The sequence below is a fragment of the Haematobia irritans genome, chromosome 2, assembly GCF_050003625.1.
Source record: "Haematobia irritans isolate KBUSLIRL chromosome 2, ASM5000362v1, whole genome shotgun sequence".
In the NCBI taxonomy this organism is placed as follows: Eukaryota; Metazoa; Arthropoda; class Insecta; order Diptera; family Muscidae; genus Haematobia; species Haematobia irritans.
This window is the reverse complement of record NC_134398.1, coordinates 121,990,638-122,129,713: the sequence shown is the minus strand read 5'-3', so window position 1 is coordinate 122,129,713 and position 139,076 is coordinate 121,990,638. Positions and strand designations below refer to the sequence as shown.

Sequence of the window (139,076 nt, the reverse complement as noted above, 5' to 3'; positions counted from 1 at the left end):
TTTAAATCTGAAGCAAACGTTTATTTATTATGATTTATCGTTCGATATATATGTGTATTAGAAGTTTAGGAAAATTAGAGTCATTTTGACAACTTTTCGACTAAGCAGTGGCGATTTTACAAGGAAACTGTTGGTATTTTGACCATTTTTGTTGAAATCAGAAAAACATATATATGGGAGCTATATCTAAATCTGAGCCGATTTCAACCAAATTTGGCACGCATAGCTACAATGCTAATTCTACTCCCTGTGCAAAATTTCAACTAAATCGGAGGAAAAAATTGGCCTCTGTGGTCATAAGAGTGTAAATCGGGCGAACGATATATATGGGAGCTATATCTAAATCTGACTCGATTTCAATAAAATTTGGCACACTTGACTACACTACTAATTGTACTCCAGTGCTAAATTTCAACCAAATTGGGGTAAAACTCTGGCTTCTGGGACCGTTTTAGTCCATATCGGGCGAAAGATATATATGGGAGCTATATCTAAATCTGAACCGACTTCAATAAAATTTGGCACACTTCACTATAGTACTAATTGTTCTTCCAAAATTTTAAGCACAAAAATGTAAAACTCTGGCTTCTGGGGCTATATAAGTGCATATCGGGCGAAATATATATATGGGAGCTATATCTAAATCTGAATAGGGTTCTATTCTGAGCCAAAACACATACTTGTGCCAATTTTGAAGTCGATTGGACTAAAACTGCGACCTAGACTTTGATTACAAAAATGTGTTCACGGACAGACGGACATGGCTATATCGACTCAGGAGTCCACCCTGAGCATTTTTGCCAAAGACACCATGTGTCTATCTCGTCTCCTTCTGGGTGTTGCAAACATATGCACTAACTTATAATACCCTGTTCCACATTGTGGCGCAGGGTATAACAAGAAATTCAAAGTGGTACAGTGCCATAAATAATCGCAACAGTAAATATTTATTACTAATTGGAGCATTTCATAAATTAACAAGTAAGTAAAGTAGAAAGTCGGGCGGGGCCGACTATATCATACCCTAAACCACCTCTACTGAATTAGTAAACATAAGCATTTGTGGGGTATCATTGGTATAGGTTTTGGAGAACATAGAGGGGGTACATGTTTATGGGTGTCTTGTCACAATCTGAACAGAAATATCTAATATTAGGAGCTATAGTTTATTTTGCACCAAAAGAGTTAGTATGCCACTAATATTGAGTCCATTATTAAAAAAGAGGAAATCGGTCAATTAGTTGTGGGTAATAAATCCAAATTTCTGAAAATAGGGCAATAGAATTATGTAAGAACTACATGTAAGTAGAAATACGATCAGCTAGTACATCAATATTTGAAATTTGAATAACATAGGTTAATAAATAAGAGTATTATGGCCAAATATGACAAAATAGAGCGATGCATATATATGGGACCTATATCTAAATCTGAACCAATTTGTATAATATTTTGCAGGCATGATTGATACCACAGAAGGTCACTTTGTGTAAAATTTGTGTACGATCAGTTAATAAATGAGGCCCGGTTGATAAATAAGGGTTTTACGGCCAAATTTGGCTAAATCGGGCGATACATATATATGGGAGCTATATCTAAATCTGAACCGATTTCGATGAAAGTTTGCAGACTTAAAGGGTGATGAAAAAGTTTACTATGTGCAAAATTTGATGACGATCGGTTTGTAAAAAAGCGCAACGTGACTCCATTTGTCGAAATCGGGCGATACATATATATGGAAGCTATATCTAAATTTGATCCGATTTCTTCCAAATTCAATAGCGTTCGTCCTTGTGCCAAAAAAACACCCTGTACCAAATTTCATCCAAATCGGTAAATAATTGCAACCGGAATCCTGTGAACAACAAATACATGGACAGACGGACGGACGGACACCAAGCGCTAGATCGACTCAGGAGGTAATTCTGAGTCGATCGGTATATATTTTATGGGGTCTAAAATCAATATTTCTGGTAGGCACATTTTTTGGCCGATCAAACTTATTATACCCTGACCACTATGCGATTTAGGGTATAAAAATGCAATATTTCACAACCACAGAAGGTTGTTTTTAAACAGCTGATGACAGTGTTGCATATTTTTGGAGATGTCCTGGATAAACGAGTACTCTGTTTTCTTTTAGTCCTTCACGGCTTAGGATATCCAGTGCTAAAAGAAAACAGCCCTATTGCCAAGTTAACAGTGAATTGTTGTAATTAAACTAATTAGCGGTTTTATTAATTTCTTGTTATGTTTATTTTGATTAAAAAATTTATTGCTTCAATTAATATTTTGATTCAATAACATTTTTAAAATGTTTACTTAAAATTTTAATTGTAAACATTCTGGTCTGATATCACAATAAACTGCAAATGTAATATTCTTTTATAAATAAAGTATTCAAGAAATTTCAAACTAAAATCTTTAGCATTTCGACTAACAAACATATGTACATATAGGCTTCCTGTTTATGGGATATAAGTTACACACTTCCTTGGCATTCTTCTTATGTGGCATATACGTTTGCCTCAGCATTGGTGGGTGGGAGTGTTCTTTACACATTGTATATTGGCAATATTGTGGGAAAATTTTTATTGAACTCGATTGTGGTGATGTCATAGTTTTCATGTTGCTTCACTACTTTCCTACAAGTGTCCTTAAAAACTGTTGTTGGTGTTATTCAGAGTGGAGACTATCATCAGCAGGACATAAATAATATGGTTAATATATGATGTGCTGCCCACCCACTCCAAGGCTAAATGGAATAACTTGGAATATTATTTGTGGGAGGACCTCCTTTATAATACATAGATCAATTGCTTCGTAGTTTTTTAAACTTTTACTATAAAGAGAGCTCGTTTCACACAAACTTATTACAATTTCTTTGTTCTGGAATAATTTCAGTTATATACCACCTTTACATTACATGCTTCTATTGCATCGTAGTTTTTTTTTTAACTATTAATATAATTACTTCCCCAATACGATTTTCATAAATTTTAAAATACTAAGTTCCTAAATTTGTTTCAATTTCTCTATGCAACCCAGTAAAACGTAAAGTTGTTCCATAAACATTCCTTCTTAAGCGTATCCCTGGATACATTTGTTTTTCACTTTGGATTAAATTCCTTTGGACTAATCATGGAAAATGAGTTATTTTGTCGTCTTAAGTGAAAATTACATTTTGGAAATTAAATGTGGCGAAAAGATGAGAAAATCAATCAAATCGATGCGGTGTCTAGAAGCCCAAGATGTCAAATTGAAGCCTTGGACCTAATGTGGTGTGTATTCCGAATACCTATTTCTGGCTAATCGGATAAAAATTGGGGTATCTAGACGCTCAAGAAATCAGGAAAATTGGTCCATATACACTGAAAAAAATCCGTAATTGAACTAACGCTAATTTTAACTCACTTTTATTGCAAAAAAAAAAACTAATTGTTTGTAGTTATATTTTATTTTTTATGAAATTTTCCACAGCCCAATGAAATTTGCCTTTTGTTAATTCCGCCTCAAATATTTTATGAACTAAACGTGGGTATAAAATTCAACGACCGTACACATAAGAAATATGAACTAACGCAAAAGAACATTTTCGTGCGATTCCAAAATTTAGTAAGAATAGATTAGATTTATTTAAATTAGAAGAGATTTTACATGAGTTACATGAGAAAATTACTTAACATAACAATTTTGTTGTGTGTCAGATCGCCATTATCAGATTAAATATGTGAAACAGTCTGATTAAAAGGTATAATAAAAAAAAGACAGTTTGCTTCTGTGTATTCCTATACACCAAATTCATTCATGATAAGTTTCCTACATTTAAGGCAATATGTTAAATAAATTATGAGAGGCTTGAAGTGGTTGCCGTTAAGTATATCGTAAAAATCGTTTAGTGTTAGTGGACTCTTTCCAAAACATGTTCTCTTTCCGTATGCATATACTGGACATACCCCAATAAAATGGAAAGTATTTTCAGGGAACTGTAGATTACAAATTGTACATGTGCCATCAGCGTCATTCCCGAAAACTCTCGCACTCAGGTTGAAGAGAGCACACCTCGCGCGAAATATCAAATTCATAACTGTCTGCGAATTAGTATCCACAAAATAAGGGGGAAATCGTAACTCAGATTCGGATAGTGCTCATGGAATTTAGAAGCCAGTGTGTGTTCTTCTATAGATCTGTCTCCTGCCCTATTACGCATTCGAGTAATCTGTCATGCAACATTCCTAGTTTTGAAGTCGAAATCAATGTTAAAATCAGCGCTTATATCAACCCAACTTTCAGCCCAGAACACACCCACTCAGCCAATAAACGAGGTAATCTTGTGCTAGGCATTGACAAAGCTTTCCTTATATAGGTAAAATGCAACTTTAGGGTTTCCGTAAATAAACTAGGCAGACCTGTTTCGATGTGTAACACATAATTTGGTCTGTTATCGGGTAAGAAAAGTATCTTCTTGATAAAGAATCTGAAAAGCTTTTCCACTTCCTCGTGTCGACAGAACCCCCAGAATTGTGCTCCATATAACAAGATGGATTTGGCAGCAGTGTTAAAATTTTCATATTCTTCGATAACTAAATACGACCATTCAATAAATATAGTTGTCAAGTTTAATTTATTGCCATTTTTGCTGTTTGAAGCATACTTGTGATATGCTTCTTGAATGAGAGGTTATAAGTGAGGTTTAATCCTAGATAGTTGTATTCATTGACTATCATCCGCGTAAATCAGCAATTTAATTTCAACACCCCCAATGCGTATACTCCCTGGTAGAATGTCATGTAGATCGCTTAGATACAAACAGAATAGCACTGGACTCAGTAAACAGTCCTGACGCACTCCCTTCGTAACCGCAAACGGCTCTGATAACGAAATACCGTCCCATACTTAGCTGATTGTGTCGCCATAAATCTATTGTAGTGTATTTATCACCTTAGTGGAAATTCCCATTCCCAGAAATTGTCTACCTTTGAATAACCTTGTCTAAAACCGGCCTGGAATTCGTTCAATATATCATTCCGTATATTCCACAGGTTAATCCTGTCTAAAAGCAAGCCAGTAAATATTTTATAGAAAGTGTCCAAAAGTGACAGCCCACGATAATTCGGCACTTCGTTAACATCACCCTTTTTGTGTAGCGGTATAGTGATTGAACTACTGAAAGAAGAAGGGATATTTCCACGCAAATAGATTAAATTTAGTATGCGTAGGACTTCCCGCAAGAATGATAAAGGAGCATGTTTATAAAATTCAAAAGGAATTCTGTCCAGTCCAGGAGCTTTATTATTCTTAGTATTTCTAAGTACAAACTTTAGCTCACGCATTTCAAAAGGGCTATCTAGGAACGGGTCCACTTGGTAAGGCATACTCCAATCTATGTTACACGTATCTAAAATGTCAGCCAGTAATTCACTAAAATATTCACGGAAGGACGTTGCTCTCAATTTATTCGCCAATTTCCACCAATCGGCGAAGTTTCTAATGCTGTTCAGACGGCCAATATCGGCTTTTTGCCACTACACAATCCTGAATACTGGAACCTACTCCTTATATATTGTTTTCTAGAAATTTGGATGTTGTATCTGCGGTAATTATTAAGATGCCTGAGCATACGTTTCCTAGCGTTCTCACATTTTGCATCAAACCATCTGTTTTTCCTCTCGAAGAAACGTTTACCTTCTGTCTTGTTCGCTGCGGTGTATATTTTTGTTAGAAGAGCATGAACTTTGACATTAATATCGGAGTTAGAGAATAAGTAATTACATTTCCATCTTAATGTGAGTATTAAGTTCGAGTTTAGCCGCTAAAGTAAAAACTAAATCAGTAAAAATACATATTTGTAGCAAATTTTATTATAACTTGATGGGGTATAGCCCAAAGCAAATTTTTACAAAGTTTGTTTTCCTTAAAATAGATTATTAAAGAAAAGTAATCGTGAAAAATTGACGATTTTAGCCGCTAAACTTGAACTTAATACCCACCTTTATGTGGAAACCACGTCAATTTCGGTAATCTTCAATGGACGTTGGATCGTCATAACAACGTCCATTGAAGATTACCCCGCCCAAACCATCAACTAAATTTAAAATCTTTCGACCCCTGGAATCAGTGCACTTATCTTTTGATATACGTTTCACCTTGCAATTCTGGCATAAGTCGGGTAATACTTCCATGGACTGCCCCTCACCTACGCCCGCATTTAAATCGCCTACAATAATAAAGGTTGATGGCCTAAGCTCTAAAACAAATTGTTTTGATAAATTCATTTGCCCAGTCATTACAATTCAGATAAAGAGGTATGAAAAAGTTGCAAATTATCAAAAGTATAAGAAAGGAAAACGTTTGTGGAAATGCTATTAATGTCCATGTTCCCAAATCCACTTCCAGGTGAATGTGAATCAATTCCACGATTTTCGTGTCCTACAAGCCACTTTCACCGGAATTTTCGTGAAATCAATTCACTTGCAAAAATCTTGGTGAAAGTTGAATTATGTCCAAGATGGGTGTATTTCCGGTTAAAAAAGTACTCGCGTAAAAAATTTGAAATGTTTTATATTTAATACAAGAGTTTTATTAAAACTGCGTCATTATACCCTTCACCACTACTGTGATACAGGGTATAATAAGTTTGTGCATTTGTATGTAACGCCAAGAAGGAGTAATCATAGACCAACCTTTTAGTATACGGATCGGCTTAGAATTAAATTCTGAGTCGATTTAGCGATGTCCGTCTGTCTGTCTGTCTGTATTTTTGCGTGCAAAGTACAGCTCGCAGTTTTAGTCCGATTGTCCTAAAATTTGGTATACGGTACTGTTTCGGCTCAAAGACGATCCCTATTGATTTTGGAAAAAATCGGTTCAGATTTAAATATAGCTGCCATATATATTTTTCACCGATCTGGTCATAATTGGCGTGTATATCAACCGATCTTCCTCAAATTCCGTACATCCGAATATTTTATGAGTCTCGAAAAACTTGCAAAATATCAGCCAAATCGGTGCAGATTTAGATATAGCTCCCATATATAGCTTTCGCCCGATTTACACTCATTTGCCCACAGAGGCCAATTTTTTGCTCCGATTTAGTTGAAATTTTGCATAGGGAGTAGAATTCGCATTGTAACTATGCGTGCCAAATTTGGTTGAAATCGGTTCAGATTTGGATATATCTCCCATATATAGTTTTCGCCCGATTTACACTCATATGACCACAGAGGCCAATTTTTAACTCCGATTTAGTTGAAATTTTGCACAGGGAGTAGAATTGGCATTGTAGCTATGCGTGCCAAATTTGGTTGACATCGGTTCAGATTTAGATACAGGCCCCATATATATGTTTTTCTGATTTCGACAAAAATGGTCAAAATACCAACATTTTCCTTGTTAAATCGGCACTGCTTAGTCGAAAAGTTGTAAAAATGACTCTAATTTTCCTAAACTTCTAATGCATATACATCGAGCGATAAATCATAAATAACCTTTTGCGAAGTTTCCTTAAAATTGCTTCAGATTTAAATGTTTCCCATATTTTTATACCCTTCACCACTACTGTGGTACAGGGTATAATAAGTTTGTGCATTTGTATGTAACGCCAAGAAATAATTGTCATAGACCCATCTTTTAGTATACCGATCGGCTTAGAATTAAATTCTGAGTCGATTTAGCGATGTCCGTCTGTCTGTCTGTCTGTCTGTCTGTTGATGTATTTTTGTGTGCAAAGTACAGCTCGCAGTTTTAGTCCGATTATCCTAAAATTTGGTATAGGGTCCTGTTTCGGTTCAAAGACGATCCCTATTGATTTTGGAAAAAATCGGCTCAGATTTAGATATAGCTGCCATATATATTTTTCACCGATCTGGTCATAATTGGCGTGTATATCAACCGATCTTCCTCAAATTCCGTACATCCGAATATTTTATGAGTCTCGAAAAACCTGCAAAATATCAGCAAAATCGGTTCAGATTTAGATATAGCTCCCATATATAGCTTTCGCCCGATTTACACTCATTTGCCCACAGAGGCCAATTTTTTGCTCCGATTTAGTTGAAATTTTGCATAGGGAGTAGAATTGTTGTAACTATGCGTGCAAAATTTGCTTGAAATCGGTTCAGATTTGGATATATCTCCCATATAAAGCTTTCGCCCGATTTACACTCATATGACCACAGAGGCCAATTTTTAACTCCGATTTAGTTGAAATTTTGCACAGGGAGTAGAATTAGCATTGTAGCTATGCGTGCCAAATTTGGTTGAAATCGGTTCAGATTTAGATATAGCTCCCATATATATGTTCTTCTGATTTCTACAAAAATGGTCAAAATACCAACATTTTCCTTGTAAAATCGCCACTGCTTAGTCGAGAAGTTGTAAAAATGACTATAATTTTCCTAAACTTCTAATACATATATATCGAGCGATAAATCAAAAATAAACTTTTTCGAAGTTTCATTAAAATTGCTTCAGATTTAAACGTTTCCCATATTTTTTTACTAACATTGTGTTCCACCCTAGTGCATTAGCCGACTTAAATTTTGAGTCTATAGATTTTGTAGAAGTCTATCAAATTCTTCCAGATCGAGTGTTATGTAAATGTATGTATTTGGGACAAACCTTTACATATAGCCCCCAACACATTTGACGGATGTGATATGGTATCGAAAATTTAGATCTACAAAGTGGTGCAGGGTATAATATAGTCGGCCCCGCCCGACTTTAGACTTTCCTTACTGGTTTTTTACTAACATTGTGTTCCACCCTAGTGCATTAGCCGACTTAAATTTTGAGTCTATAGATTTTGTAGAAGTCTATCAAATTCTTCCAGATCGAGTGTTATGTAAATGTATGTATTTGGGACAAACCTTTACATATAGCCCCCAACACATTTGACGGATGTGATATGGTATCGAAAATTTAGATCTACAAAGTGGTGCAGGGTATAATATAGTCGGCCCCGCCCGACTTTAGACTTTCCTTACTGGTTTTTTTCTAAAATTGTGTTCCACCCTAGTGCATTAGCCGACTTAAATTTTGAGTCTATAGATTTTGTAGAAGTCTATCAAATCCTGTCCAAATCGAGTGATATTTAAATGTATGTATTTGGGACAAACCTTTATATATAGCACCCAACACATTTGACGGAAGTGATATGGTATCGAAAATTTAGATCTACAAAGTGGTGCAGGGTATAATATAGTCGGCCCTGCCCGACTTTAGACTTTCCTTACTTGTTATACCCTTCACCACTACTGCGGTACAGGGTATAATAAGTTTGTGCATTTGTATGTAAGTCTGCGACCCATCGTTTAGTATACCGATCGTCTTAGAATTAAATTCTGAGTCGATTTAGCGATGTCCGTCTGTCTGTCTGTCCGTCTGTCTGTTGATGTATTTTTGTGTGCAAAGTACAGCTCGCAGTTTTAGTCCGATTGTCCTAAAATTTGGTATAGGGTCCTGTTTCGGTTCAAAGACGATCCCTATTGATTTTGGAAAAAATCGGTTCAGATTTAGATATAGCTCCCATATATATTTTTCACCGATCTGGTCATAATTGGCGTGTATATCATCCGTTCTTCCTCAAATTCCGTACATCCGAATATTTTATGAGTCTCGAAAAACTTGCAAAGTATCATCCAAATCGGTTCAGATTTAGATATAGCTCCCATATATAGCTTTCGCCCGATTTACACTCATTTGCCCACAGAGGCCAATTTTTTGCTCCGATTTAGATGAAATTTTGCACAGGGAGTAGAATTAGCATTATAGCTAGGCGTGTCAAATTTGGTGGAAATCGGTTCAGATTTAGATATAGCTCCCATATATAGCTTTCGCCCGATTTACACTCAAATGACCACAGAGGCCAATTTTTTGCTCCGATTTAGTTGAAATTTTGCACAGGGAGTAGAATTAGCATTGTAGCTATGTGTGCCAAATTTGTTTGAAATCGGTTCAGATTTAGATATAGCTCCCATATATAGCTTTCGCCCGATTTACACTCATATGACCACAGAGGCCAATCTTTTACTCCGATTTAATTGAAATTTTGCACAGGGAGTAGAATTAGCATTGTAGCTATGCGTGCCAAATTTGGTTGAAATCGGTTCAGATTTAGATATATCTCCCATATATAGCTTTCCCCGATTTACACTCATATGACCACAGAGGCCAATTTTTTGCTCCGATTTAGTTGAAATTTTGCACATGGAGTAGAAGTAGCATTGTTGCTATGCGTGCCAAATTAGGTTGAAATCGGTTCAGATTTAGATATAGCTCCCATATATATGTTTTTCTGATTTGGACAAAAATTGTCAAAATACCAACATTTTCCTTATAAAATCGCCACTGCTTAGTCGAAAAGTTGTAAAAATGACTCTAATTTTCCTAAACTTCTAATACATATATATCGAGCAATAAATCATAAATAAACTTTTGCGAAGTTTCCTTAAAATTGCTTCAGATTTCAATGTTTCCCATATTTTTATACCCTCCACCATAGGATGGGGGGTATATTAACTTTGTCATTCCGTTTGTAACACATCGAAATATTGCTCTAAGACCCCATAAAGTATATATATTCTGGGTCCTGGTGAAATTCTGAGTCGATCTGAGCATGTCCGTCCGTCCGTCCGTCCGTCTGTTGAAATCACGCTAACTTCCGAACGAAACAAGCTATCGACTTGAAACGTGGCACAAGTAGTTGTTATTGATGTAGGTCAGATGGTATTGAAAATGGGCCATATCGGTCCACTTTTACGTATAGCCCCCATATAAAGAGACCCCCAAATTTGGCTTAGGTTAGGTTAGGTTAAAGTGGCAGCCCGATTAAGATTCAGGCTCACTTAGACTATTCAGTCCATTGTGATACCACATTAACTAAAAGTACCTATTACATATGGGCACTTCTAGTTTTAACCGCTGAACCTTCTTGATTATTTTTCTTTGTTGAACCAACCACATTGTTCCAAAAATATTAGCAGACTGCTTAAGTTAACGTTTTCCAGATCCGCCAGTAATCTGAAGCTATATGCTCCTAAAAGTTGCTTGCGCTTTACACAAAATGCAGGACACTCACACAAGAGGTGTTTAATTGATTCTTTTTCCTCCGCATCATGACAGCTCATACAATAGTCATTATACTTCGCGCCAATAGTTTTTGCAAAATCTCCTATCAGGCAGCGACCCGTTATAGCAGATATCAGGAGTGATATCTGACGTCTCGAGAACATTAGCATATCTAGTGTGCGGTTTAAGTTGAAATGGGGCCATATTTGCTTGGTGTCGTTACAACCCTTGCAATTCTCCCATCGAACATTTGCCATCATAACAGCCTTCTCACGCAGCATGAGCTTGCAGGTAGCTAGGGGCATACCAACAAATTCTAGTTCCCCTGGAATATGTAAGGTAGTCCCTAGCCTTGCCAACTCATCCGCTTCGCAGTTCCCCGGTATGTTCCTATGGCCAGGCACCCATATTAGGTGAATATTGTACTGCTCAGCCATCTCATTGAGAGATTTGCGGCAATCGATGGCCGTTTTCGAGTTGAGGAACACAGAGTCCAAGGATTTTATTGCAGGTTGACTGTCTGAGTATATATTAATGCCCACATTTTTTGGAACATTACTTCTCAGCCAATTCGCCACCTCTCTTATTGCTAATATTTCAGCCTGAAAAACACTACAGTGATCAGGTAATCTTTTCGCTATTCGAAGTTCCAGATCTTTAGAATATACTCCGAAACCCACTTGGCCATCCAATTTGGAGCCATCAGTGTAGAAATCTATATATCTTTTATTCCCCGGGGTCCGTGTACACCACGCCTCACTGTTGGGAATTAGAGTCTCAAACTTTTTGTCGAAAAGTGGACTCGCCAAAGTGTAATCCACTACGTTAGGCACAGCTGGTATTATTTTGAGTACCGAACTGTGACCGTAACTTTTTTCCGACCACAGCGATAGCTCGCGCAACCGCACAGCCGTTGTTGCAGCTGACTGTTTGGCCAAAATGTCTAAAGGCAATAGATGCAGTATGACATTAAGGGAGTTTGTTCCTGTCTTGCTGAATGCACCTGAGATACACAAGCACGCCATACGCTGAACTTTGTCTAAACTTGTCGGCTGGTGAAGTGCCGGCCACCAGACTACAACACCATATAGCATTATAGGTCTAACCACTGCCGTGTATAGCCAATGTACAATTTTTGGTTTTAGTCCCCACTTTTTCCCTATTGCCTTTTTGCACGAGTATAAAGCTACCGTTGCTTTCCTCGCCCTTTCTTCAATATTAAGCTTAAAGTTCAGCTTCCTGTCCAAAATAACGCCAAGGTATTTTGCACACTCCCTAAAGGGAATTTCAATACCCCCTAAGGAAATGGGCCTAACCGTGGGAGTTTTGCGATCTTTGCAGTACATGACTAATTCTGTCTTTGCAGGATTTACCCCAAGACCATTGTCTTTCGCCCATTTCTCAGTCATCCGGAGGGCCCTCTGAATAATATCTCTGATTGTGGATGGGAATTTTCCCCTGACTGCCAGAGCCACATCATCTGCGTATGCCACCACTTTTGTCCTTTCTTTTTCTAGAGTAACCAGAAGGCTATTTATAGCAACATTCCAAAGAAGAGGTGATAGGACTCCTCCTTGGGGAGTGCCTCTGTTCACATACCTTTGTATGTTTGCTTGTCCTAGTGTGGCTGAAATACGTCTCTTCATTAGCAGTTCGTCTAACAGCCTGAGTATACATGGATCAACATTCAGAGTTGTCAGTCCCTTTAATATCGAGCTCGGATGGACATTATTGAACGCCCCTTCGATGTCTAGAAACGCCACGATTGTGTATTCTTTGACAGATAGTGAGCTTTCAATAAAGCTGACGAGTTCATGTAGTGCGGTCTCAGTAGACCTGCCCTTCGAGTATGCATGCTGTCGTTTCGAGAACAAACTTGAATCGATGCTAGTTCTAAGATAAATATCTATCATCCTCTCCAGAGTCTTAAGTAGGAATGAGGATAAGCTGATTGGTCGGAAATCCTTCGCCCTCGAGTGAGAGGCTTTTCCCGCTTTAGGTATGAAAACGACTTTTGTTTCCCTCCACTTTCCTGGGATATATGATAAGTTGATACATCCTTTATATATCACCGACAACCAGGGGATAATTTTGTCAGTTACAGCTTGTAACTCCGCCGGAGTAATTCCATCAGGTCCAGGGGATTTGAATGGTCCAAAGCTATTTAGCGCCCATCTTATTCTAGTTTCCGATACAATTTCCTCGACAGTAAACGACCGCTGAGCAACTGTGGCACCGCCAGTACATGGTTCAACCGTCTGATTTCCAGGAAAATGTGTGTCCAATAGTACCTCCAGCGTCTCCTTACTGGACGTTGTCCAATTGCCCTCCGATGTTTTAATGAAACCTGGAGCGGAGTTGGTGGATGCTAGAACCTTCCGTAGTCTGGAAGCCTCGGACGTATTCTCAATACTGCTACAGTAAGCATTCCAAGAGTTATGCTGAGCCTTTCTCAGTTCTCGCTTGTATCCTCTCAGATTCTTCTTGTAAGCGTCCCAGTCCTCAGGGGCTCTGGTGGACTTTGCCTTGTTAAAGAGCTTCCTGCAGGATTTCCTCATATTACTTAATTCCGTAGACCACCATGGTGGTCGATGTTTCCCCCTTGGCTTTCCTCTAGGGCATGCAGCTTTCAGTGAGATGTTGAAGGCCTTAGTAATCCGCTCCACTGCGTGTTCGATATCTTGCACATTTCTCATATTTGTCTCTGTTATTTCCGGTATCATCATATTGAACGATTCCCTATACCTATTCCAGTCAGCTTTCCTAACATTTGGCGGAAATATGATCTTGGTGATATGAACATCAAATTTGAAACTGATGTAGCGATGATCTGAGAAGCTGTGTTCACTTAAAACCTGCCACTCAGATATCATTTCATTTAGTTCTTGCGAGGCCAAGGTGATGTCCAAAACCTCTTGCCTGTTTTTAGTGACAAAGGTTGGGACATCTCCCTTGTTGCAAACTACCAGATTAGTACGCAAAATAAACTCTATTAGCGACTCTCCCCTTGCATTAGTATCACTACTTCCCCATATACTATGATGTGCATTCGCATCGCATCCCATAATGAGTTTCGTCTTTGTTTTCAGTGACTCCTCCACTAAGGTCTTAACGGCATATGGAGGCATCTCCCTGTCATGTCCCATGTAGACCGAAGATACCCAATATTTGCATTTGGCAATTTCTAAACTTGCAACGACAGAGTCTGTATTGCACATTGAGGGAAGCAGAAACAAATTGAGCTCGTTTTTAGCAATTATACAGGCTCGATTTACATCATTACCAGTATACTGCAATAGTTTGAACCCCGGAGTACTTAATTCACATATTTTGTTTTTGTAAACATATGGTTCTTGAATAAGAACTATATCTATGTCCCCTTTCATCAGGAGAACTTTTAAGGCAGCACATGCAGCCTTACAATGATGAAGATTTATCTGGAGGATCCGTAGAACCATCGAGATTTTCAACAACCATCACATCAGCCGCTTCAATCGAGTCATCAAGAATGTCCTCTTCAGAGATATCGGTGACTCTCGCAATAACCATAGGTTCAACTTTGGTGAGTTCTGAGGCAGTAGAAGCCTCCTCACGCATACGGTATCTATCCATGTCTTCAAATGTCTTGGTATCCCCCTCGACTTCGCAAGAGGATCCGCTTACTTCTGATTCAGACAGAGGCTTGTCCATTTCTGAATCCTTTAGCTGATCGGTTTTATACACCTTCATTTGGATATAATGAAAGCCATAACATACACGGCCCTGGGACTTTGCTAGATGTGGCAAAGACTGAGTGTTCAATATAAACACTGCATGCCGTCTTGGCCCATCCACTTCATCCAAACGGCCAACCTTCCAATCAGATGTTGGAAGATCTGGATTGCATTGTTTCAGTCTATTTAAAATAGATTCAGGGTCAGGAGGGTTTGCAGGTATCCACGCATGTGCTCTTGGTCTAGCCGGTATGTCTTTCTTCTCGACTAACTCTAGAGCAGCTCCTTCCCAAACTTCACCAATTAGTATCAGAGCAGCTTTAAAACATTCTATAGACCTCTGGTCCTCAAATGCGACTAGCTTAAATCGTCCTTGATACCAACCAGCCTCTTGGTGTCGAGGATCTGGGCCGGGAAACTTTTCCAGCACCTGTGAGTAGACGCCAGACAAAGCATTCTCAATTTCCCCCCATTTTTGCTTTGGAACCATACCGTCCAATGCTCCTTTATTTATGATAGCCATCACAAGGCTGTCTTTAGCAACTGAGGCAAACGATCGTTGATTCCTTTTGGAGGATGGCAGCTCATCCGGTGATCGTTCCCTTTTTCCAGCCTCAAGAATTCCTTGAGCCCATTTTAAGGAATCGCTTTGTTTAGCCGACAACGTGCTTGGGTCGACTGATCCTAATTTCTTTAGGATAAACAAAGCATTTCTGCGTTCTTTGAATCTCTTTCGTGAGGGATTACCTCCTTTTGATGCCGTTACCTTGGAAAAGGTCCGACTTGTCAAATTGTCGCCACCTGTCGACCCGTCTACAGGTCGACTAATTGGGCCTAACTCTTGGTCATTGCCCAAATTTATAACTTCAGTCGATACCCGTCCACTGGGCCCTGAAGTTAGCAACCCAGTGGATGTCTTTGAATTTCTCTGCATGGTGGCCTAATATCCCACCACACTTGAAATTCGTAGTAGGTACTTATTACGATGACCGAACTTACGATGATTTTATCCGCTATTAAAAAACACGTCCGTTCCGTTCGACGGTTGAATAAATTTGGCTTGCGAGGCCTCTAAGAGAAGCAAATTTCATCCGATCCGGCTGAAATTTGGTACATAGTGTTAGTATATGGTCTCTAACAACCATGCAGAAATTGGTCCACATCGGTCCATAATTATATATAGCCCCCATATAAACCGATCACCAGATTTGACCTCCGGACCCTCTTGGAAGACCAAAATTCATCTGATTCAGTTGAAATTTGGCACGTGGTGTTAATATATGGCCTCAAACTCCCATGCAAAAATTGGTCGAAATCGGTCCGTAATTAAATATAGGCCCCATATAAACCGATCCCCAGATTTGACCTCCAGAGCCTCTTGGAAAAGCAAAATTCTTCCCATTCGATTGAAATTTGGTACGTGATGTTAGTATATGGTATCCAACAACCATGCAGGAATTGGTTCCCAGCAGCCCATAATTATATATAGCTCCCATATAAACCGATCCCCAGCTTTGACCTCCGGTGCCTTTTGGAGAAGCAAAATTCATCCGATCTGCTTGAAATTTGATACGTGGTGATCGTATATGATATTTAACAACCATGCCAAAAGTGGTCCACAACCCAAGTATTTCGATTGTGGATGACAGTCTTTCGTAGAAGTTTCTACGCAATTCATGGTGGAGGGTACATAAGATTCGGCCTGGCCGAACTTACAGCCGTATATACTTGTTTTTTACTAACATTGTGTTCCACCTTAGTCCATTAGCCGACTTAAATTTTGAGTCTATAGATTTTGTAGAAGTCTATCAAATTCTGTCCAGATCGAGTGATATTTAAATGTATGTATTTGTGACAAACCTTTATATATAGCCCCCAACACATTTGACGGATGTGATATGGTATCGAAAATTTAGATCTACAAAGTGGTGCAGGGTATAATATAGTCGGCCCCGCCCGACTTTAGACTTTCCTTACTTGTTTTTAATTAAAAAAATTATAAATTATAATAAGTCTATTGATTCCACTTATTTTGATTTCCGCCTTAGTGAATTTTTGGATGATTTGTGCAACCCAGCTGGTTACAGAAAAGTTCAAAAAAGAGCGTGGAATTAAGAACACCAAATTTTCACGTTCGTGGATTTGACGTGAGTAGTGGAAGTGGAATTGAAGTGGATATCGGAAACTGGGTGTAAATTTCAAGTTTTAAATTTTCTGAATTGATTTCTTGTACCCAAAAAGACAACCACCTTTAGCTCTGCCGGCACTATGTACCTTTACTGCATCTACCCAACGTAAAATGCAATCTTTGAAATAAGGAGTAAAGTTGTTTCTTTTATTATCTTTAGTAATGTGAGTTTCATATAAAAAGAAAGTATCGATCGATATTGATGTAGGTAAAAAAGTTTCCAAAATTTGTTTTACTATTTAAGTTTGCTACGTTATATGACAGTACCTGACACACAACTGGTTGCTAATTTAAGACGTTTGCATTAGGTGCATTTGGATGGAGGATAGCATGAGATGTGTTATTCGCCTGTTTCCTGTCTTTTGTTGTTATATTAAAGGTCAATCCAGACTTATTAATGATGGTGCTGAGGAAGTTGACACCATTTACATTTAAGGCAACAATATTACCCTCCTCCCAGTCAAAAGGACGATTCCCAATAAAGATGGGAGCACGACCTTGGCGTATCTTCAGATTTGGGTTATCCTTCTTCAAGTTTTTTTCCAGTTGACAAAGATTATCAATTTTGTTGCGTTCGTTTGCCGTAGTGTCTCTTTGTACATATAACAGGTTGGCTGATAAGTCCCCGGTCTAACAAAGAAAAACACATTTTTTTGTCAAAATTCGTTTTTATTATTCAACATAGTTCCCTTCAAGAGCGATACAACGATTAGAACGACCTTCCAATTTTTTGATACCATTTTGGTAGTACTCCTTCGGTTTTGCCTCAAAATATGCCTCAGTTTCGGCGATCACCTCTTCATTGCAGCCAAATTTTTCCCTGCGAGCATCCTTTTGAGGTCTGACAACAAGAAAAAGTCGCTGGGGCCAGATCTGGAGAATACGGTGGGTGGAGAAGCAATTCGAAGCCCAATTCATGAATTTTTGCCATCGTTCTCAATGACTTGTGGCTCGGTGGGTTGTCTTGGTGGAACAACACTTTTTTCTTCTTCATATGGGGCCGTTTTGCCGCGATTTCGACCTTTAAACGCTCGATTGGACTCAGGAGTGTACACGCTCACAAAAAATCGCTTCTGTAACATATACTCCCAAACATATTTTGCTTCAAGCATATATATTTTTGGGTATTGCCCAAACATTTATATGTTTGATCTCTTCCAATATATAATATGTTTGAAAGCATATTGGTCTAAACAATATATGTTTGGGTAGTCTAAGTTCCAAACATTTTGTATTTTTGCATCCAAATTCAATAATGTTGTCTTCCAAAAAACAATATGTTATTATGTGAACCTGAATGCTCAAAATTTTGTATCTGCCTAATTGTATATTCCCCCACATCTTTCTCACTTCCACGAGATTTTTTAGTTCTTAGCACCTTTTTCTGTAATACAAACATTGTAGAAGAAATTATTCAATTGTATGATTTTTTTATTTTAATTTTACATTTTGCCGGAACAGAGGACCACACAGTTTGTAAGGATCAAAGAAGTAGCTGATCAATTGCCCAAGGAAAAATAAAATGTTAATTTTGTAATAACAAGCAACAACCACCAACTTAATTCAATATCGCTCCCTGTTAAATAGCGCTCCAAGCTACTAAACACATATATGTTTATAGGCTATTTCTAAATTAATATATGTTTGCATCCAAGCATATTATATTTACAAACATTTTATGTCCCAAACATAATATGTTCTAACATATTAACATATATGTCCCAAACATGTTATGCTAGTTTATGAACATTATATGCTTGCACTCAAAAATATTGTGTTTAAAAATTTGTGTTCCAAACATATAATGTTTATAGCCAAACATATGAAAAACAGTCTTTTTCATCCGTGTAGTGATGGAGCCATGTTTCATCCATTGTCACATATCGACGGGAAAACTCGGGTGTATTACGAGTTAACAGCTGCAAACACCGCTCAGAATCATCAACACGTTGTTGTTTTTGGTCAAATGTGAGCTCGCGCGGCACCCATTTTGCACAGAGCTTCCGCATATCCAAATATTGATGAATGATATGACCAACAAGTTCTTTTGATATCTTTAAGGCCTCTGCTATCTCGGTCTACTTCATTTTACGGTCATTCAAAATCATTTTGTGGATTTTTTGATGTTTTCGTCGGTAACCACCTCTTTCGGGCGTCCACTACCTTCACCGTCCTCCGTGCTCATTTTACCACGCTTGAATTTTGCATACCAATCAATTATTGTTGATTTCCCTGGGCTAGAGTCCGGAAACTCATTATCAAGCCAAGTTTTTGCTTCCACCGTATTTTTTCCCTTCAGAAAACAGTATTTTATCAAAACACGAAATTCCTTTTTTTTCACAATAACAAAAGTTGCTTCACAAAAGACGCTCTATCTCACAAACTAATTGACTTACAGACGTCAAATTATGACACCAATCATTTGAAGGTTGGTACTATATAAAATAATATGCATTTAATACTAGCGACGCCATCTAGCGACGTCAGACCGGGGACTTATCAGCCAACCTGTTATATTGGAGCCCTTCAATTTGTAACGAGCTGCTAAAACAGAGTTTGCTTCCAGGTTTGAATTTAACGTAAACAAAAAACCCTGGTTAGATGGCAGTTTCCGTGTGGTTATAATATTTACTTGAACCCCCAACATTGTTGTGTGTATGTGTGTTCATAAAGCTTATTGAGTTGCTTATAACACCAGAGACAACAACATTTGACCGTTTTCTAAATTGCTCAAAAGATTCCATTTGTTGTTTTGTCTCTTTGAGTTCAGCTATTAAAATTCTTCACGGAGTTGCTGTATTTAGTAAAAATATAATGGTCATGAATTGGCGCCAATGATTTTGTTTTTTTACTTTTAGTTCATTTCTTCTTTTATGAGAAGGTGTAATTTCGTGTGTTGTAGTTAAAAAATACACCGGGGCATTAAATTTTCCTGCTTTTAACTAACAACAATTATAAAAAAATGTAATTCAAACCTTACAAAATTAGCATAAAACGCAATACACGCACGGATGAAAAAGACTGTTTTTCATATGTTTGGCTATAAACATTATATGTTTGGAACACAAATTTTTAAACACAATATTTTTGAGTGCAAGCAAATAATGTTCATAAACTAGCATAACATGTTTGGGACATATATTACCTGTTTTTTTTTCATAATTCATTATGATTGTAAATATATAAATAAATAAATAAAATTTTGAGCACAATATTGTTTGGGAGAATTTTTTTTGAGCATATAATATTTTTGGGTGCAAAATGCTTCCAAACATATTATATGTTCACATAATAACATATTGTTTTTTGGAAGACAACATTATTGAATTTGGATGCAAAAATACAAAATGTTTGGAACTTAGACTACCCAAACATATATTGTTTAGACCAATATGCTTTCAAACATATTATATATTGGAAGAGATCAAACATATAAATGTTTGGGCAATACCCAAAAATATATATGCTTGAAGCAAAATATGTTTGGGAGTATATGTTACAGAAGCGATTTTTTGTGAGCGTGCGATAAAAACTCGTTCATCAAAAACCCCTTCGTTCTTAAGGTGGGTACTATGTTCGGTTTTCGAGTTGGAAATCACTTTATTTTCGCGATAACTTTTCCTGAAATAATCAAAATTATAAATGAAAACAAACAAATTCCTGCAATGTCTTGCCGAAATCTAGTGGAACAAGAAACTGAGCATCAATTGAGTTAATTTATCTGCTTTATATTGAACTGTTTTGATAATGTAGCTGCGAAAATTTCAACGCGAACATAGTACTGACCTTTATAAATGAGGGGTTTTTTCCGAAAATATAATCTAAAAGTAAACATATTTTAAAAATATTTTTTTTTTTAATTTAATAATGTGCTAAACCCAAAAAATAGTGTGAGAACAAATTTGAGAGATATAATTGGCGTCCTTTTTGGGTAGAAAAATCCCAAACAATTTAAAAATTGTCAACATTTTAATTTGCTAAAATTATTTTTTTTCTTTTACTTCAAAAATCACCACCAATACATACACAAAATATTTAACTTGGCTAAAATCATCATTCGTTCTTTTACACCATCCACGTATTTTAATCCCATTTTCAACAAAAAAAGCTTAAAATTCAAATATTGTTTAAAAATAGTTCTCATTAGGAAAAATGTCTTTTATTAGAGATGATAAAATGTTTGCTGATAAACACAATATTCTTAATGAGCAAAATGGTGACGGTACAAATATGATATTCTTAGATGACTATTCTGGTCAGAAAATAATATTTATAAACATTTTGAATTAAAACTGTAATGTTTCAATTGAATTTTTAATCAAAATAAAAATCAATAACATACATTAAACGAATCAAATAACAAGTTAATTGGACCAATTATTGTTTTTTTTTTATTTTTTAATAATTAAATTCGTGACTGAAGTTATCTGTACAGTGTTTCTATTTGGGGCCATAAGCAAATATTCAATAATTTACATATCATTATTCTAATATGAGTACAACAGTAATGTTTCTTGTTTACGTATAATGTATTAACTCATCGTTTCATTTATAGCCAATATTTTATTGGCATTAACTGATACTATAAAAGAATAAAAATATTATAAATGCCTTCGATCTAAAATGCAGCTATTTACGAGTAAATAGACTGCACTAATGATACACAATTCACACATCGTTGCACTAATAGAAAATAATAAATTCATTTAGTAAAAAAATTTTATACGGGTCATATTTTCACAAACAACGTACTAACTCATTTTTTTATTATTATGAACATATTTAAATAACGAATATTTTCATTGATCTTTAGTTTGAATTTTGTGTTAGAACATTATTCTACCACAGGTGTTATTAATGGTACTTACAATTTGGTAATAAAAATTCTATAAAACAGAGCGTGTTTGAAAATTTCTAGCTGTTGAATATAAACATTACAATGTTTTGGATGCACACAAATAATACATTGTTCCCAAATGGCATTTCAGACAAACGCTGGGCTTTTAAATGAATTTAAAAACAACTTATTAGAGTAAAATAAAATTTAGTGTACTAAAGGTAATTTTTTCAAATTTCATAGGCTTTTCAGCGCCAAGGGTACTTCCATGTAAAATGGGTAGTCTTACCATCCAAACTAATATTACTAAATGGTTTATATCAAAGTTGATCCTTAGACCTTAGGTCTATAAAACCCATATACTACGGAACGAAATTGCATTCAATTTTTTGAGATTTTCATAATGCGTTATTAAAATTATAAAATTTACTGAGATTTTTGAATTTTTGAATTTTTAACTACCATGTACGAAATTATTTCTTCTCATAAAATCAAAACTGAACTACAAGTAAAGACAAAATCATTGGTGCCAAATCATTAGCATATTAACTACGACATAGTTCATTCCTTCTATTTTAAGTAAATGTACGAACATTTTATTCTGCTTTAGTAAGCATTGAACTTTTTTGCGCGGTTATTTAAATGTATACCCCCGTTTAGTTCATAAAATTTAAAATGAGTACGTCTGAGTACTAAAGCAAAGAAAACTTCATTAGACTGAAAAAAATTTCTTTAAAGTTCAAAAAATAGGCATTTTGTCATAAACCTAAGTTAATTTTAGCATTAATTTAACAACTGACATTTTTTCTATGTACAATGGGCAAATTTTAATATTTTTAATTTATTCTGGAAAATCTATTTCACTCCTCTCTATTTAATGTTCCCCTGCCGCAATACACTTATGCCAACAATTTTTCCAGTATTCGTAACTCAAAAAACAGTGACCCCACCAGGAAGGAAAATTTTCGTTAATTTTAGAAATTTTAACTAAACTGTAAATGTCACGCCTATTTCACAAAAATATGTAAATATTTTTCGACAAATTCAAGAAAATTTAGTGTGAAGTAAAAAATTGAAGTTCAAAATTGCAAAAATGTCTTTTGTGCTAAATTCTAAACTATTTTGTTGGGACACGATTTATGCTCCACTTGTGTATAATTTTTTCCCGTTTTTTAGTTAATTTAGAGCCACCGTGGTGCAATGGTTAGCATGCCCGCCTTGCACAAACTAGGTCGTGGGTTCGATTCCTGCTTCGACCGAACACCAAAAAGTTTTTCAGCGGTGGATTATCCCACCTCAATAATGCTGGTGACATTTCTGATGGTTTCAAAGCTTCTCTAAGTGGTTTCACTGCAATGTGGAACGCCTGAATGGACTGAATAGTCTAAGTGAGCCTGATACATCGGCTGCCACCTAACCTAACCTAGTTAATTTAACTAACGTACGCAAAAAATTCTTAAAGTCAAGAAAACATAATAATTCCATAAACTAAAATAAATTGGCTTTAGTAAAATATAGGGTTTACTTTTTTTTTTTTTTTTGAGTGATGTCAATGTCTTCAATTATGTCAAAAAGGGTTCTCCGGAGTGGTCGCTTAGGTTTTCTCAACCAGCCAAAAGTTACACGGAGCTAAATCACAAGGAATTAATTCTTTCCTACAAAACGAAAGTTTAGACCTACGAAGTTTTCTTTTACTGGTAAAGTAGACAAATAAATCCCTAACGAAATTTGTTTAGCCTGAAAAAAAATCTTTAACAAAAAAGAATTTTTTTTCAAAGAAAAACTTGTATCGAAATCGTTCTTTTGTTAAAGTTTTTTAAACTTCATTGAAAATCTCAAACTTTTATCACAAAAAAAAAAATTGTCACAAAATTTTTATTTTTGCAATAAAAAAATAATTTTTGTTCCAAAATCACAGTCCACTTCGTTTATATCAAGCACTGTTCTTTTCTTATTTTAAGTCTTTAATAAGACACATTTCCAAAAAAATCATAAAATTGAATAATTTCTTCTACAATGTTTGTATTACAGAAAAAGGTGCTAAGAACTAAAAAATCTCGTGGAAGTGAGAAAGATGTGGGGGAATATACAATTAGGCAGAAACAAAATTTTGAGCATTCGGGTCGAAAACCTATGTTGTTAGCACCTATATTACCTGTTTATTTTCATAATTCATTATGATTGTAAATATATAAATAAATAAATAAAATTTTGAGCACAATATTGTTTGGGAGAATTTTTTTAAGCATATAATATTTTTGGGTGCAAAATGCTTCCAAACATATTATATGTTCACATAATAACATATTGTTTTTTAGAAGACAACATTATTGAATTTAGATGCAAAAATACAAAATGTTTGGAACTTAGACTACCCAAACATATATTGTTTAGACCAATATGCTTTCAAACATATTATATATTGGAAGAGATCAAACATATAAATGTTTGGGCAATACCCAAAAATGTATATGCTTGAAGCAAAATATGTTTGGGAGTATATGTTACAGAAGCGATTTTTTGTGAGCGTGTAGTTTCCATGGTAACTGTCAAACTAAAACATCTCAACCCGGTGTGGACGGAGAAATGTTTTGGAAAAATCAACAACCACCAACTTAATTCAATATCTCTCCCTGTTAAATAGCGCTCCAAGCTACTAAACACATATATGTTTATAGGCTATTTCTAAATTAATATATGTTTGCATCCAAGCATATTATATTTACAAACATTTTATGCCCCAAACATAATATGTTCTAACATATTAACATATATGTCCCAAACATGTTATGCTAGTTTATGAACATTATATGCTTGCACTCAAAAATATTGTGTTTAAAAATTTGTGTTCCAAACATATAATGTTTATAGCCAAACATATGAAAAACAGTCTTTTTCATCCGTGTAGAAATTCACATTTACTTGAAATATGCACATATATGCAACGTATGTCCAAATAAATACTGCGAGCGCAAAGGGAAAACAAATTTTATGTTATTTTCACATGCCCATGTTCTTAAAAGCCTTTGTTTATTCCTTTTTTCTATGAAACTTATTTTAATATTTTGACATATTTTTTGAATAGGGTATGTTATTTGGGGTATATTCCAAATTAGGTGGGTTCACATTCTAAAATTGACGTGTTTTGGAGGAAAACTTGTGTTTTGAACTTGTTTTTTAGTATGGCGAAAACGACTCGTTTTGAAGTGCTTATAAAGGCAAAACATTTCAAACCCCAAAACATGCTTGGTAGGAACGCCGTATAATAAAAAAGAAAAAGTGAAATTGGTTGAAAAAAAATTTTTTTTGCTTTTTAAATTTCTTCATTCAAATTAACTTCCAGGGCACAACTTCTAAAGCAATGCAAAGGATCCAAAAAGGGAGTACTTCCGTCCTATGACAAGCCCATGTAAAATTCATTGGAGATGATCCAAGTTTGCACTACTTCCGGATCACAGATTGGGGATCTAAACTACTTTTTTGGAAGCTCTTTTTTTGCTGGGTAGAGCGATAATGCGAACTTAATACCCATCTATATGTAAAATTACATTATTTGCTTTTCTAAAAGTTGTATTTTTAAGAAGATGGCCATCTAAAGGTATGTTTCTGTTAAAAAAATATTCTTTACATCGTCTCGTTGGCGCCAAAAACTATGCTCTATAAATAACGGTTGTTTTTATAAGGATTTTTTTATTTTGAATCACTCTGTTATCTGACAGCCGTTGTAAATTAAAGTTACGGCTCGATTCAGTATTGTTTGGCAAATCATCATATGCGCAGTGAATTCAGTAATTAGTCCCTTAATCAATTGGAGGAAGATCCGCCTTTTAACCGCAAAATTCTCTTAAGTGATGAGGCGCATTTTTGGTTGAATGGATGAGTCAACAAGCAAAATTTTGGAGCAAAGATAATCCACATGCCGTTTACCAATACCGATAAATGTACTGTTTGGTGTGGTCTATGGGCTGGTGGAATGATCGGTTCTTATTTCTTTAAAAAATGAGGAAGGACGACGCGTTACCTTGAATGGAAATCGATACTGGATCATGATCAATGAATTTTTGTTGCGAAAACTCCAAGATATGGATGTGAACGAACTGTGGTTTCATCAGGACGGTGCCACATACCGAGAAATAGACCGTTGAATTGGCCTCCGCGTTCGTGTGATTTGACGCCACTCGATTATTTTTTGTGGGGACACCTGAAGTCATTGGTTTACGTAAACCAGCAACGATTGAATGCTTGAAAAGGTGTTCCAAAATTGACCTTTGTGCATAGTCGTAGTGGCCATATGCCTGAAATTATATTTAAATGTTAAAGACAATACCCAATTACCCAATTAAACATTTTTTGGTCATTTCATAATTTGGCATGTGTGTGAGGAAAGTAGATGAAATTATTTTTACATCCTGTAAAAGAATCAACGTTTATCATAAAATGCACAGAAAAAATTTCCGCTAAATTTTTAAACATTTTTTGGTCATTTCATAATTTGGCATGTGTGTGAGAAAAGTAGATGAAATTATTTTTACATCCTGTAAAAGAATCAACGTTTATCATAAAATGCACAGAAAAAAATTCCGCTAAATTTTTATTGCAAAAAAAATTATGTGTTTGTAGTCAAATTTTATTATTTTTTCCGAAATTTCCCCCAGTCCAATGAAATTTTGCATTTTTTCAGTATGTCTCAAACATATTAATGAACTACACGTGGGTATAAGTTCAATATGAACATAAAACGGGCGTGTGAGAAAAATGCATAAGAGAATTTATTACATTTACCAAAAATATAACGCAAAAATTCCAGTTTAGTCGATATTCAACTGTGATCTAGATAATAGGAAAGCTCTGTGATATTTAGTTTTAAATCTGATTATTTTCAGCAATTATATAAAGTTTTGTGTTTGTCTCATATCATATGTTAGCGAATAAGAAAACTTTATAAGTGCAATAGAAAATAACCTGACGAAAGATTAAATATTCAATAAAAATACCATCCCTGAAGAAGCTGGAATCGCCCAGCGAAACGTTGGATGACAAAAATGGAATAAATTAATCTTTTATTCGCATTAAAATACCTGACCTTAAAAGCCCAAAAATAACAATAGATGTTTGATATTTGAATTTCATTTGGTAACACTAATAGCGGAAAAAATTTCCATCGGCGGGTTGACGTGAGTAACCATTATTAACCATTTGTGTATGTGGTCCACTATTTATCAACTTTACACTGTGGGGGGATACCTTTTCCTTTAAACCGCCTTTGTTTGGACAAAATAAAAGATTTGAAGAAGTTATAAATATCAGGTTTATAGCAATAATGGTGTTTTCCAGTCATACCTATCTTAAGAGGATGTCCATTCTTCTCCGGCTTTGGTAATTTTATATCCATGGTATTCCTAAGAACTCTGAAAGTTTGAGGCATTTGACAACATGTCTCCTTTTGTAAGACATAATCTACCAATTCCGGAAAATACTCCCTGGAATGTATATAACGAGATTGCAACTGGAAATCTAGGGAATCTTTTGGTATTTGTGAAGTGGCCATAAATCGTTTGCTGGCACGTACGGATGCCAATGTTTGATGGTAGAATAACCTTTCGTAGGGCTTCAAGTTGATATACCACTCACGATTTGGGTCAATATTTGGTGGAGATGGTAGAGCACATAACAAACGACCTTCCCGTTCTAAATGCGGTGCATAGGAATAATTGCGAACCCTTAACATCTCTCGAAATATCTCGATTTTAGTAGTTTTAATACTGGAAAATGTTTTTTTGTCTTTTTTTGATGAAGGAATTTAAAGTTTGCTTTTTTGTAATGTTCCACCGAAAGTTATTCCTTTTGTTTATTCGAAATAAATAACGGTTGCTTAGCAAAAATGTTATAACTTTTTGTCCAATAGTATAGAAGACAAGGTAAGTCATGAGGTAATAACAATGTTGCATCTCTAAAACTGGCGATTACAAGTTTTTCATGAAATTTTTCTCCAAACGGCGTGTCGACCTATTACTATACCCAAAGAAATTTGTTTGTAGGGACAGCAGAAAAGTCTGCTGAAACAGCAAAAAGTCTGCTGAAAAAGGGACAGCAGTCACTGTTTGCTGAAATAGCAAGCATTTTTTGCTATTTTTTAAGTTCGATTACACTAAAACATGTTTTATTTTGGCTAAAACAAATAAAAATGTCAACTTAGGAGCTATCCTAACATAATTAAAACAATATTTTATGAATATCTACAGTATTTCACCAAAAATCTGAATATTTATCGAATTGAGGCATAACAGCAAACAAAATGTTTGCTGATCGTATTTAGGAGCTTGTAAGTATATTACAGGGTAAAAATATACCAAAAACTACTTTTGGTTCTTAACTATGCTTTGGGGAAAAATGTATAACCTAAATATTTTATAAATTGTTGTTCATTAGGCCCTGAAGTACAAAAATATAACAGCAGACATCGACTGCTGTTTTTAGCAGACTTTTTTCTATGAGTGTATTGAAAATTACGATACAGTTTGCCATCAAAATTGTATTAGCATAAGGACAATACTTAAACAATACGAATGCGAATTTTATTCCCAATTTGAACTTAATTTTGCGAAATTATATTCAAGTTCCGGTTACACCAGATCTTAAAATTACGTTTAAAATTTACGTTTAAGGGCAGTGTTAAATTGGCATTATCGCGCTAAATTGGCCATTTTTTCACGGTTACTTTTCCCTAATAATTCATTTCAAGTCAATCAGTCAAGTTATAATAAAATTTGCAATAAGAATGTTTCATTTTGTTGTGCTTTTGCAGATTTAGTTTTGATTTTAGCGGCTAAACTCGAACTTAGTACCAACCTTTAAGCTGAGTACTATGTTCAGTTTTCAAGCTGAAAACCAGCTTGTTTTCATGGTTACTTTTTTCAATTAAGTAAATTATAAATATGAAATAGTTCACAATCAATTCCTTAGATTTTTTCCATTTATTATTTCACAAGACTTTATAAAAATATAATCGTCTTCATACAGATTTTTTTACATTTAATTTAGTGTTTTAGTGAAAAATACGAACATAGTACATACCTTTAAAGTGGGTATTAAGTTCGAGTTTAGCGGCTAAAATAGTAATTTTTCACGATTATTTTTCTTTAATAATCCGTTTTAAGGAATACAAACTTTGTGAAAATTTGCGTTGGGCTATTCCCCATCAAGCTATAAAGAAATGTGCAACAAATGTGTATAATTGTATGCCTTTTTTTACTGATTTAGTTTTCACTTTAAGCTGAGTACTATGTTTAGTTTTCAAGCTGAAAACCAGCTTGTTTTCACGGTTTCTTTTTTAAATTAATTAAATTATAAATATAAAATGGTTCACAATCAATTCCTTAGATCTTTTCCATTCATTATTTCATAAGACTTTATAAAAATATAATCGTCTTCACACAGATTTTTGTACTTTTAATTTAGTGTTTTGGTGAAAAATACGAAAATAGTACTCACCTTTATGGTGGGTATTAAGTTCGAGTTTAGCCGCTAAAAACGTCATTTTTCACGATTACTTTTCTTTAATAATACATTTTAAGGAATACAAACTTTGTGAAAATTTGCTTTGGGCTTTTCCCCATCAAGTTATAATAAAATTTGCAACAAATACGTATAATTTCATGCATTTTTCTTACTGATTTAGTTTTCACTTTAGCGATTTTAGCGGCTAAACTCGAACTTAATACTCACCTTAAAGGTGAAAAAATGACGATTTTAGCGAATAAACTCGAACTTAATATCCACCTTGAGGTGAGTACTATGTTCGGTTTTTTCACCAAAATACTAAATTAAAAGTACAAATATAATTATGAAGACGATTATATTTTGATCGAGTCTTGCCAAATAATGGATGGAAAAGATGCAAGGAATTGATTGCAAATAATTTTATATTTCTAAATTAGTTAATTAAAAAAACTAACCGTGAAAACAAGCTGGATTGCAGCTTGAAAACTGAACATAATACTCAGGTTTAGCCGCTAAAATCGTAATTTGTTCACGATTACTTTTCTTTTATAATCCACTTTAAGGAATGCAAAATTTGTGAAAATTTGCTTTGGGCTATTCCCCATAATTTTATGCCTTTTTTACTGATTTAGTTTTCACTTTAGCGGCTAAACTCGAACTTAATACTCACCTGAAATGTTTAACTTTCCACCCAAATTCTATCAGTATCAAGTTGCTATAATAATTTTGCAAAAATCTAGCTCAAAAAATTTGAATGCTATGTAAATTTGATTATAAGATTGGTTGTGCAACTAATCTTATTACAATTCGGAAAACTTCATATTGATTTTATAATGGATACTTGCACGCCGCCGAATGGACAATTTTATATCGGCTTAGCCGTCAAGCGGGCGCCACCGGACACAAAAATTTAGTGTCATCGCCACTAGGCTGTGTCTGTGTCTGAAATACGCATCTCATGTTGTGTACCACCCTTAAGATTTGTCTTCGATAAAAGTCGATAAATGCGACATCGATAACTTAATTAGCTGCTATATCGATTATGTCGTCTCGAAAAGCTGAATAGCGACATTATTGGACGAGTAGAATTATAGTATAGTAGCATAAGGCACGTTAGGCTGCATTTTTGCAAAAACCATTTTTTTTGCACGTAAGAATATTAATGAAAGTCCTATTGTGAAAGAAAAGCGAGATAGAAACTTATTCCCCAAGAAATGGAAGCTTTAATTCCCGTTATCAACAAATTGCAAGATGTATTCAACACAGTGGGCTCTGATTCGATTCAACTCCCACAAATTGTGGTCTTAGGCAGTCAGGTAAGTGTCATCGAGAGACATATACGAGAAAAATGTCCAGTACATAGGTCTGTCATTTCATTTTGGGTTTTTACTACATTATATAACTCCTTTTTGGATGGACCGGCACATGTTTTTTATTTTCATGATATGCACTATTTACTTCTGCAATCGATTGAATTGGTCATGTTTTTTGTCTTAAAAGTTTATGTAATAACGACAATTTTGTTTTGGTCTCAGAGGCGAAGAAAAATATTATAGTATGTACTATGTAGAACATACAAGAAAAAAATCAATAAATCCACTGCCAGAAGAAACATGAAAACAAATGTACACACTCTACTTTTATTGTTGTTTGGGAGGGGGTCAAGGGGTAGATAACCATTCGTACTGTGCGTTGTTTTATTTTTATTTATATTTCTTCACATAGATGTTATGTGTTGCAATTTGGGATAAATGGAGCACAGGTCATTGCCGGCATATTGGTTCTATTCTATTCTTGATTTTTAAAAAAGAATGCTCTTGCCCACTTTAAAGTTTTTGCTACTGTCATCAGTTCTGAAAGCATATATGTGTTGCCTCATTGTTGAAGTCAATGTTTTGGTTGCTTTCGCACGGTATACAATTGTATTTTTTAAATGTATCCTTTATGCTGTAGAATTTGAAGGTGCCAACAATAATAGGAAAATAGGAACGAAAGCTGAGATATTACAGTTGAACTTCGCTATTGTGAACATCTACAAAATGAAGCATTCTCTATAATGAACTGAAACAAATCCTTTCACTTCAATTTTTATGTATATCGGACTCCTTTTAATGAAAATATATACGGTTCAATGAAAAAAAAATAATTTTGCAGGTGTAAATTGGATTCATTTGTGCTTTTGCCTCCTCAATTTTTTGCATCAGTCACCAGGATTCAATGAATTGATAATGACGCTGCGTAGTATGTAATGTAAGGTGTAACTGCAGCCCGATAATTTTATGCTCATTTAGACTATTCAGTCAATTGTGATACCGCAGTTTGTGAACTTCTATCTGAAGTGAAGCTTAATAATAATTGAGCTCCATATAGGTGAATCCGAAGGCGACTCGATCCCGAATTTTCGATGGGATTGTGCCGACTAGGGGATATTGCTGTAATAGCCATTCTTTAAAAATTTTAATCGGAAAGAAAAACCAGCGGAAAAACACGATCATAGTCCCTGCGATTTCATCAATTTTCAATTTCGTCCACTTAAAATAATTTTGTTTATTGCTTACAATCTTTTTTTGGGTATCCACAAACTTTCAGTATACTTAGAGAAAATGAAATGTAAACATTTACTCATTTAATAAAATTGTGCTATCAGTCTTATCGGCATAAGTATAATCTAAAATAAACAAAGTAAATGTAAAATATACAAATATACATATGTCAAATAGCCATTTAATTTATTCTAAATACAAAGAGTCCCAATAGAGCCATAGAAAAACTTCCATGTGAAATGTAATCTTGTTTTAAACATATTACAGACCTTTAATTTTGAATAAAATATTTTTAATATGATACGTATCCATCATAATAATGTACACTCATAAAAATGTCCCTCAGAAACAGCCGTCGATGTCTGTAGGTTAAAATATGTATATACTCCAAAGTATCTTCATGAAGTAAAAGTTTTTTGTATACTGTATATCCTTGAAAGTTGCTAATTGCAATCGTTTGCTGTGATGCCTTATATTGCGATTTTTTTAGCAAGTACAAGACATATTCTTATTATATTTATTGTATTACAATACCCCCTAGTTGGATTCAGCCATACAAAAACATTTTTTTGTCTAATCGAGTTAAAGCAGACAATATTCGCTAATTCATCCAATAGGGACTACTTTCCCTTTCAGCAGACTTTTTGTAGTTTTAGTATATTTTTCTGCTGCGTCTGCTATGGCCATGAAACATTTATATGAATTAGTGCGAGCACTGCTTTCACTTCGTGTTTATGATACTTTTACTCCTATATTACTGAATTCCAATTTCAATCAAAATACAGTGAAACCTCTGAAAGGTTGACACCTACGGTCGCCTAAATTTTGTCCACCTTTGAGAGGTGTCCGGTTATGAGAGATTAATTTTAATGTGTTAATATAGCAAACGTCCCCACTGCATTCGCATTTTTAAACTTTGTTAAAAAATTAATTAAATCGATTTGTGAATTTTGAAACTAAAAATTTCTGTCATTGTTTTAATTGGAACATTATTTTTATTACAATTAAAAAAATTATAGTAATGCTATCGCTCTCATTCTTGTAACGTTTTCAGGGTCTTATAGACTTCGTTACATATATGTTTAAATAGAAATAAAATAAATAAAAAAAATATTTGTAATTGAACGCATCAAATTTGTCTTTAACTTCTCTATTTTCCAACTTAAATTAACTGTTTTATTCAATCAATTCGATTCGTCAACTATTATACATTTTTAATTGAGAAAAATAATGTTTTTTTTTTGTGAATTAGCTCTCGATTTTACTGTAGAAAAGTGCTTTTATCATAGAAAATGGATCTCTTTTTTATATGTCAATGGTAGCCGGCAATTGGAATTTTATGAAAATACACTAATCAAAATAAACAAACTCCCAATAGTATTCTTATATTGTCTAAATTAATTTACCTAAATAAACTAAAAACCCTGTTGCCCACCTGCCTATGTACATATAAAAGAATTTAATCATTCATAAAAAACTTTCGCCTAAATTCTTCAATAGTGCCAATGTACGTGCAGTATCGTTCATTGTAGCCATTATGTCGTCATCAACATTTATTTTTGGCGATAACAACATTTTAGCGTACAACCGGTTGACGTTTCATATTAACCACAGCAACAGGGAATTTAGGAGATAAACGATTTATCTAATAAATTGCAATAGAACCTGGGAAATGCGATTTTATGTGGCTGATTTCCTTATTATGAAGACAGTGTTCTAAGCATTGACTTCATTTTCCCGCAGAAGAGATATAAAATTAAATCGAATTTTTATTGTGCTTAATGAAATCTCGTATTTCATTTTTTCTCATCCAATTATATGAGTCAGTAGTATGACTGCAATAAATCAAAATAACATAGATAAATAGAATACAAAAAAATGACGAATAAATAAGTAATAGAAATAGGAATAGTGTGGTAAACTTTTCAGACCTTGGGTGTCTGAGTAGAAACATATTTATTTATAATTCATAAAGAATATATCTTAAGACATTTATTGAGCTTCACCTATTTCAATTTCCAACAAGCTTATGATATCCAGATCGAATACTAAATGTATTTTTGTTTGAATTATTTTCATTGGCTAGTCTTTTCATTCTCAGTATGCACGATAAATCTCTTCTGCGAGAAAAGTTCATAGCTCTCGATGGACATCAGGTACTGAGGATTAACACGGATTATATATATAACACAGACTATAGTCAAACTCCCATAATCGATTCTTTGTATAAGGGGATGAGGCTTCCATAACGAATTTTTTATATACAAAATGCAAATATTTTTGATCACAAACACGTTTACCACTCAATCAAAAAATAACTACCAAAATTTGAAGAAAATTTTACCAAAAAAACTACCAAATAAAAAATCTTATTTTGCAGTTTTTGGTCAAATTTTATTTCTATAGAAAATTTGGTCAACATGTTTATAGAAAATGTTGTAAAAAGTTTATTCCTATAGAAAATATTGTTAAAATTTTATTTCTATAGAAAATTTTGTCAAAATTTTATTTCTATAGAAAATTTAGTCAAAAATGTATTTCTATAAAAAATTTTGTCAAAATTTTATTTCTATAGAAAATCTTGTTAAATTTTTATTTCTATGGAAAATTTTGTTAAATTTTTATTTCTATGGAAAATTTTGTCAAAATTTTATTTCTATAGATAGTTTTGTCAAAATTTTATTTCTATAGAAAATTTTGTCAAAATTTTATTTCTATAGACAATTTTGCCAAAATTTTATTTCTATAGAAAATTTTGTCAAAATTTTATTTCTATAGAAAATTTTGTCAAAATTTTATTTCTATAGAAAATTTTGTCAAAATTTTATTTCTATAGAATATTTTGTCAAAATTTAATTTCTATAGAAAATTTTGTCAAAATTTAATTTCTATAGAAAATTTTGTCAAAAATTTATTTCTACAGAAAATTTTGTCAAATATTTATTTATATAGAAAATTTTGTTAAATTTTTATTTCTATGGAAAATTTTGTTATATTTTTATTTCTATGGAAAATTTTGTCAAAATTTTATTTCTATAGAATATTTGTAAAGTACCTCTTTTGTGGAGAGGTATATTTTGCAAAATTTACCAAAACATCAAAAAGCTTTTTTAGAATAATTCTGAAAATTTCGTCTTTACTTTTCGAAGAATTATTGGTGACTTCAAACATTGTTGGTATAGTCAAAATTTGTTTTCAATTGGAAAATCTGTTGAGACAAATTATTTTCGAAATTTGCGGTGACATAACTATATGCGTATTCTCTTATATTTCAGAGTTCCGGTAAGAGTTCTGTGTTGGAAAGTTTAGTGGGCCGGTCCTTTTTGCCTCGAGGTACCGGTATTGTTACCAGAAGACCTTTAGTTTTACAATTGCTGCATTGCCCCTTGGACGATCGTGAGCATCGCTCGGCCGAAAATGGTATTATTTTAACATGTTTTCATACTGTCAGTGAAAATAATCTCCTTTCCATTGGGTAGGTACAATCAATGTGGAAGAATGGGGTAAATTTCTACACACCAAAAAAGTATTTACCGACTTCAATCACATTCGCCAAGAAATCGAAGAAGAAACTGATCGCATAGCTGGAAGCAATAAAGGCATTTGCCCTGAACCCATTAATTTGAAAATATTCTCAACTAGAGTTGTAAATCTAACACTAGTTGATTTGCCTGGTATTACAAAAGTCCCTGTTGGAGATCAGCCCGAAGATATTGAACAACAAATCAAAGACTTGCTTCTGAAATACATTGAAAATCCAAATTCAATTATTTTAGCTGTAACAGCAGCAAATACAGATATGGCCACAAGCGAAGCGTTGAAATTGGCCAAAGATGTTGATCCCGATGGACGTCGTACATTAGCCGTGGTCACCAAATTGGATCTAATGGATGCCGGAACAGATGCTATAGATATATTGTGTGGTCGTGTGATACCTGTTAAATTGGGCATAATTGGGGTCATCAATCGTTCGCAACAAGATATCAAAGATAACAAAGACATCGATGAACAACTAAAAGACGAGGCGGCATATTTGCAACGGAAATATCCAACATTAGCAACACGTAATGGTACTCCTTACTTGGCTAAAACTCTCAATAGACTCCTTATGCACCACATAAGAGACTGTTTGCCTGACTTGAAGACTCGCGTTAATGTTATGTCATCACAGTTCCAATCTCTTTTGCATTCTTACGGTGATGATGTTTCCGATAAAAGTCAAACTTTATTGCAAATCATAACCAAATTTGCCAGTGCTTATTGCACGACAATTGATGGTACCGCACGAAATATTGAGACTACCGAATTGTGTGGTGGCGCACGTATTTGTTACATTTTCCATGAGACATTTGGACGTACCCTCGATTCCATTCATCCCTTGGCTGGTCTAAGTAAGATGGATATCCTAACTGCTATACGAAATGCGACAGGTCCAAGGCCTGCATTGTTTGTGCCAGAAGTTTCATTTGAGTTACTGGTGAAAAGACAAATTCGTCGTTTGGAGGAACCCTCATTGCGTTGTGTTGAATTGATTCACGAAGAAATGCAACGAATTGTACAACATTGTGGCAATGAGGTGCAACAGGAAATGTTAAGGTGAGTGAATATGTGGCTTAGATGATAATTTAAATGAAACAATCATCAATCACAAAAATTATTTGTATCCAACGGATGAGAAGAATATACACATTATACCAATTAAAATTGTAATTGAATTTTAAAAATATCGGATTAGTACCCCATTTTCATGAAGCCCCGTTTGTGTTTCGTTAACAAACAAACTTTGAAACAGCACAATGGACATGTCTGTCATCCTGACAATATATTCATATGCCATTTAGGATTTTAACTGCTGAACATTTTTTAGTTAAACTTAACTGGAGAGAAGATAACTGCAATTCACTTTATGTTAACTGGCAGTTAGTTAAAGCCTAACGGAACAATATGAAAATGACCATAAAATTGTTATTTTTTTTATTAAACCAATCGCCGTAACCAATCAATCGTAAACATTAATTATGTTTTTATTGGACACGGCGATTTTTATTATAATATCTGTGATTGAATAAATTTCAATTAAAAATTGATTGAAATTGATCATTTCATGTTTGAACACAAAAAATTGTTTTTCGTTGTATGCAATCTCCAGTTTTGTTCCGTTAACCCACCCATTTATACATTTTCTTCAAACGACCCTATGATCTGATAATCCTTTAGTTCACGTTGAATAGTTCAGGCTTCAACGCAGCAGATTATCGTAGTTGACGAATCTTATATTAACAGATGTTGTTAATAATTGAAGTGGAATGGGAGTTGGTTAAATTTCGCCTCTATTCTTATTAATTATATTTATAGTTTTTTGTTGGTCTTAGTAAAATATGCAACTTCCATCATTTTGGTCTGTTTATGCCAACAATGGAAGTGCGAACGGTATTAAATATATCAACAAACACTCGAACAAGTGATGGATATGTAAAATATTTTTGCCAGTGCCATCCCGGCTAGTAATCGATCCGGACACCTTTGTAAAGGAAGACTAACCCACTTTCATACTACACCTCTTTTATTGCTAATATTTCAGCTTTATATAACTGGAAGCAAACGTTAAACTATTTTTTTTTATTTTTCAGATTCCCAAAACTTCATGAGAAAATAGTTGATGTCGTAACACAATTATTGCGGCGTCGTCTACCAACTACAAATGTTATGGTTGAGAATCTTGTGGCAATTGAATTAGCATACATCAATACGAAGCATCCCGATTTTCATAAGGATGCAGCTCTTGTTCCCAGTCTGCTAAAGACAGATAATATGGAACCGTATTCACAACAACCAACCAGACGTTCAAATACACCAAGGGGAACAACATCCTCACCACAAGTAATGGCTGTGCAGAACCTGCAAAAAGAACACCAACAAAAGCAAAATGATCACCAATACAATGATACAGGAGATCAGGTAAATATCTTATATTTACATTGAACTGATGTATACTAATTTACCGATGTTTTTGTTTTATCAGAACCATATCAATGAGAACTCCAACCATCCCAACAACTGGCTTTCGAATATTTTACCTCCAGCACCAAACTCCAATCGCATTGAGAGCATTGAAAACTCCACCAATAATACTCCGCAACATAATTCACTGATGAGTCCGGTGAAGCCCGTCAATCTTTTGCCTGATCTACCAGCCCATCAGAGTGCGAGACGTTTAACCGACAAAGAACAAAAAGATTGTGATGTTATTGGTATGTGATTTTATGGTATTTTGGAAACCGGAAATATTTATTTTCATGTTTTTTTTTTCACATCTTTCAGAGCGTTTAATCAAGTCATATTTCTACATCGTACGTAAATCTATACAGGATTCTGTACCAAAGGCCATTATGCATTTTCTAGTTAACCATGTTAAGGATAATTTACAAAGCGAATTGGTAACACATTTATATAAATCGGATGCTGTTGATACATTACTCAATGAATCAGATCATATAGCGATACGTAGACGAGAGGCTGCTGATATGTTAAAAGTAAATATGAAATTTTTTATCTAATTATACATACATATATAATTAGATATAATGCATTTGGACGTCAATTGCCTGTTTCGGTATCAGGCTAACATGAAATTTTTATTTTTTTTAAACGATACGCTTTATAGAAGAGGTCCTTCGAAAATATTGTTGGGTTTTTAGCCACAAGGGATTGTATTAGAGACTCATAAATTATAAATTCAAATTCAAAAAGTAACCGTGAAAAATACTCTTTCGTATAGTACCCCCTTTAAAAAATGGAAAACTGCTGTGCATGTCTCCAAACTAAAATGTATTCCCGTGGTAAACGACACGTGCTTGCAATTGATTACAATGTTTTTTTAAATCAATAACTCTTAGTTTCTTGGCCAAATAACACTTCCTATGTCTTCAATAAAAATTAAAAAAAATTAGTTTTTACTTGATTTTTGGTCGACCTTTTGTTAGAATAATAAATTCAGCTTGAAAAAACATGAATTTATTAAAATTAAAAATAATATTACATACGCGAAACAAGAAAAGAAGAAACGTTTGCTCTCAAGATTATTGTATTCTCTCGTCGTGGTAAACTGTTTCGTCTATCCTAATTCCACATGGTTGGATTTACACACTTTATGTGCAGACATATCCAATTTTTCAGTGCCCATCCTCACAAAGTTATATTCACATCGGTCATTGCCATCATTATAACTTTATTACTATTGTATTCTTGGAATATGTTAATTAGTTCCTAGCCTTTTGATTCCTTATTAGGAAGCGTTACTCTGTAAAGAAATATCAAAATTATTTTTTTTTTTAATTATCTAGCACATACTAAAAAAATCGTGCCTAGACATTTTTTAATTTTTGACCACATCCATTTTATATAAATTTATATAACTAATATTGCGTTTTCCTTTATTTCAGGCGTTAACAAATGCTAATCATATAATTAGTGAAATTCGTGAGACCCATATGTGGTAGATGGTGGCAATCCATTGTAAAAGCATAATCACATACATACAGTCAACCAATAACATACAGCATTATTGTTCATCATCTTGTAGGAATGAAACCAAAATATTGTACCAACACTTTATAAATGTTCGAGTTAAATGCATATTGACTTAGGGGAAGGAAGGAGTTGAACGTGTCCTTGTTCTTTACAAAACTGTGTCTACATTAGAAAATAAAAAATACAACTTGTTAACGTTTTTCATCGTTTTTCACCATATTTTTATTCCCACTTTTTTACGTTATATATTATTTTTCTTTTGTATTTATTTATAGGAGGAAAAAGACATTTTCCCTGTATATGAAAAAATTAAATTATACTTTTAATTCATGTAATCCGACTCAAATAGATTTTCTCTTAAACATGATTATCTTTTTTTTTGCTTATAAAAATTGCATAATTTATTGGTTTAACCTATTGCTTCACAAATGCAATCGACATTAAATTGTTAGCTGAAATAAAAACATGCTATAATGATACTGCGAGTTATCTTTTAGGCAACGGATAAACTTTACGAGTTAAGAGTTTTTGTTTTATTTTCCTGTCTTCAATTTTAGAAGCCCAATAACTTAAAGGTCCTGGCGAAACGGCCAGATCGTATTTCGTGAATGAAACAAAAAAAATGATAAAATATATCAAGCCTCTTTATGAGTTGGAAGGTAATGTGCGCATCTCTTGAGCCATACTTCTGGTGGAACAGAAAAAGCCGGCAGGCAAATATAATATATTCCCCGATCAGAAATATGGTGACTCACGAAAACTCTCGTAGCTCACGAAAAATCGCCTCATTCAAGAAAATTTTAGTAATACGCCATTTAGTGGTATGTTATGGTTGAAGTATACTTTTGAAACTTTAATGTGTTTTATATATATTTTGCACGTTTTACTGAATCGGGTGCCTTATAGAAAATATGGGAACATAAATATTTAGGTGTTTATATCTTTATCGTGCCTTTTCTGGTACACATATGAAAAGTTAGAAAATTTTTAACACAAATAGCATATTTCGAAACTTCCAATATGTTTTTTTTATATATATTTTGCACATTTTATTGAGTAAAATCAGTTGAATATGCTACGAAAAAAATTCTTCTGGCTGGTGTATATTTTTAGGGGTTGATTTTTTTTTATATTCTACTGTAATTTTCCTGCAAAATAGGTTTTTTATGGTTGCTGTCTGCAAATAAAATGTACTTCAGAAAAAATCCTTTTTCGATCAGAAATTCCAAAAAGTTTTATCACGAGTGAGTCAGAACAACTAACATTTTGAGAGGTGTGAAAAATGTGTGCTGTACATTGCGATGAGACTCAGAACAGTACTGTCAAATGGCGACCTCTTCTTACTGAGAAATATGTGACCTGTGTTAATTATTTGTTTGTCCCATAGAGGTTTCCCGAAAAAGAAAAAAAAATGATTATATAAACTTAAGTGGATCCCATTAAGTGGGTGGTGCAATTAGTATTCGAAAAATCTTTTTGAAGGAATTACGCCAAGCGAGTCCAATTCCAAGGTTGGAAACTGAAGAAGTCACATGCGGTAAATCAGAATGATTTAGTAGCTACGTGTTATAGACACGAAGTGTGTCTTACTCAAATCAGGCGATTTGGCACAATCGTTTAACCTCTCTCCAGCCGATTGTTTCACACATTGAGAATCCCAGAAAAAGATGATCATCGGGGCATCTGAGCGTAGCTCAAGAAAATCCCAAGTGAAACCACGTTGAAACTAGTTAAACCAAATTTTGACAGCAGCCATTGAAGAGGCACGGTATATAATTTCCAAAAGCTCTTTGATTTATTTGTGCGATTTGACTTGTAATAGAAATGGTTCGAAAAATATTTTTTGTTGCAAATAATTATGAATATTAATGCTAGAACTATCAGTTTCAATTAAAAGGGAATTTATTGGATACACCGGTTATATTCTGTAGAATTTGAATTTTCTTTCATTATTGTTAGAACTTTCCAGACTCTCCCCAGAGAGTTCTTAAACACCATTCAAATTTTAATTAAGCTTGTTTTTTGGTATTCAGCATTTTGTTATCCATTTGAATTTATGCGTAAAATTATAGGAAGATAAAAGCATTCGACCGCTAGAACTCAGTTCAATAGAACCCAATTAGTTCTAACCATGCTCAAGATTCTGAGAACCCGCTTAATGCTTTTAGATCTATTTTTTAATCATGCATAGTTTTGGATAATTAGCAAGATAGTGGACTTTGGCCCCGTTCAAGACAACCTTTGGTTCAGTATTCCGGGAAAAAATAAGAATATTTAACGTCCTTAGAAAACATTGTATTTATTATTTTAAAAGGTTTTCCATTAAAAAACAAGAAGGGTTTTAGCATAAAATTAAGAGTTATAGCAATAATTTATATAGTTATGTGGAGTAAAAATACCACATGAATGTTTTAATAGGTTTCAGTAACCAATAACGTAATTTGTGGTGGCCATCATTAATACAGATCAAAAGGTTTAGCAATGCGCAGTTAAGATCTTATTTGTGAAAAAAATTATTAATTGCAATTACTTCGTAACACTTTCTCCTAATGGTCGTCGACAACATATCCTCCCGGTTTAAGCTCGATTTGTGTCAGCCAACACTCGGCAAATGCAACCTACTCCGCCTTTGGCGAAAACTTTCTCATGCCACTGTAATAAATGACCACTGGAACCTTCAGAGGGGATTTCAAATCCACGATATATGTATTTCATTAGGACATCCAACAGATCGATTTGCTCAAGTGTCTCTACAGCTTGATCCATTTGTGATGCTTTGATCGAAAGTAATACTCGTAGTGTTATGTTTAGGGCGTGGTCCTATGGGCGATACAAATAGGAACCATCAATTAATAAAAATTAATTTATACAGTAACTAAATGTTGCTTCCTCCTGCAAATATTTTCAGCCGCCGAGAAAAGTTTCTAGTGTCAACTGAATCTATTTCCAGGATGCAAAGCGCGGTTCTTTACTTTTACGTGCTGTTGTTTACATCGCAAGGGAGCATTTTGTAAAACAGAAACCAAAGCTTCTATATATTTTCCTTGTGTTAGTAGATTTGTTATTTCATTCTCATCTATGACCAAAGCTACGGAATCCGCCTCGTCTTCTTTAAAGTTATCCTCATTGTATTGATCGACATCGATTTTACGGAATGCTGAGCTAGAGGTATTTTTGGCCATCCTAAAAAGCAGTCTTTTCACTTATCTTATGATGATAAAATTCGAATATTATGGCGAAAAATTGTAAAATGAATCACGCGAAGATACTGGGGTCCAATGTAGTATTTGGAATAGAAAATATATCGATAACATTTGTCTGTCATATATGTCAACCTGACATAACTGTGTTTCGTAAGCATAACCACAGTGATGTCAATCCTCTTTTTATGTTGGTATTTGCAACTCGTATGTTAACAACTCTGTGTTTGGACTGAATAGTCCAAATAGTGAATAGTTCCCTGCCACATCGCCAACTGTGATGGGGAAAGGTATGTAAAAGTACGAAATGTACATGAGAGTATTTTACCATCACTATTGTTATAAGAGCCATTTTATATTTTGTGAAACACCAAGCGCAACTAGTTTCTTATAATTTATTTAAATAAAATCGATAATGAAGTTTTCGATAATGACTGAAAGCATAGTTATTTCGCTTAAAATTGTAAAAGGTATATTGGTGAACAATTTTTGGAACGACGCCAAGCATTCCCAATAAACACAAACGTTTGAAAAATACTAAAATTCAATAATTTTTCAAACATTTTTTCAAAGGATTAGGGTAATATTCAAGTTGAGAAATTGTTGAGAAAATCGCGTTCTCAACAAAAAACAGACATTACCCTCAACAGTAAAATTCAACACAATAGCAATAATTTCTCAATTGTAATCCTCAAATTGAAATGCATCGCTACTCAATAATTTCTCAAACAGTTTTCAATGTGATAAAAATAAAAAATGAGCATTGTTGCGAATACTTTCAAACCACAATTTGTATGAAATTCAATCCTAGTTCTAACTGAAAGTCAATACTAAATTTCTAGAGATTTTGTAAATTTTATTATTTTTTTCGTTAACAAATATAATAATCTTAAAAATAACATTAATAATATATAAAAATAATAATATAATACCAATCAAAATCTAATTATCTTATTAAACGTATTAATAAATAAAACCATGAATACAACTTTAAATATCTTAAACATTTTTACATGTATAATTCTATAATGTTGGTGTCAAATAACTATTAATTAATATGCTGGCAATTTGAAATAATTACTATCGAGGAACTTGCTGGCTTGTGTGTTAGAATAGATTCCAGCAAGAGGAAATCACAAAATATCAAAATGATGACGGGATGTAAATTGATGTAGTGCACATTTTCATCCAGAAGTTCTTGATATAGGAATTGTTGCACTTTGTTTTAATTGGTTGCACTTTGTAAGTTTTCTGAAAACTTTTATTTGTTGTTCCCTTCATCGGTTTTTCATCGGCCAACATCTTCCAAGAATATACCATCCTATGATTTTAGTTTTCTGCAAAACAATCGAGTTTTGTGATTTCCATTATGTTTTCATTTCACTTTTTATTTTGACTTACCAATTTGTATTTCTTCCAACTGACCACATACTTCGTGATTTCCTCAAGAACGTTGGTGTTACAAAATTGTTGTTATTAAAATAATGGTAATTTTCAGGAACTTGATGACCAGATAATTGGAATAAATTTCCAGCAATTTCAATTCACAAAATAACAAATTAAACCGATGATGCGATGTAAATTAAACTATCGATGTGATGCGAATTATCATCCAGTAGTTGTTGATATGGAAAAGCATAAATACCAAGTTTTTTTGGTTGCACTTTGATTTATGGAAACTTTCTCTTCTCGATAAGCCACTATCATTTTTCATCGGCCAGCCTCTTAATGTGTCCAAGAATCAGCATCCAAATATTTTAGTTGTCTGCAAAGAGATTTGATTTTAGTGACTTCCTTAAAGTTTTCATTTCGTGTTTTAGTTTTACTTACCAATTATTATAAGCAATTTCAATTGATTATTAAAAAGTTTCCACATTTTTGTATTTCTTTCACGAACTTTGTTGTCCAAAGTAGTATTGAAAACCATGTGGTTTTTTCGTTGCATTACAGGGTAGTGTTTTGTCAAAGTTTTCTCCAATTATCTTCAACACATTTTCAAAGTTTTCGTCAACATTTTGCCAAATTGGTTGTAATTCGCAAACAATTTGAAGATGTATTGAAGATGAGCTGTTTCAAGTCAAGTTGGATTTATGTTGAAAATGATATTTACCCTCAAACTGAAAAGGTGTTGCATTTGAAAAACGCTCATCCTGTGTTTATTGGGTTGGAACGACGCCAATAAGAGCCCCTTCAAACAATCAGAAAAAGTGAATTTTAAGATAGTTGTAAAAGAATCTTTGTGGTCAACTAAAACACGATTGTTTAGATATTTATTAGTTTAATTAAACATTTATAAATTCTTATAAATATAACATTTATACCACTATCACAACACATTTAACATTACACTGGTAGAAAAAAGGCGGTACGTGACCATTACCGTTTGGTATTAATTGATTGGTTCACGTTACCTTCTAATTTTGATACCACTTTCTATCAAATTATTTACATCCGGTATTATTATGGTATTAGCTATCACATACCCGTAGCATATGATATGTCACCGTTGCTAAAAACTAAGTTGTCGCCTTAGTAGTTTAGTTTGTTCACATAAAGTAAATAGACGCGTTAATTGCAACCCTGCCAACATTTTTTGAATTTGGGGACTCTTTTGAGAATCCCCACTACGTCGAAAACAATCATATACGACATCAAAAACTCGTCGGAAAAGCGCCGTCACTATTGAGAAGTTGTACCACGCCAAGTTACAACAAAAATGTTTCGCATGAGTGCAATTATTAGGTGCCTTTATAGATCAATTTAGAACGACGCCAATAAGGGACCCTCCAAACAATCAGAAAAAGTGCATTTTAAGATAGTTGTAAAAGAATCATTGTGGTCGAGTAAAACACGTTTGTTTAGATATTTATTAATTTGATTAAACATTTACAAATTCTTAAAACTATAACATTTATACCACTATCACATTACATTTAACATAATTTTTGGCATTAATGATGATGTTGAGTTACAAGTAGCGAGTTGCATGTTGCTGCGTCTATCAACCAGTGTTTTTATTCCATGGAGGCAGCGTGTCTGTAAAATATCTGAAAAACAATCACTTTATTCCATTTGGAAAATCACCAAATTGTTCACCAATATACCTTTCACAATTTTAAGCGTATAATCTATGTTTTCAGAACTTTATTTTCGTTTTTATTTAATTAAAATATAACAAGCTGGTTGCGCTTGGCGTTTCACAAAAAATGGCTTTTTTAACAGTAGGGATGGCAAATTACTTGCATGTACTTTTTGATGTACCTTTTCATGATGGTTGAAGTGACATTTACGAGTCTGTGGTAACGATGAGGTTGAAATGGAACTTTGAAATGCTGGCAGGGAATATGTCTTGGAAAACATGATGACTGAAAAAACTAAATTCTTGGATATAGCGAAGTATTCGTAAGTATAAAATGTTTTAGTATTATTAATGTTTACTAACTCGGAACTCTCCTTAGATACGTAAGAGACATACAAAAGCTTTTCAAATCTCACAACAGACAGCTGAAGCGTACAGAGCCTGTGATGGGACATAAAATTCAAAGAATAATTTTGCATGAAAAAAGTGGTGAAGTGTATGTACACCCAAAGAAATTTGTAGGTAGGGACAGCAGAAAAGTCTGCTAAAACAGCAGAAAGTCTGCTGAAAAAGGGACAGCAGTCATTGTTTTCTGAAATAGCAAACATTTCCTGCTATTTTTGAAGCTCGATTACATGTTTTATTTTGGCTAAAACAAATAAAAATGTCAACTTAGGAGCTATCCTAACATAATTAAAACAATATTTTATGAATATCTATAGTATTTCACCAAAAATCTGAATATTTATCGAATTGAGGCATAACAGCAAACAAAATGTTTGCTGATCGTATTTAGGAGCTTGTAAGTATATTACAGTGCAAAAATATACCAAAACCTACTTCTGGTTCTTAAATAGGCTTTGGGGAAAATTGTATAACCTAAAAATTTTATAAATTGTTGTTCATTGCGCCCTGAAGTACAAAAATATAACAGCAGACATCGACTGCTGGTTTTAGCAGACTTTTTTCTATGAGTGTACTATGTATTTTATAAAGGTATTAAAGGAAAAGTCATTGTTACGTGTGTTTTAGTGAATTAATATGTATTATAATAATAAATACCGCGTTTGTATTAAACCCAATACCATTGTGGTATTATTTGGTAATACCACACTGTTTATACATCAATAACTTAATGGTATAAATATTAATACCGCTTAGTTATTTTTTTAATACCATTTTGGTATTTTCATAATACCGTATGGTACTTTCATACTTTGTGTACCGCCTGTACCGTTCGGTATTGATATTGTACCATACGGGGTTGGCTAACTATCAGTAACGTACGGTATTGATTTGAGCCCGTATGGGAATAATTTTTCTATGGGTGTACTAATAGAATGATGCTGATTTCTGGCAAGTTACATTTTTTTATTCTCGATGGAGGCAGCGTGTCTGTAAAATATCTGAAAACAATCACTTTATTCCATTTGGAAAGTCAAAAACTATGTTTTCAGCACCTCATTATCGATTTTATTTAAATAAATTATAAAAAGCTTGTGTCGCTTGGTGTTTCACAAAATATAAAATGGCTCTTATAACAATAGTGACGGCAAAATACTTTCATGCACATTTCATACTTTTTCATGATTCTTTTACAACCATATTAAAATGCACCTTTTCTGATTGTTTGAAGGGGTTATTGGTGTCGTTCTAAATTTGTTACAAAAGGCGCCTAATAATTCTACTTATGCGATACTTTTTTGTAATAACTTGGCGTGGTAAAACTTCTCAATAGTGACGCTTTTCGGACGAGTTTTGGATGTCGTATACGATTGTTTTCGACGTGGTGGGGATTCTCAGAAGCGCCGTCAAATTCAAAAAATGTTGGCAGGGTATTGACCTTTTATTATTAAATTTTTCTTTTCCAAATGTGTAAAAGCCTCGTACAGTGAAAACCGGTTTCATTTACAATTTTGAGACGTACACAATCCCTATACCATTGGAATTGTCTTCCCTCCTCCCAATAAACACAGGATGAGCGTTTTTCAAATGCAACAACTTTTCAGTTTGAGGGTAAATGTAATTTTCAACATAAATTCAACTTGACTTGAAAACAGCTCATCTGCAATACATCTTCAAATTGTTTGCGAATTACTTCCAATTTGACAAAATGTTGACGAAATCTTTGAAAAGGTGTTGAAGATAATATGAGAAAACTTTGACAAAACACTACCTTAAAATGCAACCATGTGGGTTTTAATACTTCTTTGTGCAACGAAGTTCATGGTCAATTGGAAGAAATAAAAAATGGAAAAAAAAGAAATTAAATTTTAAGGAAGTCACTAAATGTATATCTCTTTGCCGAAAATTAAAATTATGGATTCTTCGTTCTTGAAAACATTAAAAAACTGACCGATGAAAAAATGAGGGACAATTAACTGGAACTACTTCAAATAGTTTAATTGGTAAGTCAATATGAAAAATTAAATCAACATTTTAGAGAAGTCACTAAATTTAAATCTCTTTGCAGAAAACTAAAATCTTTGGATTTTTGCAAATATGAAGAAGCTGACCGATGAAAAATGAGTGGCTTATCGACAAGAAAAAAAGAAATATTTCAAAGAGCAACCAATTAAAATTATTAAACATTTGATATTATTCCATATCATTAACTTCCGGATGAAAATGTGGATCCCATTGTCAGTTTAATTTACATCATATTTTCAGCTTAAAATGGATATTAGTGAATTCCTTCTGCTGGAAATCTATTCTAACACGTGGTCCAGCACGTTCCTAATATCAAATTGCCCGCATATTAATCAATTTTAGTGCAGTTTTGTGACACCAATAGGAAGGAAATCGAATTATCAATGCAAAAGTGTCTACAAATAATGTTTAAGATATTTAAAGTTTTGTCCTTATTTGTTGATATGTTAAATGAGATATTTATTTGTCAATTAGTATTGTAGTGTAGTGTATTATAATATATTTAATTTTGACGAAAATAAATAAATTATACAAAATTCATAGAATTTTGGCTTTGACTTTCAATTAGAAGTGGGGATAGCATTAATACAAATTTTGGTTGAATAGTATTTGCAGCAATGTTAATTTTTAATTTGACTAGCATCGAAAATAGTTTGAGAAATTATTGAGTAGTGATGCATTTCAATTTGAGAATAACACTTGAGAAATTATTACTAATGTGTTGAATTTTACTGTTGAGGGTAATGTCTGTTTTTTGTTGAGAACGCGATTTTCTCAACAATTTCTCAACTTGAATATTACCCTAATCCTTTGAAAAAAATGTTTGAAAAATTGTTGAAATTTAGCATTTTTCAAACGTTTGTGTTTATTGGGCTGTTTTCATATTCGGTATTAGTAATTTTATTTGAGTATAAATCATATTTTTCATCAGGTAACACTGTGTCAACCATTTTCCTATTGTGCTTCTTCTTATTGAGAAAATTTGTAAAGTGATAAAAAATTTGAAGGCGTCAATTTTTGTTTGATAGTATTTGTTTGTTTACTTTCATGTATAGTGTGTATGTGTATCATTTTCTATGTAGTAAGTTTCTTTTCATTTCTTTTCATTACGTAAATAAAGAAGGTGATTAAAGAAAGTGATTTTCTTCTGGCGATTTTATTTTGACCAATTTAAGTTACAACAATTTATGTATTTCTTTAGAAAATGTCGAAATATCTGGGGCTGGATCGTTTGGGAAAGTTATTCCAGATCGTACGTCAGAATGGCGGTTTGAAGAATACTTATCTTAAATTATATAGGTGAGATGTTTTCGAATTATATAAGAAGTGGGTTTGGAATATTTATAAAAAATGGTTTGGATTTGTGTTTAATGCAATCTTTAGAAATGACGATTTGAAAATCGGCACTTTGGTTGGCACTGACAAATATGGGAATAAGTATTTCGAAAATCCCTACTACTTCTATGGTAGAAATCGTTGGGTCGAATTTGCCGACCATGTGAATATGGACTATGATGGATCACAAATTCCAGCTGAGTGGTTTGGGTGGATGCACTATAAGGTTAGTTTAAACTAAAATTTCAAAGGAAAAATATGTAATTGGCATTAATATATTTGCAGACCGATTTGCCTCCAATTCGTGATGGCAATCGTCCCAAGCATAAATGGATGGCAGACCACAGCGAAAATCTTTCAGGAACTCCTGGTAAGTAAATTGCTGAAAAACCTACATTTTTTACATTACCAAACTAAATACTATTATACGCGACAGAAAAGCAAAACTAGTTTTATTGAAATATGTTATGATCAATAACACTAGTATACACTGAAAATGTGCATTTGATGAGAGGTAACTTTTAAAATATAAATATTTTTTTACGGAACAATTTTTGAGATATCCCGTTATTTTTAGTTTTTCGGCCTTTTTTACTAAACAAATCATGTCTCGAGCTAGAAATGTCGGATTATGTTCAGATCATATGCTTGATTACAAGGCATTGCTATGATGAACAAACGTGTGTAATTGGATCTGTGATAAGTTAAGAGGTTCAAAATATATCGATGATATATTTTGACAGGACGAATTTTCAGAAAATCGTCTTTTACAATGACTCTTTGCCGCCAGAAAAGTATAAACTATTCATATTCGTAAAGATGATACTCTAACGTAAGAAATAAGACTAACTAGAAGAAAATCGACCGAAAATAAAGTTATAAGCAATCATTGAATAAATCCGATACCACACTAAAATGCCACTCGGCTACAAAAAAATGCATTTTTGTGTGGGTGAGTGGCTCATATTTACATGATTTGGCTTCGGATTTATTCACTCAATTGCTTTTAATTTCTAGTCAATATGAACGTAAGTGACAAAAAGTAAATAAAGCATGCAAATACAACAGTTTATCTAAAAATCCTAAATCCTTGAATCAATCCTTGGATCAACCTAGAAAAAATTCCTTTTTCAATTATTTTTTATAATTTCAATTCAAAAATCAATAAATTTTATGTAATTTTATAGGAATGCGTATGATTCCGCGCTGTCTTTTATGTTTCCGATTTCAATTATAGTTTGGTTTTTCCTTTGGATTTAAGTCAAAGTTTCAATTATATTTTTAATTGGAAGTTTCAGCTTAAAACCAGTTATAAACTAAGTCAAAAAAAAGTAGCTTAACCAGTATTGCCAGGAGATTTTTGAACGTACCCCCATATATTAATGTATACGTTATATATTTATACATGACTTTTTTCACAAACCTCAAATTTTGTGAAAAAAAAATCCTGTAGTGATACACTTTAAAATTTCAAATTAACAAAAAAAAAAAAAAAATATATACCCGTGTAAAAATTGGTGGATCTGACCAGATATTATTAGATCTGCCGCCATATCTGATTAGATACGGTAGTATATCTAGGCAGATATGGTCAGATCCGAAAAATGATAATATCTGATCAGATCTAAATCTAAAGGAGTTAGATCTGACCAGATCTCAAATTTGGCCCACATCTAATTATGTCTAATCTGATATAATTAGATGTTAATATATCTAATTATATATAATTTTATCTACAAATTGTAACACTTCCCCGTTACATATAATATTACCCTATTTAATAAAACGAATTATATAATATACTATATTAATAATGGTAAAACTGTATTATTTAAATTACTATTGAGATCGTACATTTTATGTATGTTAAGTAACTTAAGTTTTAGAATTCATTAAAAACAAAAAACGAAATAGTTAAACAATAGTGGTCTATTTACTACTTTTGTCGTTTGATCTCGCCAAGACGTTGGGACATTGCCCTCTCCACGTCTTTTTTCGATTGTGACTCCCAATTCTGCTCTTTCGCAACCCGGAATGAAAAATCTAAAGACAGTAAAAGATTTATCAGTTAATTTGAAATTTATAGATTTGGTATAAGGGTATACTTACCAACAATAGCTTCTCTGGCCCTGTGATTTTGGGCAAAAACGGGTTCTAACTGTCTCTCCAAACCCTGTGCCATTGGGGGTTGTCCAGTGAGGTACATTTCGTTTGAATACGCCTTCCAGCAACTTGCGAGCCACATGCGACGTCCCCTTGTGGGACGTCCCCAATGCCATGTTGTGAATGATGGGACGACAATATATGTTGTTCCCAATACATATCATCTGTAAAGAAACATTTCATCAATATATAAAAATAGCAACAAAACAAAAAACTTACCTTATCACAGCTTCTCTTACTCTTTTATCTTCCTCGAAAAATAAGAAGACATTAGATTTTTATATAAAATAAAAATATCAAACTCGCATTATCAAATATTTGATATATATTTTTTTTTCAAATTTAATAACAACAGGCGTTGCTAATGGTGATAGTTATGGGGTGACATTTTTGAAAACAAAAAGACAGTTGTGTCTGAAAGTTAAGCATTTTATGAAGACACTTCAAAATGATATTTAAAAGGGTTTCTTGAAACTGTCACAACATATAAAGGTTGTTTGGTTATGTTCACCACTTGTTTTGATGTGCGACCAAACATACGTTCTTGTAACCAAGTATATCACGTTAGTATTCCCGTAACAAACACATTATTTTTACACACAAACATATTCAAATATTTTTTATCCGTGTTACACAGCTGGTACATAATTTAATGCGATATATAAAATTAGATATGGAGCTATATATAGTATATATAATTAGATATGATGAATATGATATGAAGATATGAAGATATATAATTAGATCTTACCAGATATGATATAATATATATAGATATAAATAGATATAACAACATATATAATGAGATCTTGAATCAGATCTAATCATATATAGCACTATACATAACATATCTCCGTAGATCTATTTATATCTACAACCATATCTGAGCAGATATAATTATATATACTTTGATATTATTAGACATGATTAGATCTCTCAATTTTTACACGGGTATATATAATCCCGTGTAAAAATTGGGGGATCTGATTTGATATGGTTAGATCTGAGCCAAGATATGGTCAGATCTGAGCAGATCCGAAAAATGGTTATATCTGGTCAGATCTAAATACTATGAAATTGGATCTGATCAGATCTCAAAAATGAGACACATCTAATCAGATCTAATTTGATATAATTGTATATTATTTGATACAATTGTATCTTTCGAGATCTTTCAACACATAAAAGCCCATAATTTGTATATAAAATGAGATCAATTCTTTTATTTAATAATACAGACAAAAAGTATGTGCATAATAAATGTTTAATTTAAATTGATCCATCAAAGCTATTTAAGAGTATTGACAGTTGAGTTAGAGTGTTGTCCAAGGGTTTTTTTCGTTTGTTTCTTCTTCTTTGGACTTAGACACGCGACTAAAGTATTACAGCGTTAAGGCAATCTGCAATGAAATTAACTAAAAAAAAAACAATTATTAAACAAATATAGGAATAAACAAATATGGGAATATATTGAACTATGTAAGCAAGTATTGGTTTTGTTTTGGATCATTCTTCTTTAAGTTGCAATAAAAATTGCCATATAATTTTATGTTGCTTTTAATACTCACATTTAAAGTTATTCGGGATTAGGTTAGGTATAGCGATAGGCTGTTATTTTAGGCTCATACATACTATTCAGACCATCATGACATCACAGTGATCAACATCTCACTTATCACTGACTGCTGCTCGATTCAATAATTAGCTCAATAACATGGGACCTCCTTGTTATAATCGAGTCCTATCGGCATTTCACGTTGCGCTGAAACAACTTAGAGAATCTTTGAGGCAGAAATGTCACCAACATTACTGCGAGGAGATAATCCACCGCCGAAATAATTTTTGGTGTTGGTCGGAACTGGGATTGAACTCGTGACCTTTTGAATGCAAGGCGGGCATTTTAACCAGTACACCACTGAGGTTTCCTTTTTTCCAAATTTAGAAAATAGTAAAACAATATGAAAATGACTACTAAGGAAATAACAAATACAATCTACTTACCTACATAATCTCCGCAATAAAGGAAACGATATACACTTTATCAAAGGAACACATTTAAAACAATTATATTAAATTTCTTAATTTTCTCAGCTATTGTTAACTTTGTTTAGAAGTGATGCCCCTGGCGGCGTTGACATTTGACATAATGACATTGAGGTTTAGACGTGTATTTCAAAAATCTTTTTAACTTGTTCATGATTTTTTTTATTATATTTTGGACCGTATTTAACCCCATATATAGTCAGATATGATGTTATATCTACCATATCTTATTAGATATAGTGCTATATATGGTCCTATCCAAGCATATATTATTAGATATGCCAGATATAATTAGATATTATACTATATATGATGAGATCTGCAATTATATCTAACCAGATCTAGCACCATATATAGCATATCTGTGCATATCTAATTATGTCTGAACCAATATCTGAACAGATCCAATTTGATATTATTGGATAGGATTGGATCCTCCAATTTTTACACGGGATAACACAATAATTACAACTTGAAAACATGTAAATCAAAATATTTCAGAAATAAAATAAAAAGTGTATGCTACGTCTAAAAATCCCTTAAACACTGAGCTTAACCAACGGTTAGGTTAATAAATATGTTCGATTAGGGCTAAATCCTTTAGATGGCAAAGTTGTTTTGATGGACAATCGTTTCGGAACTCATCAACAACCTCTATTTGCAGTGAAACTATCGACTCGTTGTAAATTGTACTCGATCCTTAAATTGAAAGTAGAGTTTGCCCTACATCAACTTGCACACACATTTTATTTTTCCTTTGACAAAGACAAATTGTCGCTTTGATTCGCTTTACTGATTTTTTTAATTTGATTAAGAAATTAATTGTATCAGATAATTTTTTAATTTATTACATTTTCAACTCTAATCAACTTTTTATTATTCAGAAAGCATTCTACCCGGTTTTAACAACAACAATTATTTCTTTTTTTCTTTCAGAACAATATATGCCATATTCAACAACACGTCCCAAAATCGAAGCTTGGGATCCGAAGAAAGGCTCAGGTTCCAAGTAATTAAATTAATGTGACACTAAGTCACATGTCTTTAGTGTAAATTTTAAAATAACACAAATGTTTGAAAAATTAAAATTAATAAAACGCCTATGAAATTAAATTTCTTATATGACTTATATTTCAAATAAAAACAGGATGAAAACACTTAGTACTATTATAACACGGATATATACATATTTACATATTGTAAAAGTCATTTTAAATTGGCTTACATATTAAAAACTGAATCATTTTGCTTCAGACAACGTCTTTTGTACTTTTTGGATGTATCGGAGCATTTTGTGGTGATTGCTGCACGAATTTCTCTTTCTGTGCAATGGAATCTGGATTTTACACAATGGATGATGTCTGCCAATTTAAGAGGATCTAGCTGCATTTTTGCTGGTCTTTCACGTCCATGAAAAGCTGGTGAGGGTTTTCCAGTTAGAGTATGTGTGGCCAAAACATCACTGCTAAAGATGAATCCCAAGAGTTGACGTGTTGCTGAGGCCGACGATGACCATATAATACTTTCGTAGGGCTGGACTCCAATTGTGGTGCCATTAGGGCCCAAAATGATTGTGGCACCCATTTGTTTGGGATATTGTTCTTCTGTTAGATGTTGTATAGAATCCAACGTAGAAATCTCGAATTTAGTCTCATTGTATTCTTCATCGGAGATTTTTCGCTTAACTCCCATTGTGATAGTGTGATTGAGTCGATCGTCTTCATTTAATGACCCAGGCGATGAAGACGAGGATGAAACACCAGAAGAAGAATTTGTATATGCACAGTCGCTCACTCTCGTGTATGCACATGTTTTTGGAGATGCTCTGATATCTGAGGGATACTGAAAATCTTCTTCGATTTTATCGATTATTACCTGTAGACGGCTAAACATTGAAGCACAATCTATTTGACGCTTAGCAATGCGTTTTAAGCGCATTTCTGCTGTTATTGTCCCCACATATTTATTGCAATAGGATGGTTTTGTAATATGCAATTCACTAAAAATTTGTTCGAAAACCATTTTGTCGAGAAATGTTTAGATATTTATTGTTCGATGTTGTCAGTTGAAATGTGCAGATTTCATTGATTGTTCCGAGTTTATATACCATCCTTTCGCAACATTTTCAATCACACCTGTCTACATATCTTTAAACAGGTACATCTATATGTGAAATAGGTAAGTGTGAACTATTCTTCATAAAAGAAATAAAATATAATCCACCATTTGCGCATACGTTAATCAGTAACAGGTAGTCAAGTGTACACAACACCCATAACTGTCTTTTAACCACCTTTTCTGAAAGTATCACCTGTATCACACAATGAATTTGATTCAATTAAAATTCGAGTACATGTAGCACCATTGGCTTACATTCACAATTTTCGTGCAGTTATTTTAATATTATCACTTGATTTTAAATTAAAAAATATGGGCTTTTAATAATTTTGAATTAGATTTAAGCGAACTCTTGATGACAAGGCAACATACAATTAATTTAATTACATCATTACGTGAAAGCTAACAAAATAAAATGTTTTCGTGCATGTTTCTTATTTTTGATTTCAATTATCACGCATATAAAAGTAGTCTTGTCATTAAACATAAAACAGAATCTAATCGTTTTTTCTTCTAGTTGGTCTTATTTCTTTCATTAAAGTTTCATCTTTACTAAAATGAAGAGAACCCTGACGGTTTTCAATGGTTTATGTTTTTCCGGCGACATAGAGTAATTGTAAAACGCCTTTTTTGTTTTGAAAATTAGTCCTATTTTCATCGATATGTTTTGAACCACTTAACTTATAACAGATGCAATTGTACAAGGTTGTTCGTCATCTCATTCAAGTACCAACAGCTAATCGGACATTTCCAGCTCGAGATATGATTTGCTTAGTGAAAAAAGCCGAAAAAACTAAAAATAACGAGATATCTCAAAAACTATTCATTTTTGAATTCAGCAGATCAAAATACATACGAAAAATCACCTCTCATCATTTGTACATGAAAAAAATTATTTTGTAAACTAGTGTAATTGAAGTATTACAAAATTGTCTTATCACTAAAAAATTGGAACGTTTAATCTAAAAGTAAGTAAATAAACTCAGTAGTAGGTTAGGTTAGGTCAATGTGGCAGCCCGATTAAATTTCAGGCTCACTTTGACTATTCAGTCCATTGTGATACCACATTTAACTAAAAGTACCTATTACATATTGGTACTTCTAGTGCCAATATGTAATGTGCTAAAAACAGCAGTCGATGTCTGCTGTTATATTTTTGTACTTCAGGGCCTAATGAACAACAATTTGTAAAATTTTTAGGTTATAAAATTTTCCCCAAAGCATATTTAAGAACCAAAAGTAGTTCTTGATATATTTTTGCTCTGTAATATACTTACAAGCTCCTACATACGGTCAGCAAACATTTTGTTTGCTGTTATGCCTCAATTCGATAAATATTCAGATTTTTGGTCAAATACTATAGATATTCATAAAATATTGTGTTAATTCTGTTAGGATAGCTCCTATGTTGACATTTTGCCAAAATAAAACATGTTTTAGTGTAATCGAACTTAAAAAATAGCAGGATATGTTTGCTATTTCAGCAAACAGTGACTGCTGTCCCTTTATCAGCAGACTTTTTGCTGTTTTAGCAGACTTTTCTGCTCTCCCTACTAACAAATTTCTTTGGGTTTAGGATGGGGGGTATATTAACTTTGTCATTCCGTTTGTAACACATCCAAATATTGCTCTAAGACCCCATAAAGTATATATATATTCTGGTTAGGTTAGGTTAGGTTAGGTTAAAGTGGCAGCCCGATTAAATTTCAGGCTCACTTAGACTATTCAGTCCATTGTGATACCACATTTAACTAAAAGTACCCATTACATATGGGCACTTCTAGTCTTAACCACTGAACCTTCTCTATTATTTACATTTGTGGAACCAACCAGATTGCTCCAAAAACATTAACAAACTGCTTAAGTTAACGTTTTCCAGGTCAGCCAGTAATCTAAAGCTATATGCTCCTAAAATTCGCTTACGCCTTACACAAAAAGCAGGACACTCACACAAGAGGTGTTTAATTGATTCCTTTTCCTCCACGTCATGACAGCTTATACAATAGTCATTATACTTCGCACCTATAGTTTTTGCAAATTCGCCTATCAGGCAGCGACCCGTTATAGCAGGTATTAGGAGTGCTATCTGACGCCTTGAGAACACTAGCATATCTAGTGTGCGGTTTAAGTTTAAATGGGGCCATATTTGCTTGGTGTCGTTACAACCCTTGCAATTTTCCCATCGAATATTGGCCATCATAACAGCCTTCTCACGCAGTAAGAGCTTGCAGGTGGCCAGAGGCATACCAACAGATTCTAGTTCCCCTGGAATATGTAAGGTAGTTCCTAGCCTTGCTAACACATCTGCTTCACAGTTCCCCGGTATGTTCCTATGACCAGGCACCCATATTAGGTGAATATTGTACTGCTCAGCCATCTCGTTGAGAGATTTGCGGCAGTCTATGGCCGTTTTTGAGTTAAGGAACACAGAGTCCAAGGATTTTATTGCAGGTTGACTGTCTGAGTATATATTAATGCCAATATTTGTTGGAACATTACTTCTCAGCCAATTCACCACCTCTCTTATTGCCAATATTTCAGCCTGAAAAACACTACAGTGATTAGGTAATCTTTTCGCTATTCGAATTTCCAGATCTTTAGAATATACTCCGAACCCCACTTGTCCATTCAATTTGGAGCCATCAGTATAGAAATCTATATATCTTTTATTCCCCGGGGTCTGTGTACACCACGCCTCACTGTTGGGAATTAGAGTTTCAAACTTTTTGTCGAAAAGTGGTTTTGCCAGGGTGTAATCCACTACGTTAGGCACATCTGGCATTACTTTGAGGACCGAACTATGACCGTACATTTTTTCCGACCACAGCGATAGCTCGCGCAACCGCACAGCCGTTGTTGCAGCTGACTGTTTGGCCAAAATGTCTAAAGGCAATAGATGTAGCATGACATTAAGGGAGTCTGTTCCTGTCTTACTAAATGCGCCTGAGATACATAAGCTCGCCATACGCTGAACTTTATCTAAACAAGTCGGTTTCTGAAGTGCCGGCCACCAGACTACAACACCATATAGCATTATAGATCTAACCACTGCCGTGTATAGCCAATGCACAATTTTTGGTCTTAGTCCCCACTTTTTCCCTATTGCCTTTTTGCACGAGTACAAAGCTACCGTGGCTTTTCTCGCCCTCCTTCAATATTAAGCCTAAAATTCAGCTTCCTGTCCAAAATAACGCCAAGGTATTTTGCACACTCACCAAAGGGAATTTCAGTACCCCTAAGGAAATGGGCCTAACCTTGGGAGTTTTGCGATCTTTGCAGTACATGACTATTTCTGTCTTTGCTGGATTTACACCAAGACCATTATCTTTCGCCCATTTCTCAGTCATCCGGAGAGCTCTCTGTATAATATCTCTGATTGTGGATGGGAATTTTCCCCTGACTGCTAGCGCCACATCATCTGCGTATGCCACCACTTTTATCCTTTCTTTTTCTAGAGAAACCAGAAGGTTGTTTATAGCAACATTCCAAAGAAGAGGTGATAGAACTCCTCCTTGGGGAGTGCCTCTGTTCACATACCTTTGTATGTTTGCTTGCCTAGTGTGGTTGAAATACGTCTCTTCATTAGAAGTTCGTCTAACAGCCTAAGTATACCTGGATCAACATTCAGAGTTGTCAGTCCATTTAATATCGAGCTCGGATGGACATTATTGAACGCCCCTTCGATGTCTAGAAACGCCACGATTGTGTATTCTTTGACAGATAGTGAGCTTTCAATAAAGCTGACCAGTTCATGCAATGCGGTCTCAGTAGACCTGCCCTTCGAGTATGCATGCTGTCGTTTCGAGAGCAAACCTGAATCCACGCTAGTTCTAAGATACATGTCTATCATCCTCTCCAGGGTCTTAAGTAGGAATGAGGATAAGCTGATTGGTCGGAAATCCTTCGCACTCGAGTGAGAGGCTTTTCCTGCTTTAGGTATGAAGACGACTTTTGTTTCCCTCCACTTTTCTGGAATATATGCTAAGTTTACACATTGTTTATATATCACCTTCAACGAGGGGATAATTCTTTCAGCCACTGCCTGTAACTCCGCCGGAGTAATTCCATCAGGTCCGGGGGATTTGAATGGCCCAAAGCTATTTAAAGCCCATTTTATTCTAGATTCCGACACAATTTCCTCGATAGGAAATGATCGCTGAGCCTCTGTTACACCGCCGGAACATGGTTCAACCGTCTGATTTCCAGGGAAGTGTGTGTCCAAAAGTACCTCCAACGTCTCCTCACTGGACGTTGTCAAATTTCCCTCCTATGTTTTAATGAAACCTGGAGCGGTGTTAGTGGATGCTAGTACCTTCCGTAGTCTGGAAGCCTCTGACGTATTCTCAATACTGCTACAGTAATCGTCCCAAGAGTTTTGTTGAGACCTTCTTAGTTCTCGTTTATATTCTCTCAGATTCATCTTGTAAGTGTCCCAATCCTCCGGAGCTCTTGTGGACTTTGCTTTGTTAAAGAGCTTCCTGCAGGATTTCCTCATATTACTTAACTCCGTAGTCCACCATGGCGGCCGATTTTTTCCCCTTGGCTTTCCTCTAGGGCATGCAGCTTTCAGTGAAATGTTGAAGGCCTTAGTAATCCGCTCCACTGCGTGTTCGATATCTTGCACAGTGCTCATATTTGTCTCCCGCACTGCCGGTATCATCAAATTGAACGATTCCCTATACCTATTCCAATCAGCTTTCCCAACATTTGGCGGAAATATGGTCTTTGAAGTACGAACAGCCAATCTGAAACTGATGTAGCGATGATCTGAGAAGCTATGTTCCCTCAAAACTTGTCACTCAGATATCTTATCATTCAGTTCCGGAGAGGTCAACGTTACTTCCAAAACCTCTTGTCTGTTCCTGGTGACGAAGGTTGGTGCATCTCCCTTATTGCAAACTACCAGGTTAGTACGCAAAATAAACTCTATTAGCGACTCTCCCCTTGCATTAGTATCACTACTTCCCCAAATACTATGATGTGCATTTGCATCGCATCCCATAATGAGTTTTGTCTTTGTTTTTAGTGACTCCTCAACTAAGGTCTTAACGGCACAGGGTGGCATATCCCTATCATGTCCCATGTAGACCGAAGATACCCAATATTTGCATGTGGATATCTCTAGACTGGCTACGACAGTGTCTGCATTGCTCAATGAAGGAAGCAGAAACAAGTTTAGTTCGATTTTAGCAATTATACATGCTCGATTTATATCGTTACCGGTATTATGCAAAAGTTTGAAACCCGGAGTGCTTAATTCACAGATCTTGTTCTTATATATGTATGGTTCTTGAATAAGAACTATATCTATGTCTCCTTTCATCAGGAGAACTTTTAAGGCAGCACAAGCGGCCTTACAATGGTGAAGATTTATCTGGAGGAACCGTAGAACCATCCAAATTTTCAACCACCGTCACATCAGCCGCTTCAATTGAGTCATCAAGGGCTTCCTCTTCACAGATCTCGGTGACTCTCGCAACAATCCGCGGTTCAGCTTTGGTGAGGCTTGAGCCTGTAGAAACTTCCCGCATATGATTTTCGCCATAGTCTGTAGGTTTTATGTCTCCTTCGGCTTCGCTAGGAGATTTTTTTCACTGCTGACTCTACCGGAGGCTTGTCCGTTTCGGTATCCTTTGGCTGATCGCTTTTGTATACCTTCATATGGATATCATGAAAGTCATAACTTATGCGTCCTTGGTTCTGGGCTAGATGTGGCAGCGAATCTATGTTTAATATAAACACCGCATGTCGTCTTGGTCCATCCACCTCATCCAAACGACCAACCTTCCAATCGGCGGTTGGAAGATCTGGGTTACATTCTTTTAGTCTCTCTAGTATTGACTCAGGATCAGGAGGGTTTGCCGGTATCCATGCATGTGTTCTAGGTTTAGCCGGTATGTCTTTTTTATCGACTAACTCCAAAGCGGCTCCTTCCCAAACTTCACCAATTAGCATCAATGCAGCTTTAAAGCAATCCATAGACCTCTGGTCTGCAAAAGCAATTAACTTATATCGTCCTTGATACCATCCAGCATCTTGCCGTCGAGGACTTGGTCCGGGAAACTTTTTTCGCACCTCTGAGTAGACACCAGACATCGCGTTCTCAATTTCCCCCCATTTTTGCCTTGGAATCATACCGTCCAATGCTCCTTTATTAATAATAGCCATCACAAGGCTGTCTTTTGCAACTGAGGCAAACGATCTTTGATCCCGTTTAGAGGATGGTAGCTCATCCGGTGATCTTCCCTTTTTCCAGCTTCAAGAATTCCTTGAGCCCATTTTAAGGAATCGCTTTGCTTAGCCGACAACGTGCTTGGGTCGACTGATCCTAATTTCTTTAGGATAAACAAAGCATTTCTTCGTTCCTTGAATCTCTTTCGAGAGGGATTGCCTCCTTTTGATGTCGTCACCTTAGAAAAGGTTCGACTTGCCAAAGTGTCACCGCCAGTCGACCCGTCTACAGGTCCACTAATTGGGCCTGACTCTTGGTCGCTGCCCAAATTTGTAACTTCAGTCGTTACCCGTCCACTGGGCCCTGAAGTTAGCAACCCAGTGGATGACTTTGAATTTCGCTGCATGGTGGTTTATTATTTCCACCACACGTGAAATTCGTAATAAGTACTTATTACGATGAAATACTCCGCTATTAGAAAACACGTCCGTTCAGTTCGACGGTTGAATAATAATATCATATCATATATTCTGGGTCGTGGTGAAATTCTGAGTCGATCTGGCCATGTCCGTCCGTCCGTCCGTCTGTTGAAATCACGCTAACTTCCAACGAAACAAGCTATCGACTTGAAACTTTGCACAAGTAGTTGTTATTGATGTAGGTCGGATGGTATTGCAAATGGGCGATATCGGTCCACTTTTACGTATAGCCCCCATATAAACGGACCCCCAAATTTGGCTTGCGAATCCTCTAAGAGAAGCAAATTTCATCCGATCCGGCTGAAATTTGGTACATGGTGTTAGTACATGGTCTCTAACAACCATGCAAAAATTGGTCCATATCGGTCCACTTTTACGTATAGCCCCCATATAAACGGACCCCCAAATTTGGCTTGCGAATCCTCTAAGAGAAGCAAATTTCATCCGATCCGGCTGAAATTTGGTTAGTTAGTATATGGTCTTTAACAACCATGCAAAAATTGGTCCACATCGGTCCATAATTATATATAGCCCCCATATAAACCGATCCCCCGATTTGGCTTGCGGAGCCTTTAAGAGAAGCAAATTTCATCCGATCCGGCTGAAATTTGGTACATGGTGTTAGTACATGGTCTCTAACAACCATGCAAAAATTGGTCCATATCGGTCCACTTTTACGTATAGCCCCCATATAAACGGACCCCCAAATTTGGCTTCCGAATCCTCTAAGAGAAGCAAATTTCATCCGATCCGGCTGAAATTTGGTACATAGTGTTAGTATATGGTCTCTAATGACCATGCAAAAATTGGTCCACATCGGTCCATAATTATATATAGCCCCCATATAAACCGATCACCAGATTTGACATCCGGAGCCTCATGAAAGACCAAAATGTATCTGATTCAGTTGAAATTTGGTACGTGGTGTTAATATATGGCCTAAAACACCCATGCAAAAATTGGTCGAAATCGGTCCATAATTATATATAGGCCCTATATAAACCGATCCCCAGATTTGACCTCCGGAGCCTCTTGGAAGAGCTAAATTCATCCGATTCGGTTGAAATTTGGTACCTGAAGTTAGTATATGGTATCCAACAACAATTCAGGAATTGGTTCATATCAGTCCATAATTATATATAGCCCCCATATAAACCAGATTTGACCTCCGGTGCCTTTTGGAGAAGCAAAATTCATCCGATCTGGTTGAAATTTGGTACGTGGTGGTAGTATATGATATTTAACAACTATGCCAAAAGTGGTCCATATCAGTCCATAATCATATATAGCCACCATATAAACCGATCCCGAGATTTGGTTTTGGAGCTTCTTGGAGGAGCAAATTTCATACGAGTCAGTTGAAATTTGGTACATTGTGCTAGTATAACTAGGTCCATATCGGTCTATAGTTATATATAGCCCTCAGATAAATCGATCCCCAATCACACAAAAATTGGTCCATATCAAGTTCATAATTGTTATAGCCCCCATATAAGCGACCCCCATATTTCAATTCTGGATCTCTATGTATTGTCTAATATATACCACGTATGGAATAACTCGCAATTTAGAAAACGATGTTAAGAAGTTTTAAGATACCACAACCCAAGTAATTCGATTGTCGATGACAGTCTTTCGTAGAAGTTTCTACGCGATCCATGGTAGAGGGTACATAAGATTCGGCCTGGCCGAACTTACGGCCGTATATACTTGTTTTATTTGTCTTTTTGCTGACACTTTCAGGAATTGTAACAAAAAATTATATCTCAGAATTTCTTTTCATTTATTAGAAAAACATAAAAAAGATAGAGATGTAACTTTTTGTTAGAAGTCCTCAAAGTACCATCAAGATGGACTAAAACGAAAAATATGAAATTTTCGACTTCAACTTTTCAATTGAAAATATTATGTTGATATTTTTCTGTGTATATGAACTGACCCACATTGGAAAACTTTGGTAAAAGATATATAGAAAACAGAAATGGATTTGTTTCTTAAAATAAATTTTATTGATCAAAATTGAGAAACTCTAATAATAAAAAAAAAAACACTTAACATTAGAATAACATATTATTACTATTTACAAAAATGTGCAATTTTAACAATTCCATAACAAAGGCCACCAACTCAACTCAATGCACCATGGTATCCATCTGTTTCTGACAACGTCTTTTGTATTTCTTGGATGTGTCTGAGCATTTTGTGGTGATGGCTGCACGGATTTCTCTTTCTGTGCATTGGAATTTGGATTTCACACAATGAATGATGTCGGCTGCCTTAATGGGATCCAATTGCATTTTCGCTGGTCTTTCACGGCCATAGAAAGCTGGGGAGGGTTTACCAGTTAAAGTGTGAGTGGCCAAAATATCAGAGCTAAAAACAAAGGCTAACAGCTGCCTTGTTGCGGAAGCTGATGACGACCATATAATACTGGAATAGGATTTGACATCTATGTCAGTGCCATTTGGTCCTAAAAGAACTCTATCGCCAACTTGTTGGGGATAAGTGTAATTATTTTGTTGTTGTACACAATTAATGGGGGAAGTGATCACATCATAATCGGCTGAAAATTCCTCATATTCGTCATCAATGATTTTACGTTTGGCCGAAAGTGAGTTGTGGGTCCGTTGATAGAAGCGTTGTTCATTTCTTGCTGGTGGAGGCGAGGCAGTAGACGACGATGATGACACTCCCGATGAGGCATTGGAGTATGCGTAATTGTGATCGGCAATAAATGCAGGATCCTTTGCATCCACTTCAGTGCACATGGGTGGTTGGAAATTCTCTTCGATTTGGTCAATGATCACCTGTAAACGATTGAACATGGATGCACTGTCCATTTGACGTTTAGTAATGCGTTTCAAACGCATCTCTGTGGTTAAAACATCCACATATTTGTTACAATATGCTGGTTTTGATGAAATATGTAAATTGTTTAGAATTTGTTCGAAAACCATATTGGGGATAGGAAAACTGAAGACAAAACTATAATAGAGTTGTGTTGTGTGTATGATTTGCTGTTCAGTGAAGAACTGTGCTACTTTCATTGAGAAGTTCTCGCTTATATACCAGCTGACCATTCTTCGCCCACCTAGTATAAGCACCTTGCAACAACCTGTCCTGGAACATAGATAAACAGGTACACACTACGTGGAAATCGGTCCTTTGCCAATTTTCATCATGCAATTGTATATCTCATACTCGTACTTATTTGCATTCACTTACAAATCCTTTTTTACCTGTTCTCATCACCGATCACAGAGATCATAAATTGCACCTTATCCAGATGCAAGATGTAAGCTAGTGATCTACTGCCTAATACAAGCTGAAACATTGTTTTATGGTATGAATGATCTATGCCATAGACAATAAGCGAGCAAATTCAAAAAGGATCCGTTTGATGATTTTTAGCTGTAAACTTCAATGATTTTCGTTGTAGTGATGATGTTTGGCAAGCATCCGTCCGATCAACCAACCGACCACCTATGGTTTTGTTATGTTCTGTGGGCGTGTATGAATGACAAAGCCTGCAACAGGATCTTATTTGTCACCATAGCGGAACACAAAAGCCAGTAAGACGAACCAATAAAATGCAAACTCTGCACAGGGATATGCTTTTGTAGTTAAGTGCATCCTTAGAGTTTACTTAAAAATTGCACATCTGCTTAGGGATTAGCGCATTTATTAGGCATTGAAAAGAATATTCGTTAAAAAAACTAACAAAACAGTTCCTTTTTATGTGGGTGAGATCTTAACGCTGAGTTCTTTACCAATATATCTAGAATTTGTCCAATTCAATGCTTTCCATAACAAGGACAAGTGAATCGATAGGAAAAATACTGAATAAGGTTGGTATTGGATTAAACTGCTGGTATATTTCCATCCATATTCGATTGTAGCTCGAATATGTCATACTTTGAATAAATAATATACGAACAAAAGATTCGTCCACTCTCTGCATTTCAAAGAATTTTTGGTTGGTTTGGTGTGGAATGTAAGGTTAGGGAGAGCTATTGCCAGTTGTTACCGACATCCTTAGATGTACATTTCTCGTGGTGACAAATCACGAAACTCACGACAATTTTTCATATACATGGTTGATAAAAATTTTCCTATTCCTAACTCATGAGGGAGCCATAACTGAGTAAGTTGTAAATATCGTGAAGTTGAGCTTGATCTCGTTCCTGATATCCCGGGAAACTTATTAACGCACATTTATGAATAGGTTTTATTTTCCACACCGAAAGAAATATTTACGTGATATTTAAGATTGCACAACCTAAATGTTAGGATGCAAAATTTACACAAATTTCTTTAAAATAATGACATTTTAATTAAAATAAAGTTTATATAAAAATTTAATTCAGGACACAAATTTTGGCAAATTTTTCTTAAAGTCTTTACTTTAACATATTTTTTTATTTAAAGAAATCGTCCTTAAATTTAAGATAAAAACGCTTCAAATATAGGCTAAGACTTATTTTGAGGATTTAGAATCTTTGGTTTAAAGTTTTTTTTTTTTTTTTTTTTTTTTTTTTTTTTTTTTAATTAATAAAACATTGTTTACTCTGAAGTATCCGTTATAAATTGGATTTTTAAACTTGCATTTGTTTGTACTTGAAGAGCTTTATTGATATACCGGCTCGGAATCAATACCAAAATCCTTGAGGCAAGGTCAAAACCTAACCTAAGATCAAAATCTTTGGATATAAGTAAACTTGTTTTTGAGTTCACTTAAGGGTTTATGATTCACACATGGGTTAAGCTTGCGACACACTGGAAAAAGGAAAATCGAAGACCTTCATCAGCAGACAAAGTCTGCTGAATCAAAAGACGTCATCTTATAATAACCTTCATTATTTACCAACATATCACATCTAGAATAATCTGCATTCCAGAAGAAGTACTAGAATAGAAAAAAACAGGGTAGGAATTTTTTACCGCAGCCTTTTAATGCTTATTATGCTAAAACTATGTATATTGCCTTTTTGAAAAGGGGTTCATGTCAGCGAAAAAAATAGGGTGGCAATTAGCATTTAAATGGTCATTAAATTCGATTAACAGCAAAAACTGGTTGTTTCCTCCAGCATTTTGTTCTTATTATTGAATATTTTGGAATCTTTCAGGAATCACATTTTTAAAATTGATTTTTATACCCTCCACCATAGGATGGGGGTATATTAACTTTGTCATTCCGTTTGTAACACATCGAAATATTGCTCTAAGACCCCCATAAAGTATATATATATTCTGGGTCGTGGTGAAATTCTGAGTCGATCTGAGCATGTCCGTCTGTTGAAATCACGCTACCCTCCGAACGAAATAAGCTATCGACTTGAAACTTGGCACAAGTAGTTGTTATTGATGTAGGTCGGATGGTATTGCAAATGGGCCATATCGGTCCACTTTTACGTATAGCCCCCATATAAACGGATCCCCAAATTTGGCTTGCAGACTCACTAAGAGAAGCAAATTTCATCCGATCCGGCTGGTACATAGTGTTAGAACATGGTCTCTAACAACCATGCAGAAATTGGACCACATCGGTCCATAATTATATATAGCCCCCATATAAACCGGTCCCCCGATTTAGCTTTCGGAGTCTCTAAGAGAAGCAAATTTCATCCGATCCGGCTGAAATTTGGTACATGGTGTAAGTATATGGTCTCTAACAACCATGCAAAAGTTGGTCCACATCGGTCCATAATTATATATAGCCCCCATATAAACCGATCCCAGATTTGGCTTGCGGAGCCTCTAAGAGAAGAAAATTTCATCCGATCCGGCTGAAATTTGGTACATGGTGTTAGTATATGGTCTAATGACCATGCAAAAATTGGTCTACATCGGTGCATAATTATATATAGCCCCCATATAAACCGATCACCAGATTTGACCTCCGGAGCCTCTTGGAAGACCAAAATTCATCTGATTCAGTTGATATTTGGTACGTGGTGTTAATATATGGCCTCAAACACCCATGCAAAAATTGGTCGAAATCGGTCCATAATTATATATAACCCCCATATAAACCGATCCCCAGATTTGACCTCCGGAGCCCCTTGGAAGAGCAAAATTCAGCCGATTCGGTTGAAATTTGGTACGTGAAATTTGCAGGAATTGGTTCATATCAGTCCATAATTATAAAGAGCCCCCATATAAACCGATCCCCAGACCTCCGGTGCCTTTTGGAGAAGCAAAATTCATCCGATCTGGTTGAAATTTGGTACGTGGTGTTGTATATGATATTTAACACCCATGTCAAAAGTGGTCCATATCAGTCCATAATCATATATACCCCCCATATAAACCGATCCCGAGATTTGGTTTTGGAGCCTCGTGGAGGAGCAAATTTCATCCGAGTCATTTGAAAGTTGGTACATTGTGCTAGTATATGGCCGTTAACAACCATGCCTATCGGTCTATAGTTATATATAGCCCTCAGATAAATCGATCCCCAATCACACAAAAATTGGTCCATATAAAGTTCATAATTGTATATAGCCCCCATATAAGCGACACCCATATTTCAATTCTGGCTCCCTACGTACCGTGCAAAAGTCCATATCGATTCGTAATTATTTGTAGACTTACCTACACATTTAAGATACCACAACCCAAGTAATTCGATTGTGGATGACAGTCTTTCGTAGAAGTTTCTACGCAATCCATGGTGGAGGGTACATAAGATTCGGCCTGACCGAACTTACGGCCTTATATACTTGTTTATGTTTCTTTCTTCATTTTCTTTTTTTTGGTAGAATTACTTCCATTAGCGTAGCTAGACAATTTTCCTAGGGGGGGCTATAGCCCCCCTAGCTGAAAATTTATAGACTGAACTTATAGGTTCAATTAATGTTTTATTTCATAAAAATGAATAACAATATAGGCATCAAAATAACTCGACAATTAATTTATAATAAAGCAACTAAAAGTAGTTCCACACTTTTCCCAGCAAAAAAAATTGGGAGTTATTCTAATGTCACAACTTTAAAAGCACTTCCAAAAATGTCCTCACAAAGAAGTTAATTATTTTAACTGCACAGGAAGTTTTTTACTTCATTTTTTCATATTTTAATGCGTATTTTTTTGTTTTCTTTTAAAAAAAAGTAAGAATAAATAAAATGGTACAAATTATTCAAATTTTGCCACAAATATGCTAAATTCATTATAGAAATTTTCATAGAATTTTTGAAAATATTCGAGGGAAAACGTTTCAAACAAGCGTTAGAATGCATTAAAAATCATAAAAAATATAAAAATTAATTATTTGGGAAAACAAAACAAAATTTTTTAATTCACATTCAAAACACAGCATTATTAAGATATTAATTTATGAAAGAATAGTATCAATTACTATTTTTTTTAATTAAATTGACTAAACAAAATAATAAGGGAGCTTTAGTTATTCAACTAAATCAAAAGTTCAACCACAGATTTATTTTATAAATATCAGATTTCAAACATTGCCATCGGCAACTGCTATCACAACCAAAGTAATTCGATTGTGCATGAAAGTCTTTAGCGGAACTTTGTGCGGTTGTATATACTTGTTTAATTTTTAGAAAAATGTAAAATCGTTATAGGTTTTCAAATTCTGGGGGGGGGCTAAAATTTTTCTGGGGGGTCTAAGCCCCCTCCCCAGAGGCCTTCCTACGCTTATGATTACTTCTTGAGCATCTTGGTATCGTTAGCGAAAAGTAGTAATATATCCCATTCAGAAAAATACGACATATTAACCCTTCGTTGCATGGCATTGCATATATGATATGTTAGTTTCTTGCCTGTCTAGCTCCTATTCTTTTAAATATTTTACGATAATTTGTTTCTTATTAACATTTTGAAAGCCGTAGATTATATTTGATAAGGATTTTTTCAGTATCATAACAATTTCATTTAAATAAATCGAAATTAAAATAAGTATTTTGGATATCTCGAAAAATTTAATTTATTTGTTTTAATATTATGAAACTTTCTTAAATTTTTTTAGCCGCTGTGAACTGTCATGGCATATATGTAGTTGCATAAGCTGAGTACTATGCTCAGTTTTCAAGCTGAAAACCAGCTTATTTTCATGGTTACTTTTTTAAATTAATTATTTTAGAAATATAAAATTATTTGCAATTAATTCCTTGGATCTTTTCCACCCATTATTTGGCAAGACTTGATCAAAGTATAATCGTCTTCGTAAATATATTTGTACTTTTAATTTAGTGTTTTGGTGAAAAAACCTTACATAGTACTCACCTATATGTGCAATATCATGCATTCAATCCATTTTTGTTACTACTAGGACACTTAGCGACGAATGTGAGTATAAAGACGAATATTTTGATTATGATGGAGATTTAAACACGGAGATTGATATAATATATCATACACTGGGTTGCTAACTTCAGGGCCCAGTGGACGGGTATCGACTGGAGTTATAAATCTGGGCAATGACCAAGAGTTAGGCCCAATTAGTCGACCTGTAGACGGGTCGACAGGTGGCGACAATCTGACAAGTCGAACTTTTTCTAAGGTAACGACATCAAAAGGAGGTATTCCCTCACGAAAGAGATTCAAGGAACGCAGAAATGCTTTGTTTATCCTAAAGAATTTAGGATCAGTCGACCCAAGCACGCTGTCGGCTAAACGAAGCGATTCCTTAAAATGGGCTCAAGGAATTCTTGAGACTGGAAAAAGGGAACGATCGCCGGATGAGCTGCCTTCCTCCAAAAGGGATCAAAGATCGTTTGCCTCAGTTGCTAAAGACAGCCTTTTGATGGCTATCATTAATAAAGAAGGATTTGACGGTATGGTTCCAAAGCAAAAATAGGGGAAATTGAGAATGCTCTGTCTGTCGTCTACTCACAAGTGCTGGAAAATTTTCCCGGCCCAGATCCTCGACATCAAGAGGCTGGTTGGTTTCAAGGACGATTTAAGCTAGTCGCATTTGAGGACCAGAGGTCTGTAGAATGTTTTAAAGCTGCTCTGATACTAATTGGTGAAGTTTGGGAAGGAGCTGCTCTAGAGTTAGTCGAGAAGAATGACATACCGGCTAGACCTAGAGCACATGCGTGGATACCTGCAAACCTTTCTGATCCTGAATCTTTTTTAAATAGGCTGAAACGATGCAATCCAGATCTTCCAACAGCTGATTGGAAGGTTGGCCGTTTGGATGAAGTGGGTGGACCAATACGGCATGCAGTGTTTATATTGAACACTCAGTCTTTGCCACATCCAGCAAAGTCTCAGGGCCGTGTATGTTATGGCTTTCATTATATCCAACTAAAGGTATATAAAAACGACCAGCTAAAGGATTCAGAAATGGACAAGCCTCTGTCTGAATCAGAAGTAAGCGGATCCTCTTGCGAAGTCGAGGGAGATACCAAAGTTGAAGACATGGATAGATACCGTATGCGTGAGGAGGCTTCTACTGCCTCAGAACTCACCAAAGTTGAACCTATGGTTATTGCGAGAGTCACCGAAATCTCTGAAGAGGACATTTTTGACGACTCGATTGAAGCGGCTGATGTGACGGTTGTTGAAAATCTCGATGGTCCTACGGATCCTCCAGATCCTACGGATCCTCCGGATCCACCGACCTGATTAAAGGGGACATAGACATAGTTCTTATTCAAGACCCATATAGACACAAAATATGTGAATTAAGTACTCCGTGGTTCAAACTATTGCAGTATACTGGTAATGATGTAAATCGAGCCTGTATAAAGGTGAGTACTAAGTTCGAGTTTAGCCGCTAATTTTGACTAAAGTGAAAACTAAATCATTTAAAAAGTCATAAAATTATACATATTCGTCGCAGATTTCATTATAACTTGATGGGGAATATCCCAAAGAAAATTTTCACAAAGTTTTTATTCCTTAAAATGGATTATTAAAGAAAAGTAATCGTGAAAAAATACGATTTTAGCGGCTAAACTCGAACTTAATACCCACCTTTATAGCTAAAAACGAGCTTAACTTGTTTCTGCTTTCTTCAATGTACAATGCAGACACTGTCGTTGCCAATTTAGAAATAGCCAAATGCAAATATTGGGTATCTTCGATCTACATGGGACATGACAGGGAGATGCCTCCATGTGCCGTTAAGACCTTGAAGGGGAGAGTCGCTAATAGAGTTTATTTTGCTACTAATCTGGTAGTTTGCAACAAGGGAGATGCCCCAACCGTTGTCACTAAAACAGGCAAGAGGTTTTGGACATCACCTTGGCCTCGCAAGAACTGAATGAAATGATATCTAAGTGGCAGGTTTTAAGTGAACACAGCTTCTCAGATCATCGCTACATCAGTTTCAAATTTGTTGTTCATACCACCAAGACCATATTTTCGCCAAATGTTAGGAAAGCAGACTGGAATATGTATAGGGAATCGTTCAATATGATGATACCGGAAATAACAGAGACAAATATGAGAAATGTGCAAGATATCGAACACGCAGTGGATCGGATTACTAAGGCCTTCAACATCTCACCGAAAGCTGCATGCCCTAGAGAGAAGCCAAGGGGGGAAAATCGACCGCCATGGTGGTCTACGGAATTAAGTAGTATGAGGAAATCCTGCAGGAAGCTCTTTAACAAGGCAAAGTCCATTAGAGCGCCTGAGGATTGGGACGCTTACTGAAGAATCTGAGAGGATACAAGCGAGAACTGAGAAATGCTCAGCATAACTCTTGGAATGATTACTGCAGCAGTATTGAAAATACGTCCGAGGCTTCCAGACTACGGAAGGTACTAGCATCCACTAACTCCGCTCCAGGTTTCATTAAAACATCGGAGTGCAATTGGACAACGTCCAGTGAAGAGACGCTGGAGGTACTATTGGACACACATTTCCTGGAAATCAGACGGTTGAACCATGTACTGGCGGTGCCACAGTTGCTTAGCGGTCGTTTCCTGTCGAGGAAATTGTATCGGAAACTAGAATAAGATGGGCGCTAAACAGCTTTGGACCATTCAAATCCCCCGGACCTGATGGCATTACTCCGGCGGAGTTACAAGCAGTAACTGACAAAATTATCCCCTGGTTGTCGGCGATATATAAAGGATGTATCATCTTATCATATATCCCAGGGAAATGGAGGGAAACAAAAGTCGTTTTCATACCTAAAGCGGGAAAAGCCTCTCACTCGAGGGCGAAGGATTTCCGACCAATCAGCTTATCCTCATTCCTACTTAAGACTCTGGAGAGGATGATAGATATTTATCTTAGAACTAGCATCGATTCAAGTTTGTTCTCGAAACGACAGCATGCATACTCGAAGGGCAGGTCTACTGAGACCGCATTACATGAACTAGTCAGCTTTATTGAAAGCTCACTATCTGTCAAAGAATACACAATCGTGGCGTTTCTAGACATCGAAGGGGCGTTCAATAATGTCCATCCGAGCTCGATATTAAATGGACTGACAACTCTGAATGTTGATCCATGTATACTTAGGCTGTTAGACGAACTTCTAATGAAGAGACGTATTTCAGCCACACTAGGACAAGCAAACATACAAAGGTATGTGAACAGAGGCACTCCCCAAGGAGGAGTTCTATCACCTCTTCTTTGGAATATTGCTATGAATAACCTTCTGGTTACCCTAGAAAATGAAAGGATAAAAGTGGTGGCATACGCAGATGATGTGGCTCTAGCAGTCAGGGGAAAATTCCCATCCACAATCAGGAATATTATTCAGAGGGCCCTCCGGATGACTGAGAAATGGGCGAAAGACAATGGTCTTGGGGTAAATCCTGCAAAGACAGAACTAGTCATGTACTGCAAAGATCGCAAAACTCCCACGGTTATGCCCATTTCCTTAGGGGGTATTGAAATTCCCTTTGGTGAGCGTGCAAAATACCTTGGCGTTATTTTGGACAGGAAGCTGAACTTTAAGCTTAATATTGAAGAAAGGGCGAGAAAAGCAACGGTAGCTTTGTACTCGTGCAAAAAGGCAATAGGAAACAAGTAAGTAAAGTAGAAAGTTGGGCGGGGCCGAATATATCATACCCTAAACAACCATTACAGAGTTAGTAATCATAAGCATTTGTGGGGTAACATATAGGTCTGGGAGATAAACCGCAGTTGCATATTTAAGAAAATTAAGGGGTACATGTCTATGGGTGCTTTGTGTCAATCTGACTATAGCTCATAGTCAATGTTGCCACGGAAAATGTTCCGTTTACCCTACAAGTACAAAAAGTTCCCTACTTTCCCATACATTCCCAAACAATTTTCCCTACTATATTTTTCTTTAAATTTAACAAATTTTACAAACCAAAAATGGTTCTAAGTACTTTATTATCTTAAAACATGAATATGCAACGTATATAACTTAGAATATAAATTTATATTACCACCACGGTTGCCACAGTTGGTAGAATTCTACCCAAATTAGTAATCTTTTTTGTTAAATCTCTATAAAAATAAAATTTTGGAAAAAGTTTCTATAAACAAATTTTTGTGAGGAATTTTTTTATAGAAATAAAATTTTGACAATAAATTCTATAGAAATACAATTTTGAGAAAAAATTCCACAGAAATAAAATGTTGAGAAAATTTTTTATAGAAATAATATTTTGAAAAAAAAAAAAAATCTATAGAAGTACATTTTTAACAAAATGTTCTATAGAAATAAAATGTTGACAAAATTCTCTACAGGAATAAAGTTTACCACACATTGTTAAAGATCAAGCCTTGCCGGCTTCTAATTTCCTCCTCTAGAGCCACCAAAATGTAAAAATTATTACAAATTGTGTTGAGTGAAAATGTCCTATATTGTGGCCCTACGTGCCTACAAGACGCTAAATATTAGAAAAACCCTACATATAGGGAATTTCCCCTACTTTTAGCAACACTGGTTTTGTTGATATTGCGCATATGGAGTTAGTATGCCACTAATATTGAGCCCACTATTAAAAAAGAGAAAATCGCTAAATTAGTGTGAGTAATAAATACAAATTTGTAAAAATCGAGCAATATTCTTATGTAAGAGCTACAAGTACGTATAAGTACGATCGGCTAGTACATCAAAATTTGAGTAACATTGGTTAATAAATAAGAGTACTATGGCCAAATTTGGGAAAATCGAGCGATGCATATATATGGAAGCTATATCTAAATCTGAACCAATTTGCATAATATTTTGCGGGTTTGATTAATACCACAAAACGTTACCTTGTGCAAGATTTGAGTAAGATCAGTTACGAAATGAGGCCTGTATGGTCAAACATAAGGTTATAAGGGCGAATTTTTCAAAATCGGGCGATACATATATGGGAGCTATATCTAAATTTGAACCGACTTCGATGAAATTTTGCACATATAGTTAGTACTATAGAGGACTGGATCTAGCCAACTTTTAGTAAGATCGGTTAATAAAAAAGAGTTCTATGGCCAAATTTGGGAAAATCGGGCTATACATATATATGGGAGCTATATTTAAATCTGAACCGATTTCGACGATTTTTTGCACATATAGTTAGTGCTATAGAAGACTACATTTAGCCAAATTTGGGCAAGATCGGTTGATAAATAAAGGTTTTGTGGCCAAATTTGGGAAAATCGGGCGATACATATATATATATATATATATATATATATATATATATATATATATATATATATATATATATATATATATATATATATATATATATATATATATATATATATATATATATATATATATATATATATATATATATATATATATATATATATATATATATATGTATCGCCCGATTTTCCCAAATTTGGCCACAAAACCTTTATTTATCAACCGATCTTGCCCAAATTTGGCTAAATGTAGTCTTCTATAGCACTAACTATATGTGCAAAAAATCGTCGAAATCGGTTCAGATTTAAATATAGCTCCCATATATATGTATAGCCCGATTTTCCCAAATTTGGCCATAGAACTCTTTATATATATATATATATATATATATATATATATATATATATATATATATATATATATATATATATATATATATATATATATATATATATATATATATATATATATATATATATATATATATATATATATATATATATATATATATATATATATATATATATATATATATATATATATATATATATATATATATATATGAGAGCTATATCTAAATCTGAACCGATTTGGATAAAATTTTGCAGACTTGAAGGGCGATGGAAAAGATTACCTTTTGCCAAATTTGGTGACGATCCGTTTGAAAAAACGCGCAACATGACCCCATTTGTCGAAATCGGGCAATACATATATATGGGAGCTATATCTAAATTTGATCCGATTTCTTCCAAATTCAATAGCGTTCGTCCTTGTGCCCAAGGTTAGGTTAAAGTGGCAGCCCGATTAAATTTCAGGCTCACTTAGACTATTCAGTCCATTGTGATACCACATTTAACTAAAAGTACCTATTACATATGGGCACTTCTAGTCGTAACCACTGAACCTTCTCTATTATTTACTTTTGTGGAACCAACCAGATTGCTCCAAAAACATTAACAAACTGCTTAAGTTAACGTTTTCCAGGTCAGCCAGTAATCTAAAGCTATATGCTCCTAAAATTCGCTTACGGCTTACACAAAAAGCAGGACACTCACACAAGAGGTGTTTAATTGATTCCTTTTCCTCCACGTCATGACAGCTTATACAATAGTCATTATAATTCGCACCTATAGTTTTTGCAAATTCGCCTATCAGGCAGCGACCCGTTATAGCAGATATTAGGAGTGCTATCTGACGCCTTGAGAACACTAGCATATCTAGTGTGCGGTTTAAGTTTAAATGGGGCCATATTTGCTTGGTGTCGTTACAACCCTTGCAATTTTCCCATCGAATATTTGCCATCATAACAGCCTTCTCACGCAGTAAGAGCTTGCAGGTGGCCAGAGGCATACCAACAGATTCTAGTTCCCCTGGAATATGTAAGGTAGTTCCTAGCCTTGCTAACACATCTGCTTCACAGTTCCCCGGTATGTTCCTATGACCAGGCACCCATATTAGGTGAATATTGTACTGCTCAGCCATCTCGTTGAGAGATTTGCGGCAGTCTATGGCCGTTTTTGAGTTAAGGAACACAGAGTCCAAGGATTTTATTGCAGGTTGACTGTCTGAGTATATATTAATGCCAATATTTGTTGGAACATTACTTCTCAGCCAATTCACCACCTCTCTTATTGCCAATATTTCAGCCTGAAAAACACTACAGTGATTAGGTAATCTTTTCGCTATTCGAATTTCCAGATCTTTAGAATATACTCCGAACCCCACTTGTCCATTCAATTTGGAGCCATCAGTATAGAAATCTATATATCTTTTATTCCCCGGGGTCTGTGTACACCACGCCTCACTGTTGGGAATTAGAGTTTCAAACTTTTTGTCGAAAAGTGGTTTTGCCAGGGTGTAATCCACTACGTTAGGCACATCTGGCATTACTTTGAGGACCGAACTATGACCGTACATTTTTTCCGACCACAGCGATAGCTCGCGCAACCGCACAGCCGTTGTTGCAGCTGACTGTTTGGCCAAAATGTCTAAAGGCAATAGATGTAGCATGACATTAAGGGAGTCTGTTCCTGTCTTACTAAATGCGCCTGAGATACATAAGCTAGCCATACGCTGAACTTTATCTAAACAAGTCGGTTTCTGAAGTGCCGGCCACCAGACTACAACACCATATAGCATTATAGGTCTAACCACTGCCGTGTATAGCCAATGCACAATTTTTGGTCTTTGTCTCTTAGTACAAAGCCACCGTGGCTTTTCTCGCCCTCTCTTCAATATTAAGCCTAAAATTCAGCTTCCTGTCCAAAATAACGCCAAGGTATTTTGCACACTCACCAAAGGGAATTTCAGTACCCCCTAAGGAAATGGGCCTAACCTTGGGAGTTTTGCGATCTTTGCAGTACATGACTATTTCTGTCTTTGCTGGATTTACACCAAGACCATTATCTTTCGCCCATTTCTCAGTCATCCGGAGAGCCCTCTGTACAATATCTCTGATTGTGGATGGGAATTTTCCCCTGACTGCTAGCGCCACATCATCTGCGTATGCCACCACTTTTATCCTTTCTTTTTCTAGAGAAACCAGAAGGTTGTTTATAGCAACATTCCAAAGAAGTGGTGATAGAACTCCTCCTTGGGGAGTGCCTCTGTTCACATACCTTTGTATGTTTGCTTGCCCTAGTGTGGCTGAAATACGTCTCTTCATTAGAAGTTCGTCTAACAGCCTAAGTATACCTGGATCAACATTCAGAGTTGTCAGTCCATTTAATATCGAGCTCGGATGGACATTATTGAACGCCCCTTCGATGTCTAGAAACGCCACGATTGTGTATTCTTTGACAGATAGTGAGCTTTCAATAAAGCTGACCAGTTCATGCAATGCGGTCTCAGTAGACCTGCCCTTCGAGTATGCATGCTGTCGTTTCGAGAGCAAACCTGAATCCACGCTAGTTCTAAGATACATGTCTATCATCCTCTCCAGGGTCTTAAGTAGGAATGAGGATAAGCTGATTGGTCGGAAATCCTTTTGTTTCCCTCCACTTTTCTGGAATATATGCCAAGTTTACACATTGTTTATATATCACCGTCAACCAGGGGATAATTCTTTCAGCCACTGCCTGTAACTCCGCCGGAGTAATTCCATCAGGTCCGGGGGATTTGAATGGTCCAAAGCTATTTAAAGCCCATTTTATTCTAGATTCCGACACAATTTCCTCGATAGGAAATGATCGCTGAGCCTCTGTTACACCGCCGGAACATGGTTCAACCGTCTGATTTCCAGGGAAGTGTGTGTCCAAAAGTACCTCCAACGTCTCCTCACTGGACGTTGTCAAATTTCCCTCCTATGTTTTAATGAAACCTGGAGCGGTGTTAGTGGATGCTAGTACCTTCCGTAGTCTGGAAGCCTCTGACGTATTCTCAATACTGCTACAGTAATCATCCCAAGAGTTTTGTTGAGACCTTCTCAGTTCTCGTTTATATTCTCTCAGATTCATCTTGTAAGTGTCCCAATCCTCCGGAGCTCTTGTGGACTTTGCTTTGTTAAAGAGCTTCCTGCAGGATTTCCTCATATTACTTAACTCCGTAGTCCACCATGGCGGCCTATTTTTTCCCCTTGGCTTTCCTCTAGGGCATGCAGCTTTCAGTGAAATGTTGAAGGCCTTAGTAATCCGCTCCACTGCGTGTTCGATATCTTGCACAGTACTCATATTTGACTCCGGCACTTCCGGTATCATCAAATTGAACGATTCCCTATACCTATTCCAATCAGCTTTCCTAACATTTGGCGGAAATATGGTCTTTGAAGTACGAACAGCCAATCTGAAACTGATGTAGCGATGATCTGAGAAGCTATGTTCCCTCAAAACTTGCCACTCAGATATCTATGTCTCCTTCGGCTTCGCTAGGAGATTTTTTCACTGCTGACTCTACCGGAGGCTTGTCCGTTTCGGTATCCTTTGGCTGATCGCTTTTGTATACCTTCATATGGATATCATGAAAGCCATAACTTACGCGTCCTTGGTTCTGGGCTAGATGTGGCAGCGACTCTATGTTTAATATAAACACCGCATGTCGTCTTGGTCCATCCACCTCATCCAAACGACCAACCTTCCAATCGGCGGTTGGACGATCTGGGTTACATTCTTTTAGTCTCTCTAGTATTGACTCAGGATCAGGAGGGTTTGCCGGTATCCATGCATGTGCTCTAGGTTTAGCCGGTATGTCTTTTTTATCGACTAACTCCAAAGCGGCTCCTTCCCAAACTTCACCAATTAGCATCAATGCAGCTTTAAAGCAATCCATAGACCTCTGGTCTGCAAAAGCTATTAACTTATATCGTCCTTGATACCATCCAGCATCTTGCTGTCGAGGACTTGGTCCGGGAAACTTTTTTCGCACCTCTGAGTAGACACCAGACATCGCGTTCTCAATTTCCCCCCATTTTTGCCTTGGAATCATACCGTCCAATGCTCCTTTATTAATAATAGCCATCACAAGGCTGTCTTTTGCAACTGAGGCAAACGATCTTTGATCCCGTTTAGAGGATGGTAGCTCATCCGGTGATCTTCCCTTTTTCCAGCTTCAAGAATTCCTTGAGCCCATTTTAAGGAATCGCTTTGCTTAGCCGACAACGTGCTTGGGTCGACTGATCCTAATTTCTTTAGGATAAACAAAGCATTTCTTCGTTCCTTGAATCTCTTTCGAGAGGGATTGCCTCCTTTTGATGTCGTCACCTTAGAAAAGGTTCGACTTGCCAAAGTATCACCGCCAGTCGACCCGTCTACAGGTCGAATAATTGGGCCTGACTCTTGGTCGCTGCCCAAATTTATAACTTCAGTCGTTACCCGTCCACTGGGCCCTGAAGTTAGCAACCCAGTGGATGACTTTGAATTTCGCTGCATGGTGGTTTATTATTTCCACCACACGTGAAATTCGTAATAAGTACTTATTACGATGAAATACTCCGCTATTAGAAAACACGTCCGTTCAGTTCGACGGTTGAATGGGCTTGTGCACAAAAAACTCCCTGTACCAAATTTCATCAAAATCGGTTAATAATTGCGACCGGAATCCTGTGAACAACAAATACATGGGCAGACGGACAGACGGACGGACATCAAGCGCTAGATCGACTCAGGAGGTGATTCTGAGTCGATCGGTATATTTTTTATGGGGTCTAAAATCAATATTTCTGGTAGGCACATTTTTTGGCCCATCAAACTTATTATACCCTGACCACTATGTGGTTTAGGGTATAAAAAGAGAAAATCGTTAAATTAGTGTGGGTAATAAATACAAATTTGTAAAAATCGAGCAATATTCTTATGTAAGAGCTACAAGTACATATAAGTACGATCGGCTAGTACATCAAAATTTGAGTAACATTGGTTAATAAATAAGAGTACTATGGCCAAATTTGGGAAAATCGAGCGATGCATATATATGGAAGCTATATCTAAATCTGAACCAATTTGCATAATATTTTGCGGGTTTGATTAATACCACAAAAGGTTACCTTGTGCAAGATTTGAGTAAGATCAGTTAAGAAATGAGGCCTGTATGGTCAAACATAAAGTTATTAGGGGCGAATTTTTCAAAATCGGGTGATACATATATGGGAGCTATATCCACATCTGAACCAATTTCGATGAAATTTTGCACATATAGTTAGTACTATAGAGGACTGGATCTAGCCAACTTTTAGTAAGATCGGTTAATAAATAAGGGTTCTATGACCAAATTTGGGATAATCGGGCTATACATATATATGGGAGCTATATCTAAATCTGAACCGATTTCGATGATTTTTTGCACATATAGTTAGTGCTATAGAAGGCTACATTTAGCCAAATTTGGGTAAGATCGGTTGATAAATACGGGTTTTATGGCCAAATTTAGAAAAATCGGGCGGTACATATATATGGGAATCTGAACCGATTTCGATGATTGTTTGCACATATAGTTAGTGCTATAGAAGATTATATTTAGCCAACTGTGAGTAAGATCGGTTGATAAATAAAGGTTTTGTGGCCAAATTTGGGAAAATCGGGCTATACATATATATGAGAGCTGTATCTAAATCTGAACCGATTTGGATGCAATTTTACAGACTTGAAGGGCGATGGAAAAGATTACCTTTTGCCAAATTTGGTGACGATCCGTTTGAAAAAACGCGCAACGTGAACCCATTTGTCGAAATCGGGCGATACATATATATGGGAACTATATCTAAATTTAATCCGATTTCTTCCAAATTCAATAGCATTCGTCCTTGTGCCCAAAAAACTCCCTGTACCAAATTTCATCAAAATCGGTTAATAATTGCGACCGGAATCCTGTGAACAACAAATACATGGACAGACGGACGGACGGACACCAAGCGCTAGATCGACTCAGGAGGTGATTCTGAGTCGATCGGTATATATTTTATGGGGTCTAAAAATCAATATTTCTGCTACGCACATTTTTTGGCCGATCAAACTTATTATACCCTGACCACTGTGTGGTTTAGGGTATAAAAAGTGGGGACTAAAACCAAAAATTGTGCATTGGCTATACACGGCAGTGGTTAGATCTATAATGCTATATGGTGTTGTAGTCTGGTGGCCGGCACTTCACCAGCCATCAAGTTTAGACAAAGTTCAGCGTATAGCGTGTTTGTGTATCTCAGGCGCATTCAGCAAGACAGAAGCAAATTCCCTTAATGTCATGCTGCTTCTATTGCCTTTAGACATTTTGGCCAAACAGTCAGCTGCAACAACGGCTGTGCGGTTGCGCGAGCTATCGCTGTGGTGGGAAAAAAGTTACGGTCATAGTTCGGTCCTCAAAATAATGCCAGATGTGCCTAACGTAGTGGATTACACTTTGGCGAGTCCACTTTTCGACAAAAAGTTTGAGACTCTAATCCCCAACAGTGAGGCGAGATGCACGCAGACCCCGGGGAATAAAGAATATATAAATTTCTACACTGATGGCTCCAAATTGGATGGACAATTGGGTTTCGGAGTATATTCTAAATATCTGGAACTTCGAATAGCGAAAAGATTACCTAATCACTGTTGTGTTTTTCAGGCTGAAATATTAGCAATAAGAGAGGTGGCGAATTGGCTGAGAAGTAATGTTCCAAAAAATGTGGGCATTAATATATACTCAGACAGTCAACCTGCAATAAAATCCTTGGACTCTGTGTTCCTCAACTCGAAAACGGCCATCGACTGCCGCAAATCTCTCAAGGAGATGGCTGAGCGAAGCGGATGAGTTGGAAAGGCTAGGGACTACCTTACATATTCCAGGGGAACTAGAATCTGTTGGTATGCCCCTGGCTACCTGCAAGCTCATGCTGCGTGAGAAGGCTGTTATGATGGCAAATGTTCGATGGGAGAATTGCAAGGGCTGTAACGACACCAAGCAAATATGGCCCCATTTAAACTTAAACCGCACACTAGATATGCTAGTCTTCTCGATACGTCAGATATCACTCCTGATATCTGCTATAACGAATCGCTGCCTGATAGGCGATTTTGCAAAAACTATAGGCGCGAAGTATAATGACTATTGTATGAGCTGTCATGATGCGGAGGAAAAGGTATATGGTATAATTTATTTTTATTTGCAGTTACATGATGTCTGCGTTGGTACATTTGATAGGCACGAAGTTGAAATAGAGTGTGTAAAAATATGTGATGTTTGCTTGCACGACTTTATAAATACAAATAAACAATTCATTAGTTTATAAATAAATAAAAACAAACAAATAAAGTTAATTTTGTGTTTTCTTTTCTGAAGTGGCGTTCTTTTTTCGACGACGAAGAAAGTTTTTTCATTAAGATCAAAACATGTTAGGTTGTGACCATGTTCTTTTAACTGAAAGAAAAACATTTTTGACGAATACCATAACATTTTAGATAGTGACCATTGTATTTTGATTCAAACAAATTCTTTTTATCAACCCAGCAAAACAATTTGGAAGTTCTTCCAAAGGCACAACTTTAAAAGCACTTCCAGAAGATGCACTCCCAATGATGTTCTTTATTTTAACTACCCAGGAAGTTCTTTTGATTACATTTTTTTTAACTTGGTTTTTTTCATACTTTTAATGGTTAATTTTAACTTTTTTGTTTCAAATAGGTTAAAAACAGAGTAAGAATTCATAAAATGGTAGAAATCATTTAAATTTTGTCGAAAAAAATCCTAATTCCAATCTGAAAAAATTGTGAATTTTTGGAAATATTTGTAGTCAAACGTTTCCGACAAGCGTTAGAATCCATTAAAATTATAAAAATTATTTATTTGACAAAATATCACAGAATTTTTAAATTTACATCCAAAACATTGAATTCGGATCACACCTAAAGAAGTGATGCAAATTCAGTGCAACGACTGTTGAAATGGAGGACTTCCGTCTTATGACAAGCCCATGTTAAATTCATCGCTTCTGCGTCAATTTTGCACCACTTCCGGATCCAAAAAGAACATTTTCATTACTTTTTTGGCGACGCTTTTTTTTGCTGGGAATATAATAACATTTTAGATGAGGACTATTATATTTTTTATAGAACCATGTTCACTGAGCCAATATGGTTGCAGGGGAAAATGTTACATGGTCGCCGCAAAAATAGCTCCTATCATATTATTTTGCATGCAGAGAAGGAATATGATCACCTCAAACATGTTTCAAGAGCAAAAGGGAGCTAGATAGCTCCCTAAAATTATATTTATTTTAGAGAAATAGTATCTTTGGCTCGAAATCAACAACCTACACACCTACAACCTACACACCTACAACAACCTATCTACCTACACTCAAAAAGAAGTTTACTTGGATCCAAAGATTTTAACCTTCCCTTAAGGATTTTGGTATTGATTCCGAGCCAAAGATGCGTCTTCTTTGAAATAAAGAAATTTTTTAGCGACCTGTCTGACTTTATATCGAGGACCAATAAAATTAAAATTAGGCTACAGATATCATTTATCAAATGTTCATTCTCTTTTCGCGGTTTATTAATAAAGATACTCACGTACGAATGCCAGTTTAAAAATTCAAATTATAACGGATACATCTAAGTAAAAAAAGGTTTTCTTAATTCCAAAAAAAGTTTAAACCAAAGACGCTAAATCCTCAAAATAATTTTTAACCTATATTTGAAGCGTTTTTATCTTAGGTCTAAAGTTTCAATATTTCAGTTAATTTAAGGACAATTTCTTTAAATCAAAAATGTGTTGCTTTACTTTAAGGAAAATTAGCCTTAGTTCAGAGACATGGGACTTAACCGAGGGGCGCGAATTTTCAAAATTTGTGTCCTAAATTTAATGAAAAAAATGTTTGAAGCGAAGATTATAAACTTTATTTTAATTTCATTGTTTTAAAGAAATTTGCCCTATTTAAAATATTTTTTTCAGTGTATATATTAATGGGGTCTTTATATGTGTTCTAATTTAATTTATTGAAGTTTTGTATTTCAAATCTTTCCCATTATTATTTTGCGCTCATTACAATTCTTTTAGGCGAATTTCAGTTTTACGGAAAGATGACTTCGTCTTAGAGGTATCTTAATTGTATCTATTAATACTATTAACATACCTTAGCTAAAAATTAAAAAAAAAACTGAAGTTATAGGTTCAATTAATGTTTTATTCTACAAAAATTAACAAAAAATCAGACTACAACTTAACTAGACAATTAATTTATAATAAACTAAAAGTAGTTCCGCAGTCTTTCATACATTCCCAAAAACATTTGGAAGTTGTTCCAACGGTACAGCTTTAAAAGCACTGAGAACGCATTACAAATAATAAAAAATTATAAAAATTATTTATTTTGAAAAATATTACAAAATATTTTAATTCACAACAATGAATTCAGACCACACCTTAAGAAGTGATGCAAATTCAGTGCAACGGCTGTTGAAATGGTAGACATCCTTCCTATGACATGTCCATGTTAAATTGATCGCTTCCCCCTCCCCAGAGGCCTTCGTACGCCTACGGCCCTCATATAGCTCAATCTCCCTATTTAACTTCTCGCCCACGCTCGAGTGTAGAAGTCAATCTGAAAAGACCTAAAATCTGACCCAAAATCGAAACGCGAATTTTTCATCCGGGTTTCTTGATCGCTTATCCGAGGAATTTAAGATTCCTCTACAACTAAGACATGAAAGGTCCATAAAGATGCACAACCTAATGTAGTCTCTATATGAACAAATTTTCAATGTTGCTTACATAACCTAAAATGTATGAATACCGCGAACAATCATAACCAACTACATTGTAAAAGCCTTTTGAAATGTTCGACTTTAAATAGCAACCAAATTGATACACGCACAGAAATAACATGTTTGGACATGGTTGCCGCATCCATTTAATTCTTATCTAGAGCATGTAATTGTCGCGAAAACCATGTATTTTGTCATTGTAAATATAATTTTCGAGCATTGTAAATATAATTTTCCTTTTCCTTTTTTCGACGACGAAAAAAGTTTTTTCATAAAGATCAAAACATTTTAGGTTGTGACCATGTTCTTTTAACTAGAAGAAAAACATTTTTGACGAATACCATAACATTTTAGATCGTGACCATTGTCTTTTCATTCAAACAAAACTCTTTTTATCAATATAATAACATTTTAGATGAGGACAATTTTATTTTTCTTAGAACCATGTTCACTGAGCCAACATGGTTTCAGTTGAAAATGTTACATTGTCGCCGCAAAAATAGCTTCTATCATATTATTTTGCTCTTCGAATATGATCGTGACAATCATGTTTCTTCTCTGCGTGTAGAAATTGACCAAAATGAACAAAATTCCACCTGGATTTGGCGTTGCCATTTTGGACCAAATTTCAAAGTTTCTCTAAGTGGTTTCTCTTGTCATTGAGCTAAACAAAGAAACGGGCAGCACTCATTGATAAGAGTGATGTTCACCACTTGTGGTATAACAATGGACTGAATAGTCTATGTGAGCCTAAAATGACAGGCTGCCACTATATGTTACCTAACTAACCTGGAACATGTTTTAGTTTGCTGAGACTAATGTATTTAGTATATTCGTAAAATTGTCGAAAAGTTAAAATTTCATTGTTGTAATGGAGAATATATAACGAAGATAATTCTTCCGATGTAAGTTTTTGTATACCCTAAACCACATAGTGGTCAGGGTATAATAAGTTTGATCGGCCAAAAAATGTGCCTACCAGAAATATTGATTTTAGACCCCTTCAAATATATACCGATCGACTCAGAATCACCTCCTGAGTCGATCTAGCGTTTGGTGTCCGACCGTCCGTCCGTCCGTCCGTCTGTCCATGTATTTGTTGTTCACAGGGTCCGGTCGCAATTATTAACCGATTTTGATGAAATTTGGTACAGGGAGTTTTTTGGGCACAAGGCCGAACGCTATTGAATTTGGAAGAAATCGGATCAAATTTAGATGTAGCTCCCATATATATGTATCGCCCGATTTCGACAAATGGGGTCACGTTGCGCGTTTTTTCAAACGGATCGTCACCAAATTTGGCAAAAGGTAATCTTTTCCATCGCCCTTCAAGTCTGCAAAATTTCATCCAAATCGGTTCAGATTTAGATATAGCTCTCATATATATGTATCGCCCGATTTTCCCAAATTTGGCCACAAAACCTTTATTTATCAGCCGATCTTACTCAAAGTTGGCTAAATATAATCTTCTATAGCACTAACTATATGTGCAAAAAATCATCGAAATCGGTTCAGATTTAGCTATAGCTCCCATATATATGTACCGCCCGATTTTTCAAAATTTGGCCATAAAACCCGTATTTATCAACCGATCTTACCCAAATTTGGCTAAATGTAGTCTTCTATAGCTCTAACTATATGTGCAAAAAATCATCGAAATCGGTTCAGATTTAGATATAGCTCCCATATATGTATCACCCGATTTTGAAAAATTCGCCCCTAATAACCTTATGTTTGACCATACAGGCCTCATTTCTTAACTGATCTTACTCAAATCTTACACAAGGTAACCTTTTGTGGTATTAATCAAACCCGTAAAATATTATGCAAATTGGTTCAGATTTAGATATAGCTTCCATATATATGCATCGCTCGATTTTCCCAAATTTGGCCATAGCACTCTTATTTATTAACCAATGTTACTCAAATTTTGATGTACTAGCCGATCGTACTTATACGTACTTGTAGCTCCTACATAAGAATATTGCTCGATTTTTACAAATTTGTATTTATTACCCACACTAATTTAGCGATTTTCTCTTTTTTAATAGTGGGCTCAATATTAGTGGCATACTAACTCCGTAGGCGCAATATCAACAAAGCCAGTGTTGCTAAATGTAGGGGAAATTCCCTATATGTAGGGTTTTTCTAATATTTAGCGTCTTGTAGGGACGTAGGGCCACAATATAGGACATTTTCACTCAACACAATTTGTAATAATTTTTACATTTTGGTGGCTCTAGAGGAGGAAATTAGAAGCCGGCAAGGCTTGATCGTTAACAATGTGTGGTAAACTTTATTCCTGCACTGTTAGAAAAATATGTTTTTCATATGTTCCGATATAAACAAAATATGTTTCGGGCACAATTTTAAAACACAATATATTTAAGTGCAAACATGTAATGTTCCTAAACTATCATATGTGTGAATGCAAACATATATAAATTTACAAATTTCGACTAAACATACATATGTTGTGATATTTTATTCAAAGCGACAGAGAGAAAGAAATAGAGATGAAAACCGGGAGAGTTGACAAAAGATTTCAACATAACACAGCGAAAGAATCAAAAGAGAACAATTTCTGTGAAACCGCTTGTATGTTGTTTCGGAAAACTGTTTTATGATAAGGCCAAAAAAATTGATATGCTTAAGTCTAAATATTATTTAATTTGAATAAAGAGAATAGACATTCGGAACCAAGAGAATAGACATTTGAAAAACAAACAGCATATGTTTTCGCCTTGAGAGCAGCATTTTATGTATGTGTGGACATGTGTTTTGTTTATCATTTTGGCATTATGGGCACAATTTTTCTTGTATCGTTAAAACGAATCAGGGGTCTTCATAAAAATAACGAAAGAGCACTATCTCTTTTTATAGTTGGGACAGTAAAATAAAATAAGGAGGAAATAGTGAAAAATTACACAGTAAAATGTATAAAAACAAAGTTTAGTTCCTCTTTATTAATAAGTAGTCCACGAGGAGTTGACGGACACCTTCAAATATAAAAGCGGGCATTAAGTTCGAGTTTTGCAGCTAAAACAATTTAAAAAGTTTATTTTCTTTAAAATGAATTATTAAAGAAAAATAAAAGGCATTTTAGAGCGATGGTGCTAGTAAAAAACTGTTCACGCCTAAATTAATTTATGTTTATATTATAAAATTATTTATGTATGTTTATACTCGACTCCACGTTCTTCTTTTGTTAGAGTTTTTGAATTCCTTCCAAATTTTAAAGTTTTGGACCAAAAACAGTTTTTTGTTACAAAATTGTTATTTTTGCAATAAAAAAATAATATTTTATCCAAAAATCAGTCAATTTCGTTTATATCAAGCACTATTACTGACTATAAATCTTTAATAACCCACATTTCGAAGTTTCATTATAAAAAATTAATATAGTATAAATATAAATGTGTAAATTAAAAAAAAAAAGTGTTCGGTCGTAGCAGGGATTGAACCCACGACCCTTTGCATGCAAGGCAGACATGCTAACCACTGCTCCACGTGGCAAACAAATGAATGTTTCTGTTAAATAATGTTATGTTTGCATGGGCTCGTGGGCGCTGCAAACTATGATATATAAATGTAACTTATAACGATAATTATCTACTGGTGACTATAACAGCTACGTAGTCCAGTGGATAGTGTGTTGGCTTACAAACTGTATGGTCCTCGGTTCGATTCTCCGTGCAGGCGAAAGGTAAAATTTAAAAAAATTATAAAAGTGAATAATTTCTTCAACATTATATGTATTACAGAAAAAGGTGCCAAGAACTAAAATATTTCGTGGAAGTGAAAATTACGAGTATGTTAGGGAATGAGCACAATCTTTGGGAAAAATTCTTCCAAGCATATAATATTTTTGGGCTCAAAATGCTTCCAAACATATAATATGTTTTCATAAAACAAACATATTAATGTTTCGGCAGTATCCAATAATATATGTGCTTCCTGCAAAATATGTTTGGAACATATGTTAAAGAATCGATTTTTTTATTCGTTTTGTTTGTTATTGTTGGCTTCTCTTCAATCGTTATTGTTGTTTTTTTATCTCAGCTTAAAGCCATGCATTGACTAAACTACAAGTGTAGCTTAACCAACAGAGGAATAGTATGCTTGTCAAATTTATTTGGGCAAAGCCCTATAGACTGCAAGATGGTTGGATGTACAGCTGTTTCGGAATTACCACATTCCTCATCAGCATCCTCTACTTGCAGCAAAACTATCAACCAATTATCAGAATAAATTCGGGTAATTCACTCAACCCAACGTGAACTACACTTGAACCTGAGGGTGTGTAGAGAATTTTGTCAACATTTTATTTCTATAGAACATTTTGTCAAAAATGTACTTATATAGAAATTTTTTTCAATAAAATTATTTCAATAAAATTATTATTTCTATAAAAAATTTACTCAAAGTTTTATTTCTGTGGAATTTTTTCTCAAAATTTTATTTGTATAGAATTTATTGTCAAAATTTTATTTCTATAGAAAAAGTCCTCACAAAAATTTGTTTTTAGAAACTTTTTCCAAAATTTTATTTTTATAGAGATTTAACAAAAAAGATTACTAATTTGGGTAGAATTCTACCAACTGTGGCAACCGTGGTGGTAATAAAAAATTATATTCTAAGTTATATACGTTGCATATTCATGTTTTAAGATAATAAAGTACTTAGAACCATTTTTGGTTTGTAAAATTTTTTAAATTTAACGAAAAATATAGTAGGGAAAATTGTTTGGGAATGTATGGGAAAGTAGGGATTTTTTTTTGTCCTTGTAGGGTAAACGGAACATTTTCCGTGGCAACATTGACTATGAGCTATAGTCAGATTGACACAAAGCACCCATAGACATGTACCCCTTAATTTTCTTAAATATGCAACTGCGGTTTATCTCCCAGACCTATATGTTACCCCACAAATGCTTATGATTACTAATTCTGTAATGGTGGTTTATGGTATGATATAGTCGGCCCCGCCCGACTTTCTACTTTACTTACTTGTTTTTAAGTTAATACTGCAGAGAAATCTTTTATATACGTTTTTATTTCGTGTACACGTCGAAAAGGAATGTTTTTCATATGTTTCAATGTAAAAATTATATATTTGGAACTCAAATCTTTATCACTATATTTTTGAGTGCAAGCATATAATGTTCATAAACTAGTATAATATGTTTGCGACATATTATGTTAATATATTAGAATATATTATGTTTGGTACATTACATATAATATCTCTGTATGCAAACATATATTAATTTATAAATTTCGTATAAACAAATATATGTTTAGAAATGCCAGAGAACGAGAGAGAATAGATAAAGACTAAAGATAGATAATGAAACATAATAACAAAGAAAAGTGTAGGTTGTTGTGTAAACGTTTATGATTGATTTTCGACTTGGGGTGTAATATTCAAATAATTTTTATTTGTATTAATATATTTTAAAGACATTTGGCGACATGCAAACAAATGTTTAGAGACTGAAAATAAATATTTGGGACAAAAGATGCACTGTACAAACAATTTTTTGTTTGAACAAATTCTGAAGATATATGTATATGATTGAAGCAGAATATGTTTTGGGGGTAAATGTTACAGAGGGTGCACATATAATAAAACTTTTCTAACAACTTTTTCCCATTTTACACAGCTACTTAAAATAAATAAATCCATAAAAGAATATAACCTAAAAAATTCTGGATGGATGGACTACATGGATGCTATTGATTCTGGTTGATAATGTGTTGCAAATATTCTAGTCGCTTTTCCAATCGCATTTTGCTCTTATCCACTGCTTGGAATGCCTTCAGCAACAACTTACTTTCACTGTGCATTCTGTCATCTAGTATGGCAATTTTCTCATGGAACTCTTGATGCTTCTTTGCCGGATCTAAAAGTGTATTCTAAAATAGAACAATAATATAGATATAAATTTGCAGAAATAATTTGGTAAATACCAAGTAAACTATAAACTACAGTCAGAAAAATCTGCAATTAGCAAACAAATTTTATATCAAACGATTCAACAGAAGAATTTTAAAATTATAATGAATAGTTTTCTATTACAACCAAAGGCTACATTATTGGCTTCTATGTGAATCTTAGGTGCATTAAGTAAAATAAATTCCCATAATGTCATATCACATCTATTGTCTTCATATATATTGGCCAAACAGCTGCAACAACGCCATCATGTCAAATTATCTGAGATGTTGGAGGTGTATTTGACTCTGCATTCCTCAATTCAGCACGCAGAGAAGCGATATGATCACCCCAACCATGTTCCAAGAGCAAAATGTTATTTTTTCACGGAAAACATGTAGCATGTTTGTCGAAACCATGTTCTTTGCTCGGAAATTATGTATCTGATTTCGGAAAGCATGCTATGTTTGACAAGAAAGGAATATGTTTGCGACAAAAATACTACATGGTCGCTGTGAAAAAGTAACATGGTGCTCTTGAAATATTTTTGAGGTGATCATATTCCTTCTTTGGGTGAGTAAAGGTGCGAATGGCGCAAATCTTCCAACGAAATGGTTGATAATTAATTATGTAGATAATATGGATGTCTTGGCTGTAAATATTTATGAACCGATGTGAACCAATTTTTGAATGGTTGTTAGAGGACAAATTTCAACCGAATCGGATGAAATTTGCTCCTCCAAGAGGTTCCGCGAGCCCAATGTAAGGGTTGGTTTATATAGGGGCTTTGTATAATTATGGTATGGGCTGATATGGACCAATGTTTGCATGGTTATACAGGGCATATACTAACATCACATAACCTATTCCAAGTCAAATATGGGTCTGTTTATGTGGGAGCTATACCTAAAAGTGGGCCCGACCTGCATCAGTTTTTATAACACACATAAAGTATGTATATTCTGGGTCGTGGTCGATCTAGAGATCCGGCTGTCCGTCCGTCTGTGGAAATCACGCTAACTTCCGAACAAAACAAGATATCGGCTTAAATAGTTATTGATGTAGGCCGGATGGTATTGCAAATGGGCCATATAACACCACTTTTAGGTATTGTCCCTACAAGCCAATCCCCAGATTTGACTTCAGGAGCCTCTACACTGAAAAAAATATTTACGTGATATTAAAGATTACGCAAGCTAAATTTTAAGATGCGCAATTTACAAAATATTATGGACAAATTTCTTTAAAATAGTGAAATTTTAATTAAAATAAAGTTTAGAATCTTTTTCATTAAATTTAGGACACAAATTTTGTAAATTTTGCGTCCCTCCTCTAAGGTCGCATGTCTTTGAACTAAGGCAAATTTTCCTTAAAGTAAAGAAACACATTTTTAACTTAAATAAATTGTCATTAAATTAGCTGAAATATTGAATCTTTGGATTTAAGATAAAAACGCTTCAAATATAGACAAAAACTTATTTTGTGAATTTAGCATCTTTGGTTTAAAGTTTTTTTTGCAATCAAGAAAACATTTTTTACTTTGAGGTATCCGTTATAATTTGGATTTTCAAAAAGGTATTTGTTTGTACTTGAATAGCTTTATTAATATACAGCGAAAAGAGAAAAAAAATTCAAATGAGATCTGTACCTTAATTTTAATTTTATAGATCCTAGATTTAAGCAATAAGAAATAAAATTTTGACAAACTTTTCAATAGAAATAACTTTTAATTGCTGCTTTGATTTCAGCTTAAAACAATGCGTTGACTGAACTACAAGAGTAGCTTAACCAACAGAGGAAAATAATGTTTGCCAAATTTATTTGGTTTTTATACCCTGCTCCACACTGTGGAACAGGGTATTATAAGTTAGTGCATATGTTTGCAACACCCAGAAGGAGACGAAATAGACACATGGTGTCTTTGGCAAAAATGCTCAGGGTGGGCTCCTGAGTCGATATAGCGATGTCGGTCTGTCCATCTGTCCGTCTGTCCGTGAACACATTTTGTAATCAAAGTCTAGGTCGCAGTTTTGGTCCAATCGACTTCAAATTTGGCACAAGTATGTTTTTTGGCACAGAATAGATCCCTATTGATTTTGGAAGAAATCGGTTCAGATTTAGATATAGCTCCCATATATATATTTCGCCCGATATGGACTTATATGGCCCCAGAAGCCACAGTTTTACCCTAATTTGCTTAAAATTTTGCACAAGAAGAACAAATAGCACTATAGTCAAGTGTGCCAAATTTTATTGAAATCGGTTCAGATTTAGATATAGCTCCCATATATATCTTTCGCCCGACATGGACTAATACGGTCCCAGAAGCCAGAGTTTTACCCCAATTTGGTTGAAATTTTGCACAGAGAGTAGAATTAGCATTGTAGCTATGCGTGCCAAATTTGGTTGAAATCGGTTCAGATTTAGATATAGCTCCCATATATAGCTTTCGCCCGATTTACACTCATATGACCACAGATGCCAATTTTTTGCTCCGATTTAGTTGAAATTTTGCACAGGGAGTAGAATTAGCATTGTTGCTATGCGTGCCAAATTTGGTTGAAATCGGTTCAGATTTAGATATAGCTCCCATATATAGCTTTCGTCCGATTTACACTCATATGACCACAGAGGCCAATTTTTTGTTCCGATTTAGTTGAAATTTTGCACAGGGAGTAGAATTAGCATTGTTGCTATGCGTGCCAAATTTGGTTGAAATCGGTTCAGATTTAGATATAGCTCCCATATATATGTTTTTCTGATTTCGACAAAAATGGTCAAAATACCAACATTTTCCTTGTAAAATCGCCACTGCTTAGTCGAAAAGTTGTACAAATGACTCTAATTTTCCTAAACTTCTAATACATATATATCGAGCGATAAATAATAAATAAACTTTTTCGAAGTTTCCTTAAAATTGCTTCAGATTTAAACGTTTCCCATATTTTTTTACTAACATTGTGTTCCACCCTAGTGCATTAGCCGACTTAAATTTTGAGTCTATAGATTTTGTAGAAGTCTATCAAATTCTTCCAGATTGAGTGGTATTTAAATGTATGTATTTGGGACAAACCTTTATATATAGCCCCCAACACATTTGACGGATGTGATATGGTATCGAAAATTTAGATCTACAAAGTGGTGCAGGGTATAATATAGTCGGCTCCGCCCGACTTTAGACTTTCCTTACTTGTTTTAATTTGGGATTTGTGGTAAAATTTTCTTCAAATTTTGGTAGATTATTTTTGACACACACGAGTGGCAACCGTGCTTCCGGAGCCTCTAGGAAGGATGAATTTCAATATATGGAGAAGCAAATTTTATCCGATCCGGTCGAAATTTGGCACGTGATGCCAGTTTATGCTTTCCTAAAAAAAATTGTCCATATCGGCCCATAGTTGTGTATAGCCCCTATATAAACCGATCCCCAGATTTGACTTCCGAAGCTACCTGAAGGTGAAAATTTCATCTGGTCCGGTCGAAATGTGGTACGTGGTGATAGTATTTGATTGTAGGTGATAGTCTTTAGTATGGTATAACTTTCTGCGCAATTCAGATTCGGCCTTGCCGAACTTATGTATATACTTGTTTTTATTTAAAATTGCATCTACACTGAAGAAAAGTGAACCCTCTATTTCACTAAAGCCAATTTAATTTTATTTTAGTTCATGGAATTATTATGTTTGGAGAAATTTTCTTTTACTCTAATAATGTTTTGAGTACGCTAGTTAAATAACCAAAAAACGGGGAAAAATATACACAAATAAAGCATAAAGTTTACTACGTTCGTACTTCTCATTAAAAATTTCATTATTTATTTAAATTTGTAAATGTTATTACAAGTGCGACCATCTTGAACTTCGTATAGCACTTAAGACGTTATTTCAATTTTGAACTCCATTTTTCCCCCTTCAAACTGCAAAATTTTCTTTAACAAGTGCAAAAAAATTATTATGTCTAATAGATTTTCTTGAATTTGTCGAAAAATATTTACTTATTTTTGTGATTTCAGTGTTTGTAATACTATTTAGTTAAAATTACCTAAAAATAATTTAAATTTTCTAAAATTACACACAATTTTTCTTCCTGGTGGGTAAGTGTATCATTGTTCGCACTTTTAAATACCTACAAGTATTTATATTAGCTTATTATGAGATATTGCTAAAAGTATTGCAACGTATAATTTTGATTGACTTTCGAACCAGTATCGATTTTTATAGTTACATATCGGTTTACGGATAATAGAAAAAGCTTGTTCCGTTCGGAAGTTAGTTTGATTTCAACAGACGGACGGAAGTCGCTAGATCGACTCACTACGACCAAGAATATATATAGTTAAGGGGGTCAGAGACCAAAATTTCAAAGTGTTACAAACGGAATGGCAAATTTAGTATGCGTCCCATCAATATAAAAAAATCCTGTTTTCGGAACCATCTAATCCCACTTTTCATTATTCCCTAAACAGCTATGTGGTCACGGTGTAATAGCTTTGATCTGCTTGTAAAAATACCTAGCTCATGGCGTGGTATTTCCCTCTCTCCAACCTTTCATACAATATATACTGATCGCATTACCAGATCTTTATGAATTTGTTGAGAGTATTTTTTTGTTTGTTTTGCTACACTCAAAAAAGTTTACTTGGATTCAAAGATTTTGTCCTTTCCTTAGAGATTTTGGTATTGTTTCCGAACCAAAAATGCGGCTACTTTAAAACGAAGGCATTGAATGTAGCTTTAAATCTACACGAACGAAAAACTGTTTTTCATATGTTTGGGTGTAAAAATTATATGTTTGGAACTCCAATTTTTAACAGAATATTTTTCAGTTCAAGCATATAATGTTCATAAACTAGCATAACATGTTTGGGACATATATGTTAATATGTTAGAACATATTATGTTTGGGACATAGAATGTTTTTAAACCCTCATAAATGTCACTAGCATTACTGAGGTGGTATAATCCACCGCTGAAAAACTTTTTGGTGTTCGGTCGAAGCAGGAATCGAACCCACGACCTTGTATAGGCAAGGCGGGCATGCTAACCATTGCACCACGGTACCGACTTAAAAATATATATACACAAAGAAAATTTAATTAAAATTTTTTCCTACCAGTGTATGCCTGAAGTGAAACATAATATGTTTTAACAATACAAACAATACTTTGTTTGGACCAATCCTGAAAATATATATGCTTGAAGCAAAATGTGTTTGGGGCATATGTTACAGAATCGATTTTTTTAGGGTGTAGGATCAGTAAAATTAAAATTAGGACACAGATCTCATTTATGGAATTTTCATTGTCTTTTTGCGATATATTTATAAAGCTATTCACGTACAAACAAATGCTAGTTTATTTGAAGCGATTTCATCTTAAATCCAAAGATTCTATATTTCAGTTAATTTAAAGACGACTTCTTTAAATCAAAAATGTTTTTCTTTACTTTAAGAAAAATGTACTTTAGTTCAAGGACATATGACTTTAACGGAGGGACACAAATTTCCAAAATGTGTTTCCTAAATTTAATAGAAAAAAATATTGAAGCAAAGATTATAAACTTTTTTTAAATTGAAATGTCATTATTTTAAAGAAATGTGTACTTAATATTTAGGTTGCGTAATCCTTAGGTTAGGGTTAGGTGTACAAGGTATTCAGAGCACGAGAACAAATGAAAAAATCGGATTGCCCGATCTTCATATTACCGTTTTTCCCTTATAATAATTCGTGGTAAAATGTGGTGAGAAATGTTTCAATTAAATTGAAGGAAGAGAAGGAATATGATCACCCCATACAAGGGCATAATGTTACTTTTTCACGGAAGGGCATAATGTTACTTTTTCACGGGGAAACTGTTACATGTTTATCACAAACATGTTATTTTCTCGAAAATAATGTATCTGATTTCTGGGAACTGGCTCATTAGATTGAACACAATATCAAAGCATTTCAAAGAATGAAAAAATCTTCGAAACTACACTGAAAAAAATATTTACGTGATATTAAAGATTGTGCAACCTAAATTTTAAAATGCGCAATTTACAAAATATTAAGGACAAATTTCTTTAAAATAATGAAATTTTAATTAAAATAAAGTTTATAATCTTTACTTCAAAAATTTTTTTTCATTAAATTTAGGAAACAAATTTGTAAATTTGCGTCCATCGGTTTAAATAAAGAAACATATTTTTGATATAAAGAAATCGTCCTTAAATTAACTGAAATATTGAATCTTTAAAAAAGATTCAAATATAGGCTAAGACTTATTTTGAGGATTTAGCATCTTTGGTTTAAAGTTTTTTTGGAATTAAGAAAACAGTTCTACTTTGAGGTATCCGCTATAATTTGGATTTTTAAGTTGGCATTTGTTTGTACGTGAATAGCTTTATTAATATACCGCGAACATGAAATGAAAATTCGATAAATGAGATCTGAATCCTAATTTTAATTTTATTGATCCTAGATTGAAGGCCAGATAGGTCGCTAAAAATGTCTTTATTTTAAAGAAGCCGCATCTTTGGCTCGGAATCCTTAAGAGAAAGTCAAAATCCAAGTAAACTTTTTTTTTGAGTGTAGGTTAACCATATTTTTAGTTTAAGTAACATATCTAAATCACTATCCGAAATTAGTTTTGAGGATAACCTTCAAAAAACTTACTTCATTAAATGATTTCACCAATTCATTTCTAATGATTTCCATCATGAACATCATATCGCTTAAATCGTTTGTTATCTTCATCACTTGGCCTTTGTATGTAGATTCACCTTCTTGGACAAATGCCATCAGGCTATTTGACTGATCCATTTTAATAATTACGTCATTCTTATTCAACACAGAATATACCACTTGCTCCTCCTTTCTGGTACTGCGAGTGTACATGACCAAAAGCCAAAAATTATGATTAAAATGAAGGCGGTCCATGATGTCGCCAATTTCGTGCGGTGAATGCAGCTGTAAACAAACATTTTAGAAAATTCACGAAATTTTCGAGCATCCACCATCGTACCAATTGCATGCATATTATTTGTAAAAATGTATGATGTTCAATACATTCCTCCTGGGTTTTTGCTCTAAAAATCACACTACACAAATGAAGTTTGTCCAGATCACGTATCAATACTTTAAGGTGAGCCCTAACGTCTGTAGACTCGACCGTTTGTAAATCCTCATTCCATATGAGATCGTCAAATTTAACAACTTTACGCGTAAGTTTCTGTGGCTCTTGGTCATATTGTACCAAAAACCATTCTTTATTGTGGAATTGTAAATTTTGTTGAAACTCTTTTCCATCCATTATTGTAAAATGCAGAACACAAGAAAATATTGAAACATACTGAATATACAGAAGTTATCGATAAATTGTAGTGGCATTTATTTTCAGATGATGGAGGTATGTGGCAAAAGAATTATAACGGTAAAATTTTTATTTTCATAGAATCCTCTTGACATTTTGCCTAAAGAACAAAAAGTAAATAAAGTTCGGCAGGGCCGAATATTGATGTTTTGCTTCAGAAATAACAAGTAAATGGGATTAAAAGTTTTGGCGAGCCGAATCTTATGCATTAAAAACAGTTCACCTACATTAGGTAAGACCACGAAAGGCTTTAAATTTATACATTTACTTGGATTATTTTCTTTAAGGATTTTGGTATTGGTTCCGAGCTAAAGATGTGACTTCTTTAAAATAAAGACAGATTTTAAGGAGTTATCTAGCTTTAACAGTAGGCTACATAAAATAAATATTGGGATTCAGATCCACGATTGCCACTCGAGCCGTAAATAATCTACCAAAATTTGGAGAAAATTTTACCAAAATTTTATTTCTATTTCTATAGAAATTTTTTTCAAAATTTTATTTCTATAGATTTTTTTTTAAATTTCTTCTCTACACACAAAAAAATTTTCTGATTCAATCACGAAAGTAATTGATCCAATTAATTTTTTAATTGAAATGTCTCTATACACGAAAATAATAGTATCAATCACACTTTTAATTGGGCATAGAAAAAATTCTTGATTAAAAAAATAATTGATTTCATTAGCAAATTTCAATTGATTCAATTAAAAAATTAATTTATGTTGATTGCAAAACTCAATTAATTTCTTAATTAAAAAAGGTCAATATTTTCAATTACTTTCTGAACTGGCTTAGAGTTTTTATTTGGAATAACAAATGATTGTTTGAAATACATTTTTAATTATAAAATAAAAAAATGAAATGACTTAGTCTTTCAAATTTGATTAAAAAGTTAATTGTATCAATTAATTTTTTAATTAATAATTTTAAAATTTTCAATCATTTATTTAATTAACTTAATGTTTCTACCTTGATTAAAAAGTTAATTGTATCAATTAATTTATTAATTGAAAACATTTTCAACTTCAATTAACTTTTTAATTGGAAATATTTTGGTGATATTTTTTTCTGCGTTAGAAAATTTTGTCAAAATTTTATTTCTATAGAAAATTTTGTCAAAATTTTATTTCTATAGAAAATTTTGTCAAATTTTATTTCTACAACAAACACACATAAAAAGAATTTTATAGAAATAAAATTTTTACAAAATTTTCAATTGAAATAAAAATTTGACAAAATTTTCTATAAAAATAAGATTTTGCAAAAATTCTATATAGAAATAAAATGTTGACAACTATTTCGACTAAAACTTTCTTGAAGTTCAATAAAATCCTGTTTTTGACTATGTCTTTTACAAAATCGAGATTTTCTTCCCACATGAACATGTCTGTTTTGCCATATTTGTAAAATACTATTAGCAAATAAGGTTGATAAAGACTTTCTCAAAATATTAAAATATTTTGTCAAAGCTATTGTACCATAAATCTGATATCGACTCAAAAATGTCTACACAAAAGGTACTAAATCATTCGCGGGGGTACTACGGTACTGACCGGGGTGAAAAAGGTTTGAAAAAAGTACTATAGTACTGCATTTTCCATCCCTGCAGTTACTAAGTGCTCATCCGAACGTTCATTTTCAACAATGAAGAGATTAAAGACGTATCTTAGAAATTCGACTAGCGAGAGTAGACTCAAAGGATTGGCATTAATGTCGGTTCATCGCCGAATAAATGTGCCGACTGAAGAAGTCATTGATTTATTTGCTGCCCAAAAAGCCCGTCGGCTCAATTTAATATTATAACAAGTATATACAGCACTAAGTTCGGCCGGGCCGAATCTTAAATACCCACCACCATGAACCAAATATTAGGGTTTCCTTTGAAATTTCAGGAGGGCTTGAGGACTTGAGGATATTCCCGAAGATAAATTTAAAGATTTCACCTATGAGGACTATATCAGATTCTGGATTTATAAGAACCATTTTTGTTTGAGTTTTAGAGGAATCATTAACATCTCTTGTAAGTGTGCAAGAAAATTATAAAATAAAGTCTTGATTTGAAATCTTAAATCTGTAGAAGTAAAATCTGGAAATTTTACATTGAGTTTCAAGCAATTTTTATGATCAGTGCGCCTTCTACACCCTCAAGAAGTGAAGTCGGTCTATATGGAGGCATTACCAAATGGATCGATAAAAACTTAATCCGATACACGTTTTTGTGAGCCTAAAATACCAGAATATTTACAATTTCAAGCAAATCAGATAAAAACTACGGTTTCTAGAAACCCAAGGAATTAAATCGGGAGATCGTTTTTATGGGGGCTATACAAAAATATGGACCGATACTCACCGTTTTCGGCACACCTCTTTATGACCCGAAAATACCTCTAGATTTCCAATTTCAGGCAAATAGGATAAAAACTTCGGATTCTAGAAGCCCAAGAAGTAAAATCTTGAAATCGGTCTATATGGGGGCTATACCAAAATATGGACCGATACTCACCATTTTCGGCACACCTCTTTATGGTCCTAAAATACCTCCAGATTTCCAATTTCAGACAAATTGGATAAAAACTACGGTTTCTATAAGCCCAAGACCCCAAATCGGGAGGTCGTTTTATATGGGGACCGTACCAAAACATGGACCGATACTCACAATTTTTGGCACACGTATTTGTGGTCCTACAATACCTCTAGATTTCCAATTTCAGGTAAATTGAATAAAAACTGCGGTTTCTATAATCCCAAGAAGTAAAATCGGGAGATCGGTCTATATGGGGGCTATACCAAAATATGGATCGATACTCACAATTTTTGGCACACCTCTTTATGGTCATTGTTACCGCCACTGGTCACCCTGTGTTGTGAATGTAATTTTTAATTGATGAATCGATTGCGATTATCGAATCGTTATTATCATTACAAACTGCAATCATACTTCAAAGTCACATTTCTTAACCCCATTCTTTCTTTCTACAACAGTTGGTTGAATTAACAAGAAGCTAAATTCTTCTAGAAAACAGCCGTAAAATAAGCTGGTGATTTTGATACCAATAAGTATGCTCATAACCTTGAATTTTGAAAATATTTTAATAAATATATTAATTTTAAGGAATTAAAACATATGGTTGCGCTTAGAATAAGCAATAAGGAAATAAATGAATTTCGCTAAACTTTAACCTATGTTGGGAATTTTTTCAAAATCGCCACGAATCTTATATTGGGAACAGTCATAAAATACCTCTAGATTTAAAATTTCAGGCAAATTGGATAAAAAATACGATTTCTATAAACCCAAGACCCCAAATCGGGAGGTAGGTTTATATGGGGACTATATCAAAACCTGGACCGATATAGCCCATCTTCGAACTTGACCTGCCTGCAGACAAAAGACGAGTTTGTGCAAAATTTCAGTACGATTGCTTCATTATTGAAGACTGTAGCGTGATTACAACAGATAGACGGACAGACGGACATCGTTATATCGTCTTAGAATTTCTCCCTGATCAAGAATATATATACATTATATAGTCGGAAATCGATATTTCGATGTGTTACAAACGGAATGATAAACTTATTATACCCCCGTCACCATTCTATGGTGGTGGGTATAAAAATATTGTATACATACCTATGCATAAATAAAATTTTCTACACATGAGATTATATGAATATTTTTTTTTTAAGTTGAACCCCCCCCGAATTAAAATCCTGGTTACGGCCTTGATAGGAAGTGTACTTTCCGCTATAGTTCTATATAAAACGTTACTTGAAAAGTTGTTAGGTAAGTTGTAAACACTTTTCAAAGCTCTATATTGAAAACTTTGCAGGGATTTCAAATAATTACTACTCTTATTGTGTTTCCATCTCAATTTATATAAAATTCCAACGGCTGGAGCCACTTTCTTTTTTAATTCGCTTACATGCAAATCCCATGCCATATTACCTTGAAGCAAAACACCTAAATACTTAACATAACTGGACTCCTCAATCGGCTTTCCGTTTACCGAAACACTAAACTCCCGATTCAGAGCTACAGAATGGGGACGAAATCTTACCATTTTTGTCTTGTCTGCATTAAGAATTAAACGATTTAATCTGGCATATTCAAACAGTATCGCAGCATCTCTTTCAATACTACACCTTAAAGCCATATCATACCTATATGGATAAAATATACATATATCATCAGCAAACATAAAAAGTTTTCCATCAAATCGAATGTTTGCTAAATCGTTCAAATAAATCGAAAACAGCAATGGGCCTAGTCCACTACCCTGTGCCACACCGAATTTAACTGCACCCAAAAAACTTTTCTTCCCGTTAATCTGAACAAACTGCATTCTATCTTTAAAATAATCACGAAATAGTTCTAACTCAAGTCCACCAATCCCATACCACTTCATCTTCTCAAGCAAAATCTGATGATCCACCATATCGAAAATTGTAAACATTATTGTATTGAAAATGTCTTTATTAAAAATAAGTATATGCGGCCGAATCTTATGTGCCCTCCACCAAGTATTGCGTACAAAGTTCTACGAGGGCAGTTAGGAAACAGAGAAAAGTTAAGTGTTTTGGAAACTTCCATCTCTGTTATGAACACATGTTCAATTTTGTTTCGATCTGGCAACTCCTTCATATAGAAATAGGTGTTCAAAAAAGACGCATCCGCAATTTTTTTTACAATGGAAAAATTAGAAATGCGTGCTGTCATTAAATATTTACATAAAAAAGGTTTATCGGGACAACAAATTCATAATGATATGGTGAATGTGTTAGGTGAAAGTGCTCCTACATATGCAACAGTAAAAAATTGGGTTGCTGAATTTAAACGTGGTCGTACAAGCATTGAAGATGAACCACGTAGTGGACGTCCAAAAACAGCAACAACAACAGAAATTGTAGCCAAAGTGCATGATACGATATTAAATGATCGACGAATAAAAGTGCGAGAAATTGCTAATATCACAGGCATCTCAAATAATCGAGTCCATTTAATTTTGCATGAAGAACTACAGATGAAAAAGCTTTCTGCAAGATGGGTGCCGCATTTGTTAACAGTCGATCAAAAACGCATAAGAATGAAAATTTCTCAAGCTTGTTTGGATCATTTTAAGCGAAATAAAATGGATTTTAAGCGTCGTTTCATAACTGTTGATGAGACATGGATCCATCACTATACTCTAGAGACGAAAGAACAATCCAAACAATGGACTGAAACTGGAGGAAGTGCCCCAAAGAAAGCAAAAACAATTCAATCGGCTGGTAAGGTTATGGCAACGGGTTTTTGGAACTTCAAAGGTATTTTATTGATTGACTACCTTCAAAAGGGTAAAACAATAAATTCAGAGTACTATTGCAACCTTTTGGATCAATGAAATGTACAAATTCGAGAAAAACGTCCTGGCTTACAACATAAAAAAATAATTGTTCATCAAGACAACGCACCAGCGCACAAGAGTGTTTTAACAATGGCTAAAATCAACGAATTAAAGTACGAGTTGCTTGACCACCCACACCCTAAAAAAAAATTGCTTCTCTAACATATGTTCCAAACATATTTTGCAGGAAGCACATATATTATTGGATACTGCCGAAACATTAATATGTTTGTTTTGTGTGAACAAATTATATGTTTGGAAGCATTTTGAGCCCAAAAATATTATATGCTTGGAAGAATTTTGCCCAAAGAAGATTGTGCTCATTCCTCGCATAATTTTCACTTCCACGAAATTTTTTAGTTCTTGCCACCTTTTTCGGTAATACAAATAATGTTGAAAAAATTATTCAATTTTATAATTTTTTTTAATTTTACCTTTCGCCTGCACGGAGAGTCGAACCGAGGACCATACAGTTTGTAAGCCAACACACTATCCACTGGGCTACGTAGCTGCCCAGCAAAAAAGCGTTGCCAAAAAAGTAATGAAAATGGATCCGGAAGTGGTGCAAAATTGACGCAGAAGCGATGAATTTAACGTGGGCTTGTCATAGGACGGAAGTCCTCCATTTCAACAGCCATTTCACTGAATTTGCATCACTTCTTTAGTTGTGATCCGAATTCAATGTTCTGGATGTAAATTAAAAAATTCTGTGATATTTTGTCAAATAAATAATTTTTATAATTTTTAATGGATTCTAACGCTTGTCGGAAACGTTTGACCTCAAATATTTTCAAAAATTCACAATTTTTTCAGATTGGATTTAGCATTTGTTTCGACAAAATTTAAATGATTTGTACCATTTTATGAATTCTTACTCTGTTTTTAACCTATTTGGAACAAAAAAGTTAAAATTACCCATTAAAAGTATGAAAAAAACGAGTTATAAAAAATTGAATTAAAATAACTTCCTGGGTAGTTAAAATAAAGAACATCATTGGGAGTGCATCTTCTGGAAGTGCTTTTAAAGTTTTGCCTTTGGAAGAACTTCCAAATTTTTTTGCTGGGTGTTATAGTCACCAGTAGAAAATTATCGTTATAAGTTACATTTATATAGTATAGTTTGCAGCGCCCACGAACCCATGCAAACAACATTATTTAACAGAAACATACATTTGTTGGCCACGTGGAGCAGTGGTTATCATGTCTACCTTGCATGCAAAGGGTCGTGGGTTCAATCCCTGCTCCGACCGAACACTTTTTTATTTACACATTTATAGAAGACGTTGGTTCGTTAAAAGAAATCGTACGTTCCGATTTCTTTTAACGAACCATGAAAAAAATTTTGCCCATAATACCAAAATGATGAACAAAACACATGTCCACACATACATAAAATGCTGCTCTCAAGGCGAAAATACATGCTGTTTTTTTTTTTTTCAAATGTCTATTCTCTTGGTTCCGAATGTCTATTCTCTTTACTCCGAATACTCATTCTAATATTCAAATTAAATAATATTTAGACTTAAGCATATCAATTTTTTGGCCTTATCATAAAACAGTTTTCCGAAACAACATACAAGCGGTTTCACAGAAATTGCTCTCTTTTGATTCTTTCGCTGTGTTATGTTGATAACTTTCGTCAACTCTCCCAGTTTCCATCTCTATTTCATTCTCTGTCGCTCTCTGAATAAAATATCACAACATATATATGTTTACTCGAAATTTGTAAATTTATATATGTTTACATTCACACATATTATTTTTATGAAACATTCATGCCCCAAACATAATATATTCTAACATATTAACATATGTGTGCCAAACATTTATTGTTAGTTTGAGAACATTACATGTTTGCACTTAAATATATTGTGTTTAAAAATTGTGCCCGAAACACATTTTGTTTATATCGGAACATATGATAGGCTAAGAAGTTTTCGAACCGCCCTCGTAAAGACTGTTATCCGTAATCGAATTACTTGGCATGACATAACGTTCCCTGCATTGTCTTCTAAATTATATGTTCGTACACATCTAGGTTAAATAAAAAGGCAGAATAATTACCTATATATTTAGTTCTCGATTAGAGTCTATAAATAATTATGAACCGATATGAACCCATTTTCGCATGGAAATTAGTTCCTCCACGAGGTAACCTTGAGGCTTCCAAAGTTTTTGCAGGTCGGTTTATATGGGAATTATGTATAATTATAGACCGACATGGACCAATTTTTGAGTGTTTGTTAGAGTGCATATACATCACGTACCAAATGTGGATCGCATGAAATTTGCTTTTTCAAGAGGCTACCGAGGTCAAATCTGGGGATCGGTTTATACGGGGACTATATATAATTATATACCTATATAGACCAATTTTCACGTGGTTGTTACAGGGCATGTACTAACATCACGTACGGAATTTCAGCCCGATGGGATGGTATTTATTCTTCCAAGAGGTAACGGACCGATATTGATCAATTTTTGCATGGTTGTTTTTTGGGGGCATATACTAACATAGCTACCGGATCGGATAAAATTTCCTCTCCGCAAGGAGGGTCGGTTTTTATGGGCGGCATACCTAAAAGTGGTCCAATATGGCCCATTTTCAATACCATCCGACCTACATTTATAACAACTACTTGTACAAAGTTTCAAATCAATAGCTTCTTTCGTTCAGAGATTCGTTTAATATCCACATACGGACGGACATCGCTAGGTTAGGTTAGGTGGCAGCCCGTTGTACCAGGCTCACTTAGACTATTCAGTCCATTGTGATACCACATTGGTGAACTTCTCTCTTATCACTGAGTGCTGCCTGATTCCGAACGGCGTTCCACATTGCAGTGAAACCACTTAGAGAAGCTTCGAAACCCTCAGAAATGTCACCAGCATTACTGAGGTGGGATAATCCACCGCTGAAAAACTTTTTGGTGTTCGGTCGTAGCAGGAATCGAACCCACGACCTTGTGTATGCAAGGCGGGCATGCTAACCATTGCACCACGGTGGCTCCCGGACGGACATCGCTAGATCGACATTGAATTTCACAACCACCCAGAATATATATACTTTATGGGGTCCAAGGAAATATTTCGCTGTGTTACAAACGGACTGACAAAGTTAGTATAACCCCTATGGTGAAGGGCATAATAATGTGTGTTTCAATATTGTGTATACTTAGTCTTCATATTTAATATTCCATATAATAAAAGTGAACTGTTTCATTGGAAGAATGAACTACCTCGTTCGAACTAAATAGTATTCCATTTTGGGAGGTTCCCATGATGCGTTATTAAAAAAACGAGAAGTTACTGAAAATTTCAGTTTTTAACTACAATTTATGAAATTCTCTCTTCTCCTAAAAGCAAAAAATTAACTAACAATAAAGAAAAAATCATTGGCGTCAAATCAATACCACACTCAAAACAAACGTTTACTTGGATTCAAAGATTTTGACCTTCCCTTAAGGATTTTGGTATTGATTCTTTTAAATAAAGAAATTTTTAGCGACCTATCTGGCTTCAAATCTAGGACTAAAAAAATTAAAATTAGGATACAGATCTCATTTATCAAATTTTCATTCTCTTTTCACGGTTTATTAATAAAGGTACTCACCTACAAACAAATGCCAGTTTAACAATCAAATTTATAACGGATACTTCATAGAAAACAAAACTGTTTTCTTAATTCAAAAAAAAAAGAAAATTAAACCAAAGACGACTTATCTAGAATCTAAAGTTTCAATAATAATGACAATTTCTTTCTTTACATTATGGAAAATTAGCCTTAGTTCAAAGACGTTCGACTTTAATGGAGGGACGCAAATTTACAAAATGTATGTCCTAAATTTAATGAAAAAATTTTGAAGCAAAGATTGTAAAATTTATGTTAATTAAAATTTCATTATTTTAGAGAAATTTGTCCTTAATATTTTGTAAATTTCGCATTTAGGTTGCATAATCTTTAATATCACGTAAATATTTTTTTAGTGCATATTAACCACGCCGTAGTTCATTCTTACTATTTTTAAGAAGTGTAGGAGAAGTAATAACAGATTGGGACAAGAAACGACATCAAGAATTTTCGAAATAACGGAGAGCATTTAATAAATCTGTTGAAATGACAAGTGCTGGTGAAGGTGTTAGAATCGCCAAGTGCCAAATATAAATCCATCGAAACCGAAAAATAACACATGTCCATTAAATCGCTTGTATGGTATATGAGTGTCATTGTCAAAGCGCAAGGATTAACGATCGAGATATTAATGCATATATAGTTATAAACTGATACAATTATACTTTACAATACTCACTCACACTCATTGTCATATTTCGTATTTTGCATTAAGGTACCAAGAGATTTCTTCACTCTTAATCCTTACTAGACAATTGCAAACAAGAATCCTTAACATCATCAATCCAACAACTAAACCATAAAATTCCAATGAATTCTATTCATAAAATCCAATACGCACTTTTTATGTTTAAGTGTTGTTCTTCGTCGTCTTCATAGGACTTCCTCAATAACTTTATGCCATTGGTATTGGGATCCTACAATACGCCACGCAGAGCATGCAAACACTATCTTGTCTGATGATACACATAGCTCATAAATTGGGAATTTCCCAGTTGTAAACGAATGTCGAGTACGCGCACACTCTTAACATGAAAGCGGGAACACTTTCTACGAAGTTAATAAAATGTCCTTTTATGGCCATGAGTGTGGTATCTTATGTGTGCCCCTACAACAAAATCAATACACCCTGGCAGAAGTAATGAACGTAGCTACCTGAATGAATTATCCTTAAAAAGATCTACAAAAAAGGTTGCAGGATCATATTGTACCTACAAGAAAAAACAACAACTATCCGAATGTAATCATAGATCCTAGAACCTTGAGTATGAGGATTTTAATCTGGTCTCAACAATGATACGATATCCGTATATACCTCTCTATAACACAGTAATACACGAGAAATGAAAAAATGCTCGTACCTTTACGAGACATTCTTTTGAATATTTTTCATTAATTCTTATCCCTGTGCTTTGAAGCCAAACGCAAATTGAAATGCTATATATTCCAATAAGATTACGACATATGTATATATAAAAGGACATAGGCACACATGCATGCAAATTCAAGTTCGTGTGTTAGTCTGTATATCCCTTTTAGATCCTCAGGCATCTATAGGTAAGAGTCTTATGTTATATTTGCTTGTATGTTTGGTCTTAGTTGGATTAGTTAGTTAGGATTGCAAAGATATCGTCATAAAAGAGATTTCTCTACATCAAAGATCTTAAATGGTTACCTTAGTTTATTGCATATCATTTGACGCGTCATATTACATACCGAGAGGTGTGAAGTGCGGCTCATTTGGTGGATTTACATATTTTAAAATTAATTTAATTGCTTCTCATTCGTTTTTTGCATTGAATATTGTATGCGAAATGATAATATCGAAACTGTTTTTTCTTAATAAATTTCAACCCATGAAAAAGTGTCCAGCAAAAAATTTGGAAGTCATTACTTCTAAATTAAGGTGGGTATTAAGTTCGAGTTTAGCCGCTAAAAACGTAATTTTTTCACGATTACTTTTCTTTAATAATCCATTTTAAGCAATACAAACTTTGTGAAAATTTGCTTTGGGCTTTTCCCCATCAAATTATAATAAAATTTGCAACAAATATGTATAATTTCATGCATTTTTCTTACTGATTTAGTTTTCACTTTAGCGATTTTAGCGGCTAAACTCGAACTTAATACTCACCTTTACATTCAAAAATGCTCTTCTAGATATGGGCTTCATTTTCACTTCACAAGAAGTTCTTTTGAGGTTATATATAAAAATTCTTTGTTTACGCAGTTTTCACAATTAATTTAAATTTTCTAAATTTTACTGTGTATGAAACACAGAATAAATAATAGAAATTTCAAAAAACATTTCTCGACAGACTTGAAATTTGCGATAAAATTACTGACATATATACGGAAATACTGAAATAGCATCACATCTGAGGAACTGATGCGAAATGAATGAAGCGAATGCTTAAAAACATGATTTCCACCCATGTAAACCTCATCGCTTATGAGCAATTTTGCACCACTTCCAGATACAAAAAAAGTCCATTACCGTGTAAAAATTAATCATATCTAGTTATATCTGCTCATATATGATTGCAGAAATAAATAGATCTATAGAGATATGTTACATATAGTGTTATATGATTAGATCTTATTCCAGATCTCATCATATATCTAATTATATCAGTTCCATATAGTTAGATCTAATTGTATATCAACTTATATCTACTATATATTGCACCATATCTAATTATAGATATTGCATTAAATAAAGTACCAGTACTGCTACTTAGATACAAAATATGTTCTTAATATGTTTGGGTGTAAAAGTACTATGTTTACTGCGGTTATTATTACTTTTGGTTATTATTTTACATTGGTGCATAATCCCTTGTAAAAATTGGTGGATCTAATTAGATATGATTAGATCTCAAAATTTACCCTTTTAGATTTAAGCAGATTTACCCAGATATGATGAGACAGAATTAGATATAATTGCATATAATCCCATATATGACGAGATCTAAAATCAGATCCAACTATATATAGGGATAGATATAAATATGCCTAAGACGTTAGATCTACCCGTGTAAAAATTTGGGGATCTGATTTGATATGATCAGATCCCCCCAATATCCCAGATAAAGTTTGATATTATTAGATAGGATTGGATCGTCCAATTTTTAGACGAGTAGGCCAATATTGAGATCTGCTCAGATCTAATTTCATAGTAATTAGATATGAGAAATAGTAATGTGCCTTAATTATCGAAGCTCTTTGAATATGTTGTGAGAGGTACCATTGGTTGTGGTGAATATGGAGTTTTAGTTGGTCTGGATTTATCAAGGGCATTTGACAGGGTGAACCATTCGAAATTAATTCAAAAACTTCGAGCTCAGTTTAATTTCTCTGATACTGCCTGCACTCAAAAAAAAGTTTACTTGGATCCAAAGATTTTGACCTTCCCTTAAGGATTTTGGTATTGATTCCGAGCCAAAGATGTGGCTTCTTTAAAATAAAGAAATTTTTTAGCGACCTATCTGGCCAATAAACCAATAAAATTAAAATTAGGATACAGATCTCATTTATCAAATTTTCATTCTCTTGTCGCGGTTTATTAATAAAGGTACTCATGTACAAACAAATGCCAGTTTAAAATCCAAATTATAACGGATACTTCAAAGTAAAAAATGTTTTCGTAACTCCAAAAAAACTTTAAACCTAAGATGATAAATCATCAAAATAAGTCTTAACCTATATTTGAAGCGTTTTTATGAAATGAGATATCGTGGTGTAGTGGATAGGACACTCGGTTTTAAACATCATGTTGACTCTATTTTTTCTGTCCACTATTCGGAGGCTTTACTCGCTAAATTCGTTTATGCCAGTTCATATTAGGAAGCGATTGGGGTTTTCATTACTAAATAATGTCTTCCGTTAATTATTTTATGAACTAATATCAGGTGCGAATTTAACTTGCTGTAGTAGGCTACAACGAATTGTGAATATGATTGTCCGGTTTGTCTTCACTTTACGGCGCAATTATCACACTTCGAGAAGTGTATTTGAGTTTCTAGGAGTGCCTTTTCCTATGTATATTGAGCATAAGGTTTTGGTGTTGTTTTATAGACTAAATACGGGCTCTCCACCTCTTTATTTTATTTTTTCAAGGTCAATCAGAAATCCGCAGATAATTTTCCCTCGTTTTAATCATTAGCATATCTAGCCCCCCTACCTAGAAATTAATATAGCCCCCCTACCTAGAAATTAATATAGCCCCCCTACCTAGAAATTAATAGACTGAAGTTATAGGTTCAATTAATATTTTATTTTTTAAAAATGAATAAATCAATCAAAATAACTAGACAACTAATTTATAATAATACAACCAAAAGTATTTCCGCACTGAATCATTCTAAAGCTTTTGACTGTGTTCACCACCCTACACTTTGCCAAAAACTAGCGAATATGTTTAACTTTTCTGCTATTTCAATTGAACTGATGGAATCATATTTATGCGGCAGATATCAATACACTGTTCAAGGATATTCATCACGCATTGCGACAGGAAAGGGTGTACCTCAAGGTTCGACACTTGGACCATTACTATATACAATGTATTCGAATGACCTCCCACAACAAGTGCAACATTCTAACATTAGGATGTATGCAGATGATGTCCAACTGTACGCTTCATGCGATATTACTTTTCTAATTATGTGGCAAAATTTCTGATGACCTTAGCAGTATACACCGATGGGCAAAAGGAAATGGATTAAGTCCTAACCCAACGAAGTCGAAGACGATATTAATACGCAAACGTAGTCTTAACGTTGGGGAGTTTAAACTTTTCTTGGCAGGGGAGAGAATTGAATCAGTTTATAAAGCAAAAAATCTTGGAATAACATTTAATGAGTTTTTGGATTGGACTGACCACATAAGTGTAGCGTGTGGCAAAATATATGGAATGCTTCGTAATCTCTGGGTTACCCATTCATTTACACCATTCAATATCAGAATGCTTTTGGCCAAATCTTACTTAATACCGACCCTATTATATGGCTGCGAAATTTTTACTGGTTGCAATGCTCAAGATTTTAAGAAACTGAAAACAACATTTAATAGCATATGTTTTTGGTCTAAAACGATTTGACCGAGTTTCAACATAGAATAGTCAAGTTCTCAAAATGCCATTCCTACATAAGATTATCGTAACAATGGAACCTACACATATTTATAATCATCTAACATTCTGCAGATCTAACAGAGGCAGGGACATATATCAGATTCCCCATAGATCAATGATATCAGAAAGGCAATTAATAATACGAGCAATACGTCTCTGGAACCAATTACCTAATGATATCCAAACCATCCACAACACTGGAAAATTTAAACGTCATTTAGTTAATTTTTATTTAAATAACAATTAAAATAATTAAATATTATTGCAGTAATATTTTGTAGTACTTTGTACAGTTTTAATTTTTATACCCTCCACCATAGGATGGGGGGTATATTAACTTTGTCATTCCGTTTGTAACACATCGAAATATTGATCTAAGACCCCATAAAGTATATATTCTGGGTCGTGGTGAATTTCTGAGTCGATCTGAGCATGTCCGTCCGTCCGTCCGCCCGTCTGTTGAAATCACGCTATCTTCCGAACGAAATAAGCTATCGACTTGGCACAAGTAGTTGTTATTGATGTAGGTCGGATGGTATTGCAAATGGGCCATATCGGTCCACTTTTACGTATAGCCCCCATATAAACGGACCCCCAAATTTGGCTTGCGAGGCCTCTAAGAGAAGCAAATTTCATCCGATCCGGCTGAAATTTGGTACATGGTGTTAGTATATGGTCTCTAACAGCCATGCAAAAATTGGTTCTCATCGGTCCATAATTATATATAGCCCCCATATAAACCGATCCCCCGATTTGGCTTGCAGAGCCTCTAAGAGAAAAAATTTCATCCGATCCGGCTGAAATTTGGTACATGATGTTAGTATATGGTCTCTAATGACCATGCAAAAATTGGTCCATATGGGTCCATAATTATATATAGCCACCATATAAACCGATCACCAGATTTGACCTCCGGAGCTTCTTGGAAGACCAAAATTCATCTGATTCAGTTGAAATTTGGTACGTGATGTTTATATATGGCCTCAAACACCCTTGCAAAAATTGGTCGATATCGGTCCATAATTATATATAGGCCCCATATAAACCGATCCCCAGATTTGACCTACGGAGCACCTTGGAAGAGCAAAATTCTTCCCATTCGGTTGAAATTTGGTACGTGATGTTAGTATATGGTATCCAACAACCATGCAGGAATTGGTTCTTATCAGTCCATAATTATATATAGCTCGCATATAAACCGATCACCAGATTTGACCTCCGGTGCCTTTTGGAGAACAAAATTCATCCGATCTGGTTGAAATTTGGTACGTGGTGGTAGTATATGATATTTAACAACCATGCCAAAAGTGGTCCATATCAGTCCATAATCATTTATAGCCCCCATATAAACCGATCCCGAGATTTGGTTTTGGAGCCTCTTGGAGGAGCAAATTTCATCCGAGTGAGTTGAAATTTGTGGATGACAGTCCTTCGTAGAAGTTTCTACGCAATCCTTGGTGGAGGGTACATAAGATTCGGCCGGGCCGAACTTACGGCCGTATATACTAGTTTTATACACTAGTTCTATATTTGCTTTCCGCACTCTTCCCTATTTATCAAAAATGATTCTATCGCAAAGTTATAAGACATATGTCTTAATGTACTAGGAAGATTCAATGAATAAATAAAAAATAAATAAATTTTCCCAGCAAAAATTTAGGATTTGTTCTAAAGGCACAACATTAAAAGCACTGCAAAACATGTCCTCACAAAGAAGTTAATTATTTTGACAAAAAATCGCTTCTGTAACATATACTCCCAAACATATTTTGCTTCAAGCACATACATTTTTGGCTATTGCCCAAACATTTATATGTTTGATCTCTTCCAATATATAATATGTTTGAAAGCATATTGGTCTAAACAATATATGTTTGGGTAGTCAATTTCCAAACATTTTGTATTTTTGCATCCAAATTCAATAATGTTGTCTTCCAAAAAACAATATGTTATTATGTGAACATATAATATGTTTGGAAGCATTTTGCACCCAAAAATATTATATGCTTAAAAAAATTCTCCCAAACAATATTGTGCTCAAAATTTTATTTATTTATTTATATATTTACAATCATAATGAATTATGAACAACATATGTTTTCGACCTGGATGCTCAAAATTTTGTTTCTGCCCAATTGTATATTCCTCCACATCTTTCTCACTTCCACGAGATTTTTTAGTTCTTAGCACCTTTTTCTGTAATACAAACATTGTAAAAGAAATTATTCAATTGTATGATTTTTTTATTTATTTTAATTTTACCTTTTGCCGGACGGGGATTCGAACAGCGGACCACACAGTTTGTAAGGATCAAAGAAGTAGCTGATCAATTGCCCAAGGAAAAATAAAATGTTAATTTTGTAATAACAAGCAACAACCACCAACTTAATTCAATATCGCTCCCTGTTAAATAGCGCTCCAAGCTACTAAACACATATATGTTTATAGGCTATTTCTAAATTAATATATGTTTGCATCCAAGCATATTATATTTAAAAACATTTTATGTCCCAAACATAATATGTTCTAACATATTAACATATATGTCCCAAACATGTTATGCTAGTTTATGAACATTATATGCTTGCACTCAAAAATATTGTGTTTAAAAATTTGTGTTCCAAACATATAATGTTTATAGCCAAACATATGAAAAACAGTCTTTTTCATCCGTGCGCCACACTGTGGAACAGGGTATTATAAGTTAGTGCATATGTTTGTAACACCCAGAAGGAGACGAGATAGGCACATGGTGTCTTTGGCAATAATGCTTAGGGTGGATCCCTGAGTCGATATAACCATGTCCGTCCGTACGTCCGTCTGTCTGTGAACACATTTTTGTGATCAAATTCTAGGTCGCAATTTAAGTCCAATCGCCTTCAAATTTGGCACATGTTCCTAATTTGGGTCAGAATAGAATCCTATTGATTTTGGAAGAAATCGGTTCAGATTTAGATATAGCTCCCATATATACCTTTCGCCCGATATGCACTAATATGGACCCAGCAGCCAGAGTTTTATACTTGAAATTTTGCTTGAAATTTTGTACAAACATAACACTTAGTCGTATAGTCAAGTGTGCAAAATTTGATTGAAATCGGTTCAGATTTAGATATAGCTCCCATATATATCTTTCGCCCGATATGGACTTATATGGCCCCAGAAGCCAGATTTTTGGCCAAATTTGGTTGAAATTTTGCACTATGAGTACAATTAGTAGTATAGTCAAGTGTGCAAAATTTGATTGAAATCGGTTCAGATTTAGATATAGCTCCCATATATATCTTTCGCCCGATATGGACTAATATGGTCCTAAAAGCCAGAGTTTTGGCCCAATTTGGTTGAAATTTTGCACAGGGAGTAGATTTAGCATTGTAGCTATGGGTGTCAAATTTGGTTGAAATCGATTCAGATTTAGATATAGCTCAAATATATATCTTTCGCCCGATATGCATTTACATGGACCCAGAAGCCAGAGTTTTATCCCGATTAGCTTGAAATTTTGCACAAGGAGTACAATTGGTAGTATAGTCATGTGTGCCAAATTTGAATGAAATCGGTTCAGATTTAGATATAGCTCCCATATATACCTTTCGCCCGATATGCACTAATATGGACCCAGCAGCCAGAGTTTTATACTTGAAATTTTGCTTGAAATTTTGTACAAACATAACACTTAGTCGTATAGTCAAGTGTGCAAAATTTGATTGAAATCGGTTCAGATTTAGATATAGCTCCCATATATATCTTTCGCCCGATATGGACTTATATGGCCCCAGAAGCCAGATTTTTGGCCAAATTTGATTGAAATTTTGCACTAGGAGTACAATTAGTAATATAGTCATGTGTGCCAAATTTGTTTGAAATCGGTACAGATTTAGATATAGCTCCCATATATATGTTTTTCTGATTTCGACAAAAATGCTCAAAATACCAACATTTTCCTTGTTAAATCGCCACTGCTTAGTCGAAAAGTTGTAAAAATGACTCTAATTTTCCTAAACTTCTAATACATATATATCGAGCGATCAATCATAAATAAACTTTTGCGAAGTTTCCTTAAAATTGCTTTAGATTTAAATGTTTCCCATATTTTTTTTTACTAAAATTGTGTTCCACCCAAGTGTATTAGCCAACTTAAATTTTGAGTCTAAAGATTTTGTAAAAGTCTATCAAAGTCTGTCCAAATCGAGTGATATTTAAATGTATGTATTTGGGACAAACCTTTATATATGTGATAGCCCCCAACACATTTGACGGATGTGATATGGTATCGAAAATTTAGATCTACATAGTGGTGCAGGGTATAATATAGTCGGCCCCGCCCGACTTTAGACTTTCCCTACTTGTTTTTAATTCAATTTTCACTCGTGTTTTCAAATTTTGCCCCAAAAAGGCTAAAGCCATTCTAGAAAAATCGATCATTTTTGATAATATTCGAGGTAAAAGGTTTTAGACATGCGTTAGAATGCATTCAAAATCATAAAAAATTATTAAAATTATTTATTTTGGGGAAAATATCACAAAATTTTTTAATTCACATTCAAAACACTGATCACACATTAAGATGTGATGCAAATTCAGTGCGACGGCTGTTGAAATGCTGGGCATTCATCCCATGTTAAATTCAATGCTTCGCCGCAAATTTTGTACCATTTCCGAACCCAAAAGAACATTTGCAGTGTTATTAACGGTACGGTCACACTGGGCAAATATTTGACGGAAATCAAAAAAGATATTGTCGCCACGTCCAAATCAGCAAGCAGTTTTAGCTCATATTGGGTGTACAATATCACGATAGGAGCATTTTTCAAAAATGGTATCCAAATATTACACAAATGGTCATTGAAAAAAGTTTGACACTCAATTTGCCTAGTGTGACCATACCCTAAGATATTAATTTATGAAAGAATAGTTTTAATATCAATTACTATTTTTTATTAAATTGACTAAAAATCAGACTAAACAAGATAATAACGGAGCTTTAGTTATTAAACTAAACATAAATTTCAGAACGTAAATCCTAAGTTCAACCACAGTTTTATTTCATAAATATCAGACTTCAAACATTCACTTATAATAAACTAACTTACAATATTGCTATCGGCAACTGCTAACACAACCCAAGTAATTCGATTGTGTCTTTAGCGGAACTTTGTGCGGTTGCATTTACTTTTTAAATATTATATAAAAACAATGGAAAGTCGTAAATAGGTTTTAAAATTCTAGAGGGGGGGCTTAGGCCTATGGTTTTAATGCGATCTTTTACAGTGCGTGTCGCTAGAATTTGGAATCATCTTCCGCTTCATTTAAGAAAGTTTTTTATTCAACTAAAGAATTTTCACGAATTTTCCTTCATTTAAAAGAGAGAAATAAAAATCATTTCTTTTGCTAGTCATCATTATTGATATTGATGACCATACTTACACTCATTTTTTATTTCCTTATTGTTGTACACTGAAAAAACAGTGAACCCTTTTCCATTGCAAAATGAACTAAACTGTAGTAATATTGACCATGATTTAGCCCTTAAGATTTTTTTCAACTTGTATAGTTTATAATTCTCTTAAATTTTAGTTCATCTATAACATTGTAGTTTAGTTCATTTTTACAACACCATAAGATTTATATACCCCTACCAAGTTAAAAAGTCAGTATTATTTTGGTTTACTTGCTTATTTTGTGGGGAACCCGATAATAAAAATTGGTTAACAGTCTGTTTAAAATGTCGACGACTAAACTATTTTTAAATCAATCATTCCACAGTACAGAGAAATTAAATAATTAAAGTAACCACAAACCGTTTTACTATTATGAAAATTTTCATACATTAAAATTAAACTTTCTTTAAGCAAAAGTACTTTATTATAAAAACTTATGAAGAAAGTTCTTAATACAATGTTTTTTGTGAATAAAATTATGACCACGTGGAACAGAGAGTAGTTCATTTGAACTCGACTTATCCTTTTTTTATTCATCGTAGGTAATTTTTTCACATATCTTGCTGGAAAAAATGGAAAAAATAATGAAAATTGTTAAAAATTAACACCATGTAATGAAATATAATTTTTATGTAATGAAATATTCATTTTAGCTTGGGGGGCATTTTATCAAATGGTGTAGGGAATTCAACTTTTCTTTGGAAAACGTATCTCATAAAATTTGTACCTGAAACAATTAGAGAAATAATGAAGTATTCTAAATAAACGCATAAAACTGTGTTGTTATCAATGTGAAAGATGTAATAAAATACATATTCTAGTTGAAAGAAAGCCAAAGTTTTAATATAAAACGTACCAATTCTGTATTAAATTGTACGTTGAGGGGAAATATAAAAAGTTGTCCAAATTTATTTGGGTTACTCTGAAATTAAATATTTATTTTTTACATAAAATAAAATTATTAAATAGGTTTCCAAAAAATCTAATGGAAAAAAATAATAATATGCATAAAAAAATCAAATGTTCTGGTTAACCCTAGACAGTCATCATTCGTCAAATTACGACACGTAAAATAAGGATGACTGTCCAGGGTTAAAAGAAAGTTAAAGAATCCTTACCAATTCACTATTAAATTACAGGCAAAGGAGTGCTAAAAATTTGTCCAAATTTTTAAGGGGTTATTCTGAAATTAAATATTTGTTTTTACATTAAAAATATTACATTGGTTTCCAAAAAATTTGATTAAAGAAATACTAAAATAAGGTATTAAAAACCTGTAATTTTGATGATAAAAAGGTCACAAAAACGTAAAAATTTTAGTTGAAATAAATCCAATTTTTAAAAGAAAACTTACCACTTCTCTATTTTTTAAATTTGTTCGAATCCATCTAGGGATGCCAGACGTGCTCTTTTAAAGAGCACATGTGCTCTTTTTTACAAAATGTGCTCTTAAAACAAGATAGGCCAAAAGAGCACGCGAAAGTGCTCTTTTTTGCATCACAACAAATATTAATCAAATGGTAAAAGTAAACTGAAAATATGTAAATGCCGCACTAAGAGATTTTCCTAGCCGTTATTTTCTAATTAAATAGTGTGTTACTTTATATATCAGAGTCGTAGAAGAGCATGCCGATGTTGCTTCTTCACTTTGTACTCTGTTCTAAATGTAAACAAACTTCTTCAATAACGTTTTTCACAAAAACACCAAAAATGACTTACAAAGTGTTGTAAGAAAATTAGTTTGAGTTAAAAGTGGCTTATTTTATGTTTATGGTATGTACTCTTTTGCTTTGTTTAAATGAATTATATTTCAATTAAATTAAATGATTTTCTTTTATTTGAAAAAGTGTGCTCTATTCTTTTCGTGTGTGCTCTTTTTATAAGCTGAATGTGCTCTTTTTGCCTCTTGAAAATCTGGCATCCCTAAATCCATCTGAAATTAAATATTGTTTTTACAACAAAGAAAAACATTAAAATGGTTTCCAAAAAAAATTAATTAACAAATAATAATATTATGTATATTATTATTTGTTAAAAATATTCTTTTTAAAAGAAAGTCATATTAAAACAGGGTATAAAAATACTTACCAATTTATGAATAAACTATACGCTGAGATATAACAAAAATTTTCCAAATTCATCTGGAATTGAATATTAATTTTTTACATAGAATAATAAAAATTTCAATACACTTTCAATTTCAACATATTTTCCTAAATATTTGTAATAACTTTTTTCTAAACTACCGATAAAATATCAATAACTTTCATTTAAAAGGTTTAATAAACAAACACCAATATATGTCTCAAAAATCCAAAATATTCCATGCCTTTATAATCCCTTGTTGCATCCCTACTTAAAAGATGCAACAGCCCACGCCAACACCAACTATACAACTGAAGCATGCAAAACAAAACCAAGCAAAGCCAAAACATTCCTACAACAACAAAAACACATGTTCCTTTATTGAAAACAACACCTCATCCAGCCAAAAACCATCAACGAATAACAAACTCACACACAAACCACTAAATGAACAAAAATAAAAATAACCCCACGCTCATGTATACACAACAAAACTCAAGTAACATCATCTTTACATTAATCACATTCCACTATGCCTATAAAGATCTCTGTACTATGAATTAGTTCATCGCATCTGCTGACAATTTACTCTAAGAATAATATTCGTAAAGGCACACCATTTTATGAACGACGAAACGTTTAACTTAAAATTTGCAAAATTTTCATGAAATGTTATCTACCATTTTTGACGAAAATGTCTATAAATTTAATTACATGTGAACTAAAAATATTTCATTGGGTAATTTTTTACCAACAATTATTAACTATAGGAATTGTCAGTAAGAAATTGCTATCCACTTTCAAGTTCATTTTTCGTAAAAAAATATTTTCTCATACAAAAAAATCTTATAGTAAATGGCACTTATTATTTAGGAAATACTTTACATTTCACAAGTAGTTTTATAGCATGACAAACGAATTTTTGACTACCAGTTAAGAAATTTTTTAAGGAAATTTCCATCGTATTTTGTAGGCCATGAACTAAACGATTGCTACTTAGAATTTGTAAAATTTACTTTCGAGTAGTTAATTTTCTTTGAAGATACGAAAAATGAACTAAAATTCTGGAAAATTCTTGTAATAAATTATTGTAAAAATCTTCTTAAATTTACGAGACACTTTTTTTTCTGTGTAGGCTGGGAAGTCAAAGTTCTTGTTTTTCTTTTTTAATTTAAAATTTTTAAAGTTATATATATTTTTTATGTTAATTCTAATATTTTTATTTTATATTTTTATATAATTGTTATAGATTCTTATAGATTTTTTTAATATTTTTTCGTAATAAGCCTGTTATTGTAGTTAGTTTATCACTGCATAAATCTGTAATATATTGAAAATTGGGCCAGGTTTGGCTTTGTATTTATTACTTTGGAGAATAATAAATGAAGCGTAATGATTAGATCTTACCATATTTTGGATCTACCCATATCTGATCGTATCAAATTAGATCTCTCAATTCTTACTCGGGAAGTTAATATGTTCACCGAAAAAAAAGTAAACTGTTTTATAGGAAGAATAAACTAACTCGTACGAAAATTGAACTAAATTTTGCTACACATTTTGAGATTTCCCCAAAACGTTGTTAAAACCAGGAAAATTTAATGCCCTGTTGTACTTTTTAACTACAGTTCACGAAATTACACCCTCTAATAGAAGAAAATATTAACTAAAAGTTGAGAAGAAAATCATTGGCGACAAATCATGAACATTTTAACCATACAGTAGTTCATTCTTATTATTTTTGGGAATCGTACGAAAATTTTGCTTTAGTTCATATTGAACTTATGTGTACGGTCATCGAACTTTATACTCACGTTTAGTTCATAAAATATTTGAGACATACTTAAAAAAACGAAAATTTCATTGGGCTGTGGAAAATTTCGCAAAAAGTAATACAATTTAACAACTAAAAAGTATAATAAGTTTGATCGGCCAAAAAATGTGCCTACCAGAAATACTGATTTTAGACCCCATAAAATATATACCGATCGACTCAGAATCACCTCCTGAGTCGATCTAGCGCTTGGTGTCCGTCAGTCTGTCCATGTATTTGTTGTTCACAGGATTCCGGTCGCAATTATTAACCGATTTTGATGAAATTTGGTACAGGGAGTTTTTTGGGCACAAGGACGAACGCTATTGAATTTGGAAGAAATCGGATCAAATTTAGATATAGCTCCCATATATATGTATCGCCCGATTTCGACAAATGGGGTCACGTTGCGCGTTTTTTTCACACGGATCGTCACCAAATTTGGCAAAAGGTAATCTTTTCCATCGCCCTTCAAGTCTGCAAAATTTCATCCAAATCGGTTCAGATTTAGATATAGCTCTCATATATATGTATCGCCCGATTTTCCAAAATTTTGCCACAAAACCTTTATTTATCAACCGATCTTACTCAAAGTTGGCTAAATATAATCTTCTATAGCACTAACTATATGTGCAAAAAATCATCGAAATCGGTTCAGATTTAGCTATAGCTCCCATATATATGTACCGCCCGATTTTTCTAAATTTGGCCATAAAACCCGTATTTATCAACCGATATATGTGGATATAGCTCCCATATATGTATCACCCGATTTTGAAAAATTCGCCCCTAATAACTTTATGTTTGACCATACAGGCCTCATTTCTTAACTGATCTTACTCAAATCTTGCACAAGGTAACCTTTTGTGGTATTAATCAAACCCGCAAAATATTATGCAAATTGGTTCAGATTTAGATATAGCTTCCATATATATGCATCGCTCGATTTTCCCAAATTTGGCCATAGCACTCTTATTTATTAACCAATGTTACTCAAATTTTGATGTACTAGCCGATCGTACTTATACGTACTTGTAGCTCTTACATAAGAATATTGCTCGATTTTTACAAATTTGTATTTATTACCCACACTAATTTAACGATTTTCTCTTTTTTAATAATGGGCTCAATATTAGTGGCATACTAACTCCGTAGGCGCAATATCAACACAGCCAGTGTTGCTAAAAGTAGGGGAAATTCCCTATATGTAGGGTTTTTCTAATATTTAGCGTCTTGTAGGGACGTAGGGCCACAATTTAGGACATTTTCACTCAACACAATTTGTAATAATTTTTACATTTTGGTGGCTCTAGAGGAGGAAATTAGAAGCCGGCAAGGCTTGATCTTTAACAATGTGTGGTAAACTTTATTCCTGTAGAGAATTTTGTCAACATTTTGTCAAAAATGTACTTCTATAGAAATTTATTTCAAAATATTATTTCTATAAAAAATTTTCTCAAAATTTTATTTCTGTGGAATTTTTTTCTCAAAATTTTATTTCTATAGAATTTATTGTCAAAATTTTATTTCTATAGAAAAATTCCTCATAAAAAATTTGCTTATAGAAACTTTTTCCAAAATTTTATTTATATAGAGATTTAACAAAAGAGATTACTAATTTGGGTAGAATTCTACCAACTGTGGCAACCGTGGTGGTAATACAAATTTATATTCTAAGTTATATACGTTGCATATTCATGTTTTAAGATAATAAAGTACTTGGTTTGTAAATTTTTTTAAATTTAACGAAAAATATAGTAGGGAAAATTGTTTGGGAAAGTAGGGAACTTTTTTTGTCCTTGTAGAGTAAACGGAACATTTTCCGTGGCAACATTGACTATGAGCTATAGTCAGATTGACACAAAGCACCCATAGACATGTACCCTTTAATTTTCTTAAATATGCAACTGCGGTTTATCTCCCAGACCTATATGTTACCCCACAAATGCTTATGATTACTAATTCTGTAATGGTGGTTTAGGGTATGATATAGTCGGCCCCGCCCGACTTTCTACTTTACTTACTTGTTTTACAATAAAAAGAAGTTAAATTTAGCGTTAATTTAACTACGGAAATTTTTTTCTGTGTTGGAAAAGTAAAGAAAAAATTAATATTTAATATTTTAATGTTTCTTTTGGGCAAAAATTTTTTGTTTTTTATGGAATTTTTTGCAAAACAATACTTATACTATTAGCAACGGGTTATATTATTTTCATTCAAAATTATTATTTTTCACTTATTAAAGAAAATTACGTAGTTTGAAGGAAAAAATTGGAGTTCAAAATTGCAAAAATGTCCTTAGTGCCTTACGAAGTTAATGATGAGCGCCTTATTGGTCAAATTTACAAATTTAAGAAATTCTGAACTAATCTTTATACTTCATTTGTGTATAATTTCCTCTCTCTTTAGTTAAGTTAGTACGCAATTATTAAAGTCATGGAAACGTAATAAATCCATGAAGTAAAATAGAATTAAATCGGATTTATTGAAATATAGGGTTCACTTTTTTGAGTGTGATCATATATTACCTCTTTTCGGATCTGACCAGAAATGTCTAGTTATACTATCATATCTAATCAAATATAACACAAGATGTAAAAAATATCTGGTCAGATCCACCCATTTATACACGGGTTGTTTTATTTCTTTCTTGGTGGAAACTAGAGGTGTGCATGTGAGTACTATTTTACTCACGCCCACAAGCCCTCACGACGGAAAAATCTCACTCACGTACTATATTTTTTTGGAAAGGAAAATTTGTACTCACGCACGAAAATGTCGAGACTCACGAATAATTTTATGAGTAATTTACCTTAGGAACGTGTCTGAAAACATGAGCGTGATTAAAATCGAGAACGTTATTAACTCTTAGCATCCCAGGTGTCACTAAAATTGTTAATGAAGTCAACTCTTGCGTTTTTGGTTCATGAGCGGGATTATTTTCGTGAACGTATTTTTCCGAAATTCATTACTCACGCACACTCATGAAGATAATATTTTCGTGACTCACGCTCACGCACGACATTTGGTTTGTTAACTCACGCGTGAGTCACGACAATTTCACGTGCAAGAACGTACAACTCGCAGAATTACCACAGGTTTACAAATAATATGCGACCTTGTGTAGACAAAATGCCATACTTTTTGCATTATCAAGATCGTAGTACTCTCAAAATTACCAAAGTTTTGAAAATAACTTACAAAAGTAATTTAATATCGGAAATGTAGATTTTGAGGAGCTACATCAACTAATTAAAAAGATACATGAGTTTTTTTTATGAAAAATTGATTATGAATTGTGATCAAATAGCCTTACGAAAATAAGTGCTATTAGATTGCAGCCTCTACTTTAAAGTAATATCGAGAAATAATCGAAATTAAGTGGGTAGTTCGAGTTTAGTTTCGTTTTCGAATGCCTTCTGTAGTGGACGAGCCCGTACTTCCCGGAAGATCGGTCTATATGGGGCTACATCAAAATAATATAAAGGGATATACTTTATATGATGATGAGGCCAAAATGAAACTTCTATGCGTACAAGAATTCAAATCATTCAAAATCCATGTAAATTGCATCTGTATCATATACACCCTCACAAAAAATCGCTTCTGTAACATATACTCCCAAACATATTTTGCTTCAAGCATATACATTTTTGGGTATTGCCCAAACATTTATATGTTTGATCTCTACTAATATATAATATGTTTGAAAGCATATTGGTCTAAACAATATATGTTTGGGTAGTCTAAGTTCCAAACATTTTGTATTTTTGCATCCAAATTCAATAATGTTGTCTTCCAAAAAACAATATGTTATTATGTGACCATATAATATGTTTGGAAGCATTTTGCACCCAAAAATATTATATGCTTAAAAAAAATTCTCCCAAACAATATTGTGCTCAAAATTTTATTTATTTATTTATATATTTACAATCATAATGAATTATGAAAATAAACAGGTAATATAGGTGCTAACAACATAGGTTTTCGACCTGAATGCTCAAAATTTTGTTTCTGCCTAATTGTATATTCCGCCACATCTTTCTCACTTCCACGAGATTTTTTAGTTCTTAGCACCTTTTTCTGTAATACAAACATTGTAGAAGAAATTATTCAATTTTATGATTTTTATTTTATTTTAATTTTACCTTTTGCCGGACGGGGATTCGAACAGCGGACCACACAGTTTGTAAGGATCAAAGAAGTAGCTGATCAATTGCCCAAGGAAAAATAAAATGTTAATTTTGTAATAACAAGCAACAACCACCAACTTAATTCAATATCGCTCCCTGTTAAATAGCGCTCCAAGCTACTAAACACATATATATTTATAGGCTATTTCTAAATTAATATATGTTTGCATCCAAGCATATTATATTTACAAACATTTTATGTCCCAAATATAATATGTTCTAATATATTAACATATATGTCCCAAACATGTTATGCTAGTTTATGAACATTATATGCTTGCACTCAAAAATATTGTGTTTAAAAATTTGTGTTCCAAACATATAATGTTTATAGCCATACATATGAAAAACAGTCTTTTTTATCCGTGTATAAATAATATTTGGCACAGCTCTTTCCCAATCTATAATAGAGGTGTTCACGTGACACGAAATTGTCGTGACTCACGAAAATTTTCATGATTTACGCTTGAGTCGTGAGTCACGCTGACGGCACACGCTACCAGATACATTCTATAGCACGCTGACGTGCTATACAAAGCACACGCTACCAGATACATACAGTGGCGTGCAGAAATGAGTACAGAATTAATTTTTTTCATTTCTAAACGAATAAAATAAGGAGTAATAAAGAAACTAAAAATAATTTTATTTTTCATGTATTCCTTCTTCAATTCTAAATAAAACAGCAAAAAATTCAAAACAAAAAGTAAAGAATTCAGAGAGATAAATAAACATTACAAAGAAAACTCACATGTACTTTTCTATATCGGTGTCAGTTGGAACATTTTCTAGTCCAGAACCCTTTAGTTTTTAATACCATATTTATACACTGTTAGAAAAATATGTTTTTCGTATGTTCCGATATAAACAAAATGTGTTTCGGGCACAAGTTTTAAACATAATATATTTAAGTGCAAACATGTAATATTCCTAAACTAACACTAAATGTTTGGAACACATATGTTAATATGTTAGAATATATTATGTTTGGGGCATGAATGTTTCATAAAAATAATATGTGTGAATATAAATATATATAAATTTACAAATTTCAAGTAAACATATATATATTTACAATTTCTGTGAAACGGTTGTATGTTGTTTCGGAAAACTGTTTCATGATAAGGCCAAAAATGTGATATGCTTAAGTCTAAATATTATTTAATTTGAATATTAGAATGAGTATTCGGAGTAAAGAGAATATACATTCGGAACCAAGAGAATAGTCATTTGAAAAAAAAAATGGCATGAGTTTTCGCCTTGAGAGCAAAATTTTATGTGTGGACAAGTGTTTTGTTTATCATTTTGGCATTATGGGCACAATTTTTTCTACCGGCCTTAAAGGTAAAAATAAAATTAAGTACAAAACACGATAAGTTTTAAATTTTAAATGCTAGTAAAAAACGGTTCACGCCTAAATAAATTTTCTTCTTTTGTTAGAGTTTTTGAATTCCTTCCAAAATTTCAAACATTTTTACCAAAAACAGTTTTTTGTTATAAAATTGTTATTTTTGCAATAAAAAAATAATATTTTATCCAAAAGCTCAGTCCATTTCGTTTATATCAAGCACTGTTCTTTTCTGACTGTAAATCTTTAATACCCCACATTTCGAAATTTCATTATAAAAATTTAATATAGTATAAATGTCTAAATTAAAAAAAAAATTGGTTCGGTCGGAGCAGGGATTGAACGCACGGCCGACATGCTAACCACTGCTCCACGTGGCCAACAAATGTATGTTTCTGTTAAATAATGTTATGTTTGCTTGGGCTCGTGGGCGCTGCAAACTATGCTATATAAATGTAACTTATAACCATAATTGTCTACTGGTGACTATAACAGCTACGTATCCCAGTGGATAGGGTGTTGGCTTACAAACTGTATAGTCCTCGGTTCGATTCTCCGTCCAGGCGAAACGTAAAAATTAAAAAATTTATAAAATTGAATAATAAAACATTATTTGTATTACAGGAAAAGATGCCAACAACTAAAAATTTCGTGGAAGTGAAAATTATGTTAGGGAATGAGCACAATCTTCTTCGGGGAAAATTCTTCCAAGCATGTAATATTTTTCGGTTCAAAATGCTTCCAAACATATAATAGGTTCACATAAAACAAACATATTAATGTTTCGGCAGTATCCAATAATATATGTGCTTCCTGCAAAATATGTTTGGAACATATCTTAGAGAAGCGATTTTTTTTGAGGGTGTACGTTGTGGCATACTTTCATCTGGTATATTCTGCCACTCAACCTGTACTCGTTCCCACAGGTCTTCTAATTTTGATGGAGCTGATTTGTACAATCCCAGCCGTCTTCCCACGATTTTCACTATGTTTCGGATCACTATCCTGTTGAAATACGACTTCGTCTTCAGGATAGGCACTCTTGTCAACAAACTCGGGAAGATGAGTCTACAAAATGGCGAGGTAGTCTTCCTTCTTCATTATACCATCAATTTTCTGCAATGGCCCAATGTGCCACTACACCCAGAAAAAAGTGTCTTCGAAACTAAAGGAAAAAATGTTCATCAATTCAGTTTAGCCATTTTATTTCCATTAGATTAAATTTTTGTGTGAAATAATAAAATTTACTTGTTTCAGTAAAAAAATCCTAAACTGAAAGCAGTTAGGAATAGTTCATTAACTACACGGTTGAAAAAGACTGTTTTTCATATGTTTGGCTATAAACATTATATGTTTGGAACACAAATTTTTAAACACAATATTTTTGAGTGCAAGCATATAATGTTCATAAACTAGCATAACATGTTTGGGACATATATGTTAATATGTTAGAACATATTATGTTTGGGACATAAAATGTTTGTAAATATAATATGCTTGAATGCAAACATATATTAATTTAGAAATAGCCTATAAACATATATGTGTTTAGTAGCTTGGAGCGCTATTTAACAGGGAGCGATATTGAATTAAGTTGGTGGTTGTTGCTTGTTATTACAAAATTAACATTTTATTTTTCCTTGGGCAATTGATCAGCTACTTCTTTGATCCTTACAAACTGTGTGGTCCGCTGTTCGAATCCCCGTCCGGCAAAAGGTAAAATTAAAATAAAATAAAAAATCATAAAATTGAATAATTTCTTCTACAATGTTTGTAATACAGAAAAAGGTGCTAAGAACTAAAAAATCTCGTGGAAGTGAGAAAGATGTCGGGGAATATACAATTGGTCAGAAACAAAATTTTGAGCATTCAGGTCGAAAACCTATGTTGTTAGCACCTATATTACCTGTTTATTTTCATAATTCATTATGATTGTAAATATATAAATAAATAAATAAAATTTTGAGCACAATATTGTTTGGGAGAATTTTTTTAAGCATATAATATTTTTGGGTGCAAAATGCTTCCAAACATATTATATGGTCACATAATAACATATTGTTTTTTGGAAGATAACATTATTGAATTTGGATGCAAAAATACAAAATGTTTGGAACTTAGACTACCCAAACATATATTGTTTAGACCAATATGCTTTCAAACATATTATATATTAGTAGAGATCAAACATATAAATGTGTGGGCAATACCCAAAAATGTATATGCTTGAAGCAAAATATGTTTGGGAGTATATGTTACAGAAGCGATTTTTGTGAGGGTGTAGAATAAGGCATGAAATTTTACTAATACTGTTTTCTTCGCTGGGTATAAGAATTTACTACAGAAAAAGAAAATTTTATTCACTGATAACAAAGCATTCGTAAAAATAAACAAAAAACGGAAATAAAACTAAGTTTCCTCAAATTTAGTAAAATTTCTTATAAAATGATAATTCTGACTTCCTTTATCATAGAAAGCTTATCATACATACGAATAACACTTCATCGAAAAATATTTTAGTTCATTCGTACTAAGAAGTATTCAATCCTTTCAAAACTTAAGGAAACATATTTGTTAGAATATAGGAAATGTTCCCATATCTCTTTTGTCTACCTGTAATCGATACCTGTCATCGATATAATCGATATGTTTGCGCGTGGGTTGATTTTTAGTTGGAATTGCGTTGTTATGGTATACGCAGAGATTGTTAAGAAATAATATAGTAAAATAATATAATAAATAACAAATAAAGTACATAAAATATTTGTTATATTAAATTGGTTAGAAAAAATGTCGTTTTTTGAAAATTATTAAAAATAAATAACAAACAATAAGTCTATCAATATTAGTTTAATATATTAATAAAACATGTCTTTTATTGAAGAAAAACTTGCCTATATAAATAAATAAAATTGTATTTAAAAACGAAGATAAGCAGTTCTAATTTTTAAGTAAAAGGTTTACAACAAATATGTAAGATTTGTCCAAATGAATGAAAAAAGTTCAATAAAATCATTCCATATATGAATTCAATTCAGTTAATTTTTTTCATTCTGTAGTATAGTGGTACATAAATATAGGAAAATGTTAACTAATATATGGAATGCATTCTACCTAATTTCTACGAAAATCATATCGTTCAAACAAATAAAAATGTCTTTGGCGCTATACAAAGTTCAACTTCCATTGAAGTTGAACTTTGTATACCCTTCACCACTACTGTGGTACAGGGTATAATAAATTTGTGCATTTGTATGTAACGCCAAGAAATAGTGGTAATAGACCCATCTTTTAGTATACCGATCGGCTTAGAATTAAATTCTGAGTCGATTTAGCGATGTCCGTCTGTCTGTCTGTCCGTCCGTCCGTCTGTCTGTATATGCAATTTTGTGCACAAAGTACAGCTCACAATTTAAGTCCGATCGTCCTCAAATTTGGAATAGGGCCGTTTCTTAGGACAGAGACAATCGCTATTGGTTTTGGAAAAAAAACAGTTCAGATTTAGATATAGATGCCATATATATTTATCCGCCGATTTGGTCATAGTTGGCGTGTTTATCAACCGATTTTCTTGAAATACCGTACAGTCAAATATTTTATGAATCTCGAAAATCTTGCAAAATATCAGCCAAATCGGTTCAGATTTATATATAGCTCCCATATATATCTTTCGCCCGATTTAGACTCATATGACCACAGAGGCCAAAGTTTACTACCGATCTTCGTGAAATTTTGCACAGAGGGTAGAATTGACATTCTACCAATGCTTGGTAAATTTGATTGAAATCGGTTCAAATTTAGATAAAGTTCCCATATATATTTCGTTCGATTTGAACTTATATGGCCATAAAAGCCAGAGTTTTGCCGTGATTTGCTTCAAATTTTGCACAAGGGTTACGTTTAATAGTATCGTTAAGTGTGTTTTTGTTAAAATCGGTTCAGATTTAGATATAGCTCACATATATATCTTTCGCCCGATTTGGACTTATATGGTCTCAAAAGCCAGAGTTTTGCCCTGACTTACTTCAAATTTTGCATAAGCGGTACTTTTAACGATACTATTGTATGTGCCAAATATGCTTAAAATCGATTCAGATTTAGATATAGCTCCCATATATATCTTTCGTCCGATTTGAACTTATATGGTCTCAAAATCCAGAGTTTTGACCTGAATTGCTTCACATTTGTCACAAGCAGTAGGTTTAATAGTATCGGTAGGTGTGCCAAATTTGGTTGAAATCGGTTCAGATTTAGATATGGCTCCCATATATATCTTCCGTCCGATTTGCACTGATATGACCAGGGGGCCAAAGTTATACTCCCATTTACGTGAAATTTCGCATAGATAGCAGAATTATTATTCTAACTATACATGTCAAATTTAGTCAAAATCGGTTCAGATTATATATAGCTTCCATATATACGTACACCAGAGTTGGGGAAATATGGTAGACTGTTACACATTTTAGTCCCATTTTCAATGGAAGTTTCCTCCAATTAACTGGATAGCGTTAGTCGATTTAAATTTTAATTCTAGAGATTTTGTAGAAGTAAAAAATTTGTCTCCTTTATATAGCTTCCAGCAAATGTGAAGTAGTTGAGATGGTAACACAAATTGTGGCCTACATAGGGATGAAGGGTATAATATAGTCGGCCCCACCCGACTTTAGACTTTACTTACACCCTCAAAAAAAATCGCTTCTTTAACATATGTTCCAAACATATTTTGCAGGAAGAACATATATTATTGGATACTTCCGAAACATTAATATGTTTGTTTTATATGAACATATTATATGTTTGGAAGCATTTTGAGCCCAAAAATATTATATGCTTGGAAGAATTTTTCCCAAAGACGATTGTGCTCATTCCCTAACATACTCGTTATTTTCACTTCCACGAAATATTTTAATTCTTGGTACCTTTTTCTGTAATACAAATAATGTTGAAGAAATTATTCACTTTTATAAATTTTTTAAATTTTACCTTTTGCCTGCACGGAGAATCGAACCGAGTACCATACAGTTTGTAAGCTAACACACTATCCACTGGGCTACGTAGCTGTTATGGTCACCAGCAGATAATTACCGTTATAAGTTACATTTATATAGCATAGTTTGCAGCGCCCACGAGCCCATGCAAACATAACACTATTTAACAGAAACATACATTTGTTTGCCACGTGGAGCAGTGGTTAGCATGTCTGCCTTACATGCAAAGGGTCGTGGGTTCAATCCCTGCTCCGACCGAAAACTTTTTTTTTTTTAATTTGCACATTTATATTTATACTATATTAAATTTTTATAATGAAACTTCGATTTCATTCCAATTTTTGGCCTTATCATAAAACAGTTTTCCGAAACAACATACCAGCGGTTTCACAGAAATTGTTGTCTTTTGATTCTTTCGCTGTGTTATGTTGATATCTTTCGTCAACTCTCCCGGTTTCCATCTCTATTTCTTTCTCTATACTCTCTCTGTCGCTTTGGATAAAATATCACAACATATGTATGTTTAGTCGAAATTTGTAAATTTATATATGTTTGCATTCACACATATGATTTTTATGAAACATTTATGCCCCAAACATAATATATTCTAACATATTAACATAGATGTCTGTAGTATCTCTGAGTTTACCTATGAGTGTGGCAACGCGAATTGTATCTTTACATATAGTATGCAACATTCTCATTTCTATGTTTTAATGTCAATATATATTCTAACATCATCTTTATAAAAGCGCGCTAAAGCATATAGCATCAAGTTAGTTGCCATCGACCTTTGATCCTTCAAAAACCGTTTTATATTGGAGATAGTAATAAAATATATATATCACAAACTACCACATAACTTGTCCTTTTTAATTACCACTCGGGACACAACAAATGGCGACGAGGATGAAAGAAAAGGATCTCAGAAAGCCATAACTCTTATTACTTCAATCAATTTCTAAATCAAACCTACTTCGATCAGTTAATAGAAAAATTAATAAGTGAAAATGGCCGAAATGAACACATTGTTGGAGGCAATAGCAAATATGACCAAAGCCATGGAGCAGCAACGGACTCAGCAATCAAACGTGACCAGCATCAACGTATTATCAAACTTCGATCATTTCGATCCCAATGTGGAAACTTTCGATATATACAAGGAGCGGTTGGAAATTCATTTACAGCTTAAAGGAGTTTTTACAAATAAGGAGCTGTGTGCAAAGCTTTTACTGCAGTATGTAGGTGCATCCAATTACGCATTGCTAGCGACATTGGCAGCTCCTCGCAGTATAAATCAACTTCAGTATGATGAAATAAACGACTTATATCAAAAACATGTTTGTCCGAAAAAGAACATTCTTGTAGAGCAGCACAGATTTTTAAATGAAGTCCAAAATGAAGAACAAAGTATATCGGATTTTGTTGCTGTATTACAGAAAAGAGCTGCAGTATGTAATTTTATGTGTGTGTGTAACAAGTCAATTTCTGATATTTTCTGTAGAGCTCAATTTATTCGAGGAATACGCGACTGTGCAATTAGAGAGAAATTGTTAGAAAAACCCGATGAAACTTTTTTGGAAATAGTTGAAAAAGCCAAAATACTGGAGGCAGCTAAACAAAATAATAATGAAATTGGAAGTAGCTCTTTAAATAGTGATGTACACCACATGAGAATTCCACAGTCACAACATCAGTCCAGTAATCGATACAGCCATCGCAATAAAAACATGACATTAACATCGAAGATCGATTATCGAAAACTGGGCATAGAAGGAGTTTGTTTACGTTGCGGACGTAGTAATCATCGTTCTAATGAGTGTAAAATTAACAAATACAAGCTTAAATGCACATCATGTAATAAAACGGGTCACGTCAAAGAAGTGTGTATAAAATCTAAAATGAAACACAAGCAATCAACATCTTTCAATGTGGTGGAAGCTTACTCTTCCGATGACGATTGTGACGGCGAAGAAGTTGACAACTTTGGAATTCATCAAATAATAGACATATACAAATCAATTGTGCCGAATCGTGAATTGCAAAAATTTTTCACTGCAGTCTATGTTGAAGGGAAAAAACAAATTTTTGAAGTGGATTCTGGTGCCGGCTATACTCTGATTCCCAAATGTGATTTTGATAAATTAAACATAAACGCCAAAATAAAAAGTACAAAAATAGCGTTTCGATCATACACTGGTGATGTGTTTGCACCATTAGGTGTTGTGGAAGTCAACGTTCAATATAAAGGCAAGAAGTCGGTTGAACAAATGTTTGTTGTTGAATCGAAACATTCAGCGCTGTTGGGTCGTGTGTGGATTCGACATCTTAATATAAATCTTAGTGAAGTTGACAAGGAACAGGTAACTAACAAAAACGGCAATACATACCATATTAATTCATTAGAAAATATTTTGCAAAAGTACTCGGAAATCTTCGAGCCGAAAGTGGGTTGTATACCAGGTGTAACTTGTTCCCTTAAATTACAGGAAGGTTCTAAGCCATCGTTTATAAAAGAGAGACAAGTTCCGTTTGCATTACGAGAGAAGGTTGAAAAGGAACTCGATGACTTGGAGCGAGATGGTATTATAACCAAAGTAAACACGAGCGATTGGGGTTCACCACTGGTGATAATACCGAAACCGGATGGAAAAGTTCGACTATGTGTCGATTATAAAATACGTGTCAACCCACAGCTCGAGTCAGCGCATTACCCGATAAAAACCGTTGATGAAATTTTCAGCTCCTTGAAGGGTTCAAAATACTTTTGTAAGCTTGATCTCTACAAGGCGTACCTTCACGTTCCTGTAGATGACGAAAGCAAAGTAATTCAAACAATATCGACTCATAGAGGTACGTATCAAATGAACCGCTTATCGTTTGGTATAAAAACAGCTCCTAGCGAATTTAATCGTATACTAGACCAAATACTCCAAAACTTGGATGGAACCATTTCATATTTTGATGACATAGTTGTGCATGGGCCAACAAAAGAAGTGTGCGAAGAAAGGCTCAACAAATGTTTGGAACGTCTTCAGCAATATCAGCTGCATTTAAATAAAGACAAATGTGAGTATTTTAAGGAACAGATCAATTACTTGGGATATGTAATAAGCCATAACAAAATAGCAAAATGTCCAGCTAAGGTCCAAGCAATCGAAAAATTACCACGTCCTGTGAATACTGAAGACGTCAGGAGATTCTTGGGGATGGTTACGTACTACGCAAGATTCATTCCCGACATGGCAACCCTTACAGCCCCTTTGCGTAAGCTACTTGAGAAAGGAAAATCATTTGTGTGGGGGAAAAATTGTGAAAATGCTTTTATTAAATTAAAGAAGAGTATTGTAGCTGATCGTGTTCTAACTCCATATAACAGTGAGTTACCATTGTTTTTAACATGTGACGCAAGTCCAACTGGAGTAGCGGCAGTACTCTCGCATAGATTGAATGATTGTGATCGACCGGTGGCATTTGTCTCTAGAGCACTCACAAGAGCTGAACAGAATTACAGCCAACTCGATAGAGAAGCACTAGCTATCATGTTTGCAGTCGACAGATTATTTATGTTCTTATATGGAAGAGAGTTCACATTGGTGACAGATAATCGCCCCCTTTCGAGAATATTTCATCAAAATGCGAAAACACCGGCAATGACATCAGCCAGATTGCTCCGCTATGCTTCATTTTTACAAGGATTTAACTACAAGATTGAACATCGGAGCGCCGATAAGATAGCCCATGTCGATTGTTTATCCAGAGCACCATTGCAAACAAATGGAAAACATGTGCATTCTCTGGATAGGGAGGCGAAAGATTTTCAGGACCAGTATATTAATACTATTTCAACATATGTGGTAACGCCAGGATTAATTGCACAAGAAACAGATCGTGATCCTGAATACAAAAATATAAAAAAAATCGCTTTTAAGTGAAGACCATAACAATCCTGAGTACTCGTTACAAGATGGTATAATATTTAAGGGGGATCGTGTAATGATTCCACAAGTGCTGCGCACAGAAATGCTCAAAGAGCTACACCACACACACATTGGGGTCGTTCGAATGAAACAGCTGGCAAGGAAGTATTGCTTTTGGCAAAATATCGATGCAGACATTGAAAAATTTGTGAGGGCTTGCCCGAATTGCGCTTCAATTAGAAGCTCACCACCAAAAGTGCAGACTCACCATTGGGATGATCCAACCGAAAATTTTCAAAGGGTCCATATTGATTACGCTGGGCCATTCCAAAACCATTACTTTTTTGTACTGATCGATGCAAAATCCAAATGGCCAGAAATTAAAGTACTAAAGGATGCTCCGACGTCAGACAAAACAATAGCATTGCTACAAAACATATTTGCGACGCATGGATTACCTGAAGTATTGGTATCTGATAACGCAACCATATTTCAGAGTGCAAGCTTCCAAAAATTCTGCAAGGAAAGAGGCATAATTCAAAAATTCATTGCTCCGGGACACCCAGCAACTAATGGTCTAGCCGAGAGACACATCCAGACCCTAAAAAGGAAATTAAAAGCAATGACAGACGAAAAACTTCCACTTCACACCAAAGTACAAGAAATCCTCTTGAGGTATAGAGCAACACCACAAGCCAATGGAGAAACTCCAGCCAAAATGTACCTTGGTCGGGAGATACGGATATCGCTAGACGCAATTCGTCCAATAAAACATGAAAAATCAAAAACGGATGTCCCTAGAGTAAGGCAGCTACTTGTGGGGGAGAGAGTTCAAGTACGTTGGTTTAGTGATGGTAAACAGACATGGCGTTTTGGCACAATTTTAAAAAGGTTTGGTAAATTACACTATCTAGTAAAGCTCGATAATAATTATATTTTGAAACGACATATTAATCAGCTTTATAAAACTCTAGTTTATAGTCAGGATCTCCCTACTATAGCTGCAGAGAAGCCAATCACCAAACCCCACAAATAGAAGAAATAGTTATCCAAAGAAAGCCGGTGCCGCCAACATCTCAACCTTTACCAGCAAGGACACAAACGACAACTCCCGATGCTCTTAGACGATCGGCTAGATCCAGAAGAATGCCTGCTCGATTTGGAGATCACGTAATTTACTAGTGAGGTAGACTGTAGTATCTCTGAGTTTACCTATGAGTGTGGCAACGCGAATTGTATCTTTACATATAGTATGCAACATTCTCATTTCTATGTTTTAATGTCAATATATATTCTAACATCATCTTTATAAAAGCGCGCTAAAGCATATAGCATCAAGTTAGTTGCCATCGACCTTTGATCCTTCAAAAACCGTTTTATATTGGAGATAGTAATAAAATATATATATCACAAACTACCACATAACTTGTCCTTTTTAATTACCACTCGGGACACAACAATGTCCCAAACATTTAGTGTTAGTTTAGGAACATTACATGTTTGCACTTAAATATATTGTGTTTTAAAATTGTGCCCGAAACACACTTTGTTTATATCGGAACATATGAAAAACATATTTTTCTAAGAGTGTACTTGTTTTAACTTAAAGAAGGGTGCAAGTGAAGCAGCCCCAAACCAGTTTCCGGTCATCTGTCGTCCAATTTTTTATGCTCTATTGCTAACTTCATTCGCGCCTTTTGATTCTTTTGGGACAATGCAGGTT

The 139,076-nt window shown here is 34.2% G+C and overlaps 7 protein-coding genes and 1 long non-coding RNA gene across 8 annotated transcripts; 3 read left to right on the top strand and 5 right to left on the bottom strand.

The window, feature by feature from the left end:
• Nucleotides 1-26,846: 26,846 nt before the first annotated feature.
• On the bottom strand, nucleotides 26,847-27,682 carry LOC142223934 (cilia- and flagella-associated protein 276). The gene is made up of 2 exons (XM_075293741.1): nucleotides 27,146-27,682; nucleotides 26,847-27,066 (listed from the first exon to the last, which is right to left on the bottom strand). Exons 1-2 carry the CDS (start codon nucleotides 27,531-27,533, stop codon nucleotides 26,945-26,947), a joined length of 510 nt encoding a protein of 169 aa, XP_075149856.1. The 5' UTR covers nucleotides 27,534-27,682; the 3' UTR covers nucleotides 26,847-26,944.
• Nucleotides 27,683-30,377: 2,695 nt separating this feature from the next.
• Nucleotides 30,378-39,745, top strand: Drp1 (dynamin related protein 1). Its single transcript, XM_075296066.1, has 7 exons — nucleotides 30,378-30,621; nucleotides 35,124-35,268; nucleotides 35,328-36,444; nucleotides 37,479-37,806; nucleotides 37,871-38,099; nucleotides 38,170-38,381; nucleotides 39,291-39,745. The coding sequence occupies exons 1-7, from the start codon at nucleotides 30,520-30,522 to the stop codon at nucleotides 39,345-39,347; spliced, it is 2,190 nt and encodes a 729-aa protein (XP_075152181.1). The 5' UTR covers nucleotides 30,378-30,519; the 3' UTR covers nucleotides 39,348-39,745.
• Nucleotides 39,746-41,651: 1,906 nt separating this feature from the next.
• Arpc5 (Actin-related protein 2/3 complex, subunit 5) lies at nucleotides 41,652-42,676 on the bottom strand. The gene is made up of 2 exons (XM_075296065.1): nucleotides 42,351-42,676; nucleotides 41,652-42,198 (listed from the first exon to the last, which is right to left on the bottom strand). Exons 1-2 carry the CDS (start codon nucleotides 42,558-42,560, stop codon nucleotides 41,956-41,958), a joined length of 453 nt encoding a protein of 150 aa, XP_075152180.1. The 5' UTR covers nucleotides 42,561-42,676; the 3' UTR covers nucleotides 41,652-41,955.
• A 1,404-nt stretch (nucleotides 42,677-44,080) lies between these two features.
• On the bottom strand, nucleotides 44,081-44,737 carry LOC142223933 (uncharacterized). The gene is made up of 2 exons (XR_012718974.1): nucleotides 44,409-44,737; nucleotides 44,081-44,343 (listed from the first exon to the last, which is right to left on the bottom strand). It is a non-coding gene; the product is annotated as an uncharacterized LOC142223933 (long non-coding RNA).
• A 4,488-nt stretch (nucleotides 44,738-49,225) lies between these two features.
• Nucleotides 49,226-54,741, top strand: ND-B17.2 (NADH dehydrogenase (ubiquinone) B17.2 subunit). The gene is made up of 4 exons (XM_075296064.1): nucleotides 49,226-49,386; nucleotides 49,471-49,648; nucleotides 49,708-49,792; nucleotides 54,565-54,741. Exons 1-4 carry the CDS (start codon nucleotides 49,292-49,294, stop codon nucleotides 54,639-54,641), a joined length of 435 nt encoding a protein of 144 aa, XP_075152179.1. The 5' UTR covers nucleotides 49,226-49,291; the 3' UTR covers nucleotides 54,642-54,741.
• Elba2 (Early boundary activity 2) lies at nucleotides 54,737-55,881 on the bottom strand. The gene has a single exon (XM_075296061.1). The coding sequence runs from the start codon at nucleotides 55,648-55,650 to the stop codon at nucleotides 54,850-54,852; it is 801 nt and encodes a 266-aa protein (XP_075152176.1). The 5' UTR covers nucleotides 55,651-55,881; the 3' UTR covers nucleotides 54,737-54,849.
• A 35,657-nt stretch (nucleotides 55,882-91,538) lies between these two features.
• Nucleotides 91,539-99,433, bottom strand: LOC142226172 (uncharacterized). Its single transcript, XM_075296058.1, has 3 exons — nucleotides 99,060-99,433; nucleotides 98,711-99,004; nucleotides 91,539-92,036 (listed from the first exon to the last, which is right to left on the bottom strand). The coding sequence occupies exons 1-3, from the start codon at nucleotides 99,345-99,347 to the stop codon at nucleotides 91,854-91,856; spliced, it is 765 nt and encodes a 254-aa protein (XP_075152173.1). The 5' UTR covers nucleotides 99,348-99,433; the 3' UTR covers nucleotides 91,539-91,853.
• A 4,734-nt stretch (nucleotides 99,434-104,167) lies between these two features.
• On the top strand, nucleotides 104,168-105,543 carry LOC142223932 (histone-lysine N-methyltransferase SETMAR-like). Its single transcript, XM_075293740.1, has 2 exons — nucleotides 104,168-104,907; nucleotides 104,982-105,543. Exon 1 carries the CDS (start codon nucleotides 104,177-104,179, stop codon nucleotides 104,789-104,791), a length of 615 nt encoding a protein of 204 aa, XP_075149855.1. The 5' UTR covers nucleotides 104,168-104,176; the 3' UTR covers nucleotides 104,792-104,907; nucleotides 104,982-105,543.
• The last annotated feature ends 33,533 nt before the right edge of the window (nucleotides 105,544-139,076 follow it).

What these genes read in the sequence shown, in the direction of transcription:
- LOC142226172 (XM_075296058.1), bottom strand. Translation starts at nt 99,347, where the DNA reads ATGGATGGAAAAGAGTTTCAACAAAATTTACAATTCCACAATAAAGAA. An exon ending in AAATAATATGCATGCAATTG is followed by an intron (nt 99,005 to 99,059) that starts GTACGATGGTGG and finishes GTTTGTTTACAG; the next exon opens with CTGCATTCACCGCACGAAAT. An exon ending in TGGTGAAATCATTTAATGAA is followed by an intron (nt 92,037 to 98,710) that starts GTAAGTTTTTTG and finishes GTTCTATTTTAG; the next exon opens with AATACACTTTTAGATCCGGC.
- LOC142223934 (XM_075293741.1), bottom strand. Translation starts at nt 27,533, where the DNA reads ATGTTAAGGGTTCGCAATTATTCCTATGCACCGCATTTAGAACGGGAA. An exon ending in TGGACATCCTCTTAAGATAG is followed by an intron (nt 27,067 to 27,145) that starts GTATGACTGGAA and finishes GTCCAAACAAAG; the next exon opens with GCGGTTTAAAGGAAAAGGTA.
- ND-B17.2 (XM_075296064.1), top strand. Translation starts at nt 49,292, where the DNA reads ATGTCGAAATATCTGGGGCTGGATCGTTTGGGAAAGTTATTCCAGATC. An exon ending in ACTTATCTTAAATTATATAG is followed by an intron (nt 49,387 to 49,470) that starts GTGAGATGTTTT and finishes TGCAATCTTTAG; the next exon opens with AAATGACGATTTGAAAATCG. An exon ending in AAATCTTTCAGGAACTCCTG is followed by an intron (nt 49,793 to 54,564) that starts GTAAGTAAATTG and finishes TTTTTCTTTCAG; the next exon opens with AACAATATATGCCATATTCA.
- Arpc5 (XM_075296065.1), bottom strand. Translation starts at nt 42,560, where the DNA reads ATGGCCAAAAATACCTCTAGCTCAGCATTCCGTAAAATCGATGTCGAT. An exon ending in GTAAACAACAGCACGTAAAA is followed by an intron (nt 42,199 to 42,350) that starts GTAAAGAACCGC and finishes TATCGCCCATAG; the next exon opens with GACCACGCCCTAAACATAAC.
- LOC142223932 (XM_075293740.1), top strand. Translation starts at nt 104,177, where the DNA reads ATGGTGAATGTGTTAGGTGAAAGTGCTCCTACATATGCAACAGTAAAA.
- Elba2 (XM_075296061.1), bottom strand. Translation starts at nt 55,650, where the DNA reads ATGGTTTTCGAACAAATTTTTAGTGAATTGCATATTACAAAACCATCC.
- Drp1 (XM_075296066.1), top strand. Translation starts at nt 30,520, where the DNA reads ATGGAAGCTTTAATTCCCGTTATCAACAAATTGCAAGATGTATTCAAC. An exon ending in ACAATGATACAGGAGATCAG is followed by an intron (nt 37,807 to 37,870) that starts GTAAATATCTTA and finishes TTGTTTTATCAG; the next exon opens with AACCATATCAATGAGAACTC. An exon ending in AGGCTGCTGATATGTTAAAA is followed by an intron (nt 38,382 to 39,290) that starts GTAAATATGAAA and finishes CCTTTATTTCAG; the next exon opens with GCGTTAACAAATGCTAATCA.